This window comes from Borostomias antarcticus (assembly GCF_949987555.1).
Source record: "Borostomias antarcticus genome assembly, chromosome: 10".
Classification (NCBI taxonomy): domain Eukaryota; kingdom Metazoa; phylum Chordata; class Actinopteri; order Stomiiformes; family Stomiidae; genus Borostomias; species Borostomias antarcticus.
In genome coordinates, this window is record NC_140243.1 from 25,397,501 (window position 1) to 25,540,686 (window position 143,186).

Genomic DNA, 143,186 nt, shown 5'->3' on the forward strand with positions numbered 1-143,186 from the left:
CCAGCAGAAGTGCCGTAATCTGGTGTTGCACGGCCTTATATTCAAGCAAAACACAGGTATGACGCTTCCAGGGATGTGATTGGCTAACCCATCTGTACACGTCATAATAAATGGCAGACATCATCAACAATGAAGACACGTGATATGAGAAAGGGCGGTACATTTTGCAGGGACAATGGAACAAAGAAAGGTTATTCTGGGGCAGACAAAGTGTGAGGTGTGTCGACCTCCTGGAGAGGTCATCCTGTTATAAAATGAGGTGAGCACAGCTAGGGGTTTTGCATTTGAAAGGTTGAGGGAGGTAGAGTGAAATTACAATTTCTATGACAGTAGACAACTGTTTTTAGAAGTGATTGGACAAACTAGACATTACTATACTGATGTGCTATTATTGGGATCATAATTCATGCACAACAACTTGCCTATTTCCCATCATAAGCAATTAGGAAGTTATTGACATAATGGCCTACTAGTTGTAGATATGATCATGTGAAATAAATAAGGCATTAATAAGTGTTTTATAATGAATAATAAATAGAGAATGTGCTAATATGCATGTAATAAGCACTGCAGCAGCTAGTTAGTGTTAATAGGCAAGGCAAGGCAAGTTTATTTATATAGCACATTTCAGCCACAGTGCAATTCAAGGTGCTTTACATGAGACATTAAAATCATTAAAACAAAAAGCAAGACATTATAGACATTTAAAACAAAAAGCAGGATAAATTAAAAGCATTAAAACAAAAAGCAAGACATTATAGACATGTAAAACAAAAAGCAGGACAAATAGAATACAGGAATAAAAGTTACAGTGCAGTATACAGATAAACATAACTCCTCTTAGAAAGCAGTGGCAAAAAGAAAAGTCTTCATGCTTGTTTTAAAAGAACCAAGAGTTGCAGCAGACCTGCAGTTTTCTGGAAGTTTGTTCCAGATATGTGGGGCATAAAAACTGAACGCTGCTTCTCCATGTTTTGTTTTAACTCTGGGGACAGAAAGCAGACCTGTGCCAGACGACCTGAAGGGTCTGGATGGTTCATAGCATATGAGCAGATCAGAAATATATTTTGGCCCTAGACCATTCAGCGCTTTGTAAACCAACAGCAGTATTTTAAAGTCAATTCTTTGACAGACAGTGTAAAGACCTTAGAACTGGTGTGATATGCTCCACTTTCTTAGTCTTAGTGAGGACTCGAGCAGCAGCGTTCTGAATCAGCTGTAGCTGTCTGATCGATTTTTTTGAGAGACCTGTAAACACACCGTTACAGTAGTTGAGTCTACTGAAGATACATGCATGGACAAGTTTTTCCAAATCCTTCTGGGACACAAATCCTTTGATCCTTGATATATTCTTCAGGTGATAGTAGGCTGACTTTGTAATTGACTTAATGTGGCTGTTGAAATTCAGGTCTGAGTCCATGACTACACCAAGATTTCTGGCTGCGTTTGTGGTTTTTAGCATTACTGATTGAAGTTGAGCACTGACTTTTAATCGTTCTTCTTTGGCTCCAAAGACAATTACTTCAGTTTTATTTTGTTTAGTTGGAGAAAGTTCTGGCACATCCAATCATTGATTCGTTGAATGCACTTACTTAGCGCTTGTATGGGATTATAGTCTCCTGGTGATATGGTGATATAAAATTGTGTGTCATCTCTGTAGTTATGGTAACATATTTAGTTGTTTTCCATAATTTGAGTTAGTGGGAGCATGTAAATGTTGAACAGAATAGGCCCCAGGATGGAGCCTTGGGGAACTCCACAGGTCATTTTTGTCAGCTCAGATTTGTAATTGCCCATAGACACAAAATAGTCCCTGTTCTTTAAGTAGGATTCAAACCAATCTTACACTGTACCAGAAATTCCCAGCCAATTTTCCAGTCGGCCTAGTAGTATGTTGTGGTCTACCATGTCGAACGCAGCGCTGAGATCCAGTAGTACTAAGACTGAGATTTTTCCATTATCTGTTGTTAAAATTGATGTCATTAAATACCTTAATTAGAGCAGTCTCAGTGCTGTGGTGTGGTCGAAATCCTGACTGGAAGACATCAAAGCCATTACTTAGTGCCAGGAAGTTATTCAGTTGTTGGAAAACAACCTTTTCAATTATTTTGCTTAGAAATGGGAGGTTTGGTATGGGCCTATAATTGTTCATTTGTGAGGTGTCTAGATTATTCTTTTTTAAGAGTGGCTTGATGACTGCAGTTTTCAGGGTTTGCGGGAACACACCTGAAAGAAGAGATGTGTTTACAATTTGTAATAAATCAGAGGCCATGCAGTTGGATACAGTTTTGAAGAAGTCTGTAGGTAGAACATCAAGGCAACAGGTTTCAGATCTTGTATAGTGTCCCCCAGGGTTTTATGGTTGATCAGATGAAATTGTGTCATGGTATTGATTTTAAGTGGACACTGTGACGACACATGTCCTGTACCTGGAATGGAGGCACTAACTGCTTGTCTGATTTTCTGAATTTTGTCAGTGAAGAATGAGGCAAATTCATTGCAGGCCCTGGTGGATAGAAGTTCAGAGGCTACTGACACAGGGGGGTTTGTCAGCCTATCAACAGTGGAAAACAAGGCACGCGCATTGTTATGGTTTTTGGTGATGTCAGAAAAGAAGGTCTGCCGTGCATTTCTCAGCTCCATATTTTAAATGCGAAGTCTCTCTTTATAGATGTCATAATGAACATGGAGATCTGTTTTTCGCCACCTGCGTTCAGATTTTCGACACTCTCTTTTTTCTATTCTGACCAGCATGGCGTTTCTCCATGGAGATCTTCTCTTACCAGAGACCACTTTCACCTTAGTGCCATTGCCATTGTTGTAGACCAACTTGAAAGTATATCATTATTAAAACATCAGGAATTCATGATACAACAATTAATGATGACTATTATGTTAATATTTACCTGTAAACGGGTCACTGATGCTGGTGAAGCTTTGTGGTTCACTTTGTGGTGGCAATCGAATTATTCCTGGTCGGCTCCAATACAACAATACGAACATGAGTGAATTATTTGTCACAAATGCAATGCCCATATCCCGCCACTAGAGGCGCGATACCTACTTTCCGCTTGACCAATGTGTCTTTACTCTGGTATTGAAGCGCTCTAGTCTACACAAGCCCCCAGGATCAGCTTGGCGCATTGAAGCCACCATGGGCTTAGAGGCCAAGCTCGGTATTGCAAGTCACGTGATGGCAAAGCCTTATGCCGCGTTCCAGGCAACCCGTAACTCGTGTTTTTCCGACCTCCTACACGTGAAAATGCTCTGGAATGGCAGTCAAACCCGTAACTTCCCACCCGTGAACTCGTACAGATCGATGTACTCCCAGTTGCCGGGTGGGAAGTTACGGGTTTGACTGCCATTCCAGAGCATTTTCACGTGTAGGAGGTCGGAAAAACACGAGTTGCCTGGGACGCGCCATTATTTCTACCCAAAATAGAATATAATAGATAGGGCTAGAAGAGGAAAACATTTTTTTCTGGGTATCATTCAGCATCAGAGACCAATCTAAAAAAGATCAAATTTTAACTCATTCATAGCTGCATAGCTGCATATAATGACTTTATTTAGAAAAGAAAAAAGCCACCATTCAAACAGCCACCATTTAAAATATAAAATGTTTTTCCTTCAGAAAAGGAAACGGTTGGTGCTGTGACATCAACCAACCAGTAACAATGACATACCTCTGAACACATATCACTGCACTCTAATCAGCATGTTTTTCACTAAACATTGTGGACATGACATAAGGCAGCAGATTTAAAGCCATTTAAATGTAAGGTATTTTCCCATGACCTTGAACAGGCATTTTCTGTCGAGTGTTCAAGACAGTCCAAACTCAAAATGCAAAAAATCATTTTCTCCTTTAGAATTACAAGTCTTTTGGTGAAACGACCTCTAAACTTCAGACGCTTAATGCCTAACAGCAATGGACAAACTGCGTGCAAGAAAATGCATATTGATATAAGGTACAAATAAATAAAATACTGCTTCCATACATAGACGATGACACTACCTTGGTCAACTCCACTATGGTTTGTGTTGGTGTGCTTCTTTAAAAGACATTTCTCACAATTCAGGAAAACCCAAACTCAAAATGCAATGCAAAATGCAAATAAAGTATTTTCTCCTTCAGAAGTACAAAAACAGAAAGAAAATACATATTAATTCAAGGTGTAAATGCACACAACACTTGTAAACATAGTTTCCACTTAACCTTGTGGACAAGACATGAGGCAGTTTTAAAGCCATCAAGGGATGGGAATTTTCCCATGACCTTGAGACAGTCCAAACTCAAAATGCAAAAAAGTATTTTCTCCTTTAGAATTACAAAAACAAAGAAAATACATGTAAATGCAAGGTGTAAATGCACACTGAACACTTAGATAAAAGATGATAAAACACTATAGGAAGAAGAAGAAGATTCAGAATTTTGGAAAATACAATAGGGTTCTGGCAGCTGAGACTGCCTGGCGCCTAATGACTAGTGATTTTACAGAATTCAACATTTACATAATGTTTACTTGTGGTGGATATACAAAAACTAATATATATAAATGCAATGGCATCTACAGAATGAACAAAATAGCTATGTGCTTAATCCAATCCAACATCATCATCATAACTCATTCACAGAGCAAATAATGCAACTTGAAAAAGCGTCAATTCAGCTTTTTACACCATTCAAGACTGCAACACTCCTGGTTCTCCGTTCACAACTTCCAGTCTCACATGGCTCTCCAGATTCTGTACTGCAGCTTGCAGCCCGACCCCAGTCTTCAGCTTGCAGCCCAGTGACCTCAGTATGTCCAGAAGATGGCGCCGGAACCTGTACCCCACAAAGCAATACAGCACCGGGTTGAGGCTGCTGTGGAGGTAGCCCAGAGAGGAGGTGACTGTGATGGCTGTGTGCAGGCTGGTCCTGCTCTGGCAGGAGCTGTTGGACTTGAACGTGTCCATGATGAGGGTGATGTTGTAGGGCGTCCAGCAGAGGAAGAAGAGCAGCACCAGGGCCAGGATGACCCTGACAGCCCTGTGCTTCTGGTGACCCAGGGAGCTTCTCCGCAGCCGCAGCAGGATGCTGGAGTAGCAGAAGAGCAGGACGGCCGAGGGCACCAGGAAGCCCACTATGTGGTAGAGCAGGCGGGAGGCTAGGTGCCAGTCAGTCGCAGACTGGGAGAAGGCCCGGTAGTTGTGAGCGCACTGCACTCTGTCCCGTCTGCTATCCGGCAGAGCCTCCAAGAAGATCCAGTCAGGGATGGAAAGAAGGAGAGAGAACAGCCAGACAGACAGGCAGCTGAGTTTGGAGTACATCCGGGTATAGTGGATAATGTTCAGGTAACGGCTCAGACTGATGCAGCCCAGCAGGTAGATCCCACAGTAGAAGTTGATCTGGAGGGAGAGAAAGAGAGAAGGGAGACAGAGAGGAGTTGGGGGAGGTACTGGTAGAATAACAGCAAGGATATCAAAACTGTGAGATAACCTTCTCTTCCTCAGGCTTTACCGTGAACATTGCTCCAGCGATCTTGCAGAGGGGCGTCCCGAAGCTCCAGCCTTGATCCTGAGCAGCTGCAGCAGCCCAGAAGGGCAGGGTGAGCAGCAACAGGCTGTCCGCCACACTCAGGTGCAGGATTAAGGTGTCCAGCACACTCCAGCTTCCTCTCCTCCTCTTCTGGACCAGAATCCCCAGGACCAGCCCGTTTCCCAGCAGGCCTAGAATCAGCCCCAGGGTGTACAGCACCGGTAGGTACACCGCTTTGAAGCGTATACCTTCATTGAAGTTACACACTTTCTCTGTAAAGCCACCTGTGTAGTTGTCGTCACTGCTCTCATTCAAGAAATCGGCCGGTAAATCATTGTATTTTATTCTTATCTTGCCAGATAGTTTGTCCAATGAGGATTCCTGTTATGTAGAACAAAGCATAAACGCACACATATGTTACAACTTTGACCCCTATATGTATATTTGAACATGATTTTAAAAATAATTATGATTTATTCAAAAATATGTCCGTAGTGTTTCAAAGGCCTCAGTGTTAGATATGAATAACTATTGTAGTATGTCTTGGAAGAACATTTTCAAGTTTGTTCTACAGTAGGTCTATTCTAGCACCTAGGGACAGGCATTGCAAACTAGCCCTGGGCTATAAATGCTGTGATACATGACACCACATTTCAACTTGTATTCACTCGTTAAACTTGTATGTATGTGTATCTGTCCCTATGCAAATGAAATAAAAAATAAAATAAATAGAATTCTACACCTATTCTATGTGCCGCTTTTTACTACCCAACGATGAGTCAGTTACTGTTCTGCTTTAACTACAGGATGTATGTGGGCGGTAGATTTTGAGAACACAAATGTTGGGGGATCACTACAACTGTGAAATGCTCAATTATTGGGTCAAATAAATACATGAATATTTTTGAACAACTACCATGTGTCTCTAGACATCCAGAGCAGCATGGGGTTTTGCCTACAATGACGTCATGCCCTACAGTACGTGGTATATGGCAATGGGTCAGAGGTGCAAACAGACGTGGGTTGGAGGAGGTGCAAAATGCTTCTACAATGGATGTCTAAATGCCCGTATGTGTGTCTCAAAGAATAACCTGTGACACAGATTACATCAAATGCTGCATAATCACCACCATTCCAGTTAAGATAATAAAGAAATATCCCAACTCAAACCTTGGATCACTCCCCAAATAAAATAGAGCCTGAAGGAAAAGCACAAAGCTTTTAGGCTCAAAGACTGGGCTAGCCTCAGAATGGCTTATCGAAAAAATAAGAATCTGATAAAGAATCATGTGTTTAAGGCGAAACTGAAATTCAAGGACAAATTGGAATATGAATTTGGCAACATGAACACCAAGCAGGCATTCCGGAAGGTGAAAACCCTAACTGGGTGTGAAGTTGAACCCAACGTTAGTCTACATAGGAGTTGGTGGAATGGGAGTTAGCGCAGCCTCAGGATTCTCAATTGCAGCGCTATAGTCAAAATTAGCAACCCAGTTTAAAACCGACACACCTGTTAGATTTGAAAACAGGAATTGTTTAGATGACACTTAAGCTAAATTGTTATCATCAAACGTTGTCTGGTTTTATACATTTACAGTTTTTGTGACGTTGTCGCCTCAGACTGGGAGTTCACGTAGCCCCTAAAACGTAGCAGTAAAAATGCTGCATCAAATAATAAGCTGAACAAAATCTGTTACTCACACGCATAAACTTTCTTAAGAAGATAGATAGATCAAAAGGGCACTTGCCATGACAAATGGTATCCAGATAGTCTTTTCCAGCAGCAGACCAGAACGAAAATGAAAGCTGCGAGGCGGTGGCAGGCAATTTCAGACAAGTTAAGAAATAGGAAGACAACAAGAAAGTTGACATTCCAATGTTCATTTTGCATCAGTTGAAGGTTGAAAGTTGAAAGTTGACCACTGAGTAGGCCTACACCGTGCTCTGCAGTGAGCACTTTAAGACAGAGGATTTTGACAAGATAGGTCAGACTGTCATCTCTCTAATTAGAGATGGAGCTGTAGCCTACCGTCTGTCTGTAGTTTCCTGACGCATCTCCAGAGAGTAGGTGTATCACTAGCTAGCCTAGACTATTAGGATTTGATAGGATTTTTTGGTTGTTCTTTCTGAATGTTTAGGAATCAATGATGTATTGCACTGTTAGATACTGCAAGTTGTTATTTTTTTCTTTCACTTCAGCCAGTGGCAACCAGGACAACACAAACCTCAAGGAAGGCTGAAGAGAGCCTGTCAGCGAACTGTCCTCTGCATATGCAAGAAAATGAATCTCCGCCTAATGTTGTGAGTATTTGTACTAGCCCTGCCCCAAACAGCATCATGACCCTGGTCATATTCCAATCTCTCTCTCTCTCTCTCTCTCTCTCTCTCTCTCTCTCTCTCTCTCTCTCTCCCTACCCCTCTCCCTCTCTCTTTCTCTCTCTCACACACACACTGCCACTCTTTTTAGACACACTCACGTATACACATAGAAACATGCTAGTGTTGAATGTGTCCATGTTGAATGTGTCCATGGCAGTGGAATTGAGGGGTGATGAGATTAAGAATGCAGGCCAGCTTATAGTACATTGTAGGCCTACTGTGCACCAAACAGCTGTCTGTGAGTGATGTTATATAAACATTAATGAAAATATTTATATCCTTCTTTCTACTAGGACCAACATTGCCTGCATCTCCCACTGCTGTAAAGGCTAAACCCAGTGAAGCCTTGGCTAGGGTGGAGAGTCTGGAGCGAGAGATGAGGAACGCAAAGGACCGAGAACAGAGGGCAAAGAACACAGTGCATCGTCTTCTGGAGGATCTGAGGGGGAAGAATCTCATAAATGAAGAGCTGAAAGAGAGGCTCAATTTCTATTCAGGTAAAATTAAAATGATTTTATGTATATTTTATTATTTCCTTAAACTTGCCCATCTTTGTCTTCCTAGTTATTATTTCATGGGCACTTACTAATTAGTGTATGCTAACTGAATTTCAGATCTTCCAATACACCTCCTGTCAAAAGAGGGCCATGAATACACAAAAGACCAGAGGGAGTTTGCCATCACTGTCCACCTACCACATACCACTGTGACCAGTGTGGGAGGAACTTCACTAGAGTGGACAGTCTCAGGACACACCAACGTGTTCATACAGGAGAGAAGCCGTACCACTGTGACCAGTGTGGGAAGAACTTCACTACGCCAAAAGATTTAAAGACACCAGCGTGTTCATACAGGAGAGAAGCCGTACCACTGTGACCAGTGTGGGAAGAACTTCCGTCAGTTAGGAATCTTAATGGTAGAAACGAATATCTGATGTGATGAGGTAAGGGGTCTTAAAGAGAGTGTGTGTGTGTGTGTGTGTGTGTGTGTGTGTGTGTGTGTGTGTGTGTGTGTGTGTGTGTGTGTGTGTGTGTGTGTGTGTGTTCCAGAGGAGAGCAAGGAGACCCTGAGAAGCTAACCCTGTGTTGTCACATCTCATAGATATTTGTGGAAAAATCCATTTACAACTTTATGAAAGTATTTATATATTTGGTTTAAGGTAGATTTCAAAGAACATGCGATGTGGTCGATTCAAGCTGGTTTCAAACAAAAGACAATAGTTTTATTCTATGTTACGATTTGCAGACCGGACTCTAGAACAGTAAGTGTATCCAAGTCAAGAGTATGTTGTCTCAGTCGTGCAGTCTCTTTTATAGGTGCGGTGTCTCTCCAAGCACGTCAGGATGAGACCGTGTCCCTGTCTGCTGTAGAGATGTCCTCTGCTGTAGCAGCAGAAGAAACAGAAGACCTTCCATCCCCTTTTGTTAACATCTCTGCGATTCTGTGTGACCATAGCTACCTACCAACTCGCTTTGGTGGCCTTGTGGAAAATTCCCTTGTGTACATAGCAGGTTTTGTCGTTCGCCAGGTCTTGCGAAAGCTGTCCTGTGATGTGTGCCGTTCTAGCTTGGTGACGGATGCTGTACCTGCATCATTTGATCAGAGCTACCACTTGCTTACACTAAAAAACAAAGGAGGGCTGATGATTCCTTCTTAGGGTACAGTGAAGGTGGTCAGATCAGCTGAGCGGTGTATTCGCCAGTCTTCATCAGGGCAAGTCGTCAGTGTGTCCTTGATCAATCAGTTTGTGCGAGCTTAGATTGGGTCAGAGGATGTGTTTTCCCTCAGGGAGCACATTCAGGAAACACAGTATGGAATTGACAACCACCTTTTTCTGCTCCTGTCAGTAGTTGTGTCTGTATTCCACCAACTAAGGCTGCATCACATAGCAAAACTGAACACTCTTAAACTACAGAGTGGCAGCTTCCGAAAAAAGCTATGCAAAACAGTTCTGTTCCAAGGGTTTTAGCTTCCATCCCCCTAGTGGTAGAAACCCTGGAGTGCTTATACAAAGAGTCTTACCAGGTGACACAAAACATATGGAAAATAGCAACTTTTGAACTAAATGTATGTTTTCATGCACTACAAATCTACTGGTCATATTATCCATCCTCCTCATCCACAGTTTTTTAGTTATTGGTTGCATAATCTGCCTCCTCAAGAGCTATCTGCTGCTTTGCATAGCACATGTTATATCAGTTTATTTCATTGTATAGAAGGCTTTTTCATGTTAATAGATGGTGGTAAATGCCTCCCTTTAAACCAGCTGGTGTCGTGTATTAATTTGATTAAGCCCTAATTAGACCCAACCCTTTGTTCTAATTAAATATGATATTACACATGTCAACTTTATCTCATGAGAGGCAGACAGTAGGAGTTCTCACGACGGGGCGGGCGGACAGGAATGTGCAGATGGCCTGATACAAAGATGCAAGCAGAGGGGGCAAATGGACAGGAATGTGCGAGTGATCAGCAGAAAAGTACTGTGTGAGTGATCAGGAGAGCGTATTAGAGATTAAGCACCAGGTGTCTTGTCTAAATGAGTGTTGGAGCTTCCTCTATAAAAGATAAAATTGACACATGTCAAGATTATGTGCTAGTTAAGTAAGTTTTATCAACTGAGGGCGGGGTTGTTTTGACAAAACAGATGCACACGCCGTGTAATATTATTGTCTTATGGATGAACATGCCGTGTAATATTATTGTCTTATGGATGTACATACCGTGCAATGTTATTGTCTTACGTATCTACTGAAGGCGGGGTTGTTTTGACAACCGGGTGCACATGAAGTACAATGTTTCACATGAATATAAGGAGATGTAACAGCCAGTTTGAGTGTGTCTACTCGAGTAGGCTACCCACCGGTTTTGTTGCCTATTCTGCTGAACGAGCAATAGCCTAAAGCCTGTTGCATCGGACCCAAGTGTTACCAGTGCCTTATTGATTTGACTTCAACTACTGAACAAAGAACTTTGAAGATTTTAATTACCTAGATAAGGCGTTCAGACACGTCACTGGTTCAGTTAGCGATTTATTCCACCTCCTTGAGTAGCGTAGGTTGTTTTTTATTTTATTTCTATGCTGCGACTGGTTTTATTGTTTTTACACTATACGGTAGGCTACGGAATAATTTCTATTTGCTGTGGTTGATATTCGAACATGTCCTTGTATAATAATCCAGGCTCCTAGAGTGACCTGAGTAAACCAAGTGTTAATCCTTCTGGACTGTGTCACATTGTGTGTAATAACACACAACCCATGCTGTATCACACTAGCCAGGGGACATTGGGCCTCATTCACCAATATCTTCTTAAGTTCTGTTCTTAAATTTCTTCCTAAGAACGTTTCTAAGGAAAGCTCCCGTCTGATTCACGACGTGTTCGTAAACGGTGGAAGAGTTCGCAAATGCCTTCTCTTCTCAAGTTCAAAGCTTGTGGCCGCTCACATGAATTAGCTTGGGTAAACTCCCCGCCAGCCCCATATAAGGATATGCAACTACAGGGTCGTGCGCAGATGTCACTTCTCTGAATGAATACCGGTAATTCGCACCCTTGACTCGCCAGCTTTTCGATAGCATAATAGTTTAGGTGGGGTTGTGTCAGGTGCGTTAGCAAGTCAGAAGACTGCATGTCGAATCCAGCGTGGGGAATCAAAATCTGATTTTAATTCAGCCAAGTAGGCCTCCTACCATGGGCGATTTTATAGGGGGGTCAGGGGGGGCAAGTGCCCCCCCCCCCCGATTGGCCAGCCCAACTCTGCTCAAATTCTAAAAAATGTATTTTTTTTTTTTTTTTTTTTACTAATTAACACAATTATTAAATACATAGGCTAATTGTGGTTTGTACCAGATTGTGTTAGGTCATCATTCATTTTAAAAGCGTATTTATTACTTAAACTAAGATACCTTTAAAAAATATAGGCCTATATAATCCACCAATGGCACAAGTCGTCCGTCGACCTCAACTATTTCCGGTTTGATCCGTGGCCGCAAAAAAATTTGATCTGACTAGCCTACAGTCCTCAACAAGCTACAACTTGCCAACCTGCTCATAATGGCGAAAAGAGCTATAAAACAATTGACCACTTCTTCATAAAAAATAAAATAAAACTGGCAATGCTAATGAAGAAGCTACCACTCGAAATGACACCGCAGCAGGTGCAATCGAATGCAGAAGTGCTCCAGAGGCTATCGAAGCTAGCACTAGCACTAGCACTAGCACCAACACTAGCACTAGCACAAGCACAAGCACTAGCACTAGCACTAGCACCAACACTAGCACCAACACTAGCACTAACACTAGCACTAGCACTAACACTAGCACTAGCACTAGCTCTAGCAACATCACCATCGGCGAGGAAGCTAGCACCAGCAGGCAGTTGCAGTTTGATGTTGTGATGTTGGGTATGGCCTAGTGCTCGGTCATAAAGTCATATTGACATGCTTGTGGTGTCTAGATGAAGTTTGATGTGTTGTACATATTGAATTGTCATACGGATTTCTTATTAGCATACTGTTCACAACTGGCATTCTTTGTAAATAGATGGGACGGGACGGCAGAACTGGTTTTTTTCTCACGTCAAAATGTTGCCCCCCCTAATCTCAGAGGGTAAAATCGCCTATGCCTCCTACTATGAGGAATTTGCCTTGGTGCATAAAGCGAGGCAGAACAGTGTGTTGAACCTTCCTGTTATCAACTCCCTAATCTTGATTCGGGGGCACAGGGGAGTACGTTATCTTCCTCCAGGGCTGAGCGCTCCCTTCAGGTTCAATCACCCTCCTCGTCCAGGAAACAGCAGTGGGAAAACAACCTCACTCGGACAACTTCTTGTTTCTTCCGTTTATTTATTTGCACGGTTTCATTCACTATCTCACTGAACTTGTTTGCTAACTAGCTATTTTCTACCATATTCACACCGCTCATGGATGTATTAATAGAACTGGATACAGCCACTCCATTCACTGACGCTATCAACAATGAAGCCCTATTGAACCGCGCCATCTTGGCAAATTTGTAGTCATTTGACCATTTCCGGTGACTTTTGTACTTGCGCAGTTGTGCTTTTCTGGCCTTCCGGTGACTTTTGTACTTGCGCAGTTGAGCTTTTCTGGCCTTCCGGTGACTTTTGTACTTGCGCAGTTGAGCTTTTCTGTCCGACGCGCGTCCACGAAAAAGTTCACTTTTATGTGAAATGTAGACGCACGTTCCCGGCTCTCTCGGCTCTCCCCGCTTTGATTTAGCAATGAAAACCGGCTTGCATATTAACCTGTTTTTGTCAAATATATCCATTGGAGAATTTTTTTTTCTTACGACTCCACCCACCAGCCCCAGCTTCTTAAAGGGGTATCGACCTCTTATAACAAGTGCAAAATGTCAACGTGATATAATACAATATACAATAGACTACAGTCTACAAAAATGTAGGCTATATAACCTACACAGCTGTCAACGCTAGCAGTTGACAAAAGAGGTACCCTATCTGATCTGTAGCATGGTCCTTATTGTGTCATTTGCAAATTGAGTATTGGAGTTTATCTGTAATGACCATAACCTTGGAGCCGGCGGCAACATTTCACTGTGACTGGACATTAGGCTACATGTGACAAATAAAGGAATCGTGAATGTTTAATCTTGAGGAGAGATATGCAGGCTACTGGAGGGGGGCCAGCGTGCCCATCGTTGACCGAGTTCGACCAGCGCGTTGGTGCCATAATAGGGACAACAGCACTGTTGGGTGTGCGTGCCGCTGGCGATATGGATACAGACACCAGGTACACGGACTACCACCCTCTCCGCAGCAGACTCTCCGTCTAGCGCACTAACACACATCCAACTGTAGAATTGAGGTGACCGCAATCACCAATTGATGAAATGGTCATGGATTTGTCGGTATTATATATACAGCGAAATGTCACGGTGCTTTTGCAGAACGGTCAAAGAATTAAAACAAAACACAGTCATTAATTTACACCAAAATCACAAATGATTAACACACAATCTAAATATTTTATCGACATCTTCAAGACTGATCAACACGAATAACAAGCAATTCGGAGCGAAATGATTTAAACGATGACATATCAGATATTCTGACGCACATTTTTACAATGGAAATTGTAGTTATGATTAGGACACGTTATTGGGAATTATGCAAATATAATTGTATTTCAATCATGTGACGTGCGCTGCTAGGAAGTCCATTACGGGAATATGAGTGGGGAGCGGAGGGTTATCAGGAAGTGGGAAACTAATGTAGTGGGATCCCCAGCATGGAGGTATAATATAAACTGGAGACGGCATTGAAAATGGCTGCCTATTCATTTCAATGAAAGTTGCTCACCGGCGCATGAAGCCATTTGACGTAGTGGCCAAAGCTCGGTATTGCAAGTCACGTGACGGCATGCGGCCCAAGACCCTTATTTCCCATGGTTTGTGGATTATGATAGATAGGGCTAGAAAAGAAAAAAAATTCTGGGTATCATTCAGCATCAGAGACCAATCTAATCAATATAAACTTTTAATTCATTTGGGGTTTTTTGTTTTTGAAGCCACCAATACCTGTATCGAGCCCATTTGAAACATGTGCTGTGCACGAGCCTCGGGGACGCGCTGGGCGCGCGTTCATGAGTCCTGCGAACTCGGCGGAAAACACGTCACCATAGGAAGACCCGCCCTACTCTGCCTCTGATTGACTGCCTGTATTGATGCAACATTGGTTGGCCAATATCAGGTTGCTGACTGACAGCAGCTAACATTAGTGTTGCCTTCTGAGAGAAACGCATTCTGAATCATGTTGCTGACTGACAGCAGCTAGTGGTGGCCTTAGAGAAACGCATGCATCGCACTCTTGTCGATGGGTCTGTCGCTGTTTCTGTAAACAGCTATTTACGCACACAGCACTTTACTCTTCCTGCTGCTACTGAGAGAGAATACTTTTCTATAAATCCCTTTTTTTCTATGGTAAATAATCTTTTGTATAAAATATAATATTCTCTCAGTGCCTCTTTAATGAGGAGAACCTAAGCATACTAGGTATTACAAATCATATATCATCCAACTGTAGAATTGAGGTGACCGCACCCAATTTTGCATAGTCTACATTTCCGCATTCAAATGGCCTACTTGCGACTGCTATTCATTTATTTATTTAATTTGTATATTCTGTTCTTAGCTGAGAACAAATCCCAGATGAGAAACCATTAGTGAATGCCTGAATTTTCTTAGAAACGGCGTAAGTACAGTTTAAGAAGAAATGCTTCTTAAGAACTTCTTTACTTCGTTGGTGAATGAGGCCCACTGTTTCCCTGTCTCTGTTTGCCTCTTTGGGTCTTTCTGGTCGTGGTTTGTAACATTATGTGTTATATACAGTATGTGTTGTGTGTGATATAGGTATAGTTGTGTTATATATGTGTTGTGTGTGGAATAGGTATAGTTGTGTGTTATATACAGTGTGTGTTATGTGTGATATAGGTATAGTTGTATACAGTGTGTGTTATGTGTGATATAGGTATAGTTGTGTGTTATATACAGTGTGTGTTGTATGTGATATAGGTATAGTTATATACAGTGTGTGTTATGTGTGATATAGGTATAGTTGTGTTATATACAGTGTGTTATGTGTGATATAGGTAGTTGTGTGTTATATACAGTGTGTGTTATGTGTGATATAGGTAGTTGTGTGTTATATACAGTGTGTGTTATGTGTGATATAGGTAGTTGTGTGTTATATACAGTGTGTGTTGTGTGATATAGGTATAGTTGTGTTATATATGTGTTGTGTGTGGAATAGGTATAGTTGTGTGTTATATACAGTGTGTGTTGTGTGATATAGGTATAGTTATATACAGTGTGTGTTATGTGTGGTATAGGTATAGTTGTGTGATACAGTATGTGTTGTGTGTTACAGTATATTCAGTATGTGTTACATTGCATTACAGTCATTTAGCAGACACTTATCCAAAGTGACTTATTACAATAATTGCATTTAATGTAGATACTGTAGTAAAGTACTACTACTCGTACTACTGGATGGGGAGATGGGTGGGTGGAGAGAGAGAGAGAGAGAGATAGAAATAAATAAAGTTTCATTCAAATGGGTCAGGGTATCATCGTATAATTCCTTATTCCATAATAATTTCAAAACGAATAAACGGTAAATCGACCATAATTCTGTTTTTTGTGTCTAAACCAATAATGGAAACACCTCTTCCAAAATGGCCTTTTTTTGGTTCTCGGCTCGTTCCTTTTATCATTATTCCTTTTGGGACTGAAGAATGTGCCCACAGTTGTCTATCGCGGTATATTCATTATTTGGTTTCGAGCCGTGAAATGGATAAATGAAATCACGTGGTCTGTTGGTCACGTGGCCCAGTCTAGCATCACGGGAAGCGAAAAAACGTGTTCAAACATTACAAAATAAAAGTCCATTGCATTGAATGGCCATCTTTCAAGGTTTAATTTACACACAAGTAGCGTATATATATATATATATATGGATGGATTTAATGTACACACTATTTTATTTAGTTAAAGTGTGGATTAATAGCCTGGAAATAGCAAGTGCTGTTGCCGCGCTGGTCAGTTTACTACGATGACCAGCAGAAGTCCCTGTTTAGCAGGGGTGTAGTGGTGACTAAATAGCCTACGTGGGTAAACTCTGAGTAAAGAAGTGGGTATATGTTACAGTTTTTACATTAGTGGTGTTTAAAGAAGGGAATAGGCCTATACTGTGGATAAAGAAGTGGATAGACCCCATGAAGACCCTCCACTACACCACTGTTGTTTACCATATCTGCCAGAGCTGGTATCCATACTGTGTCGGTCTGTCATCTGTTACTATCATGGCTGCAAAATGTCCTCAAACTGATATGAGGAAATTAACTTGATAAGTCGCGCTGTCATCCTCCCCAGACACCTGTGTGTGAAATGGACCAGTGGCACAGTGACATGTAGCGATGACACTATATGTAGTTTTACTTCAATGCGTGCTGTACTTATGTATGGATGTTTTTATGTGAGTATAGGTGCCTCAGCATCCTGAATATGTAGCAGAAATATCCCCATGAAACACAATGCCGATCACTGTCCGTTTTGTTATTTTGAGTGATATAACACAACTCTCAGCTTGTGCAAGTTGAGAGGTTTGCCCTCAGTGAAATAAGAGTTATGACCAAATTCAATCATCTTTGTAGGCATTAACAGTCAATCTTGGAATTCACAGTGAAATGTAGCTGCAGGCTCCGTGATGTGCTATTATGGATATACATACCCGCTGTGTTATGTACATGCTATAGCTTTGAATAAATAATCCCGGGGGTGAGATATTAGTATATACAATACTGTTGTCTGCATTTACATGTGTGGTGATGTCATATCAATCAATCAATCAAAGCTTTATTTGTATAGCGCATTTCATACCCAGAGGCAACACAATGCGCTTTACAGAGAACAAGGGAGGTGGGCATACGACCCACTCTCTACATATTCCAGAGGGAAGCAAAAAAACAGTAATCACCCGGGGGCCAGATAAGTGAGCTATAAAAATTATTCCCTGACCCCTCTCAACAAGGCGATCGAGCAAGCTCCAGGAGTATGTTTGTCTACCGGCCAAGAACATTTATAAAGCAATACATTAAATTACATTTCAGAGTAGGAGAGGCTAAAAGCATCATAGGAGAGAGAACATTCTACGGACATGCTACATCATCCACAGCCGACACGGGGGTATCTATCGGACTCCGGGAGGTCTGCTGGTGACAGTGGGGCATCCACTGGACCTGGTTAGAAGATAGGAGGGAGAGAGAGAGGCACTAGGGAGAAGGAAGGCAGAACAGGGTTAGTAGCACATAGAGCCATACAGACCACACAGATATTGAAACAGGCAACCTGGGGCAAGCTCCTGGAGTATATTTGTCTAATGGCTAAGAACATTTAACAATACATTAAATTAAAGTTTCAGACCAAGAAAGGCTAAGAGCATCAGGTCCAGGCCTAAGCCGGATGTGGAATGATGTGTGTACGTGTGTGTGTGTGTGTGTGTGTGTGTGTGTGTGTGTGTGTGTGTGTGTGTGTGTGTGTGTGTACTAAATACTACGATATCCACAGCTCCGCAGCTGACACTGGACCTGGTTAGAGGATAGGAGGGAGAGAGAGAGGCACTAGGGGAGGCAAAAAACGGTTAGTAGCACACTGAGTCATTGAAGCAACACAGCAGTCAGAACAGAACAAGCCTGTTTCAGGGTAACCAGCTTCTGTACACTACTTGATATACATACATTGCATAGCAGGATAAATACCAATGTATACAGAGGATGCACATATACACTAGATATTCTGACACACTAGATATAGTGGCACTGTATACATTAGTTGAACTCATCCAGGTGCCGGCTGGCTTGTGGGAAGAAGCTCTTCCTGAGTCTGTGTTTTCCATATGTGTGCGGTACCTTTTCCCTGACCAAAGAAGAGAGAACAGTCCATTGCCTGGGTGGCTGGGATCCTTCAGGATTCTGTTGGCCTCGGTCTTGCACCTTCTAGTGTAGATGTCCTCAAGGTGGGGGAGTGGCCCCCTAAGGTACATTCAGTCGACCACACCACTCTCTGTAGGGCCTTGTGATCCTGTGAACCTGATTTATCATCAGTACATTGATAATGTGGTCTGCCCTACAGTAGGTGCTAAAAGCTACCTAGACAACTACTGTAGGTTATTGCTGGTGGAACATGTCACACAAACTAGTTCAGGAGGGTTAAACTTCCTAGGTCAGACAAATCAGATCTAAAAGACAGATCTAAAATCAGGATTGGCTCTTCCTAATAACAATCCACACAGGTGCATGTATGATTGACCCAAGATATGTAGGAGCATGGAAGGATCATCACCCTACTGGTGCCTATGCTAGTGAGCTCAAGTAGATTAGGTCAAGGTCAAGATGTAGGCTAGGGGTTATTCATGGTGGGTAGGGTCTATCAGAAGGAGCTCACATCATCCTGGGTTCTTGGGGTCTATCTGAAAGAGTAGGGGTCATCCTTGCTTGCAGGGTTTGGTGTTAGGCCTACCCTGCCTGCAGCAGCAGGATCATGAACGCCTCAAACAGGAGAACAGTTAGCTGGAGGAGCCTCTTTGCCCCAAGAAGTAGATCATGTCTGCATCTCGACTGTCCCATATTCAATGCATTCACCAAAGAACCCGGGGTATAAAGGATTCATTTAATAAAGTTGAAATTTAAAAGCAAGGCTTTAGTTTTGTGGTGGCCATGGGCTTGTTTAAAACTCCAAGATTGACTGTTAATGCCCACAAAGATGATTGAATTTGGTCATAACTCTTATTTCACTGAGGGCAAACCTCTCAACTTGCACAAGCTGAGAGTTGTGTTATATCACTCAAAATAACAAAACGGACAGTGATCGGCATTGTGTTTCATGGGGATATTTCTGCTACATATTCAGGATGCTGAGGCACCTATACTCACATAAAAACATCCATACATAAGTACAGCACGCATTGAAGTAAAACTACATATAGTGTCATCGCTACATGTCACTGTGCCACTGGTCCATTTCACACACAGGTGTCTGGGGAGGATGACAGCGCGACTTATCAAGTTAATTTCCTCATATCAGTTTGAGGACATTTTGCAGCCATGATAGTAACAGATGACAGACCGACACAGTATGGATACCAGCTCTGGCAGATATGGTAAACAACAGTGTAGTGGAGGGTCTTCATGGGGTCTATCCACTTCTTTATCCACAGTATAGGCCTATTCCCTTCTTTAAACACCACTAATGTAAAAACTGTAACATATACCCACTTCTTTACTCAGAGTTTACCCACGTAGGCTATTTAGTCACCACTACACCCCTGCTAAACAGGGACTTCTGCTGGTCATCGTAGTAAACTGACCAGCGCGGCAACAGCACTTGCTATTTCCAGGCTATTAATCCACACTTTAACTAAATAAAATAGTGTGTACATTAAATCCATCCATATATATATATATATATACGCTACTTGTGTGTAAATTAAACCTTGAAAGATGGCCATTCAATGCAATGGACTTTTATTTTGTAATGTTTGAACACGTTTTTTCGCTTCCCGTGATGCTAGACTGGGCCACGTGACCAACAGACCACGTGATTTCATTTATCCATTTCACGGCTCGAAACCAAATAATGAATATACCGCGATAGACAACTGTGGGCACATTCTTCAGTCCCAAAAGGAATAATGATAAAAGGAACGAGCCGAGAACCAAAAAAAGGCCATTTTGGAAGAGGTGTTTCCATTATTGGTTTAGACACAAAAAACAGAATTATGGTCGATTTACCGTTTATTCGTTTTGAAATTATTATGGAATAAGGAATTATACGATGATACCCTGACCCAAATGCAACTTCGTGATGTTGAATAAATGTAGGCTACAGCGCCATCAGCATCTGATTTAAACAACCTTGTAACTGAAAAACACTTAAATGATACATTTCAAATGTCTGAAATGCAACATTTGACAAAGGCAGTTTTTAATTTAAATATGCTGTGTTTTTGTCCAGCATAGTCTTGGCCAATACAACAGCGGTTGGATGTAGGCCCAGGTCTTCAGCTATGGTGAATGGCTTTTTGATTTTAGCTACAGTACGACCAAAGACAACACATGAAGCCTCAAGTGCATTAGCTGATGTGGAGATTATTGAATATCAACAATAAAGAAGGGTCCGCACTCAAAACTATGTTTAGGCTCTTTTAATTCATAATGGTGGACAGACCAGACGCGTTTCGGCTCTGCCTTCTTCAGTGTTTAGCCTACTGAACAGGTGCTTGTTCCGGCTTTTATAGTCGTGTCGCACCTGTGGACCATTTCAATCAACCCATTTCAATCAACCCAACCCATGGATCATTTCAGTCAACCCATTCTCACGTTGGAATTACATATGCAAACAGCACGTCATAGAAACAGCAAATTTTACATCATATTTACATAGCATATTTAAAATGTACAGAAAATAGTAAATAACCAGGGCTGATAACATCAAGTCGTTAGACCGTTCATACGCCAGACACCCTGCTAATCTGTTTATTAACTATAGGCCTACTAGGCTACTATATAGGCTACAGAGAAGGAGATCAATAGATTGGAAGCTGGAAACTACAAAAATGGGACCAAGTCCAATTCTTCATTAAGGCCATCTGCAAATGAATTCATTTCAAAGATCCAGAAGGATTTGCGTTTTAACAGCGTTTTTCCAGTATCACCCCCTCTCCTGTTTTTCCAAATTTGTTCCAAACCGACACATTTGAATTCGTCCACACGGTGTCCCCTCTCCATAAAGTGACGTGCCACGGGGGATGTAACATCACCCCGCTTGATACTGCTCCTATGCTCAGTTAGACGGGTCTTGAGCTTTCGTGTTGTCTTACCGACATACATTTTTTCGCAGGTGCAGAACAGGACATACACAACATGAGTGGTGTTGCATGTAATGCAGGATTTGATCTCGTACTCCTTGCTAGTTGTGGGACATGTGAATGTTTGTGTTTTAATCTTATGTTTACAGGAAGTACAAGATCTGCTTGGGTAATTTCCCTTGATAAAGGCCAGTCTCCAGGATGAGTGGATATCTGCTTTCACCAGTGTGTCCCTGATGTTTGTGGAACGTTTATATGTAAATAAAGGTTGGTGTTGGAAAACAATGTTGAGGGATTTATCCGATGATAGAATATGCCAGTGCTTTAATAGCCTACTGTTGATTTGATATCCTGACTACGCGGATTAAACGATATCGACACATTACGATACGACAAAATATAGTAAAATGTCACAAGTATCACAAAAATCAACAGTATTAAAGCACTGGCATATTCTATCATCGGATAAATCCATTACATTTACATTACATTACATTTTACATTACAGTCATTTAGCAGACGCTTTTATCCAAAGCGACTAACAATAATTGCCTTTAACGTAGGAAGAGCCAATGTACTACTACTTGCCAGAACTCACAAGTGCATCTTCTCTCTAAAACAAGTGACTAAGAGCATAATCTAGTGCTGAAGGCAAAGTGCAAGAATAGCAATCTAAAGTACAGTGCAATATAATATAATACAATAAAATAAAATACAATAAGTGCTTAGGCGGGAGGATTGTTGTAGTACTTCTTGAAGAGATGAGTTTTGAGCCTGCGATGAAAGATGGGCAGCGACTCTGCTGTCCTGACATCAGTGGGCAGTTCATTCCACCACTGCGGGGCCAGGACAGAGAAGAGCTGTGACCGTGTCGATCGACCGCAGGCGCCTCGGAGTGACGGGGCAACCAGTCGCCCTAAGGTAGCAGAGCGTAGCGGTCAGGAGGGGGTGTAGGGTTTGACCATGGCCTGGAGGTAGATGGGGGCTGTTCCTTTCATTGCCCTGCAGGTTAGCGCCAGAGTTTTAAACTGGATGCGAGCCGCTACAGGGAGCCAGTGTAGGGAACGGAGGAGGGAAGTTGTGTGGGATAATTTAGGGTAGTTGAACACCAGGCGAACAGCAGCTCAAGACAAGTTCCAGAGGTTTAATGGCTGACGCCGGCACCCCAGCGAGGAGGGAGTTGCAGTAGTCCAGGCGGGAGATGACCAGGGCCTGGATGAGTACTTGCACCATTTCATCAGTGAGGAAAGGGCGAATCCTCCTGATGTTGTAGAGCATGAATCTGCAGGAACCTGTGACGGATGTGACGTGCGGAAAACGACAGTTGGTCATCCAGGGTCACACCCAGATTCCTCGCAGTCCGAGTCGGGGTCACCATTGTGTCGTCAATGGTGATGGCCAGGTCCCGGTGCGGGCAGCCCTTCCCCGGGAGGAATAGCAGCTCATTCTTGTCCAGATTGAGCTTGAGGTGATGTGTCGTCATCCACTCCGAGATGTCAGCCAAGCACCGAGCTATGCGTGTCTCTACTTGTGTATCAGAAGGGGGAAATGACAGGACCAGTTGGGTGTCATCGGCATAGCAGTGATAGGAGAAGCCATGCGAGCGAATGACAGAGCCCAGAGATTTAGTGTAGAGGGAAAACAGGAGAGGACCCAGGACAGACCCTTGTGGAACCCCCGTAGTCAGACTACGCGGTTCCGACATCGACCCTCTCCATGTCACCTGGTAGGAGCGGCCCGTCAGGTAGGATGCAAACAGGGAGTGTGCAGAGCCAGCGATGCCTTTCTCCTTGAGGCTGGAGAGGAGGATCTGGTGGTCTACCGTATCAAATGCTGCTGACAGATCTAGGAGTATCAGGACAGAGGAGAGAGAGTTCCTTCTCGCGGCATGGAGTGACTCCGTCACTGCAAGGAGGGCGGTCTCTGTTGAGTGGCCAGCCTTGAACCCGGACTGGTGGGGATCTAGGAGGTCGTTCTGGTGGAGGTACGAAGACAGTTGGTTAAAGATAGCACGTTCAAGTGTTTTGGATAGAAAGGATAGAAGGGAAACCGGTCTGTAGTTTTTGACATCAGAGGGGTCGAGAGATGGTTTATTTAGGAGGAGGGTGACTCTGGCAGTCTTGAAAGCAGAGGGAAAGCATCCTGATACAAGAGATGCGTTTATGAGGTGGGTTAGGAAGGGAAGGAGTTTGGGTGCAACAGACTGAAGGAGAGTCGAGGGAACAGGGTCTAGGGAGCACGTGGTGGGGCGGTTAGATGTTACAAAGTTGAGGGCCTCGTTGGGGGAGAGGGGAGAAAAGTGGGATAAGGTGGGGCGTGGAGAGGAGGGGGGAGCAGGGAGGGGAGAGAGGGTGGGGGGGTGAGTTTCGTGCACGGAGTGTTGACCGGGGGAGGGGGGAAAGAGGATCTGATATCGGAGGAGTTGGGAGTAGGAGGTGGAGGCTGGAGTAGTGAAGAGAAGGTTTCAAATAGTTTTTTAGGATTGGAAGCAGAGGTTAGGATTTTAGAGCGGAAGAAAGCAGCTTTAGCAGCAGACAGGGAGGAGGAGAATGTGGAAAGAAGAGATTGGAAATTAAGAAGGTCCTCTGGGAGCTTCCCTCAACATTGTTTTCCAACACCAACCTTTATTTACATATAAACGTTCCACAAACATCAGGGACACACTGGTGAAAGCAGATATCCACTCATCCTGGAGACTGGCCTTTATCAAGGGCAATTACCCGTGCAGATCTTGTACTTCCTGTAAACATAAGATTAAAACAAAAACATTCACGTCCCACAACTAGCAAGGAGTACGAGATCAAATCCTGCATTACATGCAACACCACTCATGTTGTGTATGTCCTGTTCTGCACCTGCGAAAAAATGTATGTCGGTAAGACAACACGAAAGCTCAAGACCCGTCTAACTGAGCATAGGAGCAGTATCAAGCGGGGTGATGTTACATCCCCCGTGGCACGTCACTTTATGGAGAGGGGACACCGTGTGGACGAATTCAAATGTGTCGGTTTGGAACAAATTTGGAAAAACAGGAGAGGGGGTGATACTGGAAAAACGGTGTTAAAACGCGAATCCTTCTGGATCTTTGAACTGAATTCATTTGCAGATGGCCTTAATGAAGAATTGGACTTGGTCCCATTTTTGTAGTTTCCAGCTTCCAATCTATTGATCTCCTTCTCTGTAGCCTATATAGTAGCCTAGTAGGCCTATAGTTAATAAACAGATCAGCAGGGTGTCTGGCGTATGAACGGTCTAACGACTTGATGTTATCAGCCCCGGTTATTAACTATTTTCTGTACATTTTAAATATGCTATGTAAATATGATGAAAAATTTGTTGTTTCTATGACGTGCTGTTTGCATATGTGTTATGACCACAGGGGTGACCATAGTAATGTTCTGTGTTTGTTGCATTGTGTGTGTTGTTGTCCCTTTTGTGTTGTGGTTTGGTTGTCCCTTCTGTTCTCCCATTCATTCATTCAGGTGTCCTGCTTGCAGATTCCTTCCATTCGTCATCTCTCCATTCCGTGCAGCTGTGTCCAATTAACTGGTGTGCCTGGCGTCCAATCATCTGTGTCCTCACTGTTATATATACCCCAACCTGTCCTTTGTTCTGGAGCTGATTCCTTTTCGCTATGTTGTGAAGTGTGTTTTGTTTGTCAGCTGTGTTTGTTTGCTTAGTCTTATGTGTTTGTTTTGGCCTGGTCAGTTAGTGTTGTGTTAAGTACCCTATGTTGTTCAGTATCGCCATTTTGTTGTAGTTCTATTACGTTATCATTTGACATACTTTATTCATACGTTGTTTCATTCATATGTTATTTCAGTTATCAACGCACAGGGGAAAGGGGACAGGTAAGCCGCCCATGGGCATATATCTCATCACGCAGGCGGTCCTATTGTTATGCACACTAGGTTTAGGGGCAGGTGCCACCCATGTACTTTTTGTTAGATAGTTTAGTTGTCATGGGATAGGTAGACTAGTCAGGAGTTTTACTGAGTTCTTTCCTTTGGCACTGCTCATTGTTCCCTTGTCTCCTGTGATGTTGCATTATAGGACAAGAACAAAAAGGCAAGTTGGCCTTTAGGTCAAGGCTAGGTCATGTCAACATTGGAAACCTGATCCCAGTCAGCAGTGTGATTTGGTTATTATCACGAACTGAGAGGACAGGGAGAGGGAATTGCTTAGAGGATTTCACCAAGAATGGTGGAGAAGGCCATTCCCCTTGCCTAGTAGCCTAATATATTTTTCAGGAAACTAGAACTTTAGCCAGAGCTAAATCTGAAACAGCCCCTGTGGGAGCAGCAATATAGCCTACCGCCCCCACAAGTCCCCCTCTCCCATCGCTTTGGTCTCCTACGGCTTACCCAGCTAAATTTATATCAGAATGCATGCTTGATGTTTCATGTAATACATAACATAAATGTAAGATTGTCTGAGCTTGTTCCTGTTTCCAGTCCTTGCCACGCATACAATACAAGGAAAAAACATCTCATCACTGGAAAAAAAAGAGGCGACTGAAAAGAACTAGCTACTCCATAGAACTAGCTACTCCATAGAACTAGCTACTCCATAGAACTAGCTACTCCATAGAACTAGCTACTCCATAGAACTAGCTACTCCATAGCATGCAGGGACCCGCAGATCTGGAACGAGCTCCACGAGAGCATGAAAGTGCTGAAGTCCATCTCCACATTCAAGAAGATGTTAAAACTTAAACTCTTAAGTTCATATATCTGCTAGATCCCTACAGTGTCTGAGATAGCTTACTTTCTGTGTATGATAGTATGTACTGTATGTTGTATGCATGTATGTATGTATCTTACATGTACTTATGCATTGCATTGTCCACTGCTTGGCGCTGATTGGCTCCCCCTGCATTGCTCTGTTTGAATTGATCTTTTACAGGCTCCCTCTATAAGCTTTCAATAGCTTCCTCGGGAGACCTGGTTCACACATGAGAATACCTATATGTATGATTTCATTATGAGTGTGTGTGTGTGTGTGTGTGTGTGAATAAATCAAATAAAATAAATAAATAAAAAATAAAAAAGCGTGTCCTCAGTCAGGATCCCCAGGAGAGAGCATGGAGAGACCAGCAGAGACACCCCGGGCAGCCAGCCATCCAGCCAGCACACTACCCCACAAACACACACACACACACACAAAGGCTTTGACCCTTTTACGACCATTTTCTTTCATTTCAGTTTTAACATCTTTTAAAACATTTTTTACATATTATATTTTTGTTTATGCTTTCGATGCATTCTGGCATTGATTTGACTCCATAGGAAGTAATTTGGATGTAGATTAATATGTGGTCGGGGTCCCAGACTCACCATGGTCGATGGGAGGTAAGCCACACTGCCCATCTGAGGAGAGGAGATTTGTATTCACATTGTTCTTTATTTAAATATTTACAGTCATTTCCAAATCAAACAGTTACATTTCCCTCAGTCCAACGTCCATTTTTGTTCACCGCAAACAACCTTTTCAGACCATTCGCTTATGTTTGCAAATGTTTGCGCTGAACACAAAGTTAATTGAAAAAAAAGGTTTAAATAGTTCACGAACGTTTGCCATGTTTGCTGAATTTGAACGCACCCCAGTATTCAGTATATGCACCCCAAAACCATGATAAGACATCAGTTGATGAAGACACAGACAGGTCAGAGAGTTTCTCACTTTGCTGGGTCTTCCTGACTGTTTTTGCTTCATCAATCAATCAATCAAAGCTTTATTTATATAGCGCATTTCATACCCAGAGGCAACACAATGCGCTTTACAGAGAACAAGGGAGGTGGGCAGACATTCCACCCCTACATATTCCAGAGGAAAGCAAAAAACAGTAATCACCCGGGGGCCAGATAAGTGAGCTGTAAAAATTCTTCCCTGACCCCTCTCAACGAGGCGATCGAGCAAGCTCCTGGAGTATGTTTGTCTACCGGCTAAGAACATTTATAGAGCAATAAATAACATTAAATTACATTTTCAGAGTAAGAGAGGCTAATAACATCATAGGAGAGACATGGCAAACATTGGTGTATGTCTGTGTGTGCATAAATGTGCCTGGGCCCAGATAGAGGCAGGGGTCAGGGGTAGGATCGGGGTAGGAAAAGGATACGGACCCGGGTTAGGGTGAGGGGAAGGGGATCTGAGCCCAGGACTGGTGTATGTCAGTGTGTGTGTGTGAGTGTGCCTGGGTCCAGGTAGAGGCAGGGGTCAGGGGTAGGGTGGGGGTAGGAAGAGGATACGGACCCGGGTTAGGGTGAGGGGTAGGGGGTACTGGGCCCAGGCCTAAAGCCAGAAGTGGACTGTTGTATGTCTGTGTGTACGTGTGTGTGTGTTAACTAATTTGTTACGACATCTGCAGCAGACACAGGGGTATCTATCGGACTCAGGGTGGTCTGCTGGTGACAGTGGGGCATCCACTGGACCTGGTTAGAAGATAGGAGGGAGAGAGAGAGGCACTAGGGAGAGGGGAGGCAGAACAGGGTTAGTAGCACACAGAGCCATATATAGAGCAGTACATTACATCAAACTACATTTTTAGAGCAAGAAAGGATAAGAGCATCATGGGAGAGGTGTGGCAAACCCTGATGTGTGTCTGTGTGTGTGTGCGTGCCTGGGCCCAGATAGAGGCAGGGGTTGGGGTAGGGTGGGGGGTAGGAAAAGGATACGGACCCGGGTTAGGGTGAGGGGGAGGGGATCTGAGCCCAGGACTGGTGTATGTCTGTATGTGTGTGAGCGTGAGTGTAGGTGTGCCTGGGTCCAGTTAGAGGCAGGGGTCGGGGGTAGGGTTGGGGGTGGGAAAAGGATACGGACCCGGGGTAGGGTGAGGGGAAAGGGAACTGGGCCCAGGTCCAGGCCTAAGCTGGATGTGGACTGGTGTGTGTCTGTGTGTACGTGTGTGTGTTAACTAAGTACTACAACATCCACAGCTGACACGGGGGTATCTATTGTCTGCGGGCGACAGTGGGGCATCTACTGGACCAATGTATACAGAGGATTCACAGGTAGGTTTGAGGCAGCCTTTCTGTGTCTCAAGTTCCTAGCTAGTGATTGTAGGCTAGGATGCAAATGCAAATGTTTTGCATCCATAACCCTTTTGCATCCATAACCACCACAAAGGGGGGCTTTGAATTCTCATGATGCGTCTATGCAAATTTTTTGTTGATGAAAAGTGTGGTTTCCTTATCCTCCTTTGATTTGAATGTATTTAGAATAAAAAGCGTAGGCCTTTCTCTGACGATGGTCTGCTAAAAACAGCAGCTGTACAATTACAAAGCCTCACAGTGGTCCTTTCTGAAGAGTCTCTACTTCAACCAGTTTAATGAGTGGTTATTACCTATGTTTACCATACATCCCCATTGACATGAGTCACTCAGGCTTAGCTTAATTGTAGAGAGGTTTTTATTTAGGCTACTCATTGCTGTTTAGTCAACCATATGGGGATTTTTTTTTTCTCGTTTTCTATTGTTATCTTGATACGAAGGAGAAATGTATTTGGTTTCAAAGCAAAGCAGCGTAGCCTATTCAGATGACATCCAAGCCTACAGGTCACATCTGCCCGGTTGATTTATGATATGAATGAATGGGCACATCAATAAGCCCTTATTGGACTGTATACATAATCACATATGTGCTGTGTTTGAGGTCAACAACAGAACAAAGGTTACCACTTCTCAATCACAGATCTGGTCACATTCAACCATGGTCTCAGTTGTGAGATAAACTGTCATGTAGTTACATAAATTGACAACATGTTTGTGCCTGTGACAGTAACTACAACCAATGAACCTAGGAGGAGTGATTGTGTTTGTTCTGTTGTTGAGCTCAAACACGGCACATACAAATAAGGTATGTGCCTGATGTCCCTTATTTGACTGTCAGGGGGCATTTATTTTTGCATAATGTCTCTGAATCTAAGTGGAGCTGTAGGCTACAAACATTTATAGATTTTAAACTAAATTAAACGCAAAGCATGTTGGTGTTACTGACAAAGGCCACCTCTGTATCTTAACTGGGATTTTGTGACACTAAAACATATTCTGTTCCAAAAATGACACATACTGTACGTTTCATCAGTGTAGAGAATGGTGTGCGACTTCAAAGAGTACATTGCCAAGGCGGAACTAAAGATGTTCACGCTATATTTGCAAATGCAAATGTTGCTGTTATTGACATAGGCTATGCCTCTGTAACTCTGGGAGTTTGAGGACACTGAGACACATGATGCCTCTTTTTCAATGGTGTGTGAGATTTGATTCGAATGAGTATATTGCGAAGCCGGAAATATAGTGTGTCACACCATGCCTTCCTCTGCCATTCCCCCAGTTAAATATAGTGTGTCACACCATGCCTTCCTCTGCCATTCCCCCAGTTAAATATAGTGTGTCACACCATGCCTTCCTCTGCCATTCCCCCAGTTAAATCACCCAGCTAAGAAAGAAGGATTTTTGTTACCCGAGTCTCTCGGGTGCCTTTTGTGTTGAGCCCGGATTTTCTGGATTGCAGGATCCACAAAGAAGTAATTGTAGTCAAAGGGGGCATTATGGCAGCCAGAGAGAGGGCGTTTTGATTTCACATTGCGGGAACCACTCTTTTTCTTTTGAAGACAATCACCTTAAAGGGCTGGGAAGTGTCACCAGAGGCCGATCCTAGACATACTACTTGTCCTGTATTTGGTTGGTCACTGAGAGGCCCTGGGACCATTGCATACATGTAGAGTGGGATGCTTGTTTTGTCATAGAACAGTGATTTAGTCTGGATGACCACTAAGTTTCACCACATTTACAAAATCTCCTCAGTAGGAACATTGGCTCTTCCTACGTTAAATGCAATTATTGTTAGTTGCTTTGGATAAAAGTGTCTGCTAAATGACTGTAATGTAATGTAATGTAAGGTAGGAACAGTTCCGTTTTTTTTCCCCATTGCTGTTTGCATAGTCCACATTAAGACATGTCTCTGAGTATACCATTAAGGAGGGCTACTGTAAATCATGGATTGGCACCAAAAAAACAAAACAACCTTTTGTGTAAGATTCTCAAATTGTTGCCAAATTGTGTGTTCCCCAGTTGCCTCAGTGTTAGTCATTGTGCTATGTGTCTCTGAATTAGTACAGAAATGGAAGGCCGGAAAGTGAACCAAATTTGATCTCCATGCCTTTGTGTGAATAGGCCTCCCCAGCCAGACCATAGTCTCCTCCTCCCAGATGGAGGGGCTGATGCAGGTGAGTTTCCACTCATTAAGCTGCCACTACAGTGCCGTCAGCAGGAGGGACAGGAGGGTAGAGGCACGGAGAGAGAGAGAGAGAGAGAGAGAGAGAGAGAGAGAGAAAGGCTCTTCACTTCATTCACAGCTGACACTTCGTCCACAGTCTCCTGGGAGCAGCGGAACACAGGTCAGCAGCAATTTTTTTGAGTAAACATTTATAAATGATGAAAAATATGTTGCATTAGTTTTGCCATCAGTCAATTTGCTGACAGGGAGTGTTTGGAAGATGCAGCTCAAACAGAATGGTTGACATGGTAGCACAGCCTACAGATGATACCGTGAGGAATACAGTATGATGCCTAAAGGATCAATACTGTTGCGTGTTATTATGCCATAAGTATAGATTCAATGTCCTCATTGAATGAAATAATCCGGTTTTGCTACAATAATTCAGTATTTTTCAGCCATTTGGTTTCATAGACTTGCCCATTGAACACTAACTGACTTGATATTCTACTCAGATTATATTATTGCTTAAAGATTAAATGTGAATATTTTTATAGACTGATTTTTATTAAATACATAAATGGTGCATTATTTTCACCAAAGAATATGTTGATTCTTGAGCCTGAACAGGTACGCTTTAGCAAGCTACACATACAGTCTAAACCATGCTGATGTGTTTTGATACTACAGTATACTGTACCTGAATACAGAATTCAGAGGGCTACTCAGAGAGAAAATAACAAAATCAACACAATATAAATATCCATTTTGATCATGTCGGACAAGTAAGTCCGACGTGAGTAGTTTTAGCTTTTACATAACATACATTTTTAAACATAAATGTTCTTAAACTATTGATCTGATTTAACCAACAATTCAACCACCTTAGGGCATCCAAGCTTATATAAGAGGCACTAAAGCATGATGGGAGTTGCATAACGAGGGAGTGAATTCGATAGCTGCTGGAAACAAACTTTTCTGCCTTTTGACTCTCAACTACAAACTGGTCTTGACTGGGGTGACCTGCTGTTGTGACCGAGTTTCCAGGGTGGCGAGCCCACAGGAGGGTGTGTGCTGAAAAGGAAAAACAAGTCTTGCTTAGCGTCACGCCCCTGGGGACCTCTAGAGGAACAAACACATTTTAATTGTGTTCACCGACTAACGGCTGCAAACAGACACTCAATGGAATTATAGCCTATGCCACGCTTGGTTAGCAACAGGCAGACGACTTCATTCTATAGTAGCCTAATATCTCTTTTACCAGATTTCTATTCTTCTTAATTTCCCCTGAGTCTATGGACTTTGTCATCCTTCCTGACTTCTAGCTTGGTGTCCAGTGCAGAACTATTACCAGCTCAGTTTCATCAGGACAATTTGAGAATTGTTTGCGGAGGAACCCCAGATGACACGGCTCCCGTACATCAAAGCAGAGGCCCAGGTGGGCCCAGATGAATGGTCCCGCTTGTTCCCAAGCCTAATTACAAATGCTAAATAGTCCAATTGCTCCCAGAATCCCACACATGTCTGATGTCAATAGCAAAATGCAGTAAAACCACATCATGTGCTTCTGAAATCTCAATCCTTTCCCACCTGACCTATAGTTTATTTTCTCTGTGCTGCAGTACGGTAGCATATCAACTGTCAGGCAGGTATTATTATACAACAGTCCTAGAAATACCTGTGATTTTGCAGTTATCCAACATATTGTGTGTCTGTGTGAGAGGACTAGTCAATAATGATGTCAGTACTAATGACAGAATGACTTTGTCTTCACAGCCCGCACTCCCACTCGCTCTACTAGACTATGGCCTCCGCTGCTTCTCTAAAAGGTGCAGGTAGGAGGAGTATGTTTATTTCCTGAACAGCTTTTCATCCTCTCAATTGAGCATACAGTTCTATTATATTAAATTCAGAAGCATAGACACGGTGATTAAAAAGTCTTAGTTTACACTGCTTCACCGCAATTATGAATGCTTTCAATGTACCATGGATCATGGCCTGTTCATTAGTCAACCAAATCCAGTTGTCAAGGACTCAATAGAACCATGGCAACTAGGTAACCCAATCCCCAATTGTCCCTGGTGGAATGAAAATATGAAAGTGTACCATACTGAACTCATGGACATACAGGCACACATTGTTCCATTAAAACAGACTCTATCACAAACGCTGGGCCATTTTTATGCATTCAGTGTCAATTAAGCTCAGTGAATCAGAGCTGAACGAGTAGTGACGGTTGTCTCTCCTATTATCTGAACAGGCCTCATGCTCCTCTTCCTTCTGGAGCCATTATTATTAGTGTCAGGGCAGTCCTCCACCACCGCATCCTCAGGTTCAACTGCTGTCGGGTCAACCGCGAGGTCATCTTCCACCTCCGCTGCGTCGGCTGCTAGCTCCACAACTAATATGGCAGCTTCTACAAGTATGGCAGCTTCTACAAGTATGGCAGCTTCCACAAGTATGGCTTCTGCAACTACAGCAGCTTACACAAATATGACTGCCTTGGCTGCTTCCACTGTCAGTCCTTCAACGTCGGGCTTAATGATGAGTATGGTTCCGACTGGCTCCACGGCATCAGTAACAGCCATGGCTGAGTCTACCTCAGCCTCATCCGTGACAACAAGCATGGCCTCAATTTCAACCGAAGCTTCCTCTGAGAATTCAACGACAGGTACTGCAAGCTGCGCTCATTAAAATGAAACTGTGTTTTTTTGTCTTGGTCTGTTCACGATGATTAAGGGACAGTTTTTTGACATCATGCACTCATACTGTGTTTGTTCTTTGCACAGCTGTTACTACCATGAGCTCTACTGATTATAGCACTTCATGGAACAGCAACAGTAGCATGGTGAGCACACCATGTTTGATCTGTCCACTTCAGCCTTCTGATAGAGCATAGTACTTATATGGTACATCTCTCTCTGTCTCTCTCTCTCTCACCCCCCTTCTCTCTCTCTCTCACCCTCTCTCTCACTCTGTCTGTTTGACTCTGTCTCTCTCTCCAGATCTCATGCCCCACTTTCTCCTGCAACTACTCCGATTGCTACAGCACGTCTATGAATATGACAGCTGAGCAATGTGGCACTGGTCTCAACTGCTGCCAGGTATGTGTGACACTTCAACACCTCAACATTCAAATCCCTTTGAATATCTCTTCATCGTTTGCCTTCCTTTGATAATGCAGCACCCTGCGTTTAATTGACGTCATTTCATCCAGTGGAATTTACAATAAAGACCATGACACCAATTTAAAAATTCTGATCATTTTCATGTTTGCGTTGTCCCCCAGTTAAAAAGAAATGAGGACATGAGCTACACTCTGGGCTGTGCTGTATGCAGTGACATCCTCGTGTGTATGAACAACACCCAGACCAACTGCACTGACCAATCCTGCAACTCCACCGGCTGTCTGGACCTCACCTCAATGACTACTACCGCCAGTCCCACTACAAGTAAGAAGCCCACCCCATCATTTAGAAGGGTATGATCCTTTATTTAATAGGGCGGCATAGTAAGCAAACATTTTCAAATGGTGAATATATAAAACAATCATACTACACAGATAGTGTTGTTAATGTAGCAAGGTCAGTCAACTATTTAAAAGACCATTACATACATTTCTGTATGTTACAGTGATGCAATTGTGGAACTTGAATTGTGCAACATTATAGAGCTGTATATTACATTACATTACATTAAGACATTTAGCAGACACTTTTATCCAAAGCGACTAACAATAATTGCATTTAACGTAGGAAAAGCCAATGTACTACTACTTGCCAGAACTCACAAGTGCATCTTCTTTCTAAAACAAGTGACTAAGAGCATAATCTAGTGCTGAAGGTAAAGTGCAAGAATATCAATCTAAAATACAATACAATACAATACGATAAAAAAACAACAATAAGTGCTTAGGAGGGAGGATTGTTATAGTACTTCTTGAAGAGATGAGTTTTGAGCCTGCGACGAAAGATGGGCAGCGACTCTGCTGTCCTGACATCAGTGGGCAGTTCGTTCCACCACTGCGAGGCCAGGACAGAGAAGAGCTATGACCGTGTTGATCGACCGCAGGGGCCTCGGAGTGACGGGGCAACCAGTCGCCCCGAGGTAGCAGAGCGTAGCGGTCGGGAGGGGGTGTAGGGTTTGACCATGGCCTGGAGGTAGGAGGGGGCTGTTCCTTTCATTGCCATGTAGGCCAGCGCCAGAGTTTTAAACTGGATGCGAGCCGCTACATATATGTAGCTACATACTTAATCGTGTAGATTGTAGAACATAAGATCTTGTGATTAGGGTAGGGCTGCCTTGTAATTTCCTTGTGTTCTCCTTACAAAGTTCAAGCGGCAACAGAGAAGATGACCACCCTTTCCACCGCCGCAAATACTCCAATCCCTATGAAGACAACTGTTGTAGCCACAACCAAGGTGAGAACTATCTTTCTCTATCATACAGTGCAGTATATGTGTGTGGGTGGTGAGGTGAGGAAAAGTGCAAGATGTATGCGCAGTTGGCTAACTGCCACTACAAGAACTTTGCCAGCTCTGCACCTGCCATATGTGACCTTTCAGTTAGAACTACTGTGATAGTTTAACCTCTCGCCCCTAATTAAAATTATTTTTATTCAGGCAATGACAACATCCAGCTCAGCCACCAGGGGGCCTCACTTCCCTTTTACGTCTATCACAGCTCTTCTGGTTTGTCTGCTCAGCATTAATTCCTCGGTGTAAAATACCTGGCGAGAGCCTGCGTGGAATTCCAGAGCCTTCATATTTATACACCACTAAGTAGATGTAAGTGTGCATTAAAGAGTTTGGGGTTCAGTCTGTATGTGTTTTGCTGTCATATACTGTAGGTGATTTAGATGTTTATACATGACCTTAGGCTACATCATTCTCATCAGGATACTCTAAGTCAACAATGCCCAAAACCGTATGACAGAACATTTGCACATAGCAAACACAGCATGATAGCTAGACCTGGTCCAGGGCGATATCCTCCAGATAACGCCCTGTTACTCTCAATGCAATTTACCTAATTTAGCCTACTGTAAATATATCTCCCAGCAACAATTAGTTTGTTTAAGATTGGGGGGGGGGGGGGGGGGGGGTTCTATTGACAGTATGACATTCTACAATGGTTTCTAAAACAGAGCCTACTGCAGTACAATCAAGCTGCAGTTAATTAACCATGTCAAAAAATGTACACACAAAAAAGTGTCTATTGTGTGTATATATATATATATATATATATATATATATATATATATACACACAACACACATATACATTATAAATACTGTATATCAAGAATTCGCAGTCTGCATTTGTCACAGATCTTGAACAATTGAACAAACATGAATGTATAGAAGGTGACAATGAATGTATGGACAATTATAAAATAAAATAAAATATTGTCTAAATAAGAAAGAAACAGTTATTTATATTTGTATTGTCAGGTATGCTGGCTGCCTCTGGTGTTTGGCCTCTGTGTTTGCGGCCCTCTACAGGCTACGGGCACTTCATTGAGCCTAATCTTGATGTTTGAGGTTGCTGATACATGATATTTCAACAATTCTGTAAACTTGTTAATACAATGTATTGTAAACTGTAACTCTACTCCTTGTTTATTTTTACAGGATTCTTATTTATCTAAAGTAAGGATATGTGTATAATTCATAACACTTTCAAAATGTTTCTTTTTACTGTGGCCTGACGTGCCATTACAATTTAATTTCATCATGGTTGGGCAAATTCATATGAAATAAATCTGTAATTTGCAATCAATTTCTACACTGTGTATATTGTACAAACCAAATGTCATATAAATGTTTTAAATCATATAAATATAATAAAATAAATGTATCCAAACATAATCTTATTCATTAATATACCTCCAACATCATCCCTGATAATATTGAAAATAATAGATTTATATCATCATTCATGCAATGATTGAAATATAGAATGTATCAGTTCTGTCACCTAGGAAACAAACCCAAATATGCTAATTTACTTTTCACCAAAGATTGATTCATTATAAAAACCTCTCCAATTAAATGCCTAAAGGAGACTGAGAAATAGGTTGGTTCATACCTCACCCATTCAACAGGTTAAGCCTATCATTGTCAATTCAATTCAATTCAAACTTTATTAAAGACACCCCCCAGTGGGAGTTCCATATCACAGTAGTATTTTGTTTGTTTTCCCCATATTTTCAATTGAATGAATTCTCTGTTTCTTATTTATAATAACAGTGTGTACAAAACAGTATAAATATAGGCCTATTGTGCCCTTATTTTCAGTTGACCTTGCTTTTTGGACTCCTTGCTGGTGTCCTGACATTGAGCCTGGCTTGCCGCTTGACTCCATATTCAACACACCCTGGAGCTCAGACTGTGAACTGTTTCATACTGACCGTGTCTGAAGGTCTCAGCCCCATGCTTTTGAGATTATACATCTCTACCCCTCCATCTGTAGCGAGGGTCAGCTTGGTTTGACTGATTCTGACACCCCTCTTTTCCCAGGAAAACGTTATATCCAGCCTACTAGCCTACTTCTCTGTCAGTGTTTCTTTGGGTTCAAGGAATATGCACTATTGACTTTTCATAGCCTACTCAATGTTATATAGGTTAGTTTAGCCTATATTATTAGCCTATATTATTAGTAGGCTACAGTGTTTTCATAAGTAGGCCTATAGGCTAAAGATTGCCTGAATAAAGATCATAAACAAAGATCATGCTTTATATGATACCATGATATGCTGGAAATCATTTACGTTGGGCTAAATGGGCATGCAGATTATATTCTCAGTTTTCACTAGTTTAATGATGAACTTTCTTTTTTCCATATTTGTTAGACACATGCAAAGCAGAATCTAACAAAAAAAAAAAGGGAAACTGATTTGAATCAACTTCGGGACAACATTGAAATCACCTTTCGTTGATAAAGCCTGCGTGGGTGCGCTAGCCTCGTGAGGCCATCCTAAAGTTACCAGCTCACGTTGCGGTTCTGCGAAGCCAAATCTGGTGCGTCGGGTTCTGGGGGCTCCGCTCCGCCAATCACAACCAGAGGATGACGTCACTCTGAACTCAGAAGCTCCGTCTAATCTCTGCGTGGCAGCTTCGAGGCGAGGAAGTGTGCTCCGGCACAAAACATCTGGGAGAAAACGAGATCTGGAAGGAAACGGGATGTCGACATATAAAAAACTATTTTTACGCGCACAAATCCCCAGTATAATTTACTCTGTTTGATAGGTGTTCTTTTGATAAAAATAACTTTCAGTTTGAGGTTGTGGTTTAATCCGTTTTCTTGTGAATATTGTGCGAAGAAGATTCGTAACTCGGTTTTCAAGAATGGATCAATCCGTGGCAATTCAAGAGACTCTGGACATGGACGAAAACTGCATAATAGTATCCTTTACAAGTAACCCACACCAAGAGGGCTGTTCTTGGAAATGTTATTTTTGCAGTGACTCCATGTCAAAGTCCACAGAGCCTTCCTTTAAAGTTAATTTGATCTCGTAAAGGTCGGGGTTGCTGCCCCCTAATAGCCTATTGGGCAAAGTCAATCTAAATATTTTATGATGCCTTTTTGATAAACAATGTCAGACAACACGCCCTGTTTAAGGTTTTAGTTAAGCTGGCGGGGTGTGACATTTGAAGGCTAAGGTCCAACTTTTGCAGTATGACAGGGCATCCACAAGATGGCAATGTTCCTTCGGTTTACAGTACAATGTACCATTGTGTGAGGGTAGCCACAATAGACAATGAAGAGTTCCTAGTTCTCTCCAGAATTATGTTAATATAATTTGAAGAAATCATCATAGGCTATGATTAATGGCATTCTTGATGTTTTACTGTTGAACATTTGTAATAATAACCCTTAACCAGACAATAAACATGCCGTTCAATGTCTTGTCCTTGTTGACAATGTTACAGAAAGCAGACTGCTGGGTTTGGTGGAGCATTCAAACGAACATGTGTGAGTTTAAATAACTTACAGGTAGGGATGGGTATCGGGAACCGGTATTTTTGGTACCGGTACGTCATTGGGTCAGTGACAAAATATTGATAAGCTCATGGACAAAAGATGCTGCTATCGGTAGGATATAACGCGTTCGTTTCACAAATCCATGGAGCCACGTTCATTTCATGAATCAGCCAACAGCTGGCACGCGTCCCCTAATCATGACCAGGCTGCTGGTGACGGGCCATGATGTTTCATTGTTGTTTGTCTCTCAAGGAAGTAGGCATAGTGGCGGGCAGGGCAAAACGGTACTTTACCAAATCTACCGACGGTGCTGGTGCTGAACAGTTTATGTAAAAAGCAAGTTGTGTCCATAGGGTAACACCAGCAACCTCATGAAACACTTACAAGTTTCACATTCGGTGAAGCAGTGCAGCGTGTCTGACTGCTTTAGCGAAGCGGCAATGCTAACGCTGATAGAAGCAGATGAGCCAGGTTAAAGATGCAGGTAGACTTAACACTCATTATCATTATTATAAATAAGTATGTACAGTGTATCCCCCATCATTGCCTTGGAGGGTCGGCCCGCACCCCACCAACGGGAACTCCTGAAAGACCCCCCCCCCCCCCCCCAAAAAAAAAATATATATATAGCCTATATATATAATGAATCCCAACAATCGCAGATATATGGATTTATCGTACATATCGTAAATTAGTAACGCGATTAGCGGGTGAGATGGATTAAATGAAAATATTCAGTTGATACAAGTAATGTAACCACAATTTAGTCTATGTCTTCTGATGTTAGTAACTGTTACTGTTAACAGTTGTTATTTCAGGGCAGGGGTGCCCACACGTTTTGGACTTGTGAGCTACTTTTAAAATGACCCGCTCAACAATATCTACCACCCACACCTCGCCCCACCGGCGAGCCCCCACCTCACACCCCCAGAACCCCCGCCCTTCTGTCACTTGTCACTTAAAATTGGCTAGATTTTAATTCATGTGTCATTAAAGTCATATCTTAAAGTGTCCCGTTGCTGAAAACCCTTTTTTTTTTTTTTTTTAAAGAACAACATACAACCGAAATAACAACATAGGGCTACTGTTTCAAAATCAATTATTATTAATTATTAATCAAACTACCAATTAGGCTATTTCACACTGGAAGTGGAATGTTAACTTGTATATTTGCCTTGCACATTCCTAACAGGTCACAGTCAGCTTAGTTGTCAGAACAGAGTGTCTTTAGCCTACTTAAATGACTCAATCACACAGCACAATACACTCTGATGACTTGCACTGAATGGATCAGTAAGAGAGGGTTGCATAATCCTGACTTTTTTTGAGTTTCTGATTGATTTTGCCGGGTTAATATCAGCTTCTTCATCGTTTGGGTGAGTTGGTACGTCCTCTCCCCCCAGGCTCGGGGGCGAGGGGCTATCCTTTTACCACCTCGAGCCTGGGTGAGGGGGTCACCCGGGCTATATATCCGGGCACACCTCCAGGAGCCACATCACCGTTTCGTCATCCACGACCATCAGGCCACACATTCCGTTGGGTGTCCGATATATCGGACAGTCTTGGATGACGGGGTCTGCGGTTTGTTCCTCAGCGCCACACTCGACTATCAGCTACACATACAAGCCTAAACAATGATGAAATCAGCCCACATATGATTACATAATTAAAACACTCAGCTAAACTGCAGGTCACTCTTGTAATATACAAACTAGCAGGAGGAAAAAGTAGCTCATTTGGAATACAAGAGAGGTGACATGACTGCTTGCCTCCACACGCTCAACACGTGTAATCAAGTCGCCTTTTTTATGGCTTTTCTTTTGAATGGCTCGAGATCTACCAGCATACTGTAGCTTCTGCAACCTACTGGTTGATCGCGATCAATGTATTGGGCACCCCTGCTGTAGGGAGTTGACCACAGCCCTTAACCCCAGTTCCCACCCCCCTTCCAGAGGCACATTATCAGACACCCTCATACCTGCTTAGCATGCAGTTAAAAAGAGAATCATCATAGCTGAGCTTGACAATGTGTTAAAGTAGCCATAACCAGCAATGGCTGGACAAGTATCACACAGGATCACTATATTACAGTGACAGTCCACTAAATGAAGGCCAACTGAGACAGAAACATCGACCCAGGCAGTGTATGAGTCCCAAAGTGGTAGAGTAGTATCGATAAGAGTATCGATAAATATCAGTATGAATAAGCAATAGCAGTACCGATACCGGTATCGATAAAATCCTAACAATACCCATCCCTACTTACAGGCCTTTTAAATTGACACTTTCATTCAATCATTTGACTCAGTAATGTTCCCCAACTGTCGTCCTGCAGCCTTTTCGTTTACGCTCATAAAAGGATGGCGATAACTGGTGATGATGTCACACTGGATGGTCTTATTCCCATCTCAACTGACTTTGCTGTTGTGGAAGGTAAACAAAGGCAAATTTCATATTGCATGTTAAATCTAACTTTAACACTAAATCGAATCAGATCAAACTTTATTTGTAAAGCGCATTTCACACACAGAGGCAACAAAATGCGCTTTACAGAGAGCAATGGGGGGGTGGACATAGATCCTACCCCTACATTTTCCAGAGGGAAGCCAAAAAAACAGTTCACCTAGGCGCTGGAATAGCTGAGCTGTAAAAATTCTTCCCTGACCTCTCTCAACGAGACGATCGAGCAAGCTCCTGGGAAATATTTCTATTGGCTAGGAACATTTACAGAGCACTAAACGTGCGCTAAATACTTCATAAGAGAGACATGACTATCATAGAGAAGATAAATACTGTTACTGTACAGAGATGTCACCTATATGGTAGGCCATTATGTGTTAGTTATCCCTGTAGTCCATAATAGGATATCTAAGTGTATCACATAATAAGGCACAATAAGCCCTTAGCAGACAGGCTCCTAAAGAATATAGAGTAAACTAGGTAAAGCCGCCAGGCAGAGGTGGGGGAACAAAAAGCATAGAGCCACGAAGGAAAGGGAGGGGGGGGAGGGTGATGACTTGATGGGGACAGCTGGCGACACTTTAACTAATCAATTAGTTACTAATTACTATTACTAATCAAATTAATGCTCAAGCATCCTATTCAAGAAATGTCAAGTGAAGAGTACATTACATTACAGTCATTTAGCAGACGCTTTTATGCAAAGCAACTTACAAGTGCATTCAGCATGAGAACAATGTTGACTCCATGCTACTCTGTCCTCAGTCTCCTCACCAGATGAGCTTTCAGTTGTGGGTAAGTCCTCCTCTTTCATCTTTCCTTTCTCAACCAGCATTTTCTTGGGTTCTATGCATCAAATGCCATCTTCCCTCTCCATGGTTCCATAGGAGCAGACACCAGGGTGAGGGTGAACTACCAGGATGTGGAGTTGGAGCTGAGGCTTCCCTTTGGCTCCCATTCTCGCCTCTTCCTCAGTGAGGTCAACCAGGCCTGGAGTGGTGAGTGTCTGAGTATTATAAAAGGTGAACAAATCAAAGAATCACTCACTAGAGTTGTGAGAAGGAGGTTCACATGTCTTTGAATGGGGGGAAAAGTGAATGCAGGCATTCAATATATGAAATCTGCCTAGCAAGTCAGGTGCAGTCAGAAATCTGCCTAGTAAGTCTTCTTGCCGTCTTGTTGGCTTACTTTGCATGTGAAAGAAAACTACTGTAAATAGATAGTTTTCTCCCCCTACACCAACCTACACTCTAAGAGATCACTACTCTATCTACTCTAATCACACAAAAAGATGATCGATTGATAATTTGTTCAGTTGAAGCATAATAATCATTGTGGAGGGTAAAACAGATATTGATTCTTAAGTGACCTGAGACAGTTACCGCTCTCCAAAAGTTGTATTCGCTCAGAAGAGCTGAACCTGTTCTGTAGCCTAATTTGCTAGTCAATGTTCTTGTGACACATACTTGACACAAGCCTGACAGGAACAGGGCGGAGCATTCAAATTGTGTGCTCACTCACCGTGTGTACGTCTCTGTCTTAGCTGAGCAATCCCAGCTATGACTGCAGCTCGAAATAGAGTAAGGACAAAGGGACAGATTTTGTAGTTGCATACTGAGTTATTGTCCTCCGTTGTCTTTGACATAGTTTTTTTTCTGAGAGACACAGCCTACTTTGTTAGGGATGTGTCATTTCTGGCACTGGCTCACTACTTTAAACAGCGGCACTCATGAACCGAGTGCGAACTAATGTGTAGTGAGTCACAGCTGTGTGGCACTCTGGGACTAGCCACTCTTACTTTTGCTCTGTGAGACAGCAGTGATGGAAGGTTTGGGCGACCCGGCAGATGTGGTTGTTAACAGGAAGAATGTGAAAAACTCTCAAGGTAAGTAGTGAGTAGTCTGGTGAGTCAGTACACTGACTTCCTACATTTAATGCAATTATTGTAAATGGCTTTAGATAAAAGTGTCCGCTAAATGATGTAATGTAATGTAAGCAGACCAGTGGTCTATCTTTTCAATAGAGAAGCAATAGAGGAAGTAATAGTCTCTTTGGTGTGGTTTGTGTTATAGAATTGCTCTCACAAGCTCAAATTCTGTTTCACTCAGGTTAGGAACAACGGTTGTGTCTATTTCACTCAGGTTAGGAACAACGGTTGTGTCTAGAAGGGGTACAGCTACGGCCAGGCGGGAAAGGCTGGATCCCTTAAGTTTAGGGTTAAGTTTAGGGTTAAGTTTAGGGCTAAGTTAAGGTGAGGTTTAGGGTAAAGGGTTGGGGTTAGGGGGTTGACCGGTCTGCTATGGGAACTAGCCTTCTACACAGGCCATAGCTGTACCCCATCTAGCCACAACCTAGAACACCCTCATACTGTAGCTAAAATGTGAGGAAGTCAGAGGAAGTTAGTTTGTGGGTGTGTGCATGTTTTACAACCACATGAAAGATGAAGGAAGAGATTAGAAGCCTACAGAGCTGCACAGTGTTGTGAAAAAGTAGCTTATCTGACTTTGTGTCACTTGCTACAGTATGTGTGCAGCAAAAAAAAAAATCATTTTCAGTTTAGTTTTATTGATTCAAAAATCAGATTTCAAACAGCAGTTATTCCCCCTGTGAATCAGGGCTGTGGATCTCACTCATCTTTCAGTGTTGCTCCTCCAGTTTCTGTACTTCTGACTGAGCAAACATGAAAGTTTCTCTGACTTTCCAAATGTAGGTCACCGTTTCCTCAAGTGATCGTTTGAATGTTTATATCAGGACTTGCCCTTCATCAAAGTTGCTTCTCTCCTTTTCCATCATTTTAAGATGTTTGCAAGGCTCCTTCGGAAGCACCGAAGTTTGAGTGGCTCCAGAAGTACCGCAAATCTACCAAAGGCGAAGATGTGGTCAAACAGGCCCTTTCACCCCTAGCAGGAAGATTCTCAAAGATCAGCCAACACAAGAAAACAGGTCAGTCCTCCTTATGTCTGTCTAATGGTTGATAACACAACAATCCTAACCATGCAGGGAGTATCCCTAGAGTGACGTCATATCATCCCAAATACCGTGACGTGTGACTTATGTGACGTCTCTTGGTGACGCACACTAATTATTGAATACAGGGTTTTTTCTCAACTTGTAGATGCCCTTACATCCATCAGTTGATGGTTTCATGAAGGGGGATGAGTTTGGGGTTTACTTTAAAGTTTGTTCAGATTCAAAGGAATCATCCATGGTGTGAATGGAATGAAAGTGTAGCCTAGCCTACCGTATTTACCTTCAATTGGGTGATTTACACTGTCATCAGAGGTTGATCTTGAATGCTATTCCATTTTCTATCATTGGTTGTCTTCTAGCAGTTCTATTCGAATAGAAATAGAATATAGTAGCATATAATATTGTATAAAATAGAATAGAATAGAATCCAGTTTCGCGGTTGATTGCTTTTGTCTAGCACCCATGGTAGCAGCTCTCGTCACTCTCCTATCATGAGCAGGTCCTTGGTCTTGGACATTGCACTGCACAGAATGTGTGGGAGTGGTACAAGGCGATGTCGAGGGTGATCAGAGGGACTGGTATGGGGAAACAAATGTTCCTAATGTTGTTGCATTTGGGTTCTGTTACGTTAAACTAGTATTCATTGCGGTTGACTGAAACTCGTGTCGTTACGTTGCTCAAGTTTACTTACGCAACCTCTATCTTACGAGCTAGCCAGACAGCACAGGGTCCATTTCTAGTCTTTGTTTTGTCCTTCTTTGGCTGGATTATGCTATCTCTGGCTAGGGTCACCAACTTGTATCCAGCGAATGTTTTGCAAAATGTAAATTAACATGAGCACTATCGTTTTGCAGTCGGAGAGATGTAACGTTATAGCGATGCCATCTCAAACTCCGCAAAGCCGCTTATGGGATTTTGTCTGCTTGCTAAACAGGAATACGCCTATAAAGTGCTCTCCAATTTAGAAAATGACATACACGAACAAGCGAGGCTATCAATTCAGTCTGCTTCCTCTGGGATGCTTTAAGATAGTGCTGTTTAACTAGTAGCTAGTCAGCTAGCACTAGGTTGGTGCTAGGCTATCTGGCAAGATAGCCTTGGGTCAGATGTAATGATGCAGGGTGATGGTTAACTTCTGGAAAACATTTGAAAAGGAGGTGATGATAGCTTTCCTACAGTCCATGCATGGCTCGGTATTCACCTGTTATACCCACCATACAGTAGGCCTAGCCTAGATTGGGAGAGATGTGGCCAAGGGTTTAATATATAATGCATTTTATGGTAGCTAGATACAGTAGAGGTTTGCCATGTGTATAGCGTTATGCAATACTGAACTTTGTAGTGAGTACATTTGTACATTTCTGGTGAAACAGCTAGCTAGTGTGCCTTTTTGATCAAAAGGGACAGACAACACACCCTGTTTAAGGTTTTAGGAAAGCTGGCGGGGTGTGACAACAGCTAGTTTCTCTCAGTATATCCTTACTGTTTCCTGAATCTGTGTTTGTAGGCCATGTGACTGTTATGGAATGCAAAATATGCCAAGCCTAGATGGCCATAAATAGGCCTACTGCTAAAAGGGTCTTTAAAAGGGTCAAGCTTGTGGAATTGGGTTTACAATGCTGTTATAAAACAATACACACATGCACACACACACACACATGTGTACACACACATGTGTACACACACACACACACACACACACACACAAACAAACAGTTCAGCTTCCATGAACAGGATGTCAAAGTTCTATACTGCCTGTGAAGGGCTTGCACTTGTGAAAGGAGGCTCGGACGCACCCAGCTCTGTGAGGCCTTTGGGTGCTCTGGACTTCTGCGTTCACTGTCTGAGATTGAACAATAAACTCAAGATAATGCACCTCTTTCCAAACCAATTTCCTCTCTGATACTCTGAGCTTTTCCTTTTTATTTTCGTTACATTTCAGTCATTTAGCAGATGCTTTTATCTAAGAGCATACTTTGCCAAGCTTGAGCAGACAGTGGCCATTTAGTCTGTAGGCTGTGACTCAACTATTTAAACGACTTTAGATGCTATCTATTTAGTCTAGGCTAGACCTATATTTATCCATCTCTGTAATGCAATGCTCTGCAGACAGGCTCAGTATATTTTGTCTGTTGGCTTGTGTGGCTTCATTCATGATTCTTCTCAGGCCACACATTTACTGCCAAAGGCTTGAGCATTAGTGTGGAGCTCTCTATTTTCCCTCCCTCTATCTCCCTCTCATCTCTCTCTCCTCTCCCCCTCCCCCTGTATACAAACAGAGAAACCACTGGCAGCTGACGGCAAAGTCCCAGCAGGAGAAGTGAAGACCACCAGGGGAGTGGAGCAGACGAGAGTGGAGTCCAGTCCAGAGAGGTGAGCATCCTGTCCTCCTAGAGCCAACGACATTGAAATGGAGCCTAGAATACGTATACTTGGAGGGTGACTATTGCACAGTAAACTCTCCTAGTACAGAATCAGCTCCCTCACAATGAGTACAGTATAGACCTGAGCTGGAGAATCGCAACTGCAAACCCACTCAGTTGGGCTACAGTTAGCAGTAGTTACACAGACTCTGCTGAGACACTTGTGTAATAGTACAGACCGAACAGCATTGATTTTAGCCCGACTCCCCTCCTCTCCCGCTTTCTTGGGGCGAGCAGTCAGGGCAAAGTGACGCGCGAGGACAGAGATGACCAGGTGCGCTCCGCCAGTCACACCCTGTCCAACAAAGCGCAGATGCTGGCCATGCCGCAGTACGGCCTGCGAGACAACCTCATCCGGTGTGAGCTGCTGAAGAACGAGGAGCTGTACACCTACCTGGAGAACTTCAGGTGAGCCCCCCCATACCCGCTCCTGCTCTTTGCAATGGAGAACAGATAGCTGGGATTAATTGTACTTGAAGAACTGTCTGGACCAAACTAGCACATTCTGCAGTAGAGAGCACGCCAGTCCTGTGGTGTGAAAAGCACCTCGCAGCTATCATGGACTTGTTTCCATGTAATGTGGAAGGATGTGGTTAACACTTCTAGGGCGGGGATCCTATGGTTTAGTTGTTAGAATTGTATGCAGGAGCCTAAAATGCATTGTCAAAGGAGTTTGAACCGGCCATATCGCGACGTGGGAAGGTCACAGAGACGAGGGGTTTTGACTTGCTTAAAGCTCTCGACCTAACGACTGCAGCAATACCAAACATGTCCTGCTCGTACGCACGTCTGCGCGCACAGACCCACAAAATGCATTCATTGGCGGAGGTCTGTGCTCTGCAACCATTTTTAGTCATGCTACAGCACCCTCTACTTGTAGGAACATGAATTCAATCCTACACACACACACACCTCAGGGCTCTCAGCCAGTTAAAACATTTAATCGAATTAATTAAATGATATGCTGATTAATTAATCAAATTCATGATCATCAGGATCCCTGGCAAGAGCCTCCAAAAGCTCCAGTAGACCTACAGTACATGCAGAACAGAGCCAGTCCCTGTCTCCTACAGAAGTGAATTCAAACCCCTTCTCCTAACTTCCAGATGGACCTCGTCAGTGACCCCCCCTATTTGTTTTTTTTTGGGGGGGGTTCCACCACATTAGCATCGCATTGTTAATTCCCATAAATGTAAAAAAAAACTGTATATTTCAAGAATTGAGTCTTTTTTGAGATTTTTTTTTTTTGTGGGGGGTCGGGTTATGGTACAAGACTGTGTACATAATTAGCCTAAAGTGACTAAAACTACGCATCCCAAAAAACGTATAGTACTAGCTAGAACCCTTGTTAAAGTTCTTAGATCAAAAATGAATGAAAAACTTGGTAGCCTGCGCCCAACCGTAGACAGTGTACACATTTCCATGGTAACAACACCGCTTGAGGATTGTGGGTAGTGTAGTATTTTTCAATGCTACCGTGAATAAATATATGGACTTTTGGCTTCTATCATAAGACTTCTGGTCACGATTCGTCTGATGAATTATTAGCTGGGTTCAGGACTGAATTCTCGAAATATAAGGATTTTTTTTAAAAGCCTATGTGAAATGAACATGCGATGCTAATGTGGTGGAGCCTCACTGACACACTCTATACACCCAAGGTCCTGCACCTCCCGACATTAAAGAACTCTTCACTCCACTGAACCCCCTCATGCAATCTTCCATCTGGAAACAGCCTGCTTTTCCACCCCCCCAGGACAGCTCTGCTCTGGGGGAGATTGGGCCTGTTGCTCAGCCGCCCCCCCCCCGCCTTTGGAATGCCCTCTCTGACAATCTGAGGGCGCCACAGACTCTGGGTTCTTTTAAGACTGGTCTGAAGACATACTTGTCTCGAAAAGCTTTTTGTATGTAATGTGTCTATCATATTACTGTGTCTCTGTTATTATTCTGCTTGTTTTTATTTTTATTTTATATATATATATTTTTTTTTAAATAATTACTTTGTGATTGTTTCAGCACTTGGAGCTTGTCTCACAATAGAAAGTGCTCTATAAACAAAATTAAATATATTATTATTATTGTTATTGCTGTTATTATTGTTAAATGAATCACACATTTGAATAGATATTTGCTGGGAAAAGCATTACATTGACATCTGTAGTTCACTCACACATTTCCTGTATCTTCAACACTCCAGTGTTTAGGTCTAGAGGGGGTTTTATAACACCTGAGAGGCTGAGCAAAGGCCATGGAGATTAGGGAGATCTCAGCCAAGCAGCCTCCCAGGACTAGGATATGCCTGTATTGGGCAGTGCTTGTTCAACCGAATCTCTCTGACTTGGTCTCTTTCCGTTTCCCTCTCTCTTCCCCCCCGTTCTCTGCCTGTCTCTGTCCCTCCTCCCTCTGTCTCTGTCCCTCCTCCCTCTGTCTCTGTCCCTCCTCCCTCTGTCTCTTTTCTAGTTTCTTCCTGGGCACGTACAATGTCAACGGCCAAACACCGAAAGAAAGCCTCGGCCCCTGGCTAGGCTCCACCCCCACTCCTCCTGACATGTACTTCGTGGGGTAAGTCACATCTAGCCCTGCCGTGTAGATCCATTCTTTCCCATTGCCATTGCCCACAAAGCTTAGCCCAGACCCCGCAACCAGAGAGGACTGAATAAAGTCATAGTATAACATATTTATTTATTTGTTTATTTGTCAGGGACAATGTAGACAGCATTGTGACAGGTTACAATAACATAACACAGATGTGTTGTATATGGGATATCTAGCCAAGGCTAATTTGCAACCCCTGGCTCTGGTTAGGCTAGGAGGACCGTCTTGCCCACAACAGCAAGCACCAAGACTGTTCTACTCTTGACCTCGTTATTGTCAGCTGTGTTGATTTTGAAAATAAGATGAAATTGTGAAGAGGATAGAGTGTGTGTCGGTAGCACTGTATCTCTTCTGGATGCAGGTTCCAGGAGCTGGACCTTAGCAAGGAGGCCTTCTTCTTCAACGACACACCCAAGGAGCCAGAGTGGATGAAGGCTGTGTCTGAGGGCCTTCACCCAGACGCCAAGTATGCCTTAGTAAGGACCTCCCCTCCTCCGTCACTGTGACCAATCGCTCTGAGCTTCTATCCCTCATGTTTCATACTTGTAGCCATTAAGCAGAACTTTTTTTTTCCCCAGGCATTAGTTGTGAGACATTTCCCAGTTTGGTGACGGCTTGTTTCGGTATTATTTCTCTCTGTGCCACTGATCCTACGTGCTCTGAACTTCTTCCGACTAGCCGAACGACTTCCTTTGCTCTGGTTTGGTAATTCTAGAAACTTTTTCAAGGGTTTGTTTTTCTACTGAAATATCTCAGTGAGCCTAGCACATTTGGTTGCACCCTAATTGGCACACCATCGCTCAAGAGTGCCATTCCTCAAGAATCTATGAAATTGATGTTTTCTTATTGATATGCAATGTACTCTCACATAGGCCTGCCACTTAGGTTGATACAGTAGCCTTGGCATGGTCGCTTGAGTATCCTGTATTTTGCTGTTAGTATTCCTGTGTGTGCGTGCGTGCGTGCGTGCGTGCGTGCTCGCTCGCTCGCTCGCTAGTGTGTGTGTGTGACCCCATGTGTGTGACCTTGGTACGACTCCATGACCCCTGTGTGACCTCCGTCCGCGCTGCAGGTCAAGCTGGTGCGTCTGGTGGGCATCATGCTGCTGTTCTACGTGAAGAGGGAGCACGCAGAGTTCATCTCCGAGGTGGAGGCAGAGACCGTGGGGACGGGCATCATGGGAAGAATGGTGGGTGTCCTGTCCAGCGAGCTTCCTTCCTTCCTTCCTTCCTTAATATTCATCCTCACCTCCTCCCCTCCTAGAGGTGGCCTCATTCCTGATCTAGAGGTGGCCTCATCCCTGATCTAGAGGTGGCCTCATCCTTGATCTAGAGGTGGCCTCATCCCTGATCTAGAGGTGGCCTCATCCTTGATCTAGAGGTGGCCTCATCCTTGATCTAGAGGTGGCCTCATCCCTGATCTAGGGGTGGCCTCATCCCTGATCTAGAGGTGGCCTCATCCTTGATCTAGAGGTGGCCTCATCCCTGATCTAGAGGTGGCCTCATCCCTGATCTAGAGGTGGCCTCATCCCTGATCTAGAGGTGGCCTCATTCCTGATCTAGAGGTGGCCTCATCCCTGATCTAGAGGTGGCCTCATCCCTGATCTAGAGGAGGCCTCATCCCTGATCTAGAGGTGGCCTCATCCCTGATCTAATACACGGGACGGATGGAAGCATGTGGCGCTCTGCACAGCTGCTACTAACATGTTCTGATCAGATCACTGATGTGGAGAGGGGATGAAAGGCGTAGGCCTAGTTACGGGTACATATACTGCTTTCTTGGCTCTGAGGCAAAGCCTGTTATGAATAACTCTCTTAGCAGTTAAAGTCAATGTAAACCTGGTTGGAAATAGTACAAATGCACGTTATCAAAGTTGTATGTCTCATTAGGCGTCCATATTAATCTGAGTGAAAATAAACATTCAGATCTATTAGAAAACCTACCGCGAAACCAGCTCATTTTGCCCTTTCGACTATTTCTCAAGGCTGTCCAAACGGAGTTTCAACGCATCAGTGTACGCATCACAGTGTGCGCTTACCATGAGAAGGATGCGTTCACACATCAGATTTTGCAAGCTGCTAAAAAAGCAAGGCGCACCGCGTTGTCCCTGGCCGACGCTATTCCTGGCCAAGCGACGGAACACAACAATCATAGGGCTCTTCCTCTGCACTGCGGAAAAGTTGAAATGTTTTCAATAGGGATGCACCGATGCATCGGCCGGACATCGGCATCGGCCGATGTTGGCCTTGTTGACTGCCATCGGCCCATCGGCAAATAAAATGACATTCACCGATGGTAGTGGCCGATGTTATATCGCAACAATTATGGCTTTTTTTTGTTGCAAAACGTAGCCTACCAAGCTGCAGATTCGGAGAAGATCCGTGACGTAACGCCGCCAACGCACGTGTAGTTTGCTTTCAAATTAAAGTGAAATAAAAATGTCGGCCGTGTGGTGATATTTCACCATCCCACCATCTGGCCAAAGATATGCGCTATGCAACTTGTAAAACTTGTTCAAGTGACATTTCAAGAGGAGGTACTACAGCCAAGGATTTGAACACATCAAATCTAACTGGCCATTTGAAAAGCAGACATCATTTCTTTGTTTCCCTGGCACAAAAGGGGGAATAAAAATAAAATAAACATCGGCCATCGGCCGGATTGTTATTTTAAGCATTGGCATCGGCCCAGAATTTTGCAATCGGTGCATCCCTAATTTTCAACTTTTCAGCACTGACTAAATCTGCAGTGTGAACGCGCCCTAAGTAGGGCCTCATGACATCATCAGGCCCTGTTTTAAAAATCTAGGAAAATCAAAATGTTGAAACACAGGTTACCGGTCTACCTCCACAATTCGGTACTACATAGTTCACAGACTTTCCACATATTTTCAACAATCACTTTCTAACACTTATTGTTTAAAAACAAATCTCGTAATTCACTTTACAGTCACTTTCAGAGCAGAGCGGGATATTGGGGGTTAGGCTCAGCTGTTGTCCATTGTTTCATGCAGCTCCATTATTCAACACCTGTAGACCAGTTTGACCTGCCTGAGAGAGGGGGAGACAGAGAGACAATAGGCAGGTACAGACGTGTGCTCTGCATACCTTCCCCCATACAGAGACCAGAATAAGAATTCAGTTTCATAGCCATTTTGATCTTGTCAGTGTACCAGGCTCCCAGTGATCTAACTCGCTCTCTTCTCTCTTTCTCTCTCTCTCCTCTGCCTCTCCCCCTCTCTCTTCTCTCTCTCTCCTCCGCCTCTCTCCCCCTTCTCTCTCTCCTATGCATCTCCCCCTCTCTTCCCTCTCTCTCTTCTCTCTCTCCTCTTTCTCTCCTCCGCCTCTCCCCCTCTTCTCTCTCTCCTCCGCCTCTCCCCCTTCTCTCTCTCCCCTCTTCTCTCTCCTCTGCCTCTCTCCCTCTCTTCCCTCTCTCTCTTCTCTCTCTCTCCTCCGCCTCTCCCCCTTCTCTCTCTCCTCTGCCTCTCCCCCTTCTCTCTCTCCACTCTCTCTCTCTCCTCCGCCTCTCCCCCTTTTCTCTCTCCTCTGCCTCTCCCCCTTCTCTCTCTCCTCTCTCTCTCTCCTCCGCCTCTCCCCCTTCTCTCTCTCCCCTCTCTCCCCTCTCTCTCCTCTCTCTCTCTCTCCTCCGCCTCTCCCCCTCTCTTCTCTCTCTCCTCCGCCTCTCCTCTCTCTCTCCTCCGCCTCTCCTCTCTCTCTCCCCTCTCTCTTCTCTCTCTCTCCTCCGCCTCTCCCCTCTTCTCTCTCTCCTCTCTCTCTCTCCTCCGCCTCTCCCCCTCTCTTCCCTCTCTCTCTCTCTCTCTCCTCTCTCTCTCCTCCGCCTCTCCCCCTCTCTCTCAGGGGAACAAAGGTGCCGTGGCCATCCGCTTCCGCTTCCACAACTCGGACGTCTGCGTGGTGAACTCCCACCTGGCCGCCCACATCGAGGAGTACGAGAGGCGCAACCAGGACTACAAGGACATCTGCAGCAGGCTCCAGTTCCTCCAGCCGGACCCCGCCCTGCCCCCTGTCACAATCATGAAGCATGAGTAAGGACCAGCGACGCACCATCCTAGATAGAATCACCCAGACATCCAACCACGGCGTCAAGGGCAAAGACCGTATCCACGCCCTAGGAGTTTGTGATGGAAAGCTTTTGACGATAACTCAAGCGTCTGTTGATTTGACATCATTTTATAGTCTCCCTCGTCACATCGGTGCCTCAGTGTGTCACGTGTTGCTCTCTTGCAGCGCTGTCCTGTGGCTCGGCGACCTCAACTATAGGCTCAGCGAGCTGGACGTCGCCGACGTGAAGGATTTAATCTCCAAGAACGATTTTGAGAAGCTGCATAGTTACGACCAGGTAACTGACATCATCCCGCGTAAACCCGCCGTTTGGAATGCGCCGCTATCGGTCATCGTTGTTCTGAGGGCGTGGCGTTGGCGGTGTACATACTGACCCTCTCCGTGGTTCCCAGCTGAAGAGGCAGATCGACGAGGAGGCCGTGTTCCTGGGCTTCACGGAAGGAGAGATACACTTCCAGCCCACGTACAAATACGACACCGGCTCTGACCAATGGGATACCAGGTAACCTCAAAATCCCAGTGAACACTTGTGTAACCGCGAAAACACTCGTACGTCATGTTTTACGATCGAAGTCCCAGGAATGTTTGTAGGTTAATTTTTGTCGGCTCTCATGAGTGAATGTCCCCGACGCCCCCAGTGAGAAGTGTCGTGTGCCGGCGTGGTGCGACCGCATCCTGTGGAGAGGGAAGAACATCCGGCAACTGCACTACCAGAGTCACATGGCCTTGAAGACCAGCGACCACAAGCCTGTCAGCTCACTGCTGGAGATAGGGGTGAGAGGACTCTGTCTGTCTGGCTCCCTGTCTCTCCCTCCCTCTCTCCCTCCCTCTCTCTCTCTCTGTCCCTCTTGTCCCCTGACCTCTCAGAGATGCTGACCTTTGACTCTGTAGCCCTTCCCCCGACCCCAGTCTGACCTCCCTGTCCGCTGCCCTCAGATCAAGATGGTGAACGACGAGGCCTACAAGAAAACGTTTGAGGAGATCGTGCGCTCCATAGACAAGATGGAGAACGAGTGCATCCCGTCCGTGACCTTGTCCAAGCGAGAGGTCAGGGGCCATTTTCGATAATAGTCATATTACAGAGTGATATCATTAACTTACTGTACGGCGTGTTGTCTTCTCGTACATTGTTTTCCCAGTTCCCCTGAGTGGAGTGAGTTTGCCTGTTCTACTATAGCTGACCTTTGACCCCCATCTCTCCGTCTCTGTCCCCCAGTTGCACTTTAAGGACGTGAAGTTCATGCAGCACCAGGCGGAGACGCTGACCCTCCACAACGACGGGCAGGTGCCGTGTCAGTTCGAGTTCATCCAGAAGCTGGACGAGCCCACCTACTGCAAACCCTGGCTGACCGCCAACCCGCCCAAAGGGTTCCTCGCTCAGGGTGAGAGAGACCCGCCGTTCGGGTCGAAGCCTCCGTCCTCGTCTCATCCTCTCGAACCCGTCTCATTGGAGGAAAAACCTGAGGCTCCTCCCCCATCCCCCCGAATAGGTTACCTAGGAAAAGGATGGCCCCCCTTCTAGGAGTGTGACATAATGCCAAGAGCAACATATGAAGCAAGACTATAGCATAGCTCTACATGCAGTGGGAATGATGGGGTGGAGCTTTTTCTTGTGACAACAAATGATAGGCACTCTCTCCCAGGTCAACGTTGATTGCTGACGAAGCAATTTGAGATCCGTCTAGCTCAAGAGACCTCTAAATAATATAGATCCAAGAGGGGAAGTAGTGATTGACTGTGGATGCGCCGCAACGCTTCGTTTCCTATAACTGTATCTGGGTCTTGCTGACGCAGCGTTTGAGAGAGTTTTCCCTGCAAGTTATGATGTCACATTTAGAGAGATGTGCCTATTGCAGCTACATGGACAGTGAACACAGTTGCCTCCAGATGTGCCCATAGGCACATTACATTACAGTCATTTAGCAGCGCTTTTATCCAAAGCGACTAACAATAATTGCATTTAACGTAGGAAAGGCCAATGTACTACTACTTGCCAGAACTCACAAGTGCATCTTCTTTCTAAAACAAGTGACTATGAGCATAATCTAGTGGTGAAGGCAAAGTGCAAGAATAGCAATCTAAAATACAATAGGTACTACGCCTGTACAACTGTTACGGAGGTCTTATGCACCGCTATGCATTTATATACAAACACTACGCCTATAATCATCAAACGTCCCGGGTCACTGTCCTGCACTGTCCGTCTCTCTGTCCATGGCAGGTGGCCGGGTGGACATTGACCTGGAGGTGTTCGTGAACCGCACGACGGCACCGGAGCTGAATTCAGGCCGACAGCAGATCGAGGACATCCTGGTGCTCCACCTGGAGAGGGGCAAGGACTACTTCCTGTCCGTGTCGGGCAACTACCTGCCCAGCTGCTACGGCACCTCCATCCAGACGCTGTGCCAGCTCCGAGAGCCCATCCAGGACATGCCCCTGGAGACCGTCCGCGAGCTGGTGGGTTCAGCTGCTGCCGGGTGCAGAGCAGCTAGTCGCACGCACGCACACACACACACACACACACACACACACACACACACATATACACACACACACACACATATACACACACACACACACACACATACACAAACACACACACACCCTGTGGCTTTGATGCGTCCCCTCCTCTCCAAAGCCATTTATTAGGCAAGGCAAGGGAAGTTTATTTGTATAGCACATTTCAGCAACAAGGCAATTCAAAGTGCTTTACATGAGACATTAAAAGCATCAAGACAAAGTGCAACACATAAAAGGTCATATAAAACAAAATGCAAAAAGGGACATTTAAATCAAAATGCAGGAAAAATAAAGGTATTAAGGTACTGTATGAACAGTTTGAATTTACTGATTGCATACTGATTGGATTAGCCTGGCTGCTGTCTACATGCTCAACATGCTTCAAGATTTAAAACCATCATAACTGTCCCCACATTTCCACAGAAAGACACAAGAATAATACACTAAAATAGGAAGCTGCTTGTTTGGGGAAGGGGGGGGACACTAGATATCTGTGCTGTGAATGGAGCACATGGTCGTTTCCTGATCCCAGAGAACCGTAGGTGGGTGAAATTGGGAACCACGCTGGAACCACAGAACCCACTGTTGCCAGGGAGCATCCAAAGGGAAATTAGCATTGCAAACATCCTGTTATCATGTAGGACAGAGCAACCCTTAAAAGCTTTGTGTTTGTTGAAGTATCTTCAATGTTACTCAGCCTTAAAACAGCTTGTGTCAGACCTGATAGACTTAAGAATAATAATTACCAAACATGGGAAAGTTTATATATCAGCTTTTTGGGGGCCAAGCAGCGAAGCTGCGTAGGCCACCATTGTGTTTGTACCTTTTCTTATTATTTTTTCTCCTGCCATGGGAGTCTATGGCAGCCCCTAGAACCGCATGGTAAGAAGTTGCGAAACTTGGCACGCTGATCGGGGCCAGTCCCATGACTCTTGTCACCAAGACTCATGTCCACACCTCAAACCCTCTAGCGCCACCAACGTATCAAAGTTTGAGGTTCATTTAGGCATGCAACTTTTGACCCATATGTCTGATTTTCAAAAAAAAGGTACCATTGGAATCCTTGGCTCAAGCTGAGTTAAACGCTACAATATTGGATTTCCCGCCATTTTAGATTTTGTGCAAAACACTTAAAATGTGTCCCTGAATTTTCACCAATATGCATGAAACTTGGTACACACAATCTCTAGACCAATATCTACAAAAGCGTTACAGGGATTTTCGATTTTCAAAAGCGTTCACTCGCTACAGCCAATTGAATTTGGCATTGAAGCCGCCAAAGAGGAAGTGGTCATCTCAGCAATGTTTTGATGTATCAAAACCACATTTGGCTCCGTTGTTGGGGACAGGCCCATGACCCCTGTCACCAAGTGTCATGTTGACACTTCGAACACTCTAGCGCCACCAACGTGTCCACTTTGGAGGTACGTTCATGCACGCAACTTTTGACACATAAGTCAGATTTTCAAAAACTCTGGCTCAAGCTGTGTTCAGTGCAATCCATGAGGTCATTTCCGCCATGTTGGATTGTCCGCCATATTGGATTTTATTTTCTGACCGAATACAAAACAAGCAATAGAAAACATGCAACAGACATGCAAGATAAGATAAGACACTTTAATAATTCCTGTGGGGGACATTTGGGGTTTCAACAGTGAAAAAAGTACAGCAGCAGTGGGAAAAGTGCCTATAAGCATAATCTAGATATAGGATACAATATACATACATATATACATACATACATACAGAAATAGCTAAAACTACATGTCTGGGATGTTGTATAAAACTGTTTTGTTGATCTGCGTTAATCTCTTGTGACTCTGGTTCTGCTCAACAATAGACAGAGATGTCAGCGGATGAGACTGGTGCTATGAGCACTGACAAGCCCCTGGACATCCCCAAAGAGATCTGGATGATGGTGGACCACCTGTACCGCAATGCCAGTAAACTGGTTAGGACTTTTATTTTGAAACTGCCTCATTGTGTCCGAACACTTTTCCCATACAATCTTTCACAGTTCCCAGAGATTTTCAGTTAGTGTCCTAGTCTCTAACTTTTAACAGAATTGTGTAACTCCTGGCCCCTTCCAAGCTGTGAGCCTTTGTGAGGACAGACCTATTATGGTCTGCTTGCTATGGCAACCCTGGAGAGTGAAAAGTCAGAATGTTTAGAAACTTTTGTATTTGTTTTTGGCCATCACTGACTGCTGGGAAGAGCATTGTCTGAGGCCTGGCAAGCTTTGTGAGGCCTCTTGGTTATAATGGAGGCAAGATTTATTAGGCAAGATTTATTAGTCGGTTAATTAATAGTGATATGTAAACCTCCCTTGAAATGTTCCACAAAAATGTTAAACTATCAATTTAAATGTTGTTTTACCGTATGCTGCTAGTAAGTCTCATGTGGTGTGTTTTGATGCACTTTGATGAACCTTTTGCAACCATTTGCTCATTTTTACAGGAGGATATATTTCAGCAACCGGGGCTCCGGAGTGAATTTGAAGAGATAAGGGATTGCCTTGACACAGGCTCGCCAGACTCTCTCCGTATCCTTCACAGCTGTCGGCTCCATACCCACCTGAAAAATATTTGAAGGGTGTCTATGCGTCAAAAATACCCAACCTCTGTACTTTTTAAAAGGATTATGCCTTTGACCCCTTTGGCCCCCCAGCTGGTAGTAATCACTCGGTGGCCGAAGCACTGCTGCTCTTCCTCGATGCCCTCCCAGAGCCCGTTGTCCCCTTCTCCCTCTACCAGCAGTGCCTGGAGTGCTGCTCCAACGCCAGTCAGTGTAAGAAGGTGCGTCCGGTAAATGCCCTCACTCAAGTCATTATTTATTTTTATATTGGTAACTGGTATTGATTTTTTTTTTCTTTGCTCTTTTTCTCTCAGGTTATTTCCATGCTACCTCAGTGCCATAAAAACGTGTTCAACTATCTAGCTGCATTTCTGCGCGAGTTGTTAAAGAATTCTGAATACAATCGGCTAAATGTCAACATTTTGGGTAAGAAGGAGCTATTGGTTTCACTTCTGTTTCTTTGGTATTGTTATACGTTTTAACAGCATGTTGAAAGACAACAAAAGAGCAACTTAAGTAATATCACATTATACTTAATAGAGTATAGCTTACTGGACCAATCTGTCCAATCCTCCCCAGGTTTTTTACCATTTTTATCAGTCCATGTTCTCTGTTATGTTTGTGCATGTAATTCATTTGCCAAGAAGGAAGTTGGATTATAAGCTCTCTATGCTCTATCTAGTATTTCTTTATTTGCTGAAAATGCCCTGAAATTAATGGACAAACCATTGATGGTTTGGTTGGTTATGGTTGTTCTACCCAGGGCCACTTTAACCTATTGGGCAACATGTGCTGCAGCCCAGTGCCCCAGCCACTAGGGGGCTCCGGGAACAGCAGATAACGCTGCCTTTTTGAAAGGGGTTTTATTGTGTTTTGCATTTTGTTTAAGTTTCCCACCTGTAGAGTAGCCTACATTGCCCTGTGGGAACCATTTATTTGTCAGTAGTGAGAGGTGTTTGTATGCCTTCCAAGAGGAGTAGGTTGCACTTTGTACACTACTAGGCTACTACGCCTTTTTATCTTTAATCCTATATTCCGATCTACTGGGCAAGATTGGTCATGCATTCAGGTAACACTTCGTAAATATTTTGAGAGCACTTCTGTACTCATTGATGGTTCTCATTGATGGCGTTTAGTACGTTGCATATTCACCCTCTACTTCTGATATCCGTTGTCATAGGCCTTTTAGAATTTGCGGCGTGTCTTTATCGTTGCCAGGTCTTTGGTCGTGTCAGCTGCGGTTACATGGACAATATTTCTTCAATCCCACTGAAATCATTCTGATTAGAGATTCTTATCTAAGAGATTATCAGGGCCGGCAGATAAAAGACTTAACTGTTTGCACAGACTCTAAATAAAGTGATCTGTTAAGATCATGCCCCAAAACATTAAATATGAATACTGGTATTAACTTTTGACATGCACTAAGTGGTTCCGCCCGCTGTGAATAGACGAAGTGTCGCACTATCATAACTAAACTCATTCACGTCACCGTGGCCCCCAATTAAGTGGGGCAAAAATGCTCAGAAAGAATAAATGTGTTCTGACCAGAGGAACGATCGGATTAAGTGTTTCCAGGTTATTAGGCTCTAATTTGTACCTATTCTCGACCCAATTGAAAATGAATTCAGATAGGGCCTGATCGGATTAGTCTCTTCCGATTGAGATGGTTACATTTTTATTGTGATTGGTCTATTATTTATGATTATTAATGGAATATTAGGGTCCATGAAAACGCAGCTGTGCTTTTAGTTTTTCAGTTGAAATTTGTGGACATACAGGGGGTGTGTTATCCCGGGGCCCTGAGGAGACTTAATGTGGCCCTGGTTCTACAGTACCACTATTGTATATATCTGCTAATCTTTCACTGAAATGGTACCGTTTTTTGAATCCTACTGTTCCTGGCGGAGTGCACTATTGTCCTCATGCACTAGTGGTTTTGTCTTCTGTATATTCTTGACATTGTGACCTTTGTGTCATCCCTTACAGGGCCCATTTTTGCAGCCTTGTTATTGAGACCATCTACAAAACAAGATCTGGCGGACAAGAGGAAGACTCAGGAGTTTTTTCAGCATTTCTTGGTCCAGGACCCCTCCTGAATACAGCATGGTGTTCCAACCATGTCCTACATGCTGAACACACTAAACTTAATGTACAGCTCAGTATTTGTAATTCAAGTGTAATAATTTCATATATTCTTAGATGGCTCTTTGTAAAGATAAATAGTCAAATCGATAACTGCTCTTGGATTTGAAACCATTGTTTTTCAGCCATGTGTAAAAGTAAGCTGTCAGTGCACAGCTTGTATTGTATCACGATGAGCACTTGTAGAAAACTGACCATTTTAATGTATGTATATGTACTGGTTATTTAAAGAGAATTTGTATTTTATCGTTTATGAAGGCAAAACAGCTGGTCGTTCTTTTATATAAAATCCAGTTTCAAACAAATGTGATGTTGACTGATTTTTTTTTTAAACCTCCGTAAGCATAGTAAATGATGAGGATAGTTTGCAATGTGGTCTGATCTGTGTTATTGGAAAGGTCTGTAACCAGAGCTGTCTAGCCCACTGTCTTATTATTTGGTTCTGCTGCAATTTATTGTATACAATAATACAATTACAGATTAACTCAACACGTACTGATCCCATAGGAAACTAGAAGATGCCCCCAAAATATTTGGGGCACAATGTAATTGAACGATCCTCGATAAATAAATAAAATTCAAGTAGTATGCGCTTTGTGTGTACATGCATGTATATATATGTGTGTATATATATATATATACATACATACATATACATACATGTATCTATATATATACACACATATATATATATATATATATGTACACATGCATACATCCACACACTATTATTAGAGGTGAATAGATACTAATCTGGAAAGGTATTACTAAACCGTACCCAATAATAACAGGTCAATTACAAAAAATACTGTACTGTAAATAAACTAGCCCAATATCCCACCACGTGACAGGCTGAAACATGACGTTTCTGTGTAATCATGGTACCGCTAGGGAGTGGATGGGAAGAAAGCTCTAGCAACCCTAAACACAGAGTCTGACGGCGTCGTCTCTTCTCTGGTAAACATGTTCTCTTTATTTGTCCTGGTAAACATGTTCTCTTTATTTCTCCTGGGGTACAGTGAGTTTGGATTGGCGACTTGTTTGAGTGGATGAAATCAAACTTTTTCCGGTCCGTTACGAGATCTATCCTGGCTCTCCATCGACGACAGCCTCTCTCGCTCAACTGCTGGCTAGCTCGGGCTAGCTAGCTCGGGCTAACAGCTAACTACTGCTGCTAGTCCTCCAGTCCATCCAGGTCAGACTAGCTAGCTGGCTAGCTAGGGCTAGCTAACTCGGGCTAACTACTGCTGCTAGTCCTCCAGTCCATCCAGGTCAGACTAGCTAGGCTAGCTCGGGCTAACTAGCTCGGGCTAACTACTGCTGCTAGTCCTCCAGTCCATCCAGGTCAGACTAGCTAGGCTAGCTCGGGCTAGCTACTGCTGCTAGTTCCCCAGTCCATCCAGGTCAGACTAGCTAGGCTAGCTCACAAAGATGCTGCTTTTATCTGGCTGGCTTAGCTATTCAGCTAGCGACCTAGTTAAGTGTTACTTAGTAGCATGTTATTTGGTTTGCTGAGATTGACTGATTGAGCTGATAAGCTACCCTTCCATCAGGCTCCAGGTCTGTGCTAGCCAGGAGCTGGGAGTGCAGGAGCTAGTCAACCTAGCTAGCTAGATACCCTCATCAGGCTCCAGGTCTCTGCTAGCCAGGAGTACAGGAGCTAGTCAACCTAGCTAGCTAGCTAACCCTAACCCTAGCTACCCTCCACTCAGATGCACTCCCTCGTCTGATGCTTTCTCTTTTAGTTTTTGTTTGGGAGTCACGTTATTGTTTGCATTGTTAAAATGTTTTAGCACAAAGGATTCGTTTCGATTTTTTCCAACTAACGTCAGCTAGCTGTAATGCATAGCTAAGTTAGGAACATGTCCTATTAGCCAGCCAGCTAGCTAACGTTAGCCTTTACATGAGATGAATGGCATCTCCTGGGGCTGGGCTGGGGAGTTAGCTCACGTTAACTGTTGTTGAAATTGGACATAACTATCTAACATTAGCTATCTGCGTCTTAAATGAATCCATGCATGTGTAAATGTACACACTAGCAAGCCACATGATCACAAGTGACCTCAGGCTCCACCAGAATAACCTTTTGTCATAAGTGAAATGAGCTGTGTGCAGTATAGCCCACGGCAACCACGGAGGACTGACTTGTGACCATCCAGTCAGGACATCTGGACTTGTGACCATCCAGTCAGGACATCTGGACATTCAGGCTGGTTCTGAACGTCCTAGCTGGTTCTCTCAACCACGGAGGACTGACTTGTGACCATCCAGTCAGGACATCTGGACTTGTGACTATCCAGTCAGGACATCTGGACTTTCCAGCTGGTTCTGAACTTTCTAACTGGTTCTCTCAACTTTATCATCAGTGGAGGCGTTTCAGATGTGATATCTGCTTGTAGAAAGCAGGCCACTTCCTCCAATTGTATTGCCCTCTGGTTAATTGACTTAAGAGTTGTGTTACTTGCCAGTGTTTACTGCTGTAGCTTTGACAGAAGTCAGCTGTCAGTCTCTACTAGGCTCAAGGCTACATGTTGCGAGCCAGCTGGTTTATTGAGAGTCAAGTTACTAGGCCTAGCTAAAACAATCGACAGAGAAATATAAGGCTCTAAGAATAAATACCTGTAACCACCAAGCATGCATGGTGATTGAAGTTTTGGATGTGAATTGCATAGCATTGCCCTGGCATGCTTAGCTCTAATAAAGACCACGATTCAGGTTTGTTTTTGGCTATAAGAAACTCACTGTGTATTGTTTCCGTTTATGACTTGTGCGTTTTGATGATCAACTTAGCATCACCTAGCTCACAGGGGGTTGCATTTGAAATGGATCAATTTGATAGATTGAATGGATCTAAATGTTTTTAACTGTTCTGTTCAGTCTCGGCAATCAACCCTTAATCATTGACTTAAAGAGACTTTAGGTGTTTTTTGTTTTTGCATTGAATCATTTTTCTAGAATTGGTGAGGAGAGCAGATTTTGGTTCTTTATGTCAAATTGATTTCAGACAGGGGGTTGCACAGTCTACTGTTAACTTGCTGTCCTCATTTCCTTTGGAGAGAGGAAAGATCCGCACACTGATATCTCCCTGATATCTCCCAATATACTTTATTGAAAAAAAGTTTCGACCCTTAGGTCTTCATCAGGCAACTTCCGGAAGGGTCGAAACGTTGCGTTTTTCCAATAAAGTGAACCGGGAGATATCAGTGTGCGGATCTTTCCTCTCTCCAAACTTATGTACTCTCAGATCCAGCACCTGGCCTACTAAGGGTGGATGTGTACACAGCTCTTTTGCCTTTTGTCTCAGAGCATTTCCTCCCTGAAATATGTGTGTGTTTTAACTTGATGTTTGCAGGATTAGCGAGTGTGCCGTCCTCTGCGCCCAGGCGGGAGAGGCGGCAAGGACCATGAGCGAGAATGGCCGTCACACGGAGGCGCCCATGTACCTCACGGTGGAGGTGGACCAGCTGGCGAGGGACGAGGAAGAGGACGAGGAGCAGATGGCCAACTACGACGACAATGACGACGACCTGATGCCCGCCCCCTCGTCGTCGTCCGGCCGCGTGTACGACCGCACCACGGTGCTCATCGAGCAGGACCCCATCAGGCTGGACGAGGAGGGCGAGGAGTACGTCCACTGCGGAGGGGACGACGACGGGGTGGCCTTCCTGACGGAGGAGGGGGAGGGGGACGAGGAGGAGGGCTCGCTGGCCTTCATGTCCGACCCCGACGGGATGTCGCAGGGTTACGTGCACCACACCATCTCCCCAGACCAGATCCAGTTCATCATCAACCCGGGGTCCACCCCCATGCCAAGGAACATCGAGGGGGCCACCCTCACCCTGCACACTGAGTGTCCTGAGACCAAACAAAGAGAGGTAGCTTATTTATTCTATTATAACATTACAGAGACAGTGCTGCACATATTAATCAACATTTCTGTAAAGGTGCCAGTTTTAGACTTGGCTAAATTTCAACTGCAGTCCCTGAGCATGTGTACTGACAGCCATAAAAGACACATAAGATAATCAAAATTGGAACAGCAATACTAAACATACATATTTCAGTGGCCCCCAGCTTACTGCTTGTTGTGCTCCCTGTTGAATTTATGTTCCCCTTTCCTTTATTTGTTCTGTTGGCGTCTCGTTTCACAATTCTCCTCCAGTCCTAGTTCCCTAGTCCTAATTCTGTCTATCCTAAAGCAAGCAAGTAGTAGATACTTTCATATGACGGTGAAAATAAAAGGAGTCTCGTCATTCAGCGTTTCATAAGACACCTGTAAGAGAGCAATGTGAGACATGAGTTGTGAGTAGACTGACTGACTGAATTAATTAATTTAATGTATTTGTGTGGTACATTCCAGAGTACAGCACGAGTTCATATCTGTGGCGTGTGCGTAGCGTTGCTGTTGTTGGCCAACTTGGCCTACTTTAGTTATAAGAATTTGACCAGGAAATTTCCTTATTGAATGCAAAGCACTTTAGTATTGCACCACCATGCACAGTCATCTTCTGTGAGGCATAGCCAAAAATTACACAGTCGATGCAGCAGAATATCTGTATGTTGTCAGTGTCCCCAGTTGTGATCGTATTGGACATTTCCATGAGGACCTGCTGTTCTGCCCGGCTGTCTACATATTACATTTACATTTTAATCATTTACCAGATGCTTTTATCCAAAGTGGCTAATGAAAGTACATTTCTGTCTCTGTTTAAGTGCTGGGCTGGAGCCCATTCAGCCCACCCACCTGTTCACCTGGCTGTATGATGTCATCCACAGAGAGAAACTGCATCATCCAGAATTTGATTCATAGAATGCCTTTGAGCCACAGATGTCATGCCCAGAATTATGGTTCATCCCCATAGGGTCTTCCAGAATTTGTGGTGTCTCTCTCAATTTCTAAAATCCAGTTTTTTACTTTTTGTCTTTGCAGTGTTATTTTGAAGTCACACATAGGCATTAGGCAACTAACCTGGCTTAGCATCCGTGAGTTAACATTCCTTCTGTGTGCTGGAGTGTTCTTTACTCTGTCTGAGGGAGGCAGTGGCGTGCCTTATCTTGTTGCCCTGTGTGATTGAACTGACACGGGGGTTACAATGCTGTGGAAGAGAGACAGTTGGGCTAATAAGCTGTAGCAGGCTTCTCACTGTGGGCCAAGATCTCCATACTGTAGGCTACCTCCCCTCCTCGCCTTTGTGGGAAATGAATTGCATAATCAATCATCCATTATCCCTAAGGTCCTGTTAAGATTTCTTGCTACACCATGCATGTAATGTCTTGGCAGTTTTCCATGTATTGGATTTGGTTCCACTGTAATGGTAAAATAGACTTATTTGTCAATGACTTACTTAGGCCAACAAGGCTAATTATTGTTGAATAATGGTATAAGGCTTTGTACTGTACTGTAGATGGTTGGCTGAATGTGCCATCTCATGTTGTGACTGTTAGTGGACACCAGTTGTCATGGTTGGAATCCACCGCTGCCCAATTTGCCGGGGTTAAACAAAGCACCTCTATAAATAGCTGGACCCTGGCATGGCCAGCCTCTGGTGTTGTGTCTTAGCCTCTGGACTTTTTGAAATGGCTGTCTGAGGGTTAAAGGAGTAGTTTGTCATTTAGCATCATACTGTAAGCCCAGTTATAAGGTTATTTACAATCATATAGTCCATATCAAAATTTTGACAGACTGTGCACTTTTGAGATATTAGCGTTTATTGCTCTTAGCACAGCTAAGTCACAGCTAACCATATAATGGATCTCTATGGGCATTGCGTCTGGTCTATTTTTTCGTGAGCTGCGAGTGAATGCGTGTGATTAAAGTGCAGAGGAGCAGGGTTGCTCGGCTACCAGCGTTGAGAAATGCACTTCTGGTCCGAACAGCCAGGCTCGTGCTCACAAGAGTGTCGGCGCTTCACGGCGCTTTCACATCCAGTGTGAACATAGCGTGAGCATTTTCACCTGTCTCTCCTCCGCTCTGGTGCTGCCACACACACCTCTGGTGCTGCCACACACACCTGCGCACGCGTGTGTGTGGCAGCACGAGTGTGGAGGAGAGACGGAGGCTATAATGCTTCTTAAATTGACAGCTCTAATCCAGCTACTAGCTTGTAAACGCAACACAAGCTCATTGGTGGCCGAGAGTTGGAGCGAGCAAAGCGCAGACAAGGGATGACGTAGCCTACGTTTGGTAGCAAACAGCCCAAAAAATGTTTTTTTAAGCCATTTCGAGTTTTGATTGATTTTTGTGGGCTACTGTCAGCCTTTAGTTTATCATACAACATTTTTATAAAATCGAATTGGAAGTGGTTTTCAAGAGTTGAAAACAGGAAAATGAAACCTACTCATCAGAATGCGAAAGTGAAACCTAAACTTGGGCAAACTGACAGTCACAAGCCATGATAAAATAAACCCACACATGATTAAATCATGAACAAATACTCAGCTAGCAAGCTAAACAATCTAGCACGCTTACAATCTACAGGTAGCAGGAGGCAAAAGTTGCACAATAAGGGAATGACTGTCTGGCACATTGCTCAGCTTGTCACCGGTGGATATAGACTATGCAATGCTGCCACCTAGGGGTTGAGAACCGATAGTATTCGGTATTCGTTCATTCACACCAAAGAGTTTTTCACCCTGTAAAATGGTGTTCAGGACAAACCTAGCTCTTGTCTATTTATTTCAGAGATAAATGAATCTAATTTAACCTGGGGTCAAGGACTCGGTTGTATTTTTTCAATGGTACAGCCTGCACGAGGATCAAGGCCATGAGTTATAGTGATAGTAGATTGAGAGTCGTTTTATTGAGATTAAAACGACCCCAGAATGCATTATTCCTCATAACGTAGGCTGACATGTTGGCGTGAGCACATAAGGAGTTCAGTACAGTAGGAGCAGACTTTCTTCCCTCTGGCGCCAGAGACCTTTCCTGAGAGAAACCGAAGCGTGAAACTGCTACTGCCGCAGATTTTGAGCTGAAGGCAGGGAAATACAGAGGGTTGCATTCAGGCCCTAATGCATGGGGGGACGCGGGTGGGGGGGGGCGGAGGTTGAGTCACCACCGTTGTTCCTGCTCATCTGCTTGCATGTGCTAACTGGTGGCTGAGTCATAGGGCTCGAGCCCTTTCCAAAAGGTCATGGTGATTCAGTGGTCATCCCTCTAACACATTCATTATTCAAATGAATTAAGCCACATCCAGTTTAAAGCATTAGGCTGGTTGTTAAAGGCAATGCTTCTAGGCTGCCTTCCAGACTAATTGATGCAGTTTTCATATTAGTTCCGTGAGTACTTAAGCCCCATTCCACTGCGCTTAATTAGTTCATTCGTGCACACGTTCATTTGTGTTTCCCTCTCTCAGATGAAGAGGTACAACTGCATGTTCGAGGGCTGCACCAGGACCTACAGCACGGCGGGGAACCTCCGGACCCACCAGAAGACCCACCGCGGCGAGTACACGTTCGTGTGCAACCAGCAGGGCTGCGGCAAGGCCTTCCTCACCTCCTACAGCCTGAAGATCCACGTGCGTGTCCACACCAAGGAGAAGCCCTTCGAGTGCGACGCGCATGGCTGTGAGAAGGCCTTCAACACTCTGTACAGGTGAGGTCTCAGCCTCCCCGATTCAGACGGCCTCTATTACAATCCCAAAGAATTCCTAGATGCAGTACTGAAGGCTGGGTACACCTTCACTGACGAGGTGTAAATGTTAAGTCATCATAATGTTGGAAGCATTGTATATTGTTTTGTTTTGCAAACCGGCATGAATAAGAACTGTCTGAATGCAAGCTCCTCCTCTTCAATTGTGAGACAGTGATCTTGACCTTTATATTCAGGCAGAGGAAGTGGTTTTAAGTTGTGCACCCTGACAAAAGAGGTTTCATGAATTTAGAGGTAGAACAGGTGCGCGTCCTCTAGTTGTCGTCTTAGGCTGTGGGTGCGCTGCTATAAGAAAATACTTGTAGAGAAAAAAAAATGCCAGGTGGGATAGCGGCACTCAAAAGATAACTAGAAATGGTGCTCAGAGAGCACAGACCTCCGCCCCTGAATGCACTTCGTGGCCCTGTGCGTGCCAGGATTGGACCATGCTACACCCCTCCACCGAGTTTCATGAAAAGCAGTCTGGCAGTTTTTTTTTTTTTTTTTTTATACTTTATTTTTATAAAAGAACAGGAATACAAAAATCGTGGTCATCCATGCATTCTTACATACATCATGAACATTAATGATAAATACACGTCAGTTCAGAGTCATCAATCAAAACTAGAAAGTACATTTCCTGGAGAAAATGTGAGGTGGGCTAGCTGCTGCTGCTGTATGTAACAGCTACTGCTAAAACTACTATGGACCAGACAATCTCCATGCACCCACCGGCGAAGACCGTGCGTCTCTAGCCCACTCAGGGGCTGAGTTGTGGGGTCTGTGGCGTGGACAGTGGCATGGTGGTGAGACTCCGCCCCCTCAGGTCAGAGCTGGTCGAGGACAGTGTACCCCTCTCTGGACCACCTACCCGCCCGCACCGGTGAAGACCATGTGTCTCTAGCCCAATCAGGGGCTGAGTTGCGGGGCCCGTGGCGTAGATAGTGGCGTGGTGGTGAGACTCCGCCCCCTCAGATCAGCTGGTCGAGGACAGTGTACCCTTCTCCGGGCCACCTACCTGCCCGCACCGGTGAAGACCATGTGTCTCTAGCCCACTCGGGCTGAGTTGTGGGGCCGTGGCGTGGATAGTGGCGTGGGGGTGAGACTCCGCCCCCTCAGGTCAGAGCCAGTCAGGGACAGTGTAGCCCTCTCCGGGCCACCTACCTGACTCCACCATGAAGACCTCCGGGCAGTCTCCTTGCACCCACTGGTGAAGACTGTGTCTCTAGCTCAATCAGGGGCTGAGTTGTGGGGTCTGTGGCGTGGTGGCGAGACCACCACGCCACCACGAAGAGAAAGAAAGAAAGAAAGAAAGAAAGAAAGAAGGAAGGAAGGAAGGAAGGAAGGAAGGAAGAAAGGAAGGAAGGAAGGAAGGAAGGATGGATGGATGAAAGAAAGAAAGCAGGATGGATGGAAGAAAGAAATAAAGAAATAAGGATGGATGGATGAAAGAAAGAAAGAAGGATGGATGGATGGATGGATGGATGGATGGATGAAAGAAAGAAAAAGAAAGAAAGAAAGAAAGAAAGAAAGAAAGAAGGATGGATGGAAGAAAGAAAGAAAGAAAGAAAGAAAGAAAGAAAGAGAAAGAAGGATGGAAGAAAGGATGGAAGGAAGGAAGGAAGGAAGGATGGATGGATGGAAGGAAGGAAGGAAAGGAAGGAAGGAAGGAAGGAAGGAAGGAAGGAAGGAAGGAAGGAAGGAAGGATGGATGGAAGGAAGGAAGAAAGGAAGGATGGAAGGAAGGAAGGAAGGAAGGAAGGAAAGAAAGAAGGAAGGAAGGTAAGGAAGGAAGGAAAGATGGATGGAAGGAAGGAAGGAAGGAAGGAAGGAATATGAATGCTACCACAATAGTCATAAAAGGGTGCTTGTTCAGAGAGCCTGCACGTGTCCCCAAATTCAAATCCCAACTGACACTGTGAGCATCCTCTCATTCACTTCAATGGAAAGGCATGTCCGATTCAGACAGCTCTCTCTCAAGAAGTATAAATGTCACAGCCTAGATATTGACACCGTAGGAATCCTGAGAAAATGCTGAACATTTTAGGATATGATATGTCCGTGTAGCTTTAAAACTGTAGGCATGGCGACGAGTTAGAAAAAGGGTAAAAATGCAAAATGAATAGCTCAAAAGGTAGTGTGGGCCCATACGTTTCAATGGAGAGCGCAGTTGCCGAACAAATCGTCATACAGCGAAAACTATAAGTCACACGGCTTAGATACTTACATTGTACGAATCGGCACAGTTATGGGAACGTTTCGATATATAATATGTGTATGAGCTGTTAAAACTGTAGGCATAGCGACAAGTTAGAAAAAGTGAAAAAATGCAAAATTAGCATCTCAAAAGCTAGTGTGCGTTGCCATACGTTTCAATGAGGAGCGCAGTTGCCGAACAAATCGTCATACAGCGAAAACTATAAGTCACACTGCTTAGATACTTACATTGTACGAATCAGCACAGTTGTGTGAATGTTTTGATGTATAATATGTGTGTGAGCTTTCAAAACTGTAGGAGTGCCATCAGTTTACAAAATGTGTGAATATTTTCAAAGCAACTGCTGCCACCACTCTAAAAACATAACTTTTCTGAACATTCCAAAAGCAGTTTCAAGCAGTTTCAATGGGACAAAAAATAGTTTTAAAAGTTAAATTTCTAAAAAACTATAAAAAATATCAAAAATCTGAATGGATCCGTTCAAGAGCTGAACGTCATGAACATTTTAAAGTTTGAATGAGGTTTCTAGCACAAAGTATGAAGAACTAGTTAAGGTTCAAAAAAGCGGGGAGAATAATAATAACTAGAAAGTACATTTCCTGGAGAAAATGTGAGGTGGGCTAGCTGCTGCAGCTGTATGTAACAGCTACTGCTAGAACTACTATGGACCAGGCAATCTCCATGCACCCACTGGCGAAGACCGTGCGTCTCTAGCCCACTCAGGGGCTGAGTTGTGGGGTCTGTGGCGTGGACAGTGGCATGGTGGTGAGACTCCGCCCCCTCAGGTCAGAGCTGGTCGAGGACAGTGTACCCCTCTCCGGGCCACCTACCCGCCCGCACCGGAGAAGACCATATGTCTCTAGCCCAATCAGGGGCTGAGTTGTGGGGCCCGTGGCGTGGATAGTGGCGTGGGGGTGAGACTCCGCCCCCTCAGGTCAGAGCCAGTCAGGGACAGTGTACCCCTCTCCGGGCCACCTACCTGAATCAACCGGTGAAGACCGTGTGTCTCTAGCCCACTCAGGGGCTGAGTTGTGCGGCCCGTGGCGTGGATAGTGGCGTGCTGGTTAGGCCCCGCCCCCTTGGGTCACAGCTAGTCGGGGACAGTACAGTGACCTCTGGGCAATTTCAATGCATCCACCAATGAAGACTGTGTCTCTAGCCCACTCAGGGGTTGAGTTGTGGGGCCCGTGGCGTGGATAGTGGCGTGGTGGTGAGACTCCATCCCCTCAGGTCAGAGCCAGTCGGGGACAGTGTACCCCTCTCCGGGCCACCTACTTGACTCCACCATGAAGACCTCCGGGCAGTCTCCTTGCACCCACTGGTGAAGACTGTGTGTCTCTAGCTCAATCAGGGGCTGAGTTGTGGGGTCTGTGGAGTGGTGGCGAGACTCCGCCCGAAAGAAAGAAAAAAAGAAAGAAAGGAAGGAAGGAAGAAAGGAAGAAAGGAAGAAAGGAAGGATGGAAGGAAGGATGGATGGAAGGATGGATGGAAGGAAGGAAGGATGGAAGGAAGGAAGCAAGGATGGAAGGAAGGAAGCAAGGATGCAAGGATGGAAGGAAGGAAGGATGGAAGGAAGGAAGGAAGGAAGGATGGAAGGATGGATGGAAGGATGGAAGGAAGCAAGGATGGAAGGATGGATGGATGGATGGAAGGAAGGAAGGATGGATGGAAGGAAGGATGCAAGGAAGGAAGGAAGGAGGGAAGGATGGATGGATGAAAGAAAGAAAGAGAAAGAAGGAAGGATGGAAGGAAGGAAGGAAGGAAGGAAGGAAGGATGGAAGGAAGGAAGGATGGAAGGAAGGATGGAAGGAAGCAAGGATGGAATGAAGGATGGATGGAAGGAAGGAAGGAAGGATGCAAAGAAGGAAGGAGGGAAGGATGGATGGAAGGATGGATGGAAGGATGGATGGATGGATGGATGGATGGATGGATGGATGGATGGATGGATGGATGGATGGATGGAAGAAAGGAAGTAAGGATGGAAGGAAGGAAGAAAGGAAGGATGGAAGGATGGAAGGAAGGAAAGGAAAGAAGGATGGAAGGATGGATGAAAGGAAGGAAGGAAGGAAGGAAAGAAGGATGGAAGGATGGAAGGATGGATGCAAGGAAGGAAGGAAGCAAAGAAAGAAAAGAAAAGAAAAGAAGGAAGGAAGGAAGGAAGGAAGGAAGGAAGGAATGAATGAATGAATATGAATGCTACCACAGTAGTCATAAAAGGGTGCCTCTATTGAGAGCCTGCACGTGTCCCCAAATTCAAATCCCAACTGACACTGTGAGCATCCTCTCATTCACTTCAATGGAAAGGCATGTCCGGTTCAGACAGCTCTCTCTCAAAAAGTATAAATGTCACAGCCTAGATATTGACACCGTAGGAATCCTGAGAAAATGCTGAACATTTTAGGATATGATATGTCCGTGTAGCTTAAAAACTGTAGGCATGGCGACGAGTTAGAAAAAGGGTAAAGATGCAAAATGAATAGCTCAAAAGGTAGTGTGGGCCCATACGTTTCAATGGAGAGCGCAGTTGCCGAACAAATCGTCATACAGCGAAAACTATAAGTCACACGGCTTAGATACTTACATTGTACGAATCAGCACAGTTATGGGAACGTTTCGATATATAATATGTGTATGAGCTGTTAAAACTGTAGGCATAGCGACAAGTTAGAAAAAGAGAAAAAATGCAAAATTAGCAGCTCAAAAGCTAGTGTGCGTTGCCATACGTTTCAATGAGGAGCGCAGTTGCCGAACAAATCGTCATACAGCGAAAACTATAAGGCACACTGCTTAGATACTTACATTGTACGAATCAGCACAGTTGTGTGAATGTTTTGATGTATAATATGTGTGTGAGCTTTCAAAACTGTAGGAGTGCCAGCAGTTTACAAAATGTGTGAATATTTTCAAAGCAACTGCTGCCACCACTCTAAAAACATAACGTTTCTGAACATTCCAAAAGCAGTTTCAAGCAGTTTCAATGGGACAAAAAATAGTTTTAAAAGTTAAATTTCTAAAAAACTATATAATAATAAAGAAAGATAGAAAGAAAGAAAGAAATAGTGGGAATATCACAAGTTGGGCTAGCTTCTGCAAGCTAGCCCACCTAATAAAGAAAGAAAGAAAGAAAGAAAGAAAGAAAGAAAGAAAGAAAGAAAGAAAGAAAGAAAGAAAGAAAGAAATAGTGGGAATATCACAAGTTGGGCTAGCTTTTGCAAGCTAGCCCACCTAATGATTCACAAGCTTGGTACACAATCCATTTTCCCCCAGTATTTCCAATATACACGAGTTCTTAGGTTAAGAAAGAAGGTAATTATCTCCATGCTCCGAATACTCTGAACAATCTCTATCTAATCAGCCTTTGTTGGAGGATGAGGCTGCAACCATCTCCGTGTTATAGCTTTCTTGCTGGCTGCAAATAATATCTTCAATAAATATTTGTCACGTGCCGGGAAACCGTCAGCAATGTTGCCCAGATAGATAGTGGCAAAGGAACAATCAATACCGTCCCCAAACGTGGTCTGCACTGCTTGTGCCATCTCCTGCCAGTACGACTGAATGATCGGGCAGCACCAGAATACATGGAAGTGATCTGCCATCAGTTCTCCACATTTCCTCCGGCAGAGGAGTCTCCCTGTCTCACCTGTCTGCACACTCTTAAGCTTGGGTGTTATCAATCAATCAATCAAAGCTTTATTTGTATAGCGCATTTAATACCCAGAGGCAACACAATGCGCTTTACAGAGAACAAGGGAGGTGGGCATACGACCCACTCTACATATTCCAGAGGGAAGCAAAAAAACAGTAATCACCCGGGGGCCAGATAAGTGAGCTGTAAAAATTCTTCCCTGACCCCTCTCAACAAGGCGATCGAGCAAGCTCCAGGAGTATGTTTGTCTACCGGCTAAGAACATTTATAAAGCAATACATTACATTAAATTACATTTCAGAGTAAGAGAGGCTAAAAAAGCATAATAGGAGAGAGAACATGCTACGACATCCACAGCAGACACGGGGGTATCTATCGGACTCCGGGAGGTCTGCTGGTGACAGTGGGAAGTATCTTAACCAGATTCCTCCAGCAGAACTCCCTCCAGAGTTCTGAGCTTGTGGAGGTAGACTGTATGGAGCACATATTAGTCCAAAGTCCAGATTCCTTTTCCCATTTTACTCTAACCTTATTTGTTGAATGTTTCTTATTATCCTGGATACTTAAAGTAAAGTATTGAGACAAGCTTTCGGTTATCCTTATTTTTATACATGCTGACAAAGACATCAACTAAGCTTAATTCGACTTTCTCCACAGGTTTTATCATCTCGTTAAAGTGGGACCTGGTTTATAGATACCTAAAACAAAAATCACATTTTTCTAGACCATATTCACTGGAAATATTCTGAAAGCTATCCAATGCTCCCTGACGAGAGATCAAGCAGTAAGAAGTGATACCCAGTTCCAGCCACTGCTTAAACTTCCAGTCCATTCTTGCTGGCTTAATGTCTTGGTCGAAAGTGACCCACCTCAGTTGTCTGGACTGCCTCGCAAATAATGGTGACTTATATTCCATGAACCATATCCTGAAAGAACTTTAGTCCATTGATTAAGACCACCAGAATGCTGCTTGTACAGATCTTTACGACCCAATACAGATTGCAAAGTGTATCTAACTGTGAGATTTCCAATTCCTTCCACCTGGAGAAATATTCTGGGTTACAACAGCATGCTAGTGGTTTTAATTGAGCTACCTTGTAATAGTCTGTTAGGCATGGCAGTGACCTACCCCCCTTCTCTTTAGGCAACTGCAGTGTTTTGAATTGAATTATTCTTGGTCTTCTACCCCCCCATATAAATCTCGAAATCCACCTATCCCATTCAATAAATTGTTTTGTTGTTACTTCAACTGGTAGAGATTGAAAAAAATATAAAAAACGGGGCAGAACATTCATCTTTACAATTTCTATCCTACTGTGCATATCGAAAGGCAGTTGGGACCATCTGTCTATATCTGACTTAATATTCCTACTCAGGGGCCCATAGTTTTTAGATAAGTCTTTAGGTATTCAAATTCCTAGATATTTGATATCTGGTGCATCCCAATTAAATTCAAATTCACTCAGCAAGTCACACTGGGGGACATAGTTATAGCTCAAAATGTGTGTCTTGTGTTCGTTTAATTTGTATCCCGAATAAGTACCATAGTATTTCAGTGAAGACATCAGTTGTGGGATGCTAGTATCTGGTGCCAACACAACTGCCAGAACATCATCCGCATATAGACAAAGCTTCTGCTCTGAACCCCTAACTGTTATCCCTTTGATTCTTTGAACCTCCCTAATTGACTGTGCTAATGGTTCAATAAATAGAGCGAAGAGGGTGGGACTTAGAGGGCATCCTTGCCTGCAACCTCTCTCCAGGCTTATCAGCTGAGAGAGGTGTCCGTTAATCTTTATCCTGGCATTTGGTGTGGAGTACAGAGCCCTAATACAACTAAGAAATTCTTCTTGGAAACCAAACCTCTTCAACACTAAGTCCAGAAACTCCCAGCATACGGAGTCAAATGCTTTTTCTGCATCTAAACTAACCACTGCGGCTGTACTTTTCTCACTGACAATATGATCAAGTATATGTAACACCCGCCTAATATTGTCCTGTGTTTGTCTTTCCCGTGCAAAACCTGTCTGATCCTCATCCACTAGTTCTGGAATTATGCAATCCAGTCGCTTAGTTAATATGGATGCATAAATCTTGTAATCTACATTCAACACTGAGATGGGTCTATAGGAGCTACACTCTTCTCTATCTCTCCCTTCTTTAGGAATGACCGATATAATGGCTTCCCTCCATGTTCTCGGAGGGTCACCGCCACTGAAAGCAGTAGTGGAGACCATCTCGTCTCTAAAAGCCTTGTACCATTCGGCTGGGAAGCCGTCGGTTCCTAGGGCCTTACTAGCCTTTAATCTGGAAATTGCTTCCCCTATTTCCTCTTTAGTGATCTCTGCCATTAGGGCCTCATTCCGTACCTTCCCAATGGAGGGTAAATCCAAAGATTCTAAAAAAGCACTTATTTCCTGAGGGCTAGATGAGTTTGGCTCCCTATAGGTCTCTGTAGTAATTCTCAAAACTGTGTTGGATATCCTCCAGCTTGTGACACACCTTTTTAGTCGAAGGATCACAAATTTCATAGATGGTACTCTCTGCCTGTTGCTTCCTTAGCCTCCAAGCTAGGAGCGTCAGGGCCCTAGGTCCGTTCTCATAGTACTTCTGCTTAACAAACGTGTTTTTTTTCTATAATTCTTCATCATATAAATCATTTATAGCCCGTTTAACCTTGTTGACCTGACTTAAGATGATGGGTTCATTCCCCTCTGCATGTTCCTTCTCTAAGTCTTTGAGGGGTTTTTTCAGCTCGGACAGTTTTGTGCCTCTTTCCCTTTTCTTATACGAAGTGAAGGCTATGAGCTTTCCTCTGATCACTGATTTTGCTGCATCCCACAAGACACTTGGCGATACCTCCCCGGTGTCGTTGTTATCCATGTAATCTTTAAACTCCTTCTGGACATATTCCTTACAGGAACTGTCATTCAGGATGCTCGTGTTAAGACGCCAATGTGTATTTGTCTTCCTAACGTCTAGATGCAGAGTTAAATAAACAGCTGAGTGATCAGAGATATCGCTCACCCCTATCCTACACTCTAGGAGTCTATGTCTGTCTGAGTTATAAGTAAAAAAAAGTAATCAATTCTTGAGTGGATCCTGTGACTTGCTGAGCAGAATGTGAATTGTCTTTCTGTTGGGTGGAACTCCCTCCACACATCCATCATACCCAACTCCCCCATAATTTTTTTGTTAACCGGGCATTAGAGGCAGATTTATTTAGTCTATTAGAGGAGTCAAGTCTAGGCTGTAGCTGAACTTTCCAATCTCCTCCACATATGAAGACTCCAGAGCAGGGCTCTAAGGTGCGACCATTTTACTCGCATTTGCGACTAAAAATAGTTTTGTGCGATCAGAAAAAATCATTTAGGAGCACACTGTGCGAGTACTGTTTTCAACTATTTCACTCGCATTTTTTGGCTAAAATAAATCCATGCAAATTGGATCAAACTAAGAGTCAAAGTTTCGCGCACCCGTATACAAAACTACAAGTCCCACAACTTATTTTATTTTTTATTACAAGTCCCACGACTGCAACCTGCAACGCGCAGAACTCTCTGGCGCGCGATGACAGCTCAGCTGCCCTCACTCAAAAATGACTGTGCAGCCGAATGCCCCTGCCAGTAACGTTAACAAAATGAAGCCCATTTAATCGTATTTTTCCCGGCAAAGTGGAACCAAGGAGAGAGAGGAATTCGGTGAGGCCCGGGAGGAATCGAATCAACTGTCACTCAAAAATCGTTGTTAGGTAGATTCAACATTGCACCGTAGCCTACCAGTAACTTACTGGATCCACATCAAAACGCAATGAAATGCCGTTGACATCGTAAAAAACGCTTTTTTTTCCCTGAAATGCGTGTCATAACGATCCAATGACATGTTCCTTTGCATCTACATTAAACTAAGCTTTTCCACGGATTACATTTTTTTTAAATTATTATTTGCTTAGATATTGGGCTTTCTTCCCACGTTTTTTCACGGCACCGGCAGCTATGTTTCATATCCCTGCCTAAGTTCGCAAAGCAAATTTTCATCTACCCCTCGGTTTCAAGTCAGCATCTGAAAACCCTCGTTTTAGAGGGCTGTTTCAACGTCCACTAGCCCTCAATATGCCCCCTAGCCCTAGAAGCTAAAAGGAATGGGACACACTACCCTACGCGCAAAATGTAGGGGTGGGGCCAAGGGCTAGGGCTAAGGGGGGTATTGGGACTGGGCCATAGTCTTCATTAGGACCAATGCACCTGATGAAGTATGTGGGAATAGTATCGTCTTCATTAGGACCAATGCACCTGATGAAGTGTGTGGGCATAGTATGCTATAGTCTTCATTAGGACCAAGGCACATGATGAAGTGTGTGGGAATAGTATAGTCTTCATTAGGACCAATGCACATGATAAAGTGTGGGAATAGTATAGTCTTCATTAGGACCAATGCACATGATAAAGTGTGTAGGAATAGTATAGTAGGAGAGGATGAGAGCACCTATGGTGAGCAGGTTATCATTGTTTATTGTTGTTGGCAGTAGGTCTAAAGTGTGTGTTGCAAATAACAATGTGTTATTTCAAAATTTTCGTTGCGCTCCTAAATTTCTTTCTGTGCTCCTAATTTTTTTCATTTAGGAGCACATGTGCTCCAGAGGCTTCAGAGGCAATCAAGTTAAAAATATCCCTAATGCAGGAGTCATCCCAGCCAGGTGGTACATAAACATTAACTAATGTCACTTCCTTCTGATCAAGATAACCTCTGACCAAGACATAACGACCCTCACTGTCACAAAATTCAGAAACCATTTGAAAATCCACCCTATTAGATATCAGTATCGCTACACCTCTTCTCCCTTCTCGTATGATGAATGAAATATATTCTTAAATCCCAGTTTTCTCAGCTTCTCATGTTCCACGCCGTTAAGATGGGTCTCTTGCCAAAAAATAATTGCTGCTTCTCCCTTTTCATCTTTGCAATAGCCTTACCCCTCTTAACTGGATTGTGTAGACCGTTTACATTAAGGGTAATCACCCTTTATTCCTGACACTGCATTTAATCATAAGGCGCAAACCAACCCGTTGCATGTTATTGATGACCACACTTGAACTATAAAACGAACCCCGAACATCACAAAAGGGAGTAGAACATATAAAATCAAAAGATAAACTCAGGTAGACTTCCATTTAGAAGTGAATATCAAGCACCTCTCAGCAGGAGGAGTAGTCTAGCGAACAGCTAGCCCCCCTTCAGAACGCGACCACTACAAGAAGCCTACTTACTTTGTGCAGTAGGTTACGACAGACAGTTAGCCTATACTCACGTCCGTCGGTCAACAGCCCCCCTTGAATTAAGGGCAATCAACTTAAGTCATAAATCAAATCAGACCACGTTCATTCTGAAGAATTTAGTCCGAAAAAGGAAAAAAGCTCCCCATTCCTGCACAATGAAAACCCCAGTCATGATGGAGAGAGGGGGACAAAGCCATGAACTGGCTTGCAGACTCCCCTTCCGTGTCGGGGAGCAGAGCGTTACATCCAATCGCAGGTCAGTCTGGCAGTTTTTGCGGAATCCTAGTCCAAAAAATGAATGGAGGTGAATGGCGGCCCGGCCGTGTTTGGGCGGCTCATGGACCGGCCCCGTGATTCGGATCCTCTCCAAAATGTATAGATACACACGGGCTGAAGTGGTCTTCCATTTAAATTTGAAAGAGCGCCCCGACACGAGTAAAGTCCCGCAGTTCTCAATGCTATCCTATGGTAATTCTTCTGAAATATCCTGTTATCACTAGTTTACGACTGAGGCTGTAGTGATTTTTTTGTGTTCTCAGAAAGTTTTCCATATGTTTGGTTTGTCGTTTTTAACGTGAAATAGCTGTCATCTCAATAGACAACCCACAATGAATATAAAATCACACCATCTGTGTTTCAAATTTGTTCGCATTCGTGAGATAAGAAGTTAAGCTGTCGCATGATGTATATGTCATACATCAACAGCGGTGGCAGCATTTAAGATGGGGGGGGAAAAAGGAAACCACTCAAGTAATTTACATAGAAAATAAAGATGTAAAAATTACAATAACCATTAAAGGTACCCAACGAAACGTTAATCAAAACAATCCGTTCTTTGTTTATTTTCGAAATTCCTCGATTATATGGTTCCTTGTAGTCTAATAAACATGTCGAATCACTTGAATGTCTTTCCTACCTTGTAATTTCTTCGCAAAATGATATTTAGCTAATGTTTTGAAAACAACAAAGATGTGTGAAACGTCACTATTATGTGCTCCGCGTATTGACTCAATGACGTAGTACGCGTTTTTCGGGGACCACCTTCTCAAATTTGCTCTAGAGCGCATACTAGTGGTCAAAAACTACATTGGGTACCTTTAAGTTATTGTCTTAGACGCTTTAATTAAAATTAATAAAAAACTTAGTTTAATGTTGTTTCAATGTTGTTGATTCTTTATAACAAGCATGCCTAAATAGATCATACATTTTAAGATAATTAGCTAGCTTGGCCGGGAATAGAAATGCGACTTCCCCTTGGTCTGTTTGTAATGATCTGTTATTATTTCAGCAAACCTGGAACAAACAAGGCTTTTTAATATTACAGGAGAGAAGGATGCCTAAAGGGTGTTGTGTGTTAGACATGTTCAAAGCCTGTGACATGTTCAAAATACAGACTGTTTAAAACAAAGTCCATAAAATAAAAACTGGCGGAAAATATACAAATAATTCAAATTCACTTTTTTGGCACTTGCAAAGAAGTACGATGATGTCAGTCAAATGCGACACCTTGGTCTGTCAATGATCTGCTAGCATTTCAGCTAACCCATTCGAGTGGGAAAATAAATATAATACATGTCATCTAATGAGATAACAAAAATATATGCTAATAAAGAGACATACATTTGAGACATTTTTATTGCAATACATATCGTACCCAGTTCATGTCGGATGATCTAAAAAATTCACTAACTACAATGGACATTGAGAACTGCAGTACTTGTGTGGGGGCGCTGTTTCAAATTTAGACGAAAGACCACTTCCGCCCGTGTGTATCTACTGAGTTGGCCCATGCTACACCCCTCCACCTAGTTTCATGAAAATCAGTCTGGAGGTTTTTGGGTAATCCTGCTGACAGACGTACGAACGGACGGACGTACACACACCAACGAAAACATTACCTCTCCCCCTGCGCTGTTGCTAGGGCGGAGGAAATAAAGGTGCAAGACTTTCGAACTGAACCGTTGAAAGTATTGCACCTTATTATCTTTATCTCTATTATTATCTTTGGAGTGCCACTATCCCACCTGGTGGGTTTTTTCTCTATGGGTTTCATGAATTGTTTGCTTCCTGGAGGTCTTGTAATGGGGTATGTGCCCAGTCCTTTATTATGAATGATCTCCCATTTAGTGTTCAGGTTTCTCATTTAACCGCAGGGTTTTCTGCTTGTAGGGACAGCTGATTTTGGCTCTGGTCCGTGTGAAGGTGTGGGTTCAGGCCTGAGGCAGCACTGACTCTGTCGTGCCAAATAGTGCCCGGTTGTCAAACTGTGTCCTGATGATGTAATCGGAATGTCGTTGTTATACCAACATGACGTGCTAGCATTCCTGACATTCCTGAATAGCGTTCGCATTTTTGCTATACCTCAGATTCGTGATTTACTGGAGACAATGGCAGCGTTTCCCAAATATGATCTTTCTTAAGGAGTTAAGAAGGCTCCAAAGAAGAGGTCAACTAAGACGGAGCCTTAAGAAAAGAGTGTTTCTCAGACGCGTTCTTAGTGCTCTTCTTAAGACGGCGCTAAGGAAGGCTGTTAAGAAGCGTCTTAAAGGAGTAGTAAAGGGAAAATGCATATTTCGCCCTGTTTTAAGGTTACTAATGATCATATACAATGGTTCAGATCAAAACGTTGACAAAGCTAGCATTTTCGAGAAAGTTGATAATTGCTCTACCACCGTTTTGGTCATACAATGGATGTGGATGGGTATCTTGAAAAATCATTCAAAAACATGTTAAACTCTCGATTTCAAAGACAAGAAACTCACCTAGGTGTTAGTTGGCGTTCTGACATATAATTCGCCATAAAGTAAGATTCTAGTTCATCTGGAAAGGCTTTTTTAAATATTTAGCATGGACCTATTTAGTCGCAGCACATACGTGTGTAAACTTCCGCAAACTAGGTAGCCTAGCAACATAAACAATAGCTACCGTAAGTAGTTCCGCTTCCTGAATCCCCTCTGCGGATTGATCTACACATCTACAACGGTCGCTTCAATACAAGTCAATGGATTTCATAAAATGATCAATAAAACCCTACAGGATTCATAATTTGCGGCAAATTTGATGTCAGAACACCAACGGACACCAATTACACCCTCAGTGAGCTTCTTGTCTTTGAAATCGAGTTTAACATGTTTTTAAATGATTTTTCAAGATGCCCATCCACATCCATTGTATGACCAAAACGATGGTAGAGCAATTATCAACTTTCTCGAAAATGCTAGCTTTGTCAATGTTTTGATCTGAACCATTGTATATGATCATAAGTAACCTTAAAACAGGGCTAAACATGCATTTTCCCTTTACTATTCCTTTAACTGGAACTGTCCACCACCTCGGTGCTGAAAACAAATCAATCGATGCCAGGCTAATCGATTGTTCCACATAATCACATGCTTCCAAATTAAATGTTGATGTAACAAGTGGCGTCCTACTCAACCCCATCAATAACATTAGGCTACAAATGAACACGTGGGGAAACCCGAACACGATTATAATACTAATTGGAAGCTGAATCCACACCTCTCATTTCCCTGTTGTTCTGCCTACCTATTCTATGTAGGATAACGTTATGTCCCATTCATTTGCAATGTGTATGTAATGTGCTAAACAAATTAAATAGCCTTGCTCGCATTGCCCGTTACAAATATGAAACACCAGTGACAGGCCTATTGTGGTTCCCCCACAAAAGTGCCATTACGCACGCAGCAGAATGTCTGATAACATCAACTGACGCAAATAATGTCCAATAACCCGGAAAAACATCCAAAAAATAAGTCAATGAAAACATAAAATGAAATATAACATTACATGATGCCGTGACCCCAACACACCTAATCTGTGATTTTATCCTGGCCGTCGGTCCTTCCATGGGATCCTGTTTCTAGCCTTCTCGCTTCAAGAAAAGTCTGGTTGTTTAAATTAACATTTTGTGACAATTTTTTGTTGCTAACTAACTAATTGTCACTGGTGTCCATAAACAAAATATCAAATATTGGATGTTTCAATTAATTACATTTTTGAATTTAATTAAAGGTCTAGAAAATTGTGTCTAAGCTAGATCACGTTAGCAAGTTTGCTAGCAAGGAAACTGGCCTAAAATTAAGCATTTTTTCTGCTTTTCGAAAAACATTCCTATTTGCAAATTGAATATAAAAGCTGACCCTAAGCATGCACTGTAGCTAAAGAGAGTAGGCTACATTATTAAACCAAATTTTGCCTGCAATATTACAACTTTATAATAAGCTACAGTGAGAGAGAGGAATGTCAGGAATGCTAGCACGTCACATTGGTTTAGCAACGACATCACCCGGACACTATTTGGCATGACAGCTGCTGTGTTGTGACATTCTCCCTGAGGCCATCCAGATGGAGGCAGGCCTTCACAGTTGCCATCCACTCCCAGTCAGAGTCCATTTACCAGCCCAGTCAAGCCAATGCCATGCTGGCCTGTTCCCCCTTAATCACATTTGCTGCCCTTTTATCACAGACATGCTGCCCTGTCACCTCCCCTCCATGAACCGTGGAGGCAAATGTCTTAGTCTATCCTTGAGCATGTCCATACGAGATTAGGCTTAGTACTCTAGCGCTTGTTTGGTTTCTGTGTCTCTGGGAGCTAGCTTCTTCAAATCTAGCTTCTTCATCTCTATTTGTTTATTGTCAGCATGGGGCTCTGGGTTCTTTTGGTCTAAATGTGCGTTAAAGGTTTTGTTGAACGTTTCAGGCATTTGAGTGTAAAAGACGTTGAGGTTGTATGTTCATCATAATCACCAATCGAGCTCCCATTGTGTGGAGACTGGTCTTTGCTCCTTGGAGCCCCATAGCAGCTACTGAGACGTGTTTGTCTTTGCAGACTGAAAGCACACCAGCGACTGCACACGGGGAAGACGTTCAACTGTGAATCGGAGGGATGCACAAAGTACTTTACCACGCTCAGCGACCTGAGGAAGCACATTCGCACACACACCGGGGAGAAACCATTCCGGTAAGTTCTGTTCTATGTGCCCCAAGGGTGGGAAGGGGACAACTGTCATGGAGGGAACGCAAAAGCAATATAGTTTCATCGTGGGACATGGGCTTAAGCCTTTCCATTGATTCGGAATTGAAGGTGTACTTCTTCAAAGGAACCAGTACACCAACAGTATTTCTGCTGCTGTAGGTTTGTCTCTCTCCCAACTCTTTGATCGACTAGTGCTGTCTGTGATCTCTCCCTAGGTGTGACCATGACGGCTGTGGCAAGGCCTTCGCTGCCAGTCACCACCTGAAAACACACGTACGGACACACACAGGTACGTTTGGCCGGTCTAAGCCTCGCCCACGTGGTTGTCAAAGGCTCATCTCTTAGTCTCTTGTGTTTAGTTGTGTCAACCGTCACCGTTAGATGTGTAACCGAGTGACACAGCGTCCTTGTGAGTCTCAGGTAGTGGAAGAAAGTAGTTGGTTAAACTCACTCCTCAGAAGAGCACTTGCAGTTCCTCCAAGAGCAACAGCATCCCTGTTGACACAACTGTTAGCGCGTCCGCCTCACGAGCGGGAGAGTGAATACCGCCCTGGGCAAGCCCTTGACATGGGTTGCATACGCTCGAGTTAGTGAAGATGTAAACTGTATCTCCCCTCTGTCTCCATCTTTCTCTCTCTCTATCCCTTCCCTCGCACGCTGTGCCTTCCAATCTCTTCCCCGCCCCTCAGGGGAGAAGCCGTTCAACTGTCCGAGCAACGGCTGCGAGAAGACATTCAGCAGCCAGTACAGTCTGAAGAGTCACGTCCGGGGTCATGACAAAGGCCAGCCCTTCACCGTCACCCTGACCCACCCTCTGTCCGAGGTGAGCGACCCCTGACCGCAGAGCGTTCCAGAACTGACGCTGTGGATTCGGCTCTTTCTCTGCTCAAAGAAAGGGGGGGGTGTGGTGTTGTGATGGATGCTTTTGCAGCATGATGGTTGGTGACACTGACACCCTTTATTAGGTCCGCAATCGGGCAGATGTTTCTGTAGGAAGTGCTTCATCTAGTATGTGATTCAGCTCGTTTGTCTTGGCGATGGAGAATTTAATTTCGGCTCACTGATCTTTAATTACAGGATGCAAATCATTCACTGTGCCTCAGTGACTTGAGCCTCATCTCGACCGATTCAGAGCTACGAGAAAACATCCACAATGTGAGTTTGGACTTCACTGTACTGTAGCTCTAAGCTCATATTTAGTGTGCATGTGTGTATTGAAACGTGGTCTTCTTCTTTTTTTGCGTTCCAGTCTCAGAACCTGGATATGAACAGTGTTACCCCCATCAGGATATTTGAGCTCATGTTTCAGAGTCCCGAGCACAGTGAGCACAGTCAAGACGATGCTCAGCCTACAGGCAAGTACTTATGGTGCCTCAAGAACTGGGACTTTCCTAAAATGTCATCTAGAACGCTCTCTGAGTTCGGGGGGTGGGGATTTTTTACCCCGACCTGACCCAACTACAATTCCGACCTCAAAATCAAGATGGCTGCTCCGCGCATCAACAATAAGTGAAAGCTGTAGTAAGACTGTCTATTAGCGCTTGTCTTATTTGTGTTTCGTTAAATCAGTCGTACACACAGTACTGTCCAACTCATATGATTTGACAATGTTGATACGGTGTTTGTGTGCGTTGTTATGAAATGGTATTGCGAACAATGGCTAACTTGGCTAGAACTACCAAGATCAGGCTAAAAGTGGGTTTTTCACATTGTTTCTGGAACGCGGTCAACTCAGGTGTGACGTCAATCCCAATCCTACTTCCCAGACAACTGAAACTCAGCATCATCCGCTTAAACTTGATTTGGGGTCAAGGTGGGTCTCTTATGCTAAACCCCTCCCACCCCCCTTCTCTTTTAGAGAGCCTTGTGGAAGCCTTCTGTCTGGAGACACCTGCCCAGCCCACTGCTCCAGACGGATCCTCCCTCCTCTCCTTCCCTCTGCCCCCCTGCTCCTCCTCCTCCTCCACTCCCTGCTCCCACAATGCCTCAGTCCCGGAGGGCTCCTCCCAGCTCAGCCAGACCGCCTCTCAGACCTCAGCCCCCGCCCCCACCGGCGTCGCGGCCAGCACCACCCAACCAGCCCCTTTCGTCTCCTTACCCGCCCCATCGCAGACGCCAGATGTGCCGGCGCCGGCACCCGCCGCTGCCCAGCAGCACTTCGTGGCGCTTCCGCCTACGTTCCTGCAGCAGGACGGCACGGCGAAAGCTGCCCCTTTAGCGCCCCCTGTCGCCGCCGCCCCAGTAGCGCCGGCCCTGACCGCCGCAACTGCAGCTACCGCCACTTCGGCCGCTCCCGCCGCTGAGACCGCGCCGTCGGGGCCGCGCAGCGTGCCTTTAGCCACCGACGCCTCCGCCACCCCCCCCGGCCCTGGCCTGGCGCCCGCCACCAACACCGCCGCCCCCAGACCCAGCCTGGCTCCCGCCCCCACCACCATCACCATCGCCCCCAGCGCCGGCCTGCTGCAGCCCAGCATCGTCATGTCCGAACAGAACCTGCAGTGGATCCTCAGCACCGCCGCCAACAGCCAGCAGAACCCCAAGTCGGCGGTAAGAGAGGCGACGGAAAGGACCGGAAACCTCGGAACTCCCGTTACCATCTATTCTATTGTGCTCTATTCTTCCGTCATGACACTTTATATCTGAATTCCGCCCCGTCTAGGAACATGATGGCATGATGACTAATAATAGTTAATGATCTATGTTTGAATCTAGCCTGTCAAGGGGGGTCCAAAAGTTGAGAAGGTCTTCTTCACCACAGCCATACCAGTGGGAGGAAACTCAGGTGAGGCACATAATCTTCTTCTGATTATGTACTGTATCAGTACATGGAGGTTGTGCCATGCCAAATTGTGTCCGGGGTGATGTAATGATCTGTTGTTGCTATACCAATGTGACGTTCTGGCATTCCTGACATTCCTGAGTAGCGCTCACGTGTTTACCTCAGTATCGCTGTTGATTACTGTGCTAGCTATAAAAATGCATGTGAAATGTGCGTTCATAGTAGCTAAATCTGTCCATAAGGGGTAAAAAACGGTAGATATCTTAATAACAACAAGATTGAGCTAGCAAGACAGTTTTGTGTTGAAATGTGTAGTATTTATTGAGTTTGGAAATCCCACAACATTACAAAGCATTAGCTCCATCCTGAGTTAGCACTAGTAATGTTTTGGAGAGATCGAAAAATATTTTTTCCATGGACAGATTTAGTTAATCTGAATGCAAATTTCACATGCATTTTCATAGCTAGCACAGTAATCAACGGTGATTCTGAGGTAAATAAAGATGTGGACGCTACTCAGGAATCAGCACGTTACACTGCAACAGACACCCAGGACACTTATTTGACAACCGGACACAATTTGGCATGACACTTGCATTTGTCTCTAGATTCTCAGGTACAGAATGAAAATGATGTTGAATTAGGTGGTTTATAAAGAACTAATTGATTAATTTAGCTGTATTTCCATGAAGTGTATTAACATTGTTGAAATTCAATTGGACGTTGCCTTGTAGTTGAATGGACTAACGAAGGAGATATGTTTTTTTGTTTTGCTGGGGTTTTGATTGGTCGGTCTCCAGGCAGCGCTGTCCAGCAGATCGGCCTCAGTTTACCGGTCATCATCATCAAACAGGAGGAGTCTTGCCAGTGTCACTGCTTCTGCAGGGACTCCGCTAATGACAAAAGCTCCAACAAGAGCACCAGCACTTCTGCACCAATAGCAGCGCAGCAGCCCTCCGAGCCCCCGCCCCCCCCGCCTCCTCCCCCCAAGGCTCCGAACCCCCCCGTCCCTCCCGCCCCCTCGTCCCCCTCCGGCTGTGTCCCCTCATCCCCCGCCTGCCGCCTCCCCCCGTCCTCTTCCACGGGGGACGCAGGTCCGCCCCAGGGACAGACGAGGACAGGGAGCCCCTCCCCGTCGGCTCAAACATTCCCCGCCACCACCGAGCCCCCTCCCCCCGACGGCCTGTCCACCATGGACGTGTCCGACTTCCTGTCTCTGCAGAGCCCGGAGACGGCGGCCAACATCGAGGCTCTGCTGCTGGTGGCGGATGACTTCTCTATGGGCGGGGGCGGCGGCAGCAACGCCAACCCCTAGGGGAGGCGCGGCCAAACGGCCGCCATTCGTCAGCTGACCCCCCTCCCCTCACACACAGCCGCTCGCCTGTTTGTGTTTGAACAAACCCCTCACCAAGTGTTCTGTCTACCTGGAGTGCATTCTTGTTTGGCATAGTTAGTGGGCTGACTCCTCTACCAGAGGGAGCACTCAGATCAGTAGTGTTCTGTGGGTCAATATGCGGTCGTTTTTAGTGAGGTCTTTAAATGTTGGCATATTGCTAGCAACGCCTATCAGAAAACTATCATTGAAATTTGAAAGGTCCTGGCAATAATTTTGCTTCGCATGTCTTGAAGCGCCCATTGATAGAAATAGATTGTCTATTCATGTGCTGTAGTGCAGTAAAGTTATCCAGCTTATACCTGGATATAGCTAGGATGCTTTTGACCAGAATGCACTGCATGTAAAATCAGTTGGTGGAGTTCTATCTAATACCCTTCCCACCAGGAGTACCCTTCCCACCAAGAATTTGACACGTTTCTCATTCCCTCGATGGCAATGTTCATTGAATGCTATTACATGAAGGGCAATCCTCAGTGTTTTGCCTAGGAAGGTTAGTGTAGTCCAGAAAATGTGATTAATTTTGTCTGGTTTTTATTGTGCATTACCATGCGATCTCCTTACATGTGTATCTACTAATTGAAGAGACAACCTGTGAGAAAATATACTTGCCTATTAAATTTGATCTAGAAAGTCTCGGTAATCGGTAATAAGTTGCCTATAACTTAACTAATATTTAAGTTGTACATGTTAATTTATTGAAATGCTTAATCTTATTACTTTACTGTCATTTTCCCTTAAGCATTGTGGACAAAGTCTATCATAATCCTTGTACTTAATTTATTCAGTTTTCTGCTGAGACTTTTTTATTTTTAGTTCATATAATTGTTACAGATTTTGTCCCCCCCCCCTCTCTCTCTTATATCTTTCTAAAGAAAGAAGAAAGTGTGCATTATTGCAAATATTAATGTCTGAGGTCTTCTGGTTTGCAAAGTCTGTCTGCAGTGAAAATATCCATGTATATAGCCTGACCCTCTCAGGAATGCATGATCTATAGGTTGATCAGACATGCAACTTACTGCCAGACACCCCTCTGTTGCAGTAGCCCTGTTTCAGCTGCACTCTCCTCCCTGCGTTGTGTGCGTCACCTTTGAAAATCAGTGACCGAATGGGTAGTCATCTGCATCACCACTACATTCTTCATTTGTGAACCACTGCTGTAAAAGGGTGTTTAAAAAATGGTCTTGGCGATGATGATGTAAATATAGTGTCTGGTCATGTAAACACCCTTTACCTACTTGTTAGAATGTTCTAGAATTTGTATTTTTGTATAGAATTTCTAATGTAGACTTTAGGGGTTGGAGGGGCTTCAGAGAACACCCCTTTCTCTTTTGTTTGTGTTATCCTTTAGAAGATTTTGAGAACGCTTTGATTTGGCTAGTGATATATCTTATTGGCCTCTGTACAGTCAACATAGTATTTTCAGAGTATAATAATATAAGTAACATTATTGTTTCACAAGGGACGCAATGCAATGAGGACAAAATAGGAGCGAGGACATTATGCCCTATATTAGGTGTAGAGCTACATGGCCTTAACCACAGGGTCATCTGGCTCGCTGTGGTATGCCCGGCTCCTTGCCTTGTCAGTCTGCCTATCACCATGAACCTGTCCTTCTGGTCCCTCCTTTTTCAAAGCCTTTTAGATGCAGTCCATACAAGGATATGGATGACTTGGCAATTTGCTGTGATTTTTTTTTTTGTGCCAAGAATCCTGCCTAGAATCACATTAGATTTCACCCTTCGGTGTATGTAATGGATACAGTATATGCATCACTGCAGCAAAACGCCAGTCTGAAAGGGTTCATTACTTGATTAGTCATACTGCATTGCAGTCAATGTGATACTGCATTTTGCAAATCGTCACCGTATACTCATGAAATCCCACCGATATTTTAATTGCTGTTCTGCAAGACACATTTTGTATCAGTGTCCTTGTTTGGTTCATGTTTGATTATTTTGCTGTTGTACATGGAAAGAGGGACTGAGACCCACCCAGGGCTTCATAAACACAGAGGTGAGGGTATTCTGTAGGAACTGAGAAGAAAGATGACATGGGAATAACTTGCCACTTACCCTTTTCCTGTCTGAAATGCACCAGATATCAAAGATGAATATCAATGCATACAAAAAAAAATGATGGGCCTATTCACTGTACTGTAAGACGCTTTGGAAATAAGCGTTTACTAATTGGCATTTTATTAGTATTAATAAACAGAATGTTTTTCTTTTCTTATTGCTGGCACTTAGACTTCGGTTTGGTCCACTACTAGAGTATGAAGTGTTGTAATGATCAAACTTGAGATTATCTTTTTCCACTTGAAGTATTGCCCCCTATACATTTTGGACAGTGTAGCCTGAACTATTGTAAATACTGCCTTGACCCATCAGCCAATTCCACGCATACCTTTGAGGAAAAGTACTATGCAATTATTTTGACTGCAGCATTCCCAAAAGTGAAATGTAATAAACCTTCTGACCAATCACTTTTCACATCAGTCAATTGATTTTTCCTCCTCGTTCAGTATGCAGGGTTGCCATCAACTATGAAGATTAACTAATATTGTCCTTTGCAAATTTACTCAAAGAAAATATTGGACTATCCAACCTTTGACCACTGTCCGTCTTGATTAGGCTACTCTAACCATGGTTCTTGCTGTAAGGGTCTAGTCTATGACACGTGATGGATCATGTTAAAGAGTCGGGTGGGGAACTGGGGCATTGCTGAATATTGGTGTTTTAATCCAGTGCTTTCCCACACATTTTGAATCAATCAGGAGTTGTGCTTTTTGCTGTTGTTTTCTGCCTTCCTGTGTGTTACCTGGTTATACACTTACTGGATTTACTTGGTAAAAAAAGAACATGTGAAATCATTATGATTCTGTTCTAAGAATTATTTGGGTCAAATGTACGCTGCAGTTTTTACGTTATGGGTAAAAATGATATGTCATAGTTGTACTTATAAGTTTTTACTTATACTATATGTGCTGATTTTACTCAAGTCATCTCATTTTGTGTCTCTAATGGCAATACAAATATTGATCCTATTTGTTGACCCAGTTTAATTATTTAGATCAAGACGTTAGAAATCAAACCCAAGTTCTGCCTTTCTGGGGTAGGCCTACATTTCATTCAAACAACTTGTTTTGCTGGCAAGGCACTGTTAAAGCTGCAGTATGTAATATTCCATCCGCCAATGTATGTTGTCAGTTACTCTGTCAATCTGTCAGTTAATCTCTAGGTTTGTGGGTTTGGGTACCCATCAGGCCATAGAAGAATGCCGTGTTGCTGATTGGATCTCCGCATAATGTGCAGACTTTGAACCAGGCGTCTACAAAACACTTTCAATCACTCAATTTATCATGGCAATATTTAAAATCAGACACACTGCAGCTTTAACACCTTGTGTATGGGAACACTGGTCTTTTTTCCAGCCAGGGTCAATGCTTAGAATGGCAAATGTATTTGTGCAAAACATGGTGACATTTATTTGGAAGTTGGGTGTTTTTCAGATGTGCCACTTTGGAAAGAGCCATGGTGGCAAAATGATGCGTTTTGGAACTCTGTAAATAGTTCGACAACCGATCCAGGTTGAGCATGTTCTCAATGGGTAACAGAAGGGGGAACTAATGCTTCCAAAAGAATGTGTTTAACACCCAAAGATTGAGGAATTGTATAGATATTTTTTAAAGAATGTATAATGTGAAAATGGTTTGCTTATGCTTGTTTTGTATAAAGTAATATTGTATTATGATATAAAGTAATAACTTTTTGAATTGAGAGCAATATAATACTAATAAAATCTTACCAGACTTGTCAATTTGTTTTACCAGACTTGTCAATTTGTTTTACCTTTCCCAAACCAAGAGACATTCACATTCACAAATGTTTATTTTCCAGCATGCATATCGTTTACATTTAACCACCCATCACTGCAGTAGTTCTTATTCATTCACTTGAGCAGGAAACGGGTCATCGCTGAGACTCTTGCCCTGATGGAGAGCAAGAAACTACATGGGTTTTGTGGTTTCCCAATAGTTTGAGTTGAGTTTTAAACGTGGCATGTTCATACCTCTAAGAGACCTTGCAGTTCCTCCAAGTCCCTCAGGACAGTGTCGCATAGTTCTATCTTATCGTTCAGAGAACTCAGTCTGTCATCAAGGTCCTCCATGAGCTGAGTTAGCCAGAACATACAGGGGAACATACATTAGCTTTCAGTCCACAAGGACTGAATAAGGGTTGAGTCACTGTCTGCTGGAAGTGGAAAACTGTTCAAATTAATACCATGGGTGCAATAACTCCCTAAAAAGAGTTCTCTATTTATTTGGACTGTATCAGGATATATCAAAGGCAGTATTTTAGAGGGAAACCAAGCAAGATTTGATCACAAAGCTGACCTGAGTGTTAGGAGATTCTTTTCCATCATTAGGGGGTGCACATTCCGGTGTCTCTCTGTCTACAATATGAAGGAAGTCATGATACACGATGAATTCACACATTCCAAATGAACAAACAGGCCTTATAGTTACACAGAACCATAAAGTGTGATGAGTTGACTACCTTGACTTGATGCCATGATTCTTCTCAGAATGCCAACCTGTCACGCTAGTTGAATACATCCATGGTCACATGACTTGATAGGAACACAGGTGATGTCACTTCATAATCAGTGGCAGGCAGCCAGGCAATCAAGTTGAGAGCCAAGCTTGAGTATGAATGCATGAAGCTTCGAGTCGTGGCGAAAAGTCTGCACTGTCCCTTTAAGAAACGACTCGCGTCATACTTTGGAGGCGTTACCCGGAAGGCTGTCAATGTTATTTCATCAGGCAGCACCATGCAGACACCACGAGCAATCTGAGACATATTGTACATGCAGACTACTTATACATTTATTTTGGCCTCCATCCGATCAAGAAGCGCTTATTCTTTTGCTGCGGTAACTCAACAAGGAAGAGCAATGTGCAAAGAACTTAAGACTAAAGTGCTGCGTTTGTTACCGCAGAGCGTCAATGGACCAGGTAAACATTACATTACATTACAGTCATTTAGCAGACGCTTTTATCCAAAGCGACTAACAATAATTGCATTTAACGTAGGAAGAGCCAATGTACTACTACTTGCCAGAACTCACAAGTGCATCTTCTTTCTAAAACAAGTGACTAAGAGCATAATCTAGTGCTGAAGGCAAAGTGCAAGAACAGTGCAATATAATATAATAAGTGCTTAGGTGGATGTAACCTAAGCACTTATGTAACGCCAGTTACATTCACTGTTTGCTACCGGTAGATTCACAGTTCAACATTATACAAGTTTGAGAGATTTCCATCATCATATAGGTAACCATTAATCGGGAAATAAGGATATAGACAGATGTGATTTCCAGCTGCACATGTTGTTGTGTAGACTCAGCGTCTTGTGTTTAACCTTTAAGACTTGTTTGCTATCCTAGGGGTCCTGTTTTACGAAAGTCATACTATTTTTTATTGGAGGGAGCTCGTCCTTGATTTCACATTTTAAAATGTGTTCCGTGTTTTCACATCGTGTCAAAGTTGACTAAATGCATTTCTCTACTTTTGAACTGTAGATGGTGCTGAAATCCTGGATTCAACTGTCAGAGCCCTGAAGGAGAGGCAGGTGGTGGCCGTGCCCACCGACACCATCTACGGCCTGGCGTGTCTGGCTCAGAGCTCTGAGGCCATCCGGCGGGTCTATGACATCAAGGGACGAAATGGTCAAAAACCGTTGGCTATCTGCGTGGGAGAAATACAGGACATCTACAAGTATGCCCAATCTAATTTAATGTGTTTTGACAGTATTGCCACGAAGCCATAGCCTGGCAATCCAGGCTGCTGCCCTCACATTTCAATTCAAGTGAAACATAATGTGTGCTGTGAGATCAGGTTGGTCTGGCTAATCAGGCCGAGCCGTTCTCACATGCCTGAAAATACAGCTGAAGCAGCTCTGACAGTATTGTGCCTCTCGCCTCTCATGACAGGTACTGTAAGGTGTCGGTCAAGGAGGAGCTGCTGGGGGACCTGCTGCCCGGCCCGGTGACGCTGGTGCTGGAGAGGGCAGAGGTGTTGAACACTGACCTCAATCCCTTCACTCCTGTAAGCGTCCCCCCCCTCCCCCCTTCACTCCTGTAAGAGTCCCCCCCCTCCCCCCTTCACTCCTGTATGAGTCCCCCCACTCCCCCCATACCTGTAAGAGTCCCCCCCTCCCCCCTTCACTCTTGTAAGAGTCCCCCCCCTCCCCCCATACCTGTAAGAGTCCCCCCCTCCCCCCTTCACTCTTGTAAGTGTCCCCCCCTTCACTCCTGTAAGAGTCCCCCCCCTCCCCCCTTCACTCCTGTAAGAGTCCCCCCCTCCCCCCTTCACTCCTGTACGAGTCCCCCCCTCCCCCCTTCACTCCTGTAAGAGTCCCCCCCTCCCCCCTTCACTCCTGTAAGAGTCCCCCCCCTCCTCCCTTCACTCCTGTAAGAGTCCCCCCCCTCCCCCCTTCACTCCTGTAAGAGTCCCCCCCCTCCCCCCTTCACTCCTGTAAGAGTCCCCCCCCTCCCCCCTTCACTCCTGTAAGGGTCCCCCCCCCTCCCCCCTTCACTCCTGTAAGTGTCCCCCCCCTCCCCCCTTCACTCCTGTAAGAGTCCCCCCCCTCCCCCCTTCACTCCTGTAAGAGTCCCCCCCTCCCCCCTTCACTCCTGTAAGAGTCCCCCCCCTCCCCCCTTCACACCTGTAAGAGTCCCCCCCCTCCCCCCTTCACTCCTGTAAGAGTCCCCCCCCTCCCCCCTTCACTCCTGTAAGAGTCCCCCCCCCTCCCCCCTTCACTCCTGTAAGAGTCCCCCTCCTCCCCCCTTCACTCCTGTAAGAGTCCCCCTCCTCCCCCCTTCACTCCTGTAAGAGTCCCCCCCCCCTCCCCCCTTCACTCCTGTAAGAGTCCCCCCCTCCCCCCATACCTGTAAGAGTCCCCCCCCCCTCCCCCCTTCACTCCTGTACGAGTCCCCCCCTCCCCCCTTCACTCCTGTAAGAGTCCCCCTCCTCCCCCCTTCACTCCTGTAAGAGTCCCCCCCCTCCCCCCTTCACTCCTGTAAGAGTCCCCCCCCTCCCCCCTTCACTCCTGTAAGAGTCCCCCTCCTCCCCCCTTCACTCCTGTAAGAGTCCCCCCCACCCCCCTTCACTCCTGTAAGAGTCCCCCCCACCCCCCTTCACTCCTGTAAGGGTCCCCCCCCTCCCCCCATACCTGTAACCTCCATAACTCACCATACACAAGACAGGCGCTTCCCATTTCAGATCGTCCGCTCAAACAGATGGTGAGGGTTTTCACATGGCTGTGTGTTCTTGTTTTGGCTCCATCTAGTTAGTGGGCGTTCGCATCCCAGACCATGCGTTCATGAGGCGCCTGTGCCAGATGTGCGGAGAACCGCTGGCTCTGACCAGCGCCAACATCAGCACACACTCCAGCACTGTGGCCGTGCATGTAAGTAAACATCCCAATGTGTGTTAAACCGATTTTAATCCAAGGAGGTGGGGTGGGATCACCAAAAATCTGCACGAAATTCACCTCACTAGCAAGGTGCTGGGGGGGGGGGGGGGGGGGGGGGTGAGTATCTTGGGATGGTTATGAGAGACTACTAGGCTACAACATCAACTGGATTGTTAATGCATCTCTTTGTTCCGAATGTTCAGAATGTACATGTATCCATTTAGAATAAATGTTTGTGGTCATGAAGGGTTTTATATTCCTGCAGGAGTTTCAGGACTTGTGGCCTCGGTTAGCAGTGGTGGTGGACGGTGGCCCAATAGGAGACCAGAGTCGGTTGGGGTCAACAGTAGTCGACCTATCAGTGTTGGGCAAATACCGTATCATTAGACCTGGCTGGTGAGTCTGCTCTGATTACATTACATTAGTCATTTAGCTGTCGCCATCATATCCAAAGCGACTTACAATAATTGCACTTAACGTAGGAAAAGCCAATGTACTACTACTTGCCAGAACTCACAAGTGCATTTCCTTTCTAAGAGCATAATCTAGTGCTGAATAAAAAGTGCAAGAATAGTAAACAAAAAATACAATATGTGCTTAAGAGGGAGGATCGTGGTAGTACTTCTTCAAGAGGTGAGTTTTGAGCCTGCGGCGAAAGATGGGCAGCGACTCTGCTTTTCCTGACATCAGTGGGCAGTTCATTCCTCCACTGCGGGGCCAGGACAGAGTAGAGCCGTGACTGTGTCAATCGACCGCTGGAGGTAGGAGGGAGCTGTTCCTTTCATTGCCCTGCAGGCTAGTACCAGAGTTTTAAGCTGGATGCAAGCTGCTACATGGAGCCAGTGTAGAGAACGGAGAAGGGAAGTTGTGTGGGAGAACTTGGGGTGGTTGAACACCAGGCGAGCAGCAGCTTTCTGAACGAGAGGGATATGTGATGAGCTCCTTTGTGAAGGCTACTGTTTGGCTGTGCTATAGCAGTTACAATAATTGTTATAATTTGGTGTCGGAAGCGACACCAGAGCATTTAAAAAAAATATAAAAAAACTTGGCATGGCCACACCTGGTTTCGTTCAAGCGTCCGAGCGTGCTTAGATCCAGCCAGCAACGCGGGGTATTCTATGGCCTTATGGGTACCCAAACCCACAAACCGTGAGATTAGAGCTGACTGAATTTACCCTGGCAGACGGAACTCTCACTCAGTGTTAGTTAGTAGCTAGCTTATAGCTGACACTTAGTGCAGAAGTTACATACTGCAGCTTTAAACAAAGTTAAAACCTTAGTTGCCGAGTTTCTGATTCAACTGCAAATATGTAGTTCACGTGTGACACCACTCCGGTTGTCTTTCAGCGCCTTCTCTGCCACGGTGGATTTGCTGGAGCGTAAATACGGACTGTCGGAAGACTCTGGAAGTCAGTCAGGAACACAAGCTGAGGAGAACGGTGAGCTGAGATGAATCAGTTGATCTGGTTTGAGGACTTGTCTGACCGTCTCATCTGCCAAACTGGTGGGACTGATGTGAAAACGGAGCGATATTTCTTCTGGGTTATCATTTGTTCTGGGTTATCATTTGTTCTGGGTTATCATTTATTGCCCCAAGATTAAATCTTTTCTCCCAGCAAAAGCCCCAACTCTCTGGTGTGTTAACATGATGAGATTTGGCTCAGTGACATCTCTAGGGTTAGGGTTGGTTGTTGGTTGTTTTTATATTTTCTGTAGGCCCTGCTTGATTCAGTTTAAGCAAAGCTACTATTTAATATTGTGTCCTTTTTGTTTGGGGGTTAACTGAATTGTACATACATGTACTGTAATGTTCATAGTTATAATTCTCTGGATGCAATTGTATTTATTATTATAGATCTGGCATTCTATTCAGTTATATTTAACATCGGTCACAGTGGTTTATACAATGGACCAAATATTAGTATGTCTCTAAAGATGGCTTCCAGTGGGTGCAAATGCATGTATCCCTCTCCTTGCACTGTATACCATAAAATAAAAACTGTACAAGAGCCTATATTGACACATTTGTCAAAAGTAAGTTATTTAAATACTTTCTAAAATGTATCTAACTTGTTTCAGCTGTTCTCAATGAGTCAGGTAATGAAGTGAAACCGCAAATTCAGTGTCTGTATTTTCTCATAATAATGGATGATCAATAAATAGTCGGGGCTTATATTCTTTTATTGGTAAAATATCCGCCAGCATCATTGAACAGTTAGCACGATTTCGGTAAGCTGCACGTACAAACGCCTCACACATCCCGCTCATCAGTGTCCAATCTTCTCTGACCGTTTATTTACAGCGCCACAACCCTAAACTGTGGGGAAAAAAATCATGTTTCTATACTCAAAACAATGTGCAGAGGAGTAAACCCGGCGGACGTGGCATTTCCCCTCGAGTGAGGGCTGACGAATCACGCGCTCCGGTGGTCCGTCATCCCCGTGGCGATGCCGGAGCCCTCCCAAGCGTGCACAGCTAAGGAAATGCACTTTCTATGCAAGATGGTGGCGCGGGATTTGCGTTGTTACACTGGGCAGAGGTCCCTTGGGTAGGTGAGTGAGTCGTGTACTGTATGTTAGACTTAATGTGTCCATGCGTGGAGAGGTGATGGGCGGGGCCTGGTCAGGAAAGAGGCGCAGGGCCGAGCCGAGGCCAGCAGAAGAGAACGGTCTGCAGCACCTGGAAGGTTTGGCTGTCGCTTGTAGTGTGGCGGAATACTTCAGATCAGCCCCATAATGCCACTGAACTCTCACTTTCTCACACAGTTCTATTCCATCCATCCCTAACTTCAAGAATTCCATGCTAGTCCGTACACACACTTTCACATTTATAACACCCGTGTTACATATTCACACTCTCTCCTTCGCTCTCTCTCACACACACACGCACACAACACAGTACCCGTGTGCCCCTGCGTGTCACCCCAGCTCACATGAGCCACTCCTCTTTCTCCTTGTTGAACTTCTCCGCCCAGCGCCTGGTGAGCTCCAGGTACAGCCCGGGCTGGTGAGGCTGGTAGTCCAGGTACTGGCGCGTCACCGTCTTCCTGGGCGCCGCCCTCTCGATCTGCGTGCCCTCGTGCCACTCGTTGAAGGACGTGATGCCGATGACCTCCGGCCGCACGTCCAGCGCCGCCTGGAGCGCCGTCTCGTAGTAGCGTCCGTTGACGCGGTTGCGCGTGTTGTGGTTGTTCCACGGCCGCACGGCGGTGTCGATGTAGCCCGGGCCCACGCACGGGACAAACAGCAGGTTGTTGCCGTCGCAGAACGCCTTGACCGCCTTCCAGTTCTGGTGGGACGAGCCGAACGAGAAGCCGTTGGAGGCAAAGTAGGTGTACATCCCGTCGAAGCCGCCCGCCAGGATGTCGTGCTTGTGGCGCTCCTCCACGATGAGGGCGATGACGACGGCGTCGTGCGGCGTGCCCCGCAGGCTGTGGGCGCCCGCGGGGCTCAGGAGCTCGGACCAGGCCTCGGGAGGGGTCAGGTAGGAGTCGTAGATGTAGAAAAGAGGCAGCGCTCTCCCCGTGCCGGAGGTGAACCTGTAGAAGGCCCCGTGGTCTCCGTACCTTCACACACAAGACAGTCAAACAACAGAAACGGTTGACTGCACAATTGTTTGTATGTATCGTCTGTTTTTATTTTATTTTTATATACTGTGAAGCACTTTGGTGCAACTTCAGTTGATTTTAAATGTGCTATATAAATAAAGTTGACCTTGACAGTAACAATAAGACACAATCCGACAGCTGTGGTAGGGAAGACTGTTTGGGAGGATCTACTGTAAGTACATTAATTCAAAGCAATGAAGCACATCACGTAATGAATAATTAATACACGTCGCGTAATGAATAATTAATACACCGGGCATTAGCTGGGAATACGTTCTGTCTGTGTGTAGGTCACTGTTCTTCTCAACAAATAAGTATTCACAGGATTCGCGTTATCCCTCTATCGGAAGAAACGCAAGGCAAAGACCTAGCTATGTACTGTACCTGTCGATGATGTACTTGACGTTGTCATGGACACTGTGATCAGTGCGACCTCTGTAGGGCTGGATGTGAAAGGCGACCTGTGAAAACAACATAAAGCACATGGGTCTCATGATGTCACACCTTCAGATGAGTCAATAGGGCAGTCTGGAAAGACCTTTGTCGGTGCTGACTCGGCCCGAACCACAAACCCCGAGAGTGTTCCCCTCAGGTGGAGCTGAGCGGATGATTGATGGCTTCACTCATACTGTAGCCTTCCAGTCTCCAAGCCCCGGGACAAACTGCAGGCGAGGGAGTCTCATCATTCAGCCGTGACAGAAACAATGTCAGCACACCTGACTGTATTCAACAATCCCCTCTGCTCCATTCTAAATCCATTCTGCTCTTTTATACATGTTATCGTAACTCTTGTCCTTTTTATCCGTTTTATATTCAATTAGTCCCGTTTTTTGTGTCGACTAACTGGTTTGTTACTATGCGTGTCCTCTTTTTGACATCAATGAACAGAACGGGTGAACACATGGCCAGTCATGAAACGGAAGACAAAAGTGAATATTCATGAAATGAATACAAAAGTGAATATTTTAAGGCCAGAGAGGAGATTTCCATGTCTTTGAATTATATATGATAAAAGTGAAACACTTTTGTCCTGGGTTCCCAGGGGAACAGCAGAACGGAGAACGGCTCTCTGAGTCGATAGATCCAGCCGCTAACGAAGTGGAATGAATGCCTCACACTGCAAGTTACCACAACGTCTGCTGCTAATGCTGCACATCCAGAAGTCCTCTCTCGCTCATGATTAGCTTCCTGTATTGGCGGCTGCCAAACTCATGTTGCAGTAGGCTATGGTAGCCTACTATAAGACAACATCATTTTAAAGCCCAGAAAGTAATTGTAGGATTCAATGTGATTGCTTAGTCGAAATAGGCTACTCTTGTCCGACCAAGATTGTATATAGATCTAGCCTATTGGTCGAGCAATAAATCTTGTTAGACAAAAAAAGCCTTTATAACATTGATAAAATAGACTACAAGTTTCCTAATTATATGATTTGTGTTTTGACTGATGACTAATTTGCTCCCGCAGGAGTGTATTTTGAGCAGGGTGCTGCTGACAAAAGTCTTAAGTCACAACCTGATCTCTAAAATTTAATGTAAAAAGTATGCCTATCTTTATTTCATTTGGTTAGGATATTTGATTTGATTATGTTCTGCTATTCTAATCTGTTCTATGTTATTCTTGTATGCATTATAGCCCAATGATCAAAACGCAATCTCCAAAGACACAGCAGCACCATTATATACAGACGTGGACAAAATTGTTGGTACCCTTACGTTAAAGAAAGAAAAACCCACAATAGGCCCTGTGCACCAGCTCCACTACTTCCTGAAAGTCACTTGGCATCTTTATTTCCTGTCCTATATGATTGGATTAAGTGATTAATCAGGTGTGCGCTGGGTCTGCAGCACACCTGATTAATTACTTAATCCAATCATATAGGACAGGAAATCTAGATGCCAAGTGACTTTCAGGAAGTAGTGGAGCTGGTGCACAGGGCCTATGGTCACTGAAATAACTTTAAAGTGACAAAATAAATAATAATAAAAAATGAAGTCAACGACGCAAATTCAGCCGAGGCACGTACGTCACGGCCGGGGGGTCAGCAGAGGTTAATCAGTCACGCATGACGCAGCACCAGCTGACTGTAGCTGGCATAGCATTGGTCAGCTCACTAGAGCGCAGGTATTTAAGCTGTCAAAACATGTCATTGTTCGCGCTTGCCTTTACTGCTGTTGTGCATTGCATGCTCGCTGCTTCCGCGTTCTCTGCTCTGGCGTCCGCTGCCATTCCTGCTATTGCTCGCTGCTCCGCGTCTTGCTCGCGTTCCGTGCTCATATTGTGATTTGGTGCGTTTGCTATCTGCTGCCCGCGGTGTCCTCGCTGCTTCCGCGTTCTCTGCTCTTGCGCTCCTCTCTGCCCGCGTCGTCTCTCCGGTCCGTGGTTTGGGTGTCCGTTTAGTGGCGTCGTGGAGCGCCGGCTTCCGAGGCCGAGGTGCCCGTCTCCCTGTAGCACCGTAGTGCCATACTTGCGTATGGTTCAGTTGCTCGCATAGCTTGCGTTGGAAGTCCGTTTGAGCATTGCTACGCGCCGGTCACTGGGTTTCATTCATGAGCCGCTATGTCGGAGGTTGTCCGTGCCTCATCTGCCGCATTACTCAACTGTCGATGTGCGCCGGGTGCATTCACCATTGAAATGTTTGCAGTTTCGGGCGTGGACGTGCTGTGTGTATTCTCTATGTATTTGGTTCATCTCATGGTGCGTTCGTTTATAAATGGGAGGTGGCAAATTGCGACTTGCTACTAGGAATTATTAAAATACAACACCGCATGAACTCGCACTTCCTCGTCGCAAATTCGGATATGTTTCTCAGCCCCCGGTTGCTCGAATGCACTAGATATAACTAGGTGACTGTGATATAATGTTATATAGCTCGAATGCACACAGGTCGGAGGTAGGTATTTTGCCACTTGCGACTTGCCACCTCCGACAACCAACGAACGCACCATAAGTCCTCCCCTCGCGGCTCGTTCGTGGATTCGCTGGCCGCATGACAGGCTATACTGCTCGTTGCTAACTAGCTGGCGTTCGTCAAGGTTCCCGTATTGCACGTCGGGGCATCATTATGTTGGATTGCTAATACTAGCTCATGATTCTATTACTGGCTCATGATTCTGATACTAGCTCATGATTCTAATACTAGCTCATGATTCTAATACTAGCCATGATTCTGATACTAGCTCATTATTCTGATACTAGCTCATTATTCTGATACTAGCTCATGATTCTGATACTAGCTCATGATTCTAATACTAGCTCATTATTCTGATACTAGCTCATGATTCTAATACTAGCTCATGATTCTAATACTAGCTCATGATTCTGATACTAGCTCATGATTCTAATACTAGCTCATTATTCTAATACTAGCTCGTGTTTCTCGCGTTCAATCGTTGCAGCCCGAGGGTTCCGGCCGAACTACCTCTACTCGCTAGCACCCATGGTTGCGAGTGCCTCCACGCAGCTAGCGTTAGCCGTTCGGTGTGGCTAATGCTAGCTGTGTCCCCATCAATCAATCTAAGCTTGTTTGATAGCGCATTTCATGCCCTGAGGCGGCTCAGTGCGCTTTCCTGAGGACGTGGTGGGTATACATCCCACCCCTACATATTTTGGTAGGGACTTGACGTTCATGATCGCATCGGAATTGCTTCCGGAGATGCAAACCATGTAAAGATAAATGAGGAATAAATTGATGACTGTAAGTAATGAGATAAGGAACGATAAATATTATAATAATATTAAGGCCGTCTCGCCTGTCTGGTAGGCCTGGCTTGTATGGCCGATTGCTTCGGCATGTCCAAACCTCGTTCGGGGACAACGACGGCGATGATGCCTTACCAATTATTGCAGTTTATTGGCTTTATAATTAGTTCGGGTCAGTAGCATCGGGCTACTGCATGGTTCTTAGGGCAACTTACTGTAACCTGTGCATTGTCATCAATTGTTTCAAGCCATTATGCTCTGCAATCTGCTGCGTGTGCGCGACTATCCTGGCTGTTCGGTTTAACGCGGTGCTTATTCTTCCACCATTTACGTTCGTCGCCTGCTCCTCCGCGGTGTTTGGGGCAGGGTTTACGGGCTTTTATTTCTATATGTAAAAGGGATGTATGCTGCGCTGGTCACGCTTCAATGTCGGATGTGTCATTTTACGCTGCGTTGGGATCCTGCATTGCTCTTCGCATTTAGCCCTCTGCGTTATTTCAAAGACTAATCACCTGATTATAATGCTGCGTGCATGACATGATCGGTTTGTCGACTGGACGATGGATAGGGTGTTATGCGCGACGTGCAGTTTCTCTATCGTCGCTAATATTTTGCGGGGCCCCTCAGTGGTCTAGGAAACGCTTCTCTTCTGCATAACGGTGCACCGTGTATTTATCAACTATGTTCGTTCGTACATTCCGTTCGTCAATAATTCGTGCGCTGTCGCATGGCTGTCCGGGCAGGGGGGAATTCTTTTCCACGCATCCTCGTCCCCGGCTCAACGATCGAATCGCAGACTCGCTTCCCTTTTTGATTTACAGAGTTCTGCAGACTGTGCCCGGCTGCGGGCGGCCCTGTCCGGCCTGGTCTGCCTCTTCAGCGGATGGTTCTGGACCAAGCGATGCCTCGTGCCCTACTGTATCCGCTGCCCGATGCATGAACGCTGGTCTGGCCCGGACCGCATTGACCAATGCGACTGCATGGTCTCTTTTCGCTGCGTTCTGCTCCACATTTGATGAACCTCGTGCCCGCTAGCGTTTCGGTTTCTCAGCATTTATTGTCCATCGTGTTGGATCCTGACGGCTGCGGCCTCGATCGGTCGAACGTGTCGTAGCAGGCGTACAAATTCGCATGCGCTGCCTGGACCCCTTCATCAGCATACGAACGCTACCTGGGGCCCGGCGTCCACTACGCTCTGCTCCATATTCAATGTAAACGTCATGCCTGTGAATATTCAATACTATCAGCATTCATAGTTCATTGTGTCGTGTCTAGGCGGCTGCGGCCTCAGTCGGTTAAGAGTATTGTTGCAGGTGTTCATTCCACATGCGATGCCTGGACCCCTCCACCGTTTCTCTGCTGGGGAACCGATCCGTCCAGCTCCTCCTTAATGGCATCACAAAGAGCATCCCCAAGGCATGGATATACGTCTTCCCTTCACTCCTTCGCTCGTTCATCGGTTAATCGCACGGTTGAGGCAGGGGTGTTTTGGTGGTCGCTCGTATTTAATGTTAGAAACAGTCATTCTCACAGCTTTCTATGGGTTCCTTAAGGTCGGTGAATATTCTACACGCACATTGTCATTCAACCCCGCGCACGACCTCACTCGGGCAGATGTCACGTTGCACGCGCGCTATTTCGTCCTGCACCTGAAGCATTCAAAGGCGGACAGAGCTGGTGCCGGCGTGACCGTTTATTTATCAGGCAATAACACCTTGTTTTGTCCTCTGTCCTCCATGAGCTCCTACCTGACGAGCAGACCCCAGGCCGGTGAGGAGGAGCCCCTCTTCATAAGAGAGGCAAAGCCCATGACCGGAGCCTGGTTTGCCGCCAGACTCCGCGCCCTCTGCCAGGCGTGCGGGCTCCCACCGGTCCGGTACACTGCACACTCCCTCCGTGTAGGAGCGGCAACAACCGCCGCCGCCATCGCCCCGGTGTCTACCCTGAAGTCCATGGGCCGATGGTCCTCGTCTGCTTATGGACGCTACCTACGGCCCGGAGTCCAGGACATTCTGGATGCCCAGAGAGCTATGAGTGGACTGTGACATTGGGTTGGGGGGGTACTGCGTATTCAGGCGGTCATGTGGCTGGTGCACTATTAAATGTTGTCTGGCTCATCAGTCAGAGCGCTCTCCGTCAACCCTTCTGCGCATGCGGGCCGCGGAGTTGCTGGTGTGTTCTTGGGGGGTAGTTTGCAGGTATTCCACCAGCGTCGGCCGGTGGATGCCAGAGTAGCCGCTAGCTGGTCTCTGTGGCTTTCCATGGCAGGCGCCATGGACGCAGAGACACGAGGCTGTATCTCCCGCGGAACCCACGAAGCGTCGGCCCGTGGGGACCAGGGACTATAATGTACAGCAGTCCTCCTGTGGCACTCTTTGACGGTCTTAGTGGGCTGAGTTACCTCCGAGCGTCTTCCCGATCGCGGCCCACTCTGATCGTCATTGAGGCAGGATGCCGTTCCCCCTTCCTGGCTCTCTGGGCCAAGGGCTTGGCCCAGAGGGGGGGAACACCTAGATTGCCTCCCCCTGCTAACGCGCTTTCCACGCCGGTGGAAGGCAGGGGGCCCCCCGGACAGAGCACACCGCCAAAAATTCATATGCATGTATTATGCCGCTTGTATAATAAATGTTCAAATTTGACAAAAGTGATCTCGTCTGAAATGAAGTCAACGACGCAAATTCAGCCGAGGCACATACGTCACGGCCGGGGGGTCAGCAGAGGTTAATCAGTCACGCATGACGCAGCACCAGCTGACTGTAGCTGTCATAGCATTGGTCAGCTCACTAGAGCGCATGTATTTAAGCTGTCAAAACATGTCATTGTTCGCGCTTGCCTTTACTGCTGTTGTGCATTGCATGCTCGCCCCACCTCCTCCCCTGCTCCTCCTGCGTATGTCGATGTCGTCTGTTGTCATCGTTGCTCTCTGTCCGGGGTAGTTTGCAGGTATTCCACCAGCGTCGGCCGATGGATGCCAGAGTAGCCGCTAGCTGGTCTCTGTGGCTTTCCATGGCGGGCGCCATGGACGCAGAGACACGAGGCTGTATCTCCCGCGGAACCCACGAAGCGTCGGCCCGTGGGGACCAGGGACTATAATGCACAGCAGTCCTCCTGTGGCACTCTTTGACGGTCTTAGTGGGCTGAGTTACCTCCGAGCGTCTTCCCGATCGCGGCCCACTCTGATCGTCATTGAGGCAGGATGCCGTTCCCCCTTCCTGGCTCTCTGGGCCAAGGGCTTGGCCCAGAGGGGGGGAACACCTAGATTGCCTCCCCCTGCTAACGCGCTTTCCACGCCGGTGGAAGGCAGGGGGCCCCCCGGACAGAGCACACCGCCAAAAATTCATATGCATGTATTATGCCGCTTGTATAATAAATGTTCAAATTTGACAAAAGTGATCTCGTCTGAAATGAATTAAAAAAAATCAGACATTACTTTTGAATTGTGGTTCAACAGAATCATAAAAAAAAATTCATGAAACTGGCCTGGACAAAAATGATGGTAACCCCCCAGAAAAGATTTTAAATAATTTGACCATAGGGACATGTTAAACTAAGGCGTGTCCTCTAATTAGCATCACAGGTGTCTTCAAACTTGTAATCAGTACAGGTAAGTCTGCCTATTTAAAGGGTGAAAAGTAGTCACTGAGCTGTTTGGTATCATGGTGTGTACCACACTGAACATGGACCACAGAAAGCTAAGGAGAGAGTTGTCTCAGGAGATTAGAAAGAAAATGATAGACAAGCGTGTTAAAAGTAAAGGCTATAAGACCATCTCCAAGGTCCACGGGGCTGTAGACAACCTCACTGGACTTGGACGCTAGAGGAAAATTGATGACAAATTGAAGAGACAGATAATACGAATGGTAAGTTCCAGAGATATTAGAGGTGAACTCCAAGGTCAAGCTACATCAGTCGCACCATCCGTGGCTGTTTGAGCCAAAGTGGACTTCATTGAAGATGACAGAGGAGCAGGCCCGTTTGGGAGATACGCGAGGCCTTGTGAGAAATAGGCATTGCGAGGCCTTTATGCACTATGCATAAAGATGCACCCGAGACGGCTCTAAGACGCGAAAGCGCAGTGTTTCCAGTGATGTCTTGCTTACCTCGGGCAAGTTAATTTAGCGCACCACCGTGCGCTAACAGCGGCCAAAACACAAGGCCTTCTAAAGCAGAGTACAGTACAGTAAGTGCAGAGTACAATCACATCTCAAGACTATTAAAGGACAATGCTCGTTTTTGACAACCTGGACCTTATTTAAGACATATTATAAGACGTTTGACTCACCGAGATCACTTTGGTGTAGTTCGGAGGCCTGTAGAAGAAATTTAAAATCCAGCGCGAGCCAGTATATCCATGTAATGGCGGTGGTGGGGGCACCGAGAATGCAGTTTCTAAAAATCTATTTTCTGCCGCGAAATGGTTGTTTTCATCAATCTGTCTTTATGAATCGCTAGTTGTGCTTACATAGAGCGTAGGCCTGTTGTGGTTTTTCACATGCCTCTGTAATATGATCTTTAGAAACATCTTTAGACACGAAATAGCTTCCTGACTTGCTCCAGCACGCATGCGCACAGCGTGATTGCGCGCTGTGCGCATGCGTGCTGGAGCAAGTGGGGAAGCTATTTAGTTTCGAAAGACGTATTTCTGTGTGTGTTTCTGTGTGTGTGTTTCTGTGTGTGTGTTTCTGTGTGTGTGTTTCTGTGCGTGTTTTCTGTGTGTGTCTGTGTGTGTTTCTGTGTGTGTTTCTGTGTGTGTTTCTGTGTGTTTCTGTGTGTTTCTGTGTGTGTTTCTGTGTGTGTTTCTGTGTGTGTTTCAGTGTGTGTCTCTGTGTGTTTCTGTGTGCATTTCGTGTCGCCCATCACTACACGTGTTTGAGTCAAGTGCACTTTTTTTTTTGCTTTTCTCTTCTTTTTTTTTTTAAATATGTATTTAATTTCATTTAAAAGTATAATATGTAATATGTGGATTAAAATAAACATTTTTTCCATCCATAGGGCTTTGCGAAGGCTGCAGAGTAAAAGTATTGCTCTTTTTTTTTTGACGGCCCAACAATGACACTGTTGATATCATACCAGCCAATAGTATTACAGCGTTGGTACTGCGTGCTGGGTTGCCAGGTACTATTCTAGCTTCACCACTGTGAGATTAGCAGTAGCCATCAAACGGTATACTTCCATGAATTAGCAGCATTATAGATGTTGGTTAGTATCAAGTGTGTGTGCGACATAAAACGGCAGCTTTTCCGTCCACTTCCGCTCACTCTTTTCAGCTAAACGTTTGGTAAAATGGTCGAGTTTTGTCGTCCTGCTTCTCCGCCTGAGCCCCGGCGAACCGTGCGATACGAATCTCAAAAGCTCAGTGACCGAAGAAGGAGCAAAAGTCGGATAGATATCGGGCCAGCCTTTGCTCGTTGGACGGAGTTTATGGAGTTTCATGGGATAAAGTTGCATGGTGACATGGCTACTTTTCTACTAGACCGGTAAGCTAGCTAACTAGCTATCGTTTTCTTTCTTGTAATCTGCATAGCCAGACCTAACGTTATCTCCACACTACAGCATCTAACGTAACGTATTACATGGCACTCTGAAATACTTGATTGTGATTACTGATTAGTGTAACGTTATGTTCCTCTCGGAGTGAATCTTATCACAGTATGACTGAAACAGTGCTTTCTCTGGCATTTTGGCAACCAATACGTTGTGTTGTTGCAGTTCTTATCTTTAGACTAGATGGGGGAAATAATCCACATACTACATATTATACCTTTAAGTAAAGTGCACTTGTGCATGACAAACATTTTTTCTTCTTCTACTTTGTCTTTAGAAGCAGTTGGATTGGATGGATTGAAGAGATGCCAGTTGAGAATTGGGGGTTGGTTTTGAACTATATGAATACTGTAGATACACTGACATGTGTGAAGTCAGGAAAATCATTGTTGCCACTTCTTCTTCTTCTTCTTCGTGTGGGTTTCAATGTTGTGTCCTCTCCCCCCCAGGTTCGGGGCCGAGGGGCTCTCCTTTTACCACCCCGAGCCTGGGTGAGGGGTCACCCGGGCTATATATCTGGGCACACCTCCAAGAGCCATGTCACCGTTTGGTCATCCACGACCATCAGGCCACGCATTCCGTTGGGTCCCGGATGACATGGTCTGCGGTTTGTTCCTCGGCGCCACACTCGCACGCATGAACAGGATATCAAGCCCCAGATAAGCTAGTTCTGCCAAATTGTTGCCACTAATGGTGGTACAGTAGCTAAGTGCTTTGGCGATGAAAATTGATGTTGCCAGCCTTGTTTTCTGTCCCTTAAGTACTGCATACATTTCAATGTGGAGCCAGAGTTGGGACCAGAGCTCTCTGAGTACTGAGTAAGCCACGCTCTACCCTGGAAACAGCGTCTGGAAAGATAAGTGAGGGAACAGCTCTTAGTGATTGGTTTAATGTTCATCCAGTGTTTCGGGGTACTTAACAGCAGAACGTGTGGGTGTGCCGGCACTTTCTGGGACAGGCTAATAAGTGAGATGAAAAGCTAAAATCGTCTGGAGAATTAATTTCATGAGAGGCTGGGTCCCGTCTTTTCACTGGCTGTGAATTATTGTCACGGAGGGAAAAAAGCTGTAGACCATCCTTCTCACCGCGGGTGACTGCCACACCATATCCTTCTCACCGCGGGTGACTGCCAACACTGGAACCACCAGCTTCTTTCCGTCCAACGCACAGAAGGTCATTTACTCAGCAGCAATTTAGAAGTAAACGAGACCACACAAGCATTTCAATACCTCCCAAACATAAGACAGCTTGTCTGTGGTGCACAGAGCTTACCACAGCTGCGCCTGAGGACATTTGGAAGGGCTTCAATGTAACACAACACAAAAACCTCTAAGCCGTTATTTCAGCCATCCATTTCGAACTTCTTCGAAAATCTATCTAAAATGCCCGCCACTGCACACAAAGCCTACCGACACACTTTTGAGCATATGGGACGTGTCACCATTTCAAAACAACACTAACGCTAACAGAATTAGTCTGATTATAGTCAAGTGCTCCAGGCTCTGTCAACGTCTTGTCAGTCTCAACCCGGCCATGCTCCGTGGGGGGGTGGAGCTCTCTGCATCCTGATCCGTGGCCGGGGGAAGTGAGCCTGGCAGCCTGGCTCGTGTTCGACGCGCCCTACTTACGGACCGGAACATTTACAACCCCCTCGGGGGGCAGATTGTTCAGGGAGGCGAACCGAGTCATGGGACCCGCGCCTCCTCCTCTGCTCTCGCAGCGAAGCCTCCCCTCATCCGCCCCCTCTCTCCGCTCATCCGCCCCCCTCTCTCCCCTCATCCGCCCCCCTCTCTCCCCTCATCCGCCCCCTCTCTCCCCTCATCCATCCACCCCCCACCCCCGCCCCCCTCTCTCCCCTCATCCCCCCCCTCTCTCCCCTCATCCACCCCCTCTCTCCTCTCATCCATCCACCCCCCACCCCTCATCCGCCCACCCCCCCCGCCCCCCTCTCTCCCCTCATCCGCCCACCCCATCCTCGCCCCCCCCCCCTCTCCCCGCATCCACCCCCCCCCCTCTCTCCCCTCATCCGCCCCCCGCCCCCTCTTTCCCCTCATCCGCCCACCCCCTCTCTCCCCGCCCCGGGCCAAAGCCCTGTTCCGGTTCCTCTCCTAGCTCAGCTCAGGGGGTGGTTTGGCCCCGTGGAGGGAGCTGAAAGCTTTGGCTCCTTCAACTCTACTGTGCTGTACAGAACCCAGAGAGGGTTGATCTGGCCCAGGGCTGCTGTACAGAACCCAGAGAGGGTTGATCTGGCCCAGGGCTTCTGTACAGAACCAGGAGAGGGTTGATCTGGCCCAGGGCTTCTGTACAGAACCCAGAGAGGGTTGATCTGGCCCAGGGCTTCTGTACAGAACCCAGAGAGGGTTGATCTGGCCCAGGGCTTCTGTACAGAACCCAGAGAGGGTTGATCTGGCCCAGGGCTTCTGTACAGAACCCAGAGAGGGTTGATCTGGCCCAGGGCTTCTGTACAGAACCCAGAGAGGGTTGATCTGGCCCAGGGCTTCTGTACAGAACCCAGAGAGGGTTGATCTGGCCCAGGGCTTCTGTACAGAACCCAGAGAGGGTTGATCTGGCCCAGGGCTTCTCCAGCGCTGTTCTGATGGAAAACACGCAGCTTTATACTGCAAAGTCAGCATAAGTTACAGTCTGAGATCATTTTGTTCGTCTAACTGTGAGAACTCTGTTTGTGTTCGTGTGTGTGTTTGCATGTGTGTGTGTGTGTGTGTGAAGATTCAGTCTGTCTGATGTTATGAAGCTTGCATTACTTCTACAGCTCCTTAGTTTGCTCTGTCAAGCGGGAGTTATGAAGCCAGGCTTGACTGACTGACTGACTGACTGACTCAGACTGACTGACTGACTGACTCAGACTGACTGACTGACTGACTGAGATTGACAAAAATGTGCCTGTCAGACTTTCAGTTGGGTGACAAACAGCCTTTTGCTGGTTTCTGAAGATGTGTTAAACCTGTGAAACCCACATTCTCCATGTTGTATTGATTCCATGAAATATACTGTACTATACAGAAGGACATTGTACGTAAGTGAGTGGAGAGAGAGAAGGTTTCAGTATGTGATAAAGAATAGAATGTCCTTTTTTGCATTTTGTTTTATATCACCTTTTATGTGTTGCACTTTGTCTTGATGCTTTTAATGTCTCATGTAAAGCACTTTGAATTGCCTTGTTTCTGAAATGTGCTCTACAAATAAACTTGCCTTGCCTTGCCTACCATAATGTATCCTTTGTAGGGACCACACTGAGGCGTGCTGGAAATCGCTTATCTCACAGATACTGTTATCTAGAAGCCTTTTCATTGAATGCAAAGTCATGGCAAGAACATTGAATCCTAGTTAGGAGGAAGCCTCTGATCCTCAAGCCAAATATTCTCCTGTTGGTACCTTTGAATAATGGTGTCAAAACCAAAGGAGACTCTTCTCTGTAACGAAGACCGAGGATATAAGAATACAAATACTCTTGTTGGCTTAAGTGAAAAACTCAATTTAGGACATAAATGATCAGAGTTCATGTTTCACTGTTGCCAGCACTTTGTGAAGATGACGCATAAAAGGCTCTGCAAAGATGGATGTCCTCCCATGCAGAGGGAGGAGCTGGCTAACTGACCCCCCCCCTCCTTTCATGTGCAATGAACTACTGACCCTTTTATTAGTTTATTGCTCACTTGATGCACTTTACTCACTTTTTCATCATAGGCTCACATTTTATGACAATGTCGATGGATTGAATTCGCCGTCTGTCTGTAGTTGTGTATTGCTGTGTTGTTCTATGTTGTGCTGTGCCGTGAGCTATTAGATACATATGAATTTCCCCAAGGTAAATGCATTTAATCCATAAAGTATTTATCTATCTTATCTGTCTGTCTGTCTCTGTCTCCATCCATCCATCCATCCATCCATCCATCCATCCATCCATCCATCCATCAGGAAGTAGGCTTTTGAAGAAGCCTACAGTTCCACTCAACAGTAAAAGGGTTGTTGTAGGACAATATCCATAAATAAATGAATAAATAAATACATGAAAATAATCTGTTACATGCTGAATGCTCTTCATAGAAGTCAAGCTCAACTCAGAGCTGTTAAGATGTTCCCTGGAGGGCAGCGTGAACAGTGTTCCCTGATGGGCAGCGTGAACAATGTTCCCTGGAGGGCAGCGTGAACAGTGTTCCCTGTAGGGCAGCGTGAACAGTGTTCCCTGTAGGGCAGCGTGAACATGTTCCCTGTAGGGCAGCGTGAACAATGTTCCCTGTAGGGCAGCGTGAACAATGTTCCCTGTAGGGCAGCGTGAACAGCTGAGGCTGAGGCTGATGTCCAGGGTCAGAAACAGGACTGACCGCCCCGACTCAACTGGGCAGTCAAGTTGGGATGGAGCGCTCCCAGCATGAGCATCATACCAGAGCCAGCGCACACACACACACACACACACACACACACACACACACACACACACGCACACACACACACAGTCACACACACACACACAGTCATACACAGTCCTACTCACTGTACCCATAAACACTCATATACAGTATTTTAGTGATTGTTAAACTGTATTGTTAAAATGTACTGACTCTTGTATGTTTCTTGTATATTGTTTTCATGTTACGTCCACCAACGAGGACCACGTTGGAAACAAGTATTATATAAGTACGCTTCCATGTTCTGTCCTCTGGGATGTACCTAAGTACCTTTTACCCAATAAATAAATTAAATCGAATCATCCTATATTCTGCCTTTTTTGCATATACCTGTAATAGAACGGTAGAACCCTATGCCTGGAGGCCAAACACGGCCCCAGAGTGTTCTCCAAAATCTACATGAAAGAATGTACTGCTCGTGTTCTTCCTTTCAAAACATGTTCACCCGTTTTCAACACGCCACCGCTAACGCGGGCACAGAAGTCTACCCACGCACTGTACCACAGAGTCGTCTTTGCGTGCTTCACTGAGGTCTCTCAGAACCCCCCCCCCCCCCCCCACACACACACACACACACACACACACACACACACACATTCCCCACACATTCCTGCACAGATGCAATATTTCGTTCCCCGGAGCCAAAAAGGTTCTGCAGGAGCGAGCCGGGTTTCAGATCGGACTCGTAAGGTGCCAGTCTGCAAAACCTGCCGGCTCCTATCACAGATGTGAATACAGTCTGTGAGTATAGTGAGTATAGTGAGTACAGTCTGTGAGTATAGTCCGTCTGTGTGACAGACAGTTTGTTATATCAATTCAATTCTAGGCTACAGAACGTGAAAAGAAGAAGCCGTTCTCTTGTCTTCAACAATGACGTTGTGTCCATATTTTTAGTCCAGCCCTTCAATCGGCTTGGTTTTGTCTTACAGTTTCAATAAATCGATATATAAATGTTCATATTACAAGTGCACAATTTCACTGTCTCTATTTGTAACTGTCAGATGATGGTGTGCATGCCTTATGAAGTGAACTGTAAAACAAACTCCGCCCATGAATGCATTTTGTGGCTCTGTGCAAGTACGGTACATGTGCGTGCAAACATGTTTGGTATTGATGCCTTCGTTAGGCCGAGAGCTTCATGCTAGTCCAAACCCTGTGTCTCTGTGACCTTCCCATGTCCAGATATGGCCGTTTCACAATGAACGGGGAGAATTTTTCACTCCTGTCCAAAAAATGAACAGAGGTGAGTGGCCGGCTATGTTTGGGCGGCTTGTGGACCCGCCCTGTGATTTGGATCCGCGCCAAATTTGAATGGGTTCTAAGTTGGCCCATGCTACACCCCTCCACCAAGTTTCATGAAAATGGGTCTGGTAGTTTTAGCGTAATCCTGCTAACAAACAAACAAACCAACCAACCAAGAAACGGCTCGTGGACCCGGCCCGTGATTCGGACCCGTTCCAAAATTGAAGCGTGAGACATCCCTCCACCTGAAAATCAGTCTGCTAGTTTTTGCGCTATCCTGCTAATAAACCAACCAACGTACATCTGCCGCCAAAAAAAACACCTTTCTCCCAGCTGTCACTGATAGACGTAAACAAGACAACAACCAAACTCTCCTCCCTTTTAAAGAGAGACGATGTGACAGACGAGGATATGCACCAACACCTAAGCCGGCTGGTTTACTTTGTTTAAATGCACTGTCTGTTGAGCAAACACTTCCTGTGAATTATTGATGGCACCCAGCTGGAAATGGGAGCTGTTATAAGCACGTCTCTTTCATCATCAGACACCTGGCTCAATGTGCCCCAGAACAGCTTTTAAGATGCACGCACACACACACACACACACACAGTGCCGTTCACAGCTGTCTACTGACACACAGATTTGTCACACGAGCGCTACGTATGAGTGGTTCAGCTGTTTATATGCAGAAGCCAATCTCCGCGACAACTCACACACTCAAGACACGCTCGCACGCGCGAGACACGCTCGCACACGCAAGACACGCTCGCACGCCTGCTGTGTGCATCTTCTGCTCTCCAGATACACCACAGCCCAGAATGCCTTGCAGTTATTTATGGACGTGCCGCTTGCTCTGTTATATAAGCAGCCCACGGACACATTTGGGATGGATTGCTGTTCAGAACGGATCTGTTCTTTCTCCCTGCGTCTGATGTGCATGTGGCGTTGCGCGGCTCGCGTTACGAGGCCTTCTGAAAGTTTCATAAGCTTCCACGCGGCGACAGAGGTCCGAGGGGCTCGACGGCAGAGCGAGGTCGTTCACCCTGGGACGGACATTTTCCGACCCAATTGGCATTCGATCACGAGGGTTTCCTCCGATATGTTTCCCCTGCTCATTCAGCGACAGCACTTCCCACTTTAGCTCCGCCCTGATGTTAGAGATGCCATCGGGAGCAGCAGAGGCCGAGCAAGACCTCCAACCGTTCCCCTGCAAGAGCGCCGGGGAATCCAGCCAACGTTCCACTTCATTGCCTCTCGTAAAGTGGCACTTGCTACCGTGTGTGTGTGTGTGTGTGTGTGAGTACCTTGAGATTGTGTCGATAGGCAGCGTCCAGGACTGCTGGCACCAGGTCTTCAGTGGGCTCCCCGTTGTCATCAGCCAGGCCTGGAGGGTACCAGGACAGGACCAGGACCCCTGCACCCACAAACACACACGCACACTCAGGATCTGATGGCTGGGCCCTGATACCAGAGACTGAAATAACTCATCCTAAACCTCCATAGACTCTTCTGCTAGTTTCCTGTCATAATGGATAGTTTCATAACAGTGAATTAATGCTGGATATCTCCTCGGGATACTGATATCTCCTCGGGATACTGATATCTCCTCGGGATACTTGACTTACTTCACTGGTTAACTTTGATGCCCATACTGTTATCTGTGTGCTATGCCAGCTGTCCACTTACGCTAGCGGACGAGTTGTCCTTTTTTTTGACAACAGTGTGGTCTTTAGGATAAGCGACGTCCTTTATTGACTTCATGTCATCAGACATGCCAAATATGAACACTACTTTGTCTGATTTCGGTCTAAGGAGGGGGTAGGCAGGTACTCAGCCCCGCCTTCTCTGACAGCTCATTAATTTCCCTGTTGCCAGGGAATGGGAGATGAAGGGGAATGGCCGCCTCCCAAACGCTGTTGCCGCCGCCCAGCCAGGCGGTCACTGGCACATCAAGTGGGCACTAGGCAGTCATTCATCAACGCCGTGTCCACTTGGTTAGACGCTGTGTGGATTATTTGATTACAGCAACAAAATAGCCATGCCAGTGTGCAATCAAAAGTTATGGGCCGGTATTTATTTTATTGATCTATGGTCCCGTCAGGTGGTGGACGACGATTAATCGTTGCAGCAAGTGATGCTATTGAGAATTAGTTCGGTACGAGTCTTTGTGCCAGTTGCTCTAATTTAATGGCTTCTTTGAAACTGAGCACGTCGAGTGAGCCTCCCTGCTTTCCGTCTGCCAGACAGCGCGGGCGAGGGGGGAGGGGTAATGTAGGGCTTTCCGGATGGTCTACAATAACCAATTGAGCCGGAGGCAGAAAAGCGCTCTCGTGGCTCGGGTAGCCTCTCCAAGCTATCGGTGGTTCAAGCCAAACTGTAACTGAACACTGTGGTGTCATGTCCTTCATTCGTGAAACACATTTCTCTAATAAGGGTACATTCATACTATTCTATTTTGGCTATGTCTGGCAAGCATATGCTATACTAGGCCTTCACATGTAGCAATATCTTCTTAGATTATTAAGTAGGTTTCAAATGTTCTGTCAGATAGCTTTCCAGGGGACTTCATGAGCAAATATAGCATAACACGTATGCCATTGACCCTATTACTATTTCAAAAGATCAGCTTAAGACTTTTAAAATGACCCTTTAAAACGATGGCGTCATGTATAGCATGCTGACTGCCATACCTGTGGATTGTACAAGGAAAGAGCGTATTTGTGAACGATGGAAAGGAGCTGTCCAATGCGTGAGTGCTGAAACACGGCCGGCAAAGGAGACAGAGCTCTGTCAGACTACAGCCGGGCACTCTGACGCTACACTAATCCAAAGTTGTCTAGTGCTAGAATAGAATAACCAGTGCTAGATGTGAATAGAATAACCAGTGCTAGATGTGAATAGAATAACCAGCACTGCACCTTAGAACTCTACCTGCTGCGGCCGCTCCAATCTGCTCCATGTGGGACTCCAACACGGCCGGATCCCTGGAGCTGTAAGGACCAAGATCGGGGTAGAAGCTGGAGCCGATATCCTCCGGCGGCATGTGCCTCCCTCTCGGATAACTGGCAGCGATTTTGGGGTCCCAGTGTGGCACCAGGACGTGGTCCCAGTGTATGTATTTCCCATCCATGTGCGGAGTCCCGTACCACACGTGGTAAAATATATGGACGTCGTAAAATATGATTCCTTCAGGGCCAGAGTTCGATAGAACTGCTTTGGTGTGACTGGAGGCTGGGCGTGCTTGACCCGGAGACGAGACCACGTCCTGGGACACGGAGCGCCGGTCCACTTTACCCCCAAACATCGGCATGAAGTCCAAACCCGGGGCTATGCCCGAGAAGCCATCACTGGGTTTTAGTGTCCTCAAACCCATCATGGTTCCAAAAATAAATATTGTGAATAAGAGCAGGGCAATGCAGGCTTTCTTCCGTAGACGAGCCATTGTGCATAAACGTCTGGACGTAAATGGACGTGCAGCTGAAGTAACAAGGAGTCAATGCGTGTGTGAAGAAGACCGCTTTGGTTGCCAAAACGCCTTTGTCAGTTAGCCTAGCTAGCTCAAGCTATAGCCTGTAAACCAATGTCTTTAGAATATTATCTAAAAGCAAATTGCATGCAATGTGCACAGTAAGTAGCCAATCATAATTCATACACGTCTGTCATTCAAAAACTTGCACGAGTTACATGATTGCAGCCGAGTCTCGTTCCCACGGCGCGCTATGACGCAGTGAAATCTGGCAGTGCGTGCAATTTAAAGTTGATAGAAAACTCGCTTATAGGATTTAGATTTTTAGAACTGTCATAATTCAGTGTGTCATTGGTTTGAAAGTGGTTAAGAAGTGCACTTCCCCAAACATATTAAGAGAGCACATCTCGAGATAAGCGAAGTCCTCCGAAGCTGCGGCGATGGGCGATGGAGACTAGGGTAGGCTATGGGATCTGGTAGGCCTACTGAGCTCAGGGCCAAATAGCGAGAGGGGAAATATTGGTGTCACACAGTAACCTACCCTCCAAGTCAAGCTTTCAAATTCCATCTGATCTTTTTTTCTGGTGTCCACTGTCGTCGCCCGCATAAATCGCCGAGTTGTCATACAGCGGGCATTTCATCCCCCTGTCTCTCGGTGCCCGTCCATGCTCGCTAGCTGAGATACCCTCCCTCTGGGGCTTTTTGCAGAGTCTTCACAAGGACAACAACTGCGACGAGAGAGCACACCGCGTTCGACCCTCAAAGCAACAGGACCGTCTTGCTGAGCGCTTTCTGGTCGCTGTCCATGGTGTCGGCCCACAGAGCAGCGATGGCTGTTCCGTTCTCCTTAGCGGTGAGGAGGCGGGGCCTTTTGCGCCTGAGCGGTGTTATTTGAACCCCCAGAAATGGGAATTATGGGAGGTACTGCAGGCCGGATGCTGCCTGAAAAGGTGCACAAGTTGAAATCCATGCAGAGATAAAGACAAATTTGAGAAATAAGATGTAAGTCTATGTAATAAGTCTATGTCTGATTAAAGATATCAGACATATGACAGTGCTGTTGTTAGTCAAAGATCGGAATGTAGCCTATGCCTAATCAAGGCTATAGGTCAGCAGAGAATCTAAAATATGGTTAGAACATAGGCCTATTGATTGATTCTTTTTAAACATTTTCATTTATGTTGCATACGTCTTTAGCTTTGATATACGGCAAGAGAGGCGGGTAGTATGTTGTAGTAAACTATGTTTATTATTTATGTACTAGGCTATATAAGTATGCCTATATGCATACTTTTAGACTACAATTAGTATAGGCTATAATGTAAACTAGTAAGACTACAGTAAATTTAACTGCAGACTGGATGACAAGGCGTGCTTGGCAAACTGGAAGAGCTATACTGCCATCTTGTGGTCTATTTGTGTAACTCGCTATCTGCCTCTAGGCTACAAGCAAAACTGCCAGAAGTAGCTCGGTTCATTCGTTAAAACTTAAAACCATGCATGGAAGAAAACACGCTTTAATGTTATTGCTCTTTGTGACAAAGTTGGGTAGGCCTTGTGCACATCGGGCTTTTAAAACATAGGAAATGCTTGTTTTATTTGTGCCAAAAGGCTTCTTTCAAACTTCTTATATTTATTCTCAAAACAATTCCTCAAACAATCAGAAATTCCAGGTTTTAAAAAGGCTTAGATCGTTTTGTCAATCTGACACACCTGGGTCAATTATAACAACGAATCAAAAACAAGACTGACGCACCTGAGACAATTAACAAAACCAATTACAAACAATGAATTGAACAATTAACTGAATTGGTTGGGACTGATAGAAGCCCGAATTATTAAGTTTGAAGATGAATGAAAGGACAGTGACTCAATGCATACAAATAACACCTTGGCAACTCAAAATAAGATCACGGATACTAAAACCAGAGTCCAGTGTCTCAAGTGACGGACGCTCCGTCACACTTGTGTATTATGGGAATAATCTCCATTGGCGTAACGTGATCCCTTACATCCACTTGAGAGTGCTCATCTTTTGAAATGCGCCCATGCCTCCAAAAGGACATTAACTTGAAGAACTTCAATGCAATGTATGCTATATTGCGACAGAACTTGCTCCCTGACAAGCTAAGATCGTTTGCTTTCATGTTAACCTGCCAGTCATCGCCTATTGTTTTGAAATCTCTCCTCCTTTCCTATATCGTGGATTGTTCTCCTATCAAACCCGCTGTCCATGGTACTGAAACCCCGGTAGATGCGTTCAGGTTGGTCAGTGAGAGATTTTAGTAACTCAGACATCTGATTCAGTTGACTTGCTCCTCAAATAGGTTCATCATGCACTTGCCTAGACTACAAGCCAAAGAATCGGAGAAAAATTAGATGTTTTCAACATGGACAGCAGTTTTTATTGTGACGGTTTGCCGTGTAAGTTGGTGCTAACTGCTCTGTGAAGGAAGTTTGTTGCTCATGAGCTTCGTCCAAACTGCCACCAGACACATATTTCACGGGCAAGCCCAAACTGTGTGAACTATTGCCTATGTCGTATGGCGATCTTTGGCGCTTATTCAACACGTGGTTGCAATACAGTTGCGATGAGAAAGCATTGAAAGGCTGCACATGCCATTTCTCTTTGAGCGACTGGCTGTCTAACGCATGGAGTTAGTTAAATTAGTTAAATAGTTAAATTTTCTTTTAGTGACCTGTTTTGGTAGTAGGCGGCCTATATTGTAATAGTGTCCTAGCAGTGGTAAGTGGGAATCGACAAGTAGCCTAATAAGGATTCATAGCCTAAATAATTTATCTAGTTCCTGTGCTTAATCGCTTTTGGCATGGGAGCGGAACAGCCTACTGGCACCTCCGCGTCCTACTGAGCTCCTGCACATCTTAGAATATTAGTTTTAAAGTATTGTTTATTGAGTTTAACTGTTTGCCACATTTAGGTATTTAAATATAATTGGTTACACATTTAAGTTTAAATTTAGGCCTACATTTTCAGTCGCACAAATCAAACTGAGGCTACCCATCAAATAAGATTTGACCTCATTGGTGTTTAGGTTTAACCACTAGGCTGTATAGACCAGGCTTTGGGTTCGCCTCTTCATGGCCAATTGCTTTCGTTTGAAACTCTTCTCTCCAAGGTCTTAAACACCACAAGGGGTCGTGGTTATATTCGGATGTAGGATAGTGCACAAGAACATTTCGATTGTAATTGTATCCGACCCAGTAGCAGACCTAATGGATCTAATGACCTTAGTTAAACCAGAGATAATACATATTTGGTAATACTTTATTTGAATGCTACTACCCAAGGACTCATATTAAGCATTGCAAAAAGAAAAGCCAGAATTATGCCTATCCATTTCTTACATAGGCTATGTCAACATCCGTAAATTGAGTGATTAATGCAGCAAGTAGCCATGGTGACAACTGAAATTTATTAGTGAAAATTAGTTTGATAGGGGCTACTTAAACTGTTTAAGATCCTAATCTTTTCTTTACGTTGTGCAATGATTCTGCATGTGTTAAGTCCTGGTGTAAATGTGTTACCAACTATTTCTGACATGTATTAATTATGTTAATTAAATGTATCTTATTAGTGACATTTATGACAGAAATGGGCGTTTTTTAGTTTCATACAACACACTAAGTTATTGACCTATGATAATAATGACAAACAATTAATGCATTTCAAAATCTTATGCAGTGATAATGATATTATAATTCATGGTAATGGATCATGAATTAAGCATATTATTGTTATAATGATAATGATAATAACAATTGTATTAATATGATACTACTACTACTACTACTACTACTACTAGTAGTAGTAGTAGTAGTAGTAATAATAATAATAATAATAAGAAGAAGAAGAAGAAGAAGAAGAAGAAGAAGAAGAAGCAGAAGAAGAAGAAGAAGCAGAAGAAGTATATACTAGCAATAATAAGAACACAGGACTAATTGTGTAGCCTATAATTAGTGTTATGATTGTTATTAGTGTTCTGTGTCTTGCTATATGTTAGGCTATCACTATTTATTAGCCTATATTAATTCTCATTTATTTGGAGATAATGAGAATTATTATATTAATTCTCATTTATACAACACTTAATTAAGACGCATCACCATATCAGATTTTGCTAATGATGAATCTCTGTATTATTGTAAATCATTTCTGAGTTTAAAGAAGTTCTCTAAATCAGATACTCGGTCTCTTTTTCCGTCATTTCTCCATAAGGACAACAGCCAACAGTCAAATTAATATGTAATCAACCACTATTGATCTGTGAATTCGTTGGCCATGGCCTCTACAAAAAATCTGTCCGGGCTTTAGGCTAGTGAAAATCGTATATGGTGTGTCCAGTTCGTAACTTGCTTATTTTGTTGAGGCTTTATCTTTTTTTTCTTACTGAACCGCCATTCAGGAACAGTATTTGAGAAGGCAGTGATGAGTGATACAAGCCTTCTCCCCCCGCCGTCCCCGTCCCTTCCCCCTCCGACGCTTCACTTCTAACGAACCACAACTGCTTTACCTCTCCAACCCGCGGCTCTGCATGCGTCAGCAGCAGCAAAGTGACTGGTTGCCATGCAAGAGTATTCAGTGATAACTCAACCATTTTAAACTAAATTAAGGGAACTCAATAAAAGGTAATACACTTAAAATGTTAGCGTGGACAATATTGTATAGTAGTGGCCCCGTGGGCTAGTAGGCTATAGTAACCCGGGGGGGGGGGGGGGGGGTGTTGCACAACACTAGTAGTCTACTGCACACAGCCTACTGCAGTGGCCTAACGAGAACTGCATAGAATAAGGCATCAATTTAATATTTTTCATATTATATATATGTCACCTTACTCCACGTGTGTCTGTTCATATTTACAGTCTCCATATCTTGTAGGCTATAGAACATCTTTAAATGGAATGTTATCATGCAGGTCAGTTTTTTCCCCTTTGACCATTTGCATTGCATTTCTACGTGGGGCTGATGCAAATTCAGACTCCGGCCTTGAGGGTGGGGGGCTGGGCATCCTGATGATCTACCGCCGCGATATGAGCCGGTCGATGCGGAGGTCTCAGATTGTGATTGGTCACTTGCCACATTTGGGCCCTTTCACCATGGAATGTTCAATTTTTCAGAGTGTGGACTGTAATTGGGAATCACGTGGACATGACCGAGAGGGGTGGGGGTTTTCGGTGGAGATGCGCGGTGGTCATTTTGGACCAACAGAACTGACCACTACAAGAAGAAAGAATCATTGGTGCCCCAAAACACCAGGGAAATAAAATATAACAGGGACTATTCTCAGGAACGCGGGGACAGCATGGCAGAAGGTATTTAGAAAATCCGTTTGGTTGAATAAGTAGGAACTGTTTCTTTGCATTGTCTTTCAGATTTTGGGTGATTCTTCAACGAATTGTACCCAGTGACCCCCACCTCTCATTGTTTGTGGGAACAGGTTCCCAGCCCCCTTTGTTTACCTCGCTCTCCCGCTTTGCCCCTCGCAGTTGACCATTTGCTTTTCAGAACATTTTGCGTGATCTGTGAGGAATACGCAACTCGCGGGGGGAAAAGGAGAGCCTTCTTAGGAGTCTTATTTTACTCAAGCCAGAACCGGCGAGATGGGTTCTGTTTCTAACCAGGAATTTACAGGTTGAGTATTGATAAGTTTTGTTTTGAGTAAAAGAAGGGGAAAATGTTGTGTTAGAAGTAGGCTATGTATTAGGCTGTGTTGTGTTTGTTGATTGGCGACTTGGAATTTCAAGAGACGTTGCTGACTAAGAAGTCGCTCCATTTTATACCTACTGATTGTAGACCTATTTAATTTATTCATTTTGAACCAATAGCCTACAAACGAATCGTCCGTTAACCAAGCTGCTTCTAAACTAAGCAAACAATCATCTAATGGTCGTGATCGTGTTTTGGTACATGTAGGCTACATGTTTTGATTAATTTCGTAAATGTAACAGTTTAACTCAGTCGAAGGCTATAGTTATCATACTTGATCTGGTGACGGAGGATGGAAACAACATGTTTTGATTGATTATGCCTTTAGGATTGCATGTGGTCTTAAAAGAGAAGCTACAGCTTGTACCCTGAAAAGTTTAAGCCTATGCATTTCGTAAATTCCTTTTTGTCCTCCCAGTTTAAAATCATGCTATTGCTTAATGAATTTCAGTAACATAATGTTTGAAATTACAGGAGTCTGTAAAACCGAAGATGACGAAGGACCGAGTACCGAGGAAGACTCGCAGTCCATCCACGGAGTCGGGGTGTGTAAATGGTTCAACGTGCGCATGGGATTCGGGTTTCTATCCATGACTAACCGAGAGGGCGTCCCGCTCGAAGCTCCGGTCGACGTGTTTGTCCATCAGGTAAGATCTACCTCGGGGCTGGAAGTGATGGGATCTTCATTTGGAAATTTTGCAAACTGAACTGGTTTATATGACCGAAGTCCAAAGCCTCTTCCCTACTACTAAGGGGACACGTGTTGCTGGTCGAAATGGAACTGAACATGTGACCTCGTGGTTGTTGAGATGATCTTTGATATTGTTAACCATCATGGCTTTATTTAGCCTAGGAAAACTGTAACCGCAATAAATGAATGCACATCTTACTCGATTAGCCTACACGCGGTAGATGCAATTTGGAGATTCAATTAGCCTATTTATCTTACTGATCAGAGCGCCAATTTAAGCCCTTCAAATAAGATTGTTGATTGTAAGATGCTTTAAGTGTTAACAACAGCTTGTCAATAGGCTCCCCTAGATGTCGTGATTCTGTATACCAGACATTATTATCATAGCTTATCTTCAAGTTACTTGGGGCCAAGATGGGAAACGTCTCCGTTCAACCCGGTTCAACCAGGTTAACCCACCATTGCACACAGTGAGGGGGGTGGGGCATACTTTCCCCTCGCAGTCGCCATGTGAGTGAGATCCCGCACCTCGTCCGATAAGATAAAAGCTTAGCATCTTGTTGCAGAAACCTCCTTTTCTCTGCTCATTCACTCTAGGTTCCTGTCATAAAGTGATTAAAGGCCCTGTCTTTACTGTCTGCCCTGGCCCCCAGTGTGTTAATGGAGACGGGGTGATTCTGGTTTTATCTTCCTCAACTTTCCTCCCCCACCCCCAACCGTGGCACACCCAAAGTGCCTTTCTTGTTTGTCAGCGTTGTTGTGTAAATGTCTATTTGAGCCCCTCCAATTGTTTGAGGGATTTGCAAAGTGATAGCAAGGAACGGCCTAGATTTACCTAGACCTTGCGTGAGGGGAAACTGAGTTTAAACTAGAGTTTATTTAGCTCGACTTCAGACCCACATCTATATTCACAAGCCTCACAAGGTAGTCTTTAGACCAGCAAACAATGCCAATAAACGACGCAGCTCGGATATTTCATTTCAAACCTTTATTTAAACTCGTAGGGCAATTGAGGTTTCACTCATTTGGATAATGCCGCCACTCTGAACCATATCCCTCTCTTTAGAGATCAGGAAGGGCCGTGTCTCCCCTCATTTCCTCCCCCTGCCATCTTTAAAAAATGGAAGCACGCGTGTCCACCGTGGCTGGAAGGGAGGGCTAGCGAAGGGGGCTTCTGCCCCGAAATTAGTGTCTGTGTGTCAGGGAGCGTTAACTCCTGGGGTCTGCTGGCCTTTGTGCAGGTGGACAATAGGACCAACCAATCCCCGTGAAGCCCCCCCTCTCGGCTGCGACAGAGCCCCTCTTTGTCCCGGCAATAATCCCATTGTCCTCCGCTGCGCTCTGATGTCTTTCTCTGTCCCTCCGTCCTCCTGTAACCTGCCCGGTGTCCCACCGTGGCTTTGGACCGGGACTCCGCCCCTACCTCACCATCAGGCTGGGTGGGTTGAAGGGCCATACCGGGGTGCTACCTCTGGACACATGGCATGTGCAGTTTGGGAGGGGGGGGGGGGCGCTTATAGGGGGTGGGGGAGGTCACACATGTGAGGGGAAGTGGGTTAACGGCCACTGTGACTGTCACACAATGGACCAGCAGACTATAAAGGGGACCGTGCTGCCTGTCACCCAAATGTTGTGGATGAGCAGTCGTGTCCCTCTGTGGCTCTCCGGTCGCCTTGGCGGCAGATGCTCCTCTCGTCACGTCGGAGGATTAGCTGTTGCCACACTTTCACTTCACGCCACCAAACTGATGCGTCGCCGCGGCGTTGACACTGATTTTGTTTGGCTGGTCCAGTCTGACAAAAGACAACTAGTGAGGCTCCTGATAAGGAAACTCTGAGATCTTATCGATATTAACCCCACTGTAACTACTCCTCAGTCCCTTACTGAAGTGATCTGACCACTGGGGTGGTCGTCCTTAACATGAAGCAAAGTCATTCACACTAGTTTATCCTCCAAGTTTCCCACTATGTAATTATGAGATCAAGAATCTACTGATATTACATTTAAATGGAATTGTCCACAGCATGGTGGGAATATGATAGCTTTCCTTTTCGGCTGCAGTTTTAACGCCATCCGGGCGTTCTTGTAGGGCTATCTTGTGTGACTCAAGCTGACCCTTGCCTTTACGCCCCATCCACTCATCCCCCCTTTTCTCCCAGAGAACACCTTCCTCTTGGGTCTGACCTCTCTCTGGTGAGGAACTCAGCCAGGCTCACCTGGGGTAGAAGTAGCAGAATGGAACTGGTAAATGGGCAGCACGCCAGATCATGTTGACTTGTTTTGATGTTGGCTTATCAATGCTCCAATTACATGCTACGACGACCGTTTCTAATCACTCTAAAGTGGTCGACCGTGAACGGGGAAGTTGTCTTATCCCCCGTCGATCCTGTCCACGCGCCGCGCAAGCTACGAGCGTCTTTACCACGCTCTCGTATATCGATCGCGCGCAAAAGTATCGCCATCTGCCGGGCCGGCCGATATCAAAGTCATTTAGACTGCGAGTGTGCCGCACGGTCGGCTTTATCTGCATGCCTCTCTGCCGAACAACCATCCATGGAATGTCCCCTTAAGTACCCCCCACCACCACCACCACCGTCCATCCCCCACACCCCACGCTCTCCCCCCACGTCCTGCACTGTGGTCAGTGGGTTGCTGGTGGATCTTTGTGATGGGAGCGGGCCGATGGGGGTGGGGACAGTGTGGAATGCTGCTCCTTGTCGGAGGGGGGATGGTGAAGGTTATACCCCATCAGGTTTACTATTCAAATGGGGAGAGGGAGGGAGAGAGAGAGTGAGAGAGAGAGAGAGAGAGAGAGAGACTAGAATTGAGCAACACAACCACAGACACTGGGGAGAACAAACAGACAGGCTGACAACAGAGGGATTTGTAGTGTTTATTTATGAGGTGAGACACAATGTTAACCTGAAACATTCCAGTCGCTAGATAGCTCCTATCTGATGCCGTCACTGAGGAGTTGAAGACATGTTACCGTTCGCAGGGGTCATCGCCTCCCCACGACGACTGGCCATTGTCGATTTGTTTGCCGTTGCTGCAAACTGTTTGAGATATTTAGATTGTGTTGCCGTTGATCATTCAGTAAAGCTTTCTCAAGGCAAAGGCCTAAACAAAGTAAACCCATAAAAGATATGTTCCAATACGTTGCAATACAGCATACCGTTCTTGTGAGGTCAACAATGGCCGCCGTTCAGTTATAGACCCGTAGTAGAAGTCTTCAGAGTGTCGGCAGTGTCCTCACAAGTTCTCTTTCTCTCCCGTTCAGAGCAAGCTCCATATGGAAGGCTTCCGCAGCCTAAAGGAAGGCGAGGCGGTAGAGTTCACGTTTAAGAAGTCGTCCAAGGGCCTGGAGTCCCAGCGGGTCACCGGACCCGGGGGCGTCCACTGTGTGGGGAGCGAGCGGAGACCCAAAGGCAAGAGCAGCGTCCAGAAACGCCGCTCCAAAGGAGACAGGTGAGCGCCCGTGTGTGTTATTATGCGTGCGAATAAACAAGGGAATTTCCCAATCCCACACGCACTGGTAATACTAAGTGTGTGTTACGAGTATTTCAGATTGGGGAATTCATCCATCCTGTAAGCGTGCATTCACTCGCATCTCCATACATTCATGCAAGCCCCCAAATCACCATCTAACAATGACGGCAAGCAAAGATCTAGTTTAAAATATAAAAAAATAAACAATTCTGCACATAACATTAATAGAGAAAGATCACCCACTTTCATACAGAGCTAAATGACACATACACACACTCCATAGGTGTTGGACATGTAGCCAGATGTTTGCCCATCTGCATTTGCTCAGTCAAAACATCCGTGGATATGAAAATGGTGTTTGTTTTTCTGTCTTACCCTGTATTCTCCCGGTTCCCCACCCCCAGCCCTGGTCCTAGCGAGGGTCACGCAGGCTTGACGTGTGACCCTGGATCAATAGCTGTTTAAAGCTGTCCCTTGTGTATTCACACCCAGAACCTCTCCCCTGCAAACCTCTTCCACCAATTCTGTTTTCTGGTTTTGGAACCTGAAGGAAAGATCTAGATCTAGACCCAGATTCAATAAACATGTAGCCTACACGAGAAGAAGTAGACAGAGATTTAAATGTCTTAAGATGTAGCGTTATTGTTTTTCAGTCATCGATACAGTGCAGGCTTGGAGGTGTATCATTGTGGCCCCCTGTCAGTTGTGATTAGAGCCAGTGTGTAGCGAGGGGAAGAGTGGAGATCGTTAGGGCCTCAAAGAGTCCTGGGAGGCCCAGCTGTGCTCAATACTTCTCCCAGGAGCATGCTGGTCCAAAGATGAGATATCATATAGCTTCATCCATTGGACAATAAAAGTTTGTGGTTTTTCTCGTTTATGATTATGGATGATTTTTGTTAAAAATGGAGGCAACGTGAGTTATGAGCCTGACATTATCTTTGACTGTGTTTAAGACTGTAGTATTTAAAAAAAACAAAAAAAAACATGCATGACCATTTACTCACGCTGCGTTTGATCGGCCACCTTAGTTGGTATATATCACACAGGGAGGCAGTCGAAAGCTCCTCTCCGTTTAATTGATAACAGATGTTGGAGCCTGAGAGGCAGGGGCAGAGGTCACTGTTGCCATGGTGACGCCATATGAGTAAATGCAGGGGGTTTGGGCTGGGATGGGGTTGTAGGTTAGAGGACCGGGGGTGGGGGTCAGAGTTCGGAGGTCATTACTGCAGATTTTTTAGACAAAGGGCCAGGGCCACTTCCCCTTCCCAGCGCATGCCCTCAGATCGATGGTGGGCCCGGTCCAGCTTTTGTGACGGCCGACCTTGATGCCTCTCTGGATCTAACCGCCGGCGCTACAAAGACCCGGACCCTCATCTGCCACGCGAGCAGGCCGCAGCGGTGACCGCCCCCACGCCCACTACCCATCTGTCAGCCGCCCGCACGCGTGGCCATTCTATGGGCTGTGTGTTTTAACATCAGCCTTTGATGGCAGCCCTCACGGCTGCTGTTTACACCTCCCTGGGCGGACTGCTCTGAGCGCTGAATGAGGAGGAAAGGGATTTCTCCTGCTAGTAGAGTGAAATGGGGAGAGGGACTCATTTGTGTCTGGTAGAGCAGATTGAAAGGGCGCACTGTTAACATAAACACGTACTGAAACATCAATATCGTGCTTGACCCCTGCAAATGTTGAGACACGGATCATCTACCTGTTGTAATATAGATGATCAAATCTGATTCAAATGACTGGCATTTTTGTGCTGATTATGGCCCCGATAACTTTATTTCTGATCATTTCCAATTAAACCAGAACTTTTATTGAAACTATTTTAACGCGCCCTCTTGTGCCCTCTTGTGGGCTACCTGTGACAGTGCATCCCAGAGCACATCAGTGACCCGTTGTTCTGTTCCAGGTGCTATAACTGCGGAGGTCCGGATCACCATGCCAAGGAGTGCAAGCTGCCGCCGCAGCCCAAGAAGTGCCATTTCTGCCAGAGCATCGCCCACATGGTCGCCAACTGCCCAATCAAAGCACAGCAGTCCTCGCCAGGTTCTCAGGGAAAACCCTCCTCTTTGAAAGGAGAGGAGGAGGAGCATGGCCCCTCCCCCCCACCCCCCGAGGCTTCTGATTGAACGAGCAGGAGGAGAGGAGGAAGCCGGGGAACCACAGAAGCCAATCAAACTGCTTTACTGGAGAAATGGACACGGGTTCCTTTCTTAATCTGTTGAGCTGCTTTTGGAACTACCTCAGGTTGATGAAAAATGTTATCATGAAGAATGTTGCTGAAGTTTTGTTTTTCTCGGTGTAACACTCAGGAATACTGTTGTATTATTGCACTCAGGAAATATTTTAAATGTATTAATCACTGCAACTGATTGAGGGGTTTAAGATTGTAATGACCTTTACCATATCATAGATTTTGTTGTTTTTTAGCATCTGTCTTTTTTATTTTATGTGTAACCGTGCCATTCTTGTTGGCACACAAGTCTGCTGTTGCCTTACTCAGCAAAGAGTTCAAGATGGCCGTCCGTGTTGGAGCATCTAGCTTCTCTTGCTGCCTTATACCATGTAGAACCTTTCCTGATTGTTACACCTCACTATCCGACAAAAGGCAGAGTTGTGGCGCCACCACGCCTCTGTCATGAATGTTTGTCTGTATTTCACATCGGGGTGGGGCAGTGGTGTAGTGGAGGGTATACAGAGGTATACGGGGTATACCCACTTCTTTATCCATGGACCCACAGTATACCCACTTTTTTAAACTTCACAAATGTAAAAACTGACATTTCTACTACAGTACACCCACTTCTTTAGTCAAGAGTATACCCACTTCTTTAGTCAAGAGTATACCCACTTCTTTAGTCAGAGTATACCCACATCTTTAGTCAGAGTATACCTTCTTTAGTCAGAGTATACCCACATCTTTAGTCAAGAGTACACCCACTTCTTTAGTCAAGAGTATACCCACTTCTTTAGTCAAGAGTATACCCACTTCTTTAGTCAGAGTATACCTTCTTTAGTCAGAGTATACCCACTTCTTTAGTCAGAGTATACCCACATCTTTAGTCAGAGTATACCCACTTCTTTAGTCAGAGTATACCCACTTCTTTAGTCAGAGTATACCCACTTCTTTAGTCAGAGTATACCCACTTCTTTACTCTCCACAACACCCATGGGGTGGGCGGGCAGGGGCATGTGTTACTGGGTCAGCTGTAGGCAGTGTATTAGCAGCTGCCAATATCACAAGCGACCATCCAGGATTTCTGTGAACAAATGAATGTCTGACCGTTAGCATGGCTCCGCCAACCTAACGGTTGTTGTTAATTGCTATTTCATTTTGTTGGGCCGACACAACGCTGCTTCTCAAGGCTGCTTGGTCCCCGTATTGTTTATGTCTGATCTGCTGCTGAACTATACTAAAAACACACACTCCTGAGCTTAGTGTACTACTTTGAATTTCAATCACTACAACAACACTCGTGTGACACTGACATCCAAATGGGAATTGAGTTGGTTGAGTTTCAGCAAGCTCTTCTGTCTGTACTTCAATCAATGGACGCGGCATCAGGCATTTTTCAAAAGGCGGGCAGGTGTTATTGATTCACTGTTGTCCATTACTAGGTAGCTATTTATGACATTACCTCCGATTGCTTTTGAGGGGAAACCTCGCTTTGAGAAACACCAGGCCTGCATGGAGGTGCATGTAGAACTAGCTAGCTAATCAGCCCTTTACTCCCGTTCTACAGGAGAAGCTGACCAGGCTATTACATCCAATTAATATATATGTCAAATTATTATAAAGCCTTTTTGTCCTCTTTATTTATTTCTATCCAAGTGGGCTGCAGCTTCTCCTTTGTTCCATTTAAGCTCACTCTGGGAAGAGTTTTCCAATCCACATCAGTTATCCACCTATGTCTGCCAAGGTCTGTTCAATGCTGTTCAAATTCAGGTTTCAGATTATTTGGTTAACACTTTGTAATGTCCTAGTTCTTGTACTACTATGTTATTACTGCTCAGTTATTGTATTTACTTGAAGTTACTTACAAGGTCTTTATTACAGAAATAAGACTAATCCTCACTGTAACCATAATGTCAATGGCAGTGTAAGTAGCTAACGGCTACACTGTTACTGATCTATGTTACGTAGTAATACTGGGACTAATTGAGTGTATTTTTTATTAATTTTCTTATGAATGATTTCACTGCTATGCACAATTAGCCTCCTGGTATGGAACATGTTGTGAAACCTCTAATTTCTATCTATGCCAAAACCAATGCAATGTTACTCTGCACTAATCATGTGTAAGATGCATTATATTTTCTTTCTGTTCAGCTTTATCTTCTTTAACCCTGTGAATATTTGTTCCATATTTTTATATGTTTTCTAGATTTTGTTTAACAGATACTGTTGATTGTGGGAAGAAACATGTATGTAACCTCCACAGGCTTGTCTCAGGAAGAAAGAAACATGTATGTAACCTCCACAGGCTTGTCTCAGGAATCACACATCTGAAACTCAGGGAATACCTCAGATTACTGCCAAGGCTTGGGAGGATTTATTGAGAGTTGAGGGGGGTCAGAGTTCATGACTGAAAAGGGGGTGCAATTTTTGTCTGCATTTGTTTTGTTTTTTTGGTGTAAGTGAAAGACTAGTTTTCCATTTACTACTAAAGCTTGTGACAATAATAGGATGGGGGATTTTTGATTGCCCACTGTTGAATGTCTTGGCGAACAGTATAACTCTTCTCTAGTCCACACAAAAGACTTTCAAATTCTCGCCAATATGACATTAAGAGTACAACAAATTACTAATGCGTCCTTAAATCTAGTCTTGAATGTCTGGAAATGAGAGCTTTGCAGGCTTTATTTTACATTATCATACATGTGTACTTTGTCAACATACTATCATGTAGGCTACCAAGTCTGCGAATGTTCCTCAAAATGATACCATGTCATGATATGTCTATGATGGTTCCACTATTGATGACATGCCACGAAATGTCTGATGGTCCACTATTGATGAAATGTCTATGATGGTCCACTATTGATGTATTTTTTCCTCTATAATCGTTGTAGATGGGGGGTGTAGTAGAATATTGTTACCAGTAAGGGATTGGAGCTATAGTATACGAATCGGGGTGTCTCGTCTCAGTACAAATAACTTAAAATACGGTAAGACTATCAGTCTTTGCGACGATAAGAATGTGTAATGGTTGAGTTACTTTAAACCCTTCAGATCTTGCTTCATTCCTACATTATTTGTTTATGGGTGGTGGGATGTATTAAAGAAGTTTAAGTAAGTTAGTTACAACTCAGGTTATAAAGGATGGGGAAAAGATGAAGTGTCTATTTCTTTGGCGATGTGGGAATTAGACTGATTCAGGTTATCTGCTTCAGAATGTTCCAGTTGATATACTGCAAAATGAATGACATATTATGGAACTAATGTTTGATTTGCTCCCCATTAAAAGGGATAAACAACCCACAGCAACATGAGCTGTTACAGTAATGTGAAATCCGTACTCCCAACACCATTTGAAATGTATCACAGTGTCTCTATGACTGTCTCACATCCTTCAGATAGACTTCTGAAATAGAACTCCTCTTTGGTCTTTGATGATCCTTCCACACATCCACTCCTCTGATGACGCACTCATGAAAGTGCCAAACTGCCAAAATGCAACTTCTGCAAAGCTCTGTTCTAACTGCTGTGCTATGTCACGCACAATTATGTTTTAGAGCCGCTTTTATACCATGCTCTAACCAAACCTGTTTGATCCCAATGCACATGTTGTTGTCACATTGTGATTTAATTGTTGGGTGTTAGAGGGTTAGATATAAAGGACAGTTAATTATCTATGCTCAGGGCAACATGGAAATGACATAAAAACACAGGTGACCTTGTATTATATAGGCTACGCTAGTATGTACTTTTAGTGTTTTCAATCGTTCTTTTGTGATCCATGCCATGTCATTCTGTGATGTATGGTCACACCATTCCTTAAGAATGTGCATTTATTACAGTGAAGAATGTATCAATGTTAAAACACTGCCATAAATATTTTATGTCAAGTAATCTCAGGCACCTCAATGAATTGTGGAGTTCTTACTCAGTTTATTATGAAGCATGCATAACAAGCAAAACTGTGACAGTTTTAAAATGTGACATGCTCTTTTTCCTAATAAAATATGTCGATGTTCACGATATTTTGTTGTACTTTAGCCTACTGTATCCAAACAGTGAAGAATATTTTAGAAAGCAGATGAATTAACATTCTTGATCTGCACCGCGTAGTCTGGGGTCTTTCTCGTTCGGTGTTGTTTCCGGTCTAGAGCGGAAGCGCGATGACGCATCGCATAATCATCCGGTCTGGACCGGAAGACGAACAGTTGTTGTAATGTTTTTACTGTAGGCTGCACAAGGGTGAAGTTTCGAGTAGATAACATTCGCGATGGCATCACCAGGCATAACACCGACGAAAATTGTAAAAGAAGATGCGAGGAGGACTACCGGTTAAGGAAAAATAAAGCAAGCGGATGTTGGAGGCGGGCTCTACAGGCTCGAGCCGGATGATGGGGCGGGCTTAAAGTTGCCCAATGTAGTTTTTGAGCACTAGTATGCGCTCTAGAGCAAATTTGAGAAGGTGGTCCCCGAAAATCGCGTACTACGTCATTGCGTCAATACGCGGAGCACATAATAGTGATGTTTCACACATCTTTGTTGTTTTCAAAACATTAGCTAAATATCCTTTTGCAAAGAAATTACAAGGTAGGAAAGACATTCAAGTGATTCAACATGTTTATTAGACTACAAGGAACCATATAATCGAGGAATTTCGAAAATAAACAAAGAACGGATTGTTTTGATTCACGTTTCGTTGGGTACCTTTAAGGCAGTGAAGTAAAGGCTCTTCTCCCCGAGGAGAGACTGGTGACGCGAGGCTAGCACCGCGTCCACCACCAGGGGGCAGTAACTCTTGTTTACATTCTTTGTCGGGGTGACTGTAGGGTGACTTGGGTGAATTCAATATGGCAGCCCCCAATGTCGCATAAGGAACTCATTCGGCTCACTTTCCAATGGGGAAAACCAGGATATAATCTCATGTAATTCATAGTTTACGGTCGTTTTTTATGTCTTGAAAAATGAAAGTCTCACGTATCGTATTGTCATTGTTGAGAATAACAGTGGGTCGAAGGCAGGCAGTATGCAGAATCCTCCCACCTACACTAATGCCAAGCACCAGGGGTTACACCACCGGATCGTCATTTAAGGGCTGTGCCGCTTTACTGTACAGAAATCACGGAGACCCTGCTCAAGTCGTTCAGTAAGAATGTCATAATGTGCACTGCTTTCATACAGGTGTTTTGTATTAGGCTAACGTTACACGTTGCTATCATAAGTAGGCTGAGACCAACATGGCAGCGGGATCATGAACTGTAGGCTACTGTGTGGTTGCCAGGTTGGAGAGCATGGACCTGCCCTCAATCGACGCAAATAGTGTCCTTGTAAAAATACTGGCCGCTCCAATCAACCCATCGGATATCAACATGATTCAAGGTACCAAACAAAACATAAACAGACTTGTCTATAAATTGAATATAAACTCGTCTACCAGTTCCACCCCTGATCATTTGTCGTACAGTAATTCCATGGTGTTATATCAGGTACCTACGCCATCCTACCTGACCTACCAGCAGTAGGGGGCAACGAGGGGGTGGGCCAGGTGCTGGAGGTGGGACGCCAGGTGAAAACCCTCAAACCAGGAGACTGGGTAATCCCGAGAGATGCTGGATTAGGTGACTAATTCTGATATTATCTTCTGTATCCGTCTATGATTTTACTATTTAGACCTTGTGGGATAATCACGTCTCATAGATCCAGCCATCTGTCTGCAGGAACCTGGAGGACAGCAGCGGTGCTCGCTGAGGAGGGTTTGATCTCCCTGCCCAGTGACATCCCCCTGCTCTCTGCAGCCACGCTCGGAGTCAACCCCTGCACAGCCTACAGGATGCTCTCCGACTTTGAGGCTCTCAAACCAGGTAGCGTCACTACCGTCCCGATACCCAGTATCAGTTGATATCAAATAAACATTATTTTTTACTCCACCTTTTGTGCATATTGCAATGTAAAGTGCTTGTGTGCTCCCTTCTACTTGTCTTAACCGTCTGATCTATCTACCTTCTCGCCATCCATCACATTGCATTTTAAGGTGGCACACCACACTCTACCATTGCGCTGACTCTGTCTGTCACGTGCACGTTTGTGTGTGTTTGCTGACTGTGCTCTTGCCTCTCAGGCGACTCAGTCATCCAGAATGCAGCCAACAGTGGCGTGGGTCAGGCGGTCATACAGATCGCTGCTGCAAGGGGAATCCACACCATCAATGTGGTCCGAGACAGGTAGCCCCGCCTTTGACCCCACTTAGCACACTGACACACACACTTATGAGGGCACGCCTGTCAATTAGTGACTGATTATGGGTTTGTCCCCTAAGCAGCTTAATGTACATGAAGACTCCTGATAAGGGAAGGGGGTTTCCAGCCCTAATGATTACTTGTTGGGGTTATCAGCTGGTCTGTTAAAGTAGGACTTGTTGTGTGTCCTTGAGTTGTAGCACACCAGCCTATTAATGCCTTAATTAAGTCTTAAAGGTAACTGAGAATGACAGCATGGCAGGTGAAGTGTTTGTGATTTGGAACGGAGCTTCATAACTAATTGAGTTCAACTGTGTCCACCTCCTCCTCACAGGCCAGACCTGGTTCAGGTTGCTGATAGGCTGAAGGCCATCGGGGCCAGTCATGTGGTCACAGAGGAGACACTCAGACGGCCTGAAATGAAAGAGCTCTTTAAGGTCTGAGGTCCTGTGAGCACAACTCAAAAGATGTGAAGGTATGATTTTGCTTTTAAGAGGAATTAACATGTTGTCGTTATCGGCTACTCTATTCCCTTAAAGACCTGTCCGAGACCTAAACTAGCACTGAATGGAGTTGGAGGCAAGAGTGCAACAGAACTCCTACGTCACTTAAGGTTAGTGTTCAGGTGACTGAGCACCTTTTGCTGTTGGATCTTCATGTTTAGAGATTCGGGAGGAGTTGATATATGATCGCTCTTCCCCTCCTGGTTTTCAGGCTTGGAGGATCCATGGTAACATACGGTGGGATGGCTAAGCAGCCAGTCACTGTCCCTGTGGTAAGACCTCCCACTTCCTGTATGAGTCTGACGTGCATAGCTATAGGTAAAAAAGTCAGTGGGTAGTTTTAAGAAGCTGCTAAAAAACGCACCTGTTCCATAAGCACTTGTAATGTGTGTTTGCCTTCTGTGTAGTTTTACATTTTATAGACATTTTATATACACCTTGTAACTCTGGTTCCAAAAGGGTCTTTATATAGAAAGTTTACTTAGTGTTCTCTTTTAAACTGTTCTCTCTCCCATATACAGACACTGCAATAATTAATATACCATTTAAGGGACAAACTTTGCTCTATATTCTTTAGAGTGCCCTTATCTTCAAAAATGTGAAGGTGCAGGGGTTTTGGGTCACCCAGTGGAAGAGAGATCACTCTCATGGTGAGTCCGTAAAGCCTTTACTGCCTCAATGTCTCTACTCAACGGCACAGGAGGATCAAGCTCAGTGACCCAGTCAGGCCATAGCAGTCCTCAGTCTGGACACTTCCTCTCTCTCCCCAGATGAACCAGCCTTACGAGGGATGCTGGACGAGCTGTGTGCCCTGATCCGCCAGGGCAAGCTGACCGCACCTGCCTGTTCTGAGGTGGCCCTCACAGACTACCGTAAAGCACTGGACAGCGCCACGCAGCCATTCACCTCCACCAAACAGGTCCTGGTCATGTGACCCACCTGACCTCGCCTCCAACAACCCTCTGCTTCTTACTCAAGGTCGGCACGTTGACAGAGTGCAGCACCAAGATTGCAGTGTTATAGTTGGAAATAAGTTGCTCAAGCACGCGTTCAATAAATATGTAGTCATCTTCTATAGAGAAGCTCGAAGTCCAGTATATGTTATCTGTACTACTTCAGCTACCTTTCCGGACAGTTGTCACTGACACATTTATAAGGGACTACATGTAGACTCTCAGAATTTGCCAACATATGTATGTTTATTTGTCCTGCAAGGCAACATGTTACATTGTCAGATATGTTGGTCTGACAATGTGCTGTGATGAACATTAAAACGTTACTCACTTTATAGAGCCACATTTCCCAAGTTAAAAGGTCATGAGGGAGTACAATTAAAACCATAACGATTATGAGAAAGGTTTATTGATGATTACAACAATAGGGTCCAGGGTCCATTGTTATTTTACGATTATGACATGATTTTATAGATAGATCAATATCAACTTTATTCCTTTGATGTAGCAATACACAACAAAAAGGCACAGATGGTACGAAAAATGCACAAAGGGACCGCACAATAAGGCACTAAAACAGCACTATTATTAATGTTAGTAGGAATGCAGTAGTTAGTATTGCTTCCTGCAAAATCCAACAATAAAGAATGCCGATCTCAAACAGGTTTACAAGATTTGCTATGATGATTTTTATTTTTTTACTTTAAGAGCTATTTGAGGTAAATGGAACCTTATAAAACTGAGCGAAGTCAAAGGTTGTGGTTCTTCCTGTTGTAAGTTATATTTAAAAGCATAACACATGAGGGCCTAGTGCCCTGGTATGTCCATACCGCATGTCTTAAAGATGTACATAATTCACGGCCAATTAAACCAAATTAACTATTGTTACATCTTAATAGAGACATTCAGAAAATATGTTTAAAATCACGATTCACATCAAAAAAAGAATTCAAATCAGTTATTGAAATTATTTCATAGCATTTTTTTTGCCTCCCAGATAATTATTTTGTTTTTTTTTAGTCTTTCAATCTTTCAGTCAGACAGTCTTTGACAGTGTCCAAAGGATGACCAATGAAATGGGATCCCTAGGAGTTGAGCCAGACCAGACTAAGTGCCAAAGAGAAGACTGGCAGCAAGGCAGGAGCAATCGAAACTGCTGCTTCTCTCAGACAGAGATCATAACTGTTCAAGTCTACTTCTCGAACAGAACACACATGGTCAATCCGGCAGTCTCTGTCACACTCTGTCAGGTCGTAGTTGACGGAGTTGAACTCGTAGTACTTCTGGAGGTAGCAGCGGTCGTTGGCCATGCGCTCTAGGACCTGGTGCATGGAGTCCGGGGAGGCGTCCGGCACGCGGAAGCTCTCTGTGAGACGGTACTCCTTCTCCCAACGGGCCTGGGCTGTGTTAGCATGGGTCAGGTTCAGGTAGTAGGTCACCATGTCCTGAGCATGTGGAAGAGGCAAAGGTGAGAGTGACTGAGCGTAAATGGTAGAACTGCTGTATACATCCTTAAAACCAGAAACACCTTTTAAAACACCACACAGTTTCGGTGGATCTAGCAGAAAGAAGGAGGGAGAGAAAAATCGATGGGAAAAGATAACGACAAAAAGGTACTTTCTTACTTTGACCAGAAGGTTTTGGGTGTCATACTCAAACACACGGATCCCGGGGTTGTTAGCCCCATCCACCACCCCAGGCAGAGTGGTCTTCCATGGGGTCACCCCTGGGGTCAGGAACATGACACTGATGGGAGTGGGAGGTTCTGAGTAAACAAGACAGGAAGTACCATAAAGGAAATGGGCTTTGTACACCACGTGTTGGGGACGGACACACTTGAATCTGAATGCATCCATACTGACGCCAATGCTAGAGTTTTGAGCAATGTAAAGTGACAATGTAGGCCTACTCTCCGAATTGTAGAACATGCGGAAGCTGTCGGTGTGGTGATGACCAAAGAATTGTCCAATGATGACAGAGTGATGCTTCTGAACGAGCTCCAAGTAGCGCTTGTTGAAGTTGGGTCTAAACCAAGGTTTACTCCGCTTCTTCTCAAATACACCTGGTGGCACATGGCCTATGATGTAAACCTAGAGGAGAAATGGCCAGTATTTCAATTAAAACCTTGAAAAATACCGCAGTGTTGGATTCTTTCAAGCACGGAAGGGCATTCTGATAGCGTTCTACTGTATGTGTGTGTGTGTATATGCTTACTGCAACTCAGGCGTACAGTGGCTCAGATGAGGAAGAACAAGGGTCAAATTTATACCTTTTCTTTGTTGTTTGCAGCTTCCGTCAGAACCTGATCTGTCCAGTTGAACTGGTCCGCTGGGTCTGCCATGTTTTCTGTCACCTTGTTCTGATCATAGTAGAGGTTTGTGTTCAGAACCACGACCCTGAAACCTGGCTGACCCGGCAGCTTCTCTGTATAGTACCCACCTAAACAAAAAGACCAGAGGGATGTTGGGAAAGCAAAAGAGGACTGATTTTATATCTACTGTGTACCCAGCTAGCCTTTCAAATATCCTATACCTGCTCTGAAGGTTCTTAGAGACTCTGGTTCCAACCATCCCTGCCACATCTCTGCTGTCTGCTCATATATGTAGTTCTGAACGGCAGGAAGCTGGCTCTTCGGGTGGTAGTCATGATTGCCCAGTGCAGAGTACACTTTTGTGTCTAAAAAAATGAGGAAGGAGAGTTTTCACGCATCCGACATACACAATGTATGAAAAGCATCCAAGACAATTATAGGATAAGTAGTTCCTTTTTCATTTTGGCCTAAACGCACCCGGGAACACAAGTTTTATGATGTGGGTGAGGTTGCCGATAATCCACAGGACTTTCTCTTCTCCTAGATCCTCATTGGGCACATGCGGTGTGTCATCTCTGTAAAGCAATTGTCAGGCTTTTACAAATGAGTTTCATACAGAAAATACATAGGATCACATGATTTGGTCCCAAGAAGCAGTCAAACAAGTTTTACGCACAAGGGCGCAGTAATAGGCTAAATAGGCTATCCATCCATCCATGTAGCCAATGCCCACCCTGTCCAGACGATGAAATCTGGGTCTGGTAGAATATCTTTCATGGCGTACAGTGAGGAGTTGATGAGTTCCCATGGCGCGTCACAGAGATAGTCTCCAAATTTACCCGCACGGGGCGCAGGGCGTTTTCCGCTGGATGCGCACACAAGTTCGGGATTGTCGGTAGTAAGGTTATAGGTTGGGTCCCAGTGAAGATCCGTGATATGCCAAAACCTCCCTGGAATAAGGGCCACATATGAAATCAGCAGCTTGTAGCTTCAAGAGCTAGTCTGCAAGAGAGGTGGTGGGTGCAGGCACTCACCCGATAGCGCCAGAGCCTTCCCGCATGTGAGGAGGAAACAGGACAGGAGCCACCGCATCGCAGCCATAACTAGTGCTCTGAGTGGAGGCGAAGCCAGGCACATGCTCGGTTATCTTTCCAAGAACCCTAGGTAGCCTATAGTCTATAAATAGGAGATAAGACAGCTGCGGGATTCAATTCAAAAAAGAAAAAAAAGTAGGCTCTCCTGGTTGGCGTGCGAGTGAAGCCTATAAATAGGCCTATATATTTGTAATATTTTTCTGACCAACATTCATTTGAATTATGCCTTTTGTTGCCTTGTGCGCTGATAGACAGGACGGGTTAACCTAGCAAGTAGCCTAGGTTACAGAAGGCTATATTTTATAATTCAGTTCAAGGTAATTTAACATTGAGATGAAGCGAATAGGCCACCTAATGATGGACCTAAATGATGATCGGCAAAAAATAGGCTTTGCAGTGTTATGTCAACGTGAATAATAAAAAGGCGTTATTGCATTAAATTCAATTACTGAATTACTTTGGATAAAAGCGTCTAAATGACTGCAATGCAATGTAATAGCAAAGGCTACTTTTCTGTTCAGTTGGCCTAGTGTTCTGACGATTTGAAAAGGCTTCCGTAATGCTACCTTTTGTGTTTCCATATCCATAAAGGTATGACTCTCACAGAATATGACATCTTTATTTATGTTTGATTGCAAACAGAGGTAGGCTATTAAGTTCACTCTATTATAAAATCTTTATGTAAGATTTCTGGGGTATGCCTATAGCTCGATAGATCAATATCCTCCATCAAAATGCTCCCACTACAGAATCATTTTATATTACATCACTACTCACTCCATGCATAGGCTACTGTAAGAGTATGGGGAGCATATTTTGACAATCTATTATCTTGAGCATGCGCAGAGCCGCTATGTCGCACATCTCGATAGGTAGAGCACATGTCGTCAGAACACCTGATGACCCGCTCACCGAACTACGTGTTCTCATTGGACAGTGGATTTCGCGGGAGTGCAGTAGCACGCATGCGCAGCTCTGCTGTCAACTCTCCAGCGCGCGGAATTGCACAAGGAAGATCCGCCAGGGGCTTCTGAACGTTACAGTGACCAGTGGTCTACAAACATTAGTTTGTTATCAAAACAAAAAAGTACTACCAGCATGTGGAATCAAGGTGAGTCTTCCTCAACTCTGTGAAATGCCGAGAGGCTCCCAAAATAAACGCTACCTAGCCAGCCACTAAGCTAACGTTAAGCTAACTGTGGTCTATTGTTTATGTTGATATAAACTGCTGCTTCTTTAATAGCTAACTAATAAGACACTATTGACAGCCCCGTTTTACACGTGAGCTACTTTCTCGGGAATGCACGGTTGAACTCTTTTAAAACCCGTTTCAGGAGGATACAATGAATCCAGTACCAGCATGGGTGGTGGGTATACTCAGTCTCCCGGGGGGTTCAGTTCACCTGCCGCGTCCCAGGGGGGAGAGAAGAAAGGGGTGAGCACACAACCTCCTTATTCAGACATTAAAACCTCCTTATTCAGACATTAAAACCTCCTTATTCAGCCATTAAAGCCTCCTTATTCACCCATTAAAGCCTCCTTATTCAGCCATTAAAGCCTCCTTATTCACCCATTAAAGCCTCCTTATTCAGCCATATATATATTTGTAATACATTCTTATTTTAATGCGCTATCATGTATAATGTCTTTTTATTCTTGAAGCACATTGAGTCTGTGCTTGTCGCATGAAATGTGCTATATCAAATAAACTTGACTTGACTTATTACACAGATCCATGCTATGACATCTCAGCAACTATGGAATTTAACTGTAACCTGAATTATTGTTGGTGTTGGTGTAGGCCTCATGAAGTCGAACATATGAAGTTAGCTAGCTAGTTGAATGGTTGATTGGTCGGACATTAATAGCTTTGTGTTTGCTTGCAGAGAACTCGTGCCCAGCAGATAATCCCGTGCACAGTGTCCCAGCTCATGTCTGCGGCCCAGGCTGAGGACGTCTTCCGAGTAGGAGAGGTGGAAGTTGCCCAGGTACCCTAGTTTGGTGTTGCTGTGCTTGAGTTTCCATCAGAAGTCTCAGATTTCAAATAAATGACGATGCTTGTACTCAGCCATTCTCCAAACGAAACTGGAAATGATCAGGTAATACAGGATTGAATGGGAGGATGTTTTGAGGGGGACCTTGATCAGTGTCATTGAGTTGTGTGTCCTTTTGTGTCTTAGGTTACCATTGTAGGAATCATCCGGAGTACCGACAAGTCCATGACCAACATCCAGTACAAAGTAGATGACATGACCGCGGCCCCTATGGATGTGAAGCAGTGGGTGGATACAGAGGTCAGTCAGATCTGTATGATCATATGACACC

General features: G+C 44.8%; 9 protein-coding genes and 1 pseudogene across 13 annotated transcripts in view; 7 read left to right on the forward strand and 3 right to left on the reverse strand.

Moving 5' to 3' along the window:
* Window positions 1-4,686: 4,686 nt before the first annotated feature.
* On the reverse strand, window positions 4,687-6,657 carry LOC311314333 (C-X-C chemokine receptor type 3-like; the record flags this gene model as incomplete). Its single annotated transcript, XM_084444671.1, has 3 exons — window positions 4,687-5,394; window positions 5,507-5,905; window positions 6,652-6,657. The coding sequence occupies 3 exons, from the start codon at window positions 6,655-6,657 to the stop codon at window positions 4,687-4,689; spliced, it is 1,113 nt and encodes a 370-aa protein (XP_084300797.1).
* Window positions 6,658-6,774: 117 nt separating this feature from the next.
* LOC311314334 lies at window positions 6,775-36,065 on the forward strand (annotated as a pseudogene). Its single transcript has 10 exons — window positions 6,775-6,894; window positions 7,455-7,588; window positions 7,724-7,829; window positions 8,197-8,400; window positions 8,518-8,618; window positions 30,380-30,389; window positions 30,482-30,534; window positions 33,530-33,628; window positions 33,814-33,976; window positions 36,028-36,065. The product of its transcript is annotated as an uncharacterized misc_RNA (transcript).
* Window positions 36,066-38,038: 1,973 nt separating this feature from the next.
* On the forward strand, window positions 38,039-60,543 carry inpp5b (inositol polyphosphate-5-phosphatase B). Of its 4 annotated transcripts, none has more exons than XR_014630640.1 (23): window positions 38,039-38,500; window positions 40,845-40,942; window positions 41,735-41,764; window positions 41,857-41,967; window positions 42,786-42,854; window positions 43,769-43,912; window positions 46,219-46,312; window positions 46,600-46,770; window positions 48,823-48,924; window positions 49,319-49,433; window positions 50,030-50,146; window positions 52,815-53,002; window positions 53,205-53,316; window positions 53,432-53,541; window positions 53,678-53,813; window positions 53,976-54,086; window positions 54,256-54,421; window positions 55,261-55,496; window positions 57,400-57,510; window positions 58,017-58,101; window positions 58,227-58,346; window positions 58,448-58,559; window positions 60,123-60,543. XR_014630640.1 is itself a non-coding variant. In XM_084444887.1 (23 exons), the coding sequence occupies exons 2-23, from the start codon at window positions 40,870-40,872 to the stop codon at window positions 60,230-60,232; spliced, it is 2,631 nt and encodes an 876-aa protein (XP_084301013.1). In that variant the 5' UTR covers window positions 38,039-38,500; window positions 40,818-40,869; the 3' UTR covers window positions 60,233-60,543. The 4 variants fall into 4 exon arrangements, 3 of the variants coding, with proteins under 3 accessions (XP_084301013.1, XP_084301012.1, XP_084301014.1); XM_084444887.1 differs by having other exon boundaries at window positions 40,818-40,942; window positions 58,227-58,354; XM_084444886.1 differs by having other exon boundaries at window positions 58,227-58,354.
* A 626-nt stretch (window positions 60,544-61,169) lies between these two features.
* Window positions 61,170-88,138, forward strand: mtf1 (metal-regulatory transcription factor 1; the record flags this gene model as incomplete). The annotated part of the gene is made up of 11 exons (XM_084444672.1): window positions 61,170-61,235; window positions 63,631-64,153; window positions 67,634-67,872; window positions 83,898-84,029; window positions 84,260-84,333; window positions 84,734-84,867; window positions 85,122-85,199; window positions 85,294-85,403; window positions 85,907-86,591; window positions 86,757-86,826; window positions 87,624-88,138. Exons 2-11 carry the CDS (start codon window positions 63,683-63,685, stop codon window positions 88,136-88,138), a joined length of 2,508 nt encoding a protein of 835 aa, XP_084300798.1. The 5' UTR covers window positions 61,170-61,235; window positions 63,631-63,682.
* A 4,963-nt stretch (window positions 88,139-93,101) lies between these two features.
* yrdc (yrdC N(6)-threonylcarbamoyltransferase domain containing) lies at window positions 93,102-97,457 on the forward strand. The gene is made up of 6 exons (XM_084444150.1): window positions 93,102-93,233; window positions 93,800-93,995; window positions 94,211-94,325; window positions 95,569-95,688; window positions 95,960-96,090; window positions 97,042-97,457. Exons 1-6 carry the CDS (start codon window positions 93,173-93,175, stop codon window positions 97,145-97,147), a joined length of 729 nt encoding a protein of 242 aa, XP_084300276.1. The 5' UTR covers window positions 93,102-93,172; the 3' UTR covers window positions 97,148-97,457.
* A 1,165-nt stretch (window positions 97,458-98,622) lies between these two features.
* LOC311314055 (glycoprotein endo-alpha-1,2-mannosidase-like protein) lies at window positions 98,623-115,591 on the reverse strand (the record flags this gene model as incomplete). The annotated part of the gene is made up of 2 exons (XM_084444354.1): window positions 98,623-99,259; window positions 115,521-115,591. 2 exons carry the CDS (start codon window positions 115,589-115,591, stop codon window positions 98,623-98,625), a joined length of 708 nt encoding a protein of 235 aa, XP_084300480.1.
* Window positions 115,592-123,301: 7,710 nt separating this feature from the next.
* On the forward strand, window positions 123,302-129,717 carry lin28aa (lin-28 homolog Aa; the record flags this gene model as incomplete). Its single annotated transcript, XM_084443990.1, has 4 exons — window positions 123,302-123,332; window positions 123,882-124,054; window positions 127,379-127,566; window positions 129,498-129,717. The coding sequence occupies 4 exons, from the start codon at window positions 123,302-123,304 to the stop codon at window positions 129,715-129,717; spliced, it is 612 nt and encodes a 203-aa protein (XP_084300116.1).
* Window positions 129,718-134,604: 4,887 nt separating this feature from the next.
* On the forward strand, window positions 134,605-138,091 carry mecr (mitochondrial trans-2-enoyl-CoA reductase). The gene is made up of 10 exons (XM_084445003.1): window positions 134,605-134,910; window positions 135,046-135,143; window positions 135,251-135,382; window positions 135,482-135,625; window positions 135,883-135,985; window positions 136,335-136,437; window positions 136,540-136,613; window positions 136,715-136,775; window positions 137,081-137,153; window positions 137,274-138,091. The coding sequence occupies exons 1-10, from the start codon at window positions 134,729-134,731 to the stop codon at window positions 137,435-137,437; spliced, it is 1,134 nt and encodes a 377-aa protein (XP_084301129.1). The 5' UTR covers window positions 134,605-134,728; the 3' UTR covers window positions 137,438-138,091.
* Window positions 138,092-138,541: 450 nt separating this feature from the next.
* On the reverse strand, window positions 138,542-140,868 carry smpdl3b (sphingomyelin phosphodiesterase acid like 3B; the record flags this gene model as incomplete). The annotated part of the gene is made up of 8 exons (XM_084444673.1): window positions 138,542-138,901; window positions 139,082-139,221; window positions 139,366-139,546; window positions 139,726-139,895; window positions 139,989-140,132; window positions 140,245-140,342; window positions 140,501-140,717; window positions 140,802-140,868. 8 exons carry the CDS (start codon window positions 140,866-140,868, stop codon window positions 138,542-138,544), a joined length of 1,377 nt encoding a protein of 458 aa, XP_084300799.1.
* A 996-nt stretch (window positions 140,869-141,864) lies between these two features.
* The window catches only part of rpa2 (replication protein A2), a 4,624-nt gene continuing 3,302 nt past the window's right edge, over window positions 141,865-143,186 (forward strand). Inside the window, exons 1-4 of the mRNA XM_084445040.1 lie at window positions 141,865-141,972; window positions 142,196-142,296; window positions 142,748-142,849; window positions 143,042-143,155. Coding sequence (XP_084301166.1) covers window positions 141,960-141,972; window positions 142,196-142,296; window positions 142,748-142,849; window positions 143,042-143,155 — 330 coding nt within the window. The 5' untranslated portion in view covers window positions 141,865-141,959. The remainder of the gene's footprint in view (window positions 141,973-142,195; window positions 142,297-142,747; window positions 142,850-143,041; window positions 143,156-143,186) is intronic.

Coding starts and splice junctions, on each gene's coding strand:
- mecr (XM_084445003.1), top strand. CDS start 134,729: ATGAAAGTCTCACGTATCGTATTGTCATTGTTGAGAATAACAGTGGGT. Junction 135,626..135,882: donor CTTTGAGGCTCTCAAACCAG/GTAGCGTCACTA, acceptor CTTGCCTCTCAG/GCGACTCAGTCATCCAGAAT. Junction 137,154..137,273: donor GAAGAGAGATCACTCTCATG/GTGAGTCCGTAA, acceptor CTCTCTCCCCAG/ATGAACCAGCCTTACGAGGG.
- yrdc (XM_084444150.1), top strand. CDS start 93,173: ATGTGCAAAGAACTTAAGACTAAAGTGCTGCGTTTGTTACCGCAGAGC. Junction 93,996..94,210: donor GAAATACAGGACATCTACAA/GTATGCCCAATC, acceptor CTCTCATGACAG/GTACTGTAAGGTGTCGGTCA. Junction 94,326..95,568: donor ACCTCAATCCCTTCACTCCT/GTAAGCGTCCCC, acceptor GGCTCCATCTAG/TTAGTGGGCGTTCGCATCCC.
- inpp5b (XM_084444887.1), top strand. CDS start 40,870: ATGGCGATAACTGGTGATGATGTCACACTGGATGGTCTTATTCCCATC. Junction 53,317..53,431: donor AGCTGCATAGTTACGACCAG/GTAACTGACATC, acceptor CGTGGTTCCCAG/CTGAAGAGGCAGATCGACGA. Junction 58,355..58,447: donor ACGCCAGTCAGTGTAAGAAG/GTGCGTCCGGTA, acceptor TTTTTCTCTCAG/GTTATTTCCATGCTACCTCA.